We start from the raw sequence: 121,896 nt of genomic DNA, 5'->3' as shown, positions 1-121,896 counted from the left end.
CACAAGCCTAAAAAGAGCCATATTTGGCCCTCAATTGACAGATGACTGGGGGGGGGGGTAGTGAGGACTAAGCCTTGCAGAGACATAGCAGGGGGGAAGCTTGCAGGAAAATGAGGAAGGCACGTCTAAAGGCTATGGGGACCCTGAGAGGCAAGAAGCAGAGTAACAAGGTGTTGTTGCTGTATGGCACGGGTGTCAAACTTGCCACATCCCGCGGGCCGTCAGTTTGACACCCCTGCTGTATGGAGACCCAGGATAGGCAGGCCTGGGTCTGCTCTGGGCCTCCCAAAGCCTTCCCATCTGAAGCACCCCATGGTTTGTTTAATAACCCCCATTCATTTTACGTCCATATGGGGGAAAGCAGGGAATGGGGGTCATTAAGCAAGGCCATCTCACTTAACAGCCATCACTACTAGCAACCTTAATGGGCAAGCTCCATTATGACCGTAAGTTGTGGACTCCCTGTATATTTCTGGCCAAATAAAAAGTCCATCTTGTCTGGCAATCAATGTAGATTCCACAAGTATGAAAGTTATGGATTATGTCACCCTTTCTCCCGGTCGAGTTTGTATTTTTGCAAACCTACACAAGACTTCCTGAATAGAATATATTCCCCATTATTTAGTTGATGAATAGACTACTTCTACGTATAAAAAAAAGCTTTTTGTTAAAAAGAAAAAATGGTTTCCTAATCTTCCAAAGGAGATATGGAGCACTTTTATTAAAAGGCTAATAATTAAGCCTAAGATTAAAAACTAAGGAGGAGCGAAAAAGCCTCAGAGCGCTTTTCCGTCCCTCACAGAAATGACAGTTGAGCAACAGACGGAGAAGCCCCACCCCGTTTGACGCAGCTGTAAAATAACAGAGGGTGTGTGAATGGGGGGGGGAAATAAAGAGCAAATCTCATTGGCCAAAAACAGAGCTTGGCGTCACCGTCAACCAATAAGCATCAAGTGCTTTGAATGGCAAAACAACCGAGACCAGGGATATCTGGAAAGGCAAAGCCGCTTCTATCCAATCGGCGCTCATCCACCGCTGGCCAATCAGAGAGCAGACATTTGGGCGGACTTTTCAAACCGAGTAGTTTGGGTTAATCTTGTCCCTTTAAAGGAGTGATTCGACCAAGTTAGCGTCTCCTTCCGCTCCTCTTGCCCCAGGAGAAGGTCAAAGGAACTCCCTTGACATCCGCACAGCCTTCCTTAATATGGAGGAAAAATTGCTTAATAAATATCCCACTGCAGAAACTAAGGAGAAAAAAAAGACCCTTTCTTTTCCATTTTTGAAGCTTTTAATTCCCTCCCCTTTTTTTGAGCGGCGGGGGGGGGGAAAGGAGCGTCCCATCACTGGGATGTAGATCCCTACGCCTTAAAAAAAAAAAAGAGGAAGAAAGGAGAGCAAAACAAAAGCGGAGGGTCACGTGACGGAAAGGGGGCGGAGCCGCCGGACCTGGGAGGGCAGTCTCCATTTTGAAGCGGCGGCTCTGAGGCGCCTCTCCCAGTAGCGGCGTCGCGGGGCTGACGGAAGAGCCATGGTGCAGCTCGGACGCTGAAATCCCGGCGGGGAAGAGCTGGGACTGGAGGGCGGACCGGGCGGCGGGGCGGGGGCTGAATGCGGGGCGGCTGGGTCGGTAGCGACGAGGCGCTGCCGCTGCGGCTCTGGTGGTCGTTGCTGCGGCAGCGGCGGGGATCGGTCGCCTCCCTTCGCTTCAGCCCCCGATCTGCCTCCTCCGGCCGCTCCGACCTCGGAGAAGGGAGAGCCGCCGCCGCCGCGGAGAGGTAAGTCCGACCTAAGGCGGAGAAAAACCCACCCGGGGGCGGGATGAGATAGGCAAAGAGCCCTCTTGAGAGACACAAAATATTCTATTATTATTATTATTATTATTATTAGAAAAGTCGGTATTCTCGCTCGCAGTCGATAAAAAACGTCCCCTCTATTAAAAATAAACGCGGGAGGGGAGCTAGTCAAGACTGGGACGTCTCTCTGTGTCCTATATGTGTGTATGTGGGTATATGCATAATGGGTTTGTTTATTTTTTGGGGGGAGCTGAATGCAACAAAATTTGATTTTAATGCCTGCTGATGGGTGTGCATTTAAAGTGACGATAAAGTTTTTATTCCGTTCTGTCAATTGATGGTGGCGGGGGGGGAAGGAAAAATGAGAGGGTCTCTCTGCGCATGCGCGCGATTCTCTTTGTCGGGGGGGCCGGGGCTCCTCGAAGGGAGTGCTGGGGGGGAGGGGTATCTCCCTGCGGAGATTAGGAAGAATAGTATAATGTGGAATACTACTAATAATACTGAATAGTAATGTCGAATGCTAATATTCAAACACATTTCACAATAGGATAACTTTATTGTCACTTTAAATGCATACCAATCGGCATACATTAAAAGGAGATTGCATTGCATACAGCTCCCAAAGGGTAACTGCCTCCAACACACACTGCATAAACATGGCCCCCAAAAATAAAATAAATATGCATATATCCACATACGCCTACGTAAGTGGATCAGAGAAACAACCCAGTCTAGTTTGGATGTATGCAACCAATCTTTGTGAGTTTACCCCAGGGATGGTCTAGGAAACAAAGCTGGCAGTCCTGCTAGCAATATTTCAAAACCTCCTCCCAGAGCTTTGTTTAATGGCCGAAGGGGCATCTGTGGCTCCCTTTTCTTTTGACCATGGATCCTTTGAAAACAGTGGGGGGCTTCCCTCCCTCTTGTAAGGCAGGGAGTGTATTGAAAGATGGGGATGATCTGGATGTAAACAAAACACACACACACACACATACACACCCAACTACTCCAAAAAAGGGAAGAGGAAAAATCCCGGCCAGTTTGCATCGCAGGCAGTCCTCGACTTAACGACAGTGACTTGTTCGAAGCTACGATGGCACTGTCAAAAGTTTTTCACACTTAATGACCGCTGTCGGGTCCTCTTAGTCACAGGATCAAAAATTCAGACGCTGGGTAGCGGACTTCATATTTATGACAGTTGCGAGGTCTGAGATCATGTGATCAGATCCCCTTTTGCGGCCTTGGCCAGCTTGGCGAATGGTCGTGCCTGTTAGATAAGGTGGGGGGGGGGGGACATTGTCTGATGCCTGGAATGGGTGTGAGATTGGAGAAGGCTGGTCTAGGGAGACAGACTGTCCAGATGGCCTTTGAGGTATTGTTTAGCCTCAAGGGGGAGGGACTTCAGTCTGATGGACTGAGTTTTGCATTGATGGCAGGGAAAAGAGAAGCAATGAGACTGCCCTGGAGAGAATCCAAGGTAAGGAAGGGAGAGCAAAAAAAAAAAAAAAAGCTATGGTAGAGACTTTATTTATTTATGCAATTAGGAAGAGTTGAATCGGTGTGAACACAGTAACATGGGTAAATAAACAACATTTTGGGAGCTCTTTCCAGTTCTTGAGATGGAGAGGGGAGGTCTGGTTGGGGAGGATTTAGAGATCAGACCCCTGGAATGAGAAAAAGGAAAGGAAAATGTAAACGGGTTACGGTTGGTCAGTTGGGGTAACTGGAACTAAAGTTGAGGTATTTATTGAAAAGAGAGTATTAGATTATTCTGGCAGCCCTGATACAAAGGAGAAATATGTTTTGGGAGGTTGGGTATTTTGGGGGGGAGGGTAAGCAAAGTCAAAAAAAAGTATTTTATGTTCAGAAATTGTAAGGGTATTGGGTTAGGAATCCTTTGTGTTAACCTGGGTTGTTTATAATATGATCCATTGTGTCGTTAGCGTATATCGCCTCCCCTTTGTTTTTTGTCCTGTTCCCTGTGAGGAGAAAATAGAAATTGTAGGCCTTGCCTTTTGTTTACACAGTATCTGTGTTCAAGGTTGTTGGAAACAAACTGCATTTATAACTCCAACTGAAAATTGTGCTTATCTTTGTGTGTGAGAAAGAGACGGATATCGACAGGAAATGTTTTAGGCTATTCTAAGCTCTCTGGTATCTTAGTAAAAGTCAGGTGGGTAGACTCTGAAATACGTGAGCCTTTCAACCGGAGGAGAAGCTCTTAAAATGCTAACCAGAAACCGTGCCTGTCTGCTCAAAACTGAGCTTTCTTTATTTGGTGTATAATAAGTCTACAAGAACTGGGGAATCTCTGTATTCTTTTGTCGCCCTCTACAGTTACTCACGAGTTATTGTCATGGTGTGTACGTGACAAAGCTCTCCTGTGCTTCCCCCCTCCCTCCTCTCAACATCCTCTTTGTTAACTATGTGGTGAAAGGTGGGAAAATGGAAGCTTTTCCTAGTCCTTTAAGCGGGAGGGAACATTCGGTTTTGTGTTTTTCCCTTTGTCTCCTTTTCCCATTGGATGGTTTTAAAACTTGAAAAAAGCAGTTGGACAGAGGGGATGATTGGAGAAATGATTGATTCAGGACGTTAAAAGAATGCCCCTGCCTTTTACTGTCAAGCTCCCTTCGGGTAAAAATTCTAGTGACTTTGAAATCATACTAAGGAGAAACTTCCTGACAGTGAGAACAATTAACCAGTGGAACAACCTGCCTCCAGAAGCAGTAAATGCTCCCAACACTGGAAGTTTTTAAGAAGAGACTGGACAGCCATTTGTCCGAAATGGTGTAGGGTTTCCTGCCTGAGCAGGGGGTTGGACTAGATGACCTCCAAGGTCCCTTCCAACTTTACTACTATTGTTATTATATACCTACCATTGGGTCTTTAGCATTGCAGTTCCATGATCCTATGATCTCGCTGAAGCAAAAGCAGACGACTGCCAACCAACGTGGAGATTGGTTTGACTGATTTTTTTTTCGCATTTGTAACACCTCCTGATTCCACAGTGACTTTGGGAGGCACCGCAGATGGTGAATGAAAATAGACATTCCTTTAGTCTAACCCAGTGTTTCTCAACCTTGACAATTTTAAGGCATGTGGACTTCAACTCCCAGAATTCCACAGCCAGCAATGCTGGCTGTGGAATTCTGGGAGTTGAAATCCACATGCCTTAAAATTGTCAAGGTTGAGAAACACTGGTCTAACCCATCTCAGGAAAACCAGTAATGTCGTCTGTGTATTTAGTGCCCACCCCACCCCCCCTGAAAACTTTATTTTCTTTTTTCCTAGATGAAGAATATTGAAGCTGAAGAACAGATGAGCAGCTGGCTCTTCAAACAGCTTAAACTCCATTTGGATCAGGAATCGAAATACCAACCTAGAGAAAAAGGGCTGAGTCTGATTGAGTGCACTACTGAGGTGAGGAGATCTGAAGTCTGCCAGTTGGGTGTGATGAAAAACCTCCGCTGATAATGACCTGTTTCTGGAGGAAGTGGCCAGGAGCAGTGGGGGAGGGCCTTAATGCAGTCAGAGCAGGAAGCTGTGGGTGTTAATAATTGGTTTAGAGCAGTTTGCTTTGTATTGATAGATTGCTAGTCAGTAGCACCCAAATAAAATACGTTAAGAAATCGGAATTAGACAAAAAACCCTGAAACGGGGAGGACAATTTCCTTTTGAAAAGAAAACCTCACAATTAAAATAGTTTAAAAGGAAACGTCACCAAGGAAATCCAGACCCATAAACCAGCCATCCCATAAACCAGCCATCGCAGATGCAGATGAACCCAGGAAAGGTGGGGGGCACCTCAAGAAAAGACCACTCAAGGGATAAGCCGAACCAAATTTAAAAGACCAAAGAAAAGTTTTTCCCCCTCCCCCCCCTGAGCAATTCTAGGCAAGGCTTGTTTAGCTAAAAGAAATATTCTGAGGACAGGAAACTGCAGACACATGCCTTGGACAAACAATCAAACCCATGATCCCACTAGATAGGAGCAATATAACGCTAACGAAACAGACATTAACCACATATAGAAACCCATTTGCATAAACAAAGAAACATCTCCTAGGAACAATATTGAACGCTCCCGGTCTAAACAAACACAAACTAGGAGAGATCAGGGGATTACAAACTCTAAATCATAATCTCAATAACTCAAGGGGTATAAAAAAACAGGACCCTTCACCTTGGGAAGGCACTAGCTCAGTGGTTCTCCACCTGTGGGTCGGGACCCCATTTGGGGTCGAACGACCATTTCACGGGGGTCGCCAAACAACGCAGTCCACCATTTTTTTCCCCTTTTCCTTAGCTGTGCTACTCCCTTTTATTCTATTGGCTTTTGAAAGCCAATAGAATAGACTCTCTTGAATAGAGTCTAATTCTATTGGCTTTCAAAAGCCAATAGGAATTGTCCAGGCTGTCTCTGCCCTGCTGAGCCCGCCAAAAGTCCCATTCTGCAAACGGTACTGCACCAGTTGAGTAGTCCTTGACTTACGACCAGTTGGGGGTCGCGGTATTAAAAAGGTTGAGAACCACTGCACTAGCTAGTCCAGTCCATAAACCATCGCTGTGTCACTACTCCGTCCGGTTTCTGCAATAAACCTACTTTCTGGCAGCTTGCTTCATTTTGTGTCAATTGGGAAACACAAACCATGGGGAATTCTTCCTACAGTATAAAATAGATCTATTCAAATGTTCTCATTCAGCATAATAAACTAGGGCTTATTCTGCTAGTATAAGTGCTGGATCTTGGCTTCCCACCTTTTACAACAGATATTTAAGCAGATTGTCACCCTTGATTTTTTTAAAGCTATTGGAGCATTGCTTCCCAAGTGATTTTACTGAAAAACTGGCAGCGCTCAGACGGTACGTAGCTGAAATTGCATACTGGTCCAGAGATAGTTGCAGAGAATGATGCTTTCTCTGAGAGAATGGTGCCTGCCAAATTAAAAAATGGGCCTTGCTCTTCACGAGACTAGCTAAGTTATTGAGTGAAGCAACCCTTGTTTCTGAAAGAAGCAACGATAAGATTCTTCCCAGGAAATCTACTTTGAAAAGGCAATTTACACTTATAGGTGACTTATAACCATTTAGCAACCGTTCAAGAGTTACAACAACACTGGAAAAAAGTGACTTAGGACCATTTTTCGCACTTATAACCGTTGTGGCATCCCCATGGTCACCTGATCAGAGTTTGGGCACTTGGCAACTGGCATGTCTTTATGACGGTTGTACTGTCCCGGGGCCATGTGATCACCATTTGCAACCAGCTTCCAACAAGCAAAAGTCAATGAGAGAAGCCAGATTTGTTTAATGATCACAAATTGTTTAACAGTTGTTGTTAGAAAAGGTCATAAAGAGAGGTGCGGCTCACTTTAACGGCTGCCTTGCTTAGCCATGAAAATTTTGGGCTGAATTGTGGTCGTAAGTCGAGAACTACCTTTATGGAGATAGAATTGGTTCTGACCCCTTTGACTTATGTCTCTCTGATCCTGCTGTCAAGTAATTGGCCCTCGTTGGTTCATCAGAATATAGAGCTCATGCAATGTAAACCTTTGATGCAGCGTTCTGCAACTAGCATCAAGATGTTGCTTGGCTTGTTACAGAATGAAAACACCTTATGCCCAAGACTGAGGAACGCAAAAGTGGAAGATCTCTGGAGTTTGGTCAGCTTCTTTGGATTTGCCACGGAAACCTTTGTCCTGGCTGTCAACATTCTTGACAGGTTTTTGGCGCTCATGAAGGTATTTGGAGGAAAGGAATTGCTGTCTCAGTAGTTGCAGAGTTTTATGTTAAGCAGACAGATAAACAGCCTTTACTATTTGTTCTGGACGTAAAGTAATCTAGTTCCTCTCTAAGCAGTTAGAGCAGTGGTTCTCAACCTGTGGGTCGGGACCCCATTTGGGGTCGAACAACCATTTCACAGGGGTCGCCAAACAATGCAGTCCGCCATTTTTTCCCCCTTTTCCTTAGCTGTGCTACTCCCTTTTATTCTATTGGCTTTTGAAAGCCAATAGAATAGACTCTCTTGAATAGAGTCTAATTCTTTCAAAAACCAATAGGAATTGTCTAATTCTTTCAAAAACCAATAGGAATTGTCTAGGCTGTCTCTGCCCTGCTGAGCCCGCCAAAAGTCCCATTCTGCAAATGGTGCTGCACCAGTTGAGTAGTCCTCAACTTACGACCGGTTGAGTGGTCCTCGACTTACGACCGGTTGGGGGTCGCGGCATTAAAAAGATTGAGAACCATTGAGTTAGACTAATATGTAACTGTTCAGCATACGTCAGGGATGTCAAACTCAATTTCATTGAGGGCCACATCAATATTGCAGTTGCCCTGGAGGTGTGTGGCCAGGGGGTGTGCGGCCTACTGGGTGGGCGTGGATGGAGTGGGTGTGGCCTACTGGGTGGGCATGGCCAGTTCTACATCATTCGCGTCAAGGGTGCCTGTGGGGGCCTGGGCAGGAGTGGGACAGATCTGAGGGTCTCTGGCAGAAGGGGGTGAGACCAGGGCAAGTGCCAAGGCATGGTCCACTGGAGGAGCCTCACTATTCCTCTCAGACCATGGGGGGGGGCTGGATGGTGGTGCGGGCTGCCCGGAGCCCTGGGCAGCAGAGGTCAAACACCCAACCTGGCTCTCAAGCACCCATGGCACCAAGCCCAGCCCCACTTCCCCAAGGGGGCACCCAGCTGCACTTACCTCCTCCTCAAGGCTGCTGCTGCTGTGCTTGCTCTCATTAGCCAGGTTGCTCATGATGGGTACGAGGGCAAAGTCAAAGGGAGACTGAATGTGTTTCAGCATAGATGGCCACCACAAAATTGTACATTGGCTCCCGGCTGGCCGGCCTGGGCCAGGGCCAAGGCAGTGGGGGCCGTTCCCTCACTGTTTCCAGAATGGCTTCGTGGGCCACATGAAGGCCCCTGGGCCTTTTGTTTGACATGTCTGGCATATGTTATATATTAAAAGCGTGTCATATTTAAAATATACTTTCATATTTTCCTTTTCTCTCTCTCTCCCTTTGTTTTTCTTCAATCTGAGCCCCAGTTACGGGCCACTTTTTATGGCGGCAATTATATATGTGCTCCACTAAGGCCACGTGAACACGTGCTGAAATTCTAGGAAATATTTGTCATTGGTGGAATGTTGAGCGGATTTAAGATTATCGGAGGCTTTCTCGTTTAATACTTCCTATCACTGAGAACTGAAATTGAGACAGTTTGTTGACTGAAACAAGTAGACCTGCAATATTTTAAAAATTCAGTATTGTCGAGTAGCTGGTTATTCATAAGGTGGTTTTCCTTTGACCTATTAGGTGAAACCTAAGCATTTATCCTGCATCGGAGTCTGTTGTTTCCAGCTGGCTGCTCAACAGGTCGAGAAGGAAGGCAACATCCCGTCTCTCCATGATGTCATCCGAATTAGCCAATGCAAATGCACGGTTTCTGACCTAAAGCGGATGGAGAAAATAATATCAGAAAAACTGCACTTTGACTTCAAAGCAACTACTGCCTTAACTTTTTTGCACTTATACCATACTATTGTACTCTGCCATACCTCAGAAAGGTAATGTTGGCCCAGTTCAATGCTTTCATTTCCAGTAAAAAAAAAAAAAAAGATTGAAACATCCAATACAGAGAGTCCTTGACTTATGACTGAGATTCCGATGTGTAAGCCACGATGATCAGCACTTAGCATGTAAACTGCACACAGCTTTGAATCTGACTCAAGTCCCTTTTTCAGGGTCTGCTGTAACTTCAAACCGTCACTAAGTGACTGGTTGTGAGTTGAGGAGCACCTCTATCCCTGTTAACACTCTGATTTCTTTCTTTCCAATATTTGCTGTAGTTCAGATACTTTAATGGCTGACAAGTTTCTGTATGGTTCATATACAGTGAGATAAATCAATCTGGCTATATCTTAGACAGCTTGTTCTGTTTGATTTGGAAAGCAAATGGATTCACTGTGTATTTTCCGAGTTTAGATTTACACCCTGTACTAAGACATGATTTAGTAGGCTCTGATTTAATAATGTTGTGTAAGCTCAAGTCCCGATGTAACAGGTGCATCCGGCAGTAATATTTTATTGTGGCCCTTTGCAGGAAAGAGTTGTTGAATCTCGACAAACTGGAAGCACAACTTAAAGCTTGCAACTGCCGACTTGTTTTTTCAAAAGCAAAAGTAAGTTTGAAATAAACCGTTCGCAATGTGAAAGTTGAGGTCAGTGACTCAATTTCTGGGCTGAATGTGTATTTTTGTCTCCCGCAGCCATCCATTTTGGCCCTGTGCCTTCTCTCTCTCGAAGTGGAGACTCTGAAATCCATTGAGTTGTTTGAAATTCTCCTGTGTGTTCAGAAGCACTCCAAGGTAAGAAAGCAGCATTCGTTACTTGAGGTCCAGCTATCCCGTTACACCTTTTCGGGGGGGAGGGGGGGAATAATAGAGTTGATTCAAAAATGTGTGAGGTTTTTTGTTTTAAACTGTATAGAGCAGAGGCCCCCCAACCTTTTGGACACCCGGGTCCAGTTCCGTGGAGAGAGGTTTTTCCACGGACCGGAGAGTGCGTGGTTTTGTGTGTTGCCTGCATCCCAAGGATGGGGCTTTCCTTGTGTGTGCGGACTGGTTGCTGGCATGCCACGGCCCGGTACTGATCCACAGCCCAGGGTTTGGGGACCCCTGGTATAGAGGAAAACGCCCCTCCCTTTTTGAAGGTAGATAATTTGGGAAGGAAATGCATCTTCCTGGAATAGAGAATTCCTGGCCTCCTGTAAATGGAAGACAGGCCATGACTTTTTTCCCATTTACCTTGGAAAAGCGAATGTTCTGTTAAAAGTTGCATCATCTCACATATATGTTATCTCCTCAATGCGTCATTCAGACGGCATTTCTCCACAGTCTCGTACATATGTGGGTTCAGTTAAAACCCGTGGGACAAATGTGGTTTGAGTTCATAGAATCATATACTTGGGAGTCTTCTAGCTTAACTCCCGGCCCAAGACAGGAGGGTGGTCCAACCTTGAAAAACTGCAGCAATGAAGCCCACACGGTTACGTGTACCAGTTGATTTGCTTGAAGGCTGAGCTATATGAATCGATGTCGGATGTGCGGAGCCGGGATTATACGCCAGATAATGTGAATGCAATGGCAGCCGTGGTTGATTTGTGAAACTTTTTTTAAAAAATTCATACGTGATTTTTTTTTTTCAGATAAGTGACAGTGACTTACTGTATTGGAGAGAGCTGGTCTCAAAATGCTTAGCAGATTATGCTTCTCCCGCCTGCTGCAAGCCAGACCATAAAAAACTCGTCTGGATTGTTTCAAGACGCACTGCCCAGAATCTTCAAAACAGCTACTATAGTGTTCCTGAGTTGCCCACAATCCCAGAGGCTGGATGCTTTGATGAAAGCGAGAGGTAGGTAAAGTCTATCGGGCTTTCTCTCTCTTATTGGCTATCTGTAGGTGACTTAAGTAACTTAAGGGTAACTTAAGTTATAGGTAACTCAAGTAACTTAAGGGTAACTTATTTTTCAATGATGTAAAAGGCACGAAGGACAGATTGATGACCCCTCGACCAGCATTTCCTGCGCTGGCATTTAGAAAAATAAAATTATATGTATTTAGGAGTAAAGGCTACACTTGTCATCTCTCGGTTTCGATGGTCAAATTTTGTGTTTCCGTGGCATTGACACAACTACGTTTAGAAAGTCCTCATTTGGAAAAATAAGTAACGAGCATTTTTTGATAACTGCTGTGGGTCAGAATAAACGAACTTTCCCCCATTTGTCGCCTCTTAGAAGGATTGGATTACATCTACTGCAGGGGTCTTCAGACTTGGCCCTTTTGCCTGGCTGAGGAATTCTGGGAGCTGAAGTCCACAAGTCATAAAAGGGCCAAGTTTGAAGACCCCTATCATAGAGTCATAGAGCTGGAAGGGACCTTGGAGGTCTGCTAGTCCAGTCCCCAACCCAAGGCAGAAGAGTCCTCATACTATTTTCAGCAAATAGTTGTCCATCTTTTCTTGAAGACTTCCAGTGATGGAACACCCACAACTCTGGGAGGCAAACTATTGGTTTCCATTGGTTAATTGTTCTTATTGTCAGGAAATTCCTCCTTGATTCTAGGCTGGATCTCTCTTTAATGATCTTCCACCTACTACTTTTTGTCCTGCCCTCTGTGTGACAACTGTTCAAGTATTGAAAGATGCTATAAGGCAGGGGTCTTCAAACTTGGCCCTTTTATGACTTGTGGACTTCAACTCCCAGAATTCTTCAGCCAGCGTGCCTGGCTGAGGAATTCTGGGAGTTGAAGTCCACAAGTCATAAAAGGGCCAAGTTTTGTTTTTGTTTTTTATTGAAATTTTTATAAACATTTTACAATAAAATCCCTCCCCACCTCTCTCCCTCCCCCCTCCCATTGACCCTCCCCCCCCTTCCCAGAGCTGAATACAGAGCTAAAAACAAAAGAAAAACATAAAAAAATAAATAAACATCAAACAATTATACATAAATCCTAAAAAGTTTTTAAACCCCTTTAACTCCATTACAATAAAATCAACAAATCTAAACATAACAACTTTATACAATAAGTTATTCAAAAGCTAAATAATACTTTCTAATCCCATATTTGTTCTGAACAAAATTTACCCATCTTTTCCATACAGAGTTGTATCTCTCTTGTGAATGGTCTTTCAGATAAGCCGATATTTTTTGCCATTTCTGATAAATAAGAAACTTTAAAAAACCATTCCTCTAAGGTAGGCAAGGAGTCTTTTCTCCAATATTGCCCAATCAATAACCTTGCTGCCGTAATAAAATTCAACATTAAAATAATCTCTTTGCTGTCACAATCTTCAATAATACCTAACAAAAATAATTGTAAAAGAGCCAAGTTTGAAGACCCCCCCCCCCGATCTATGTATCTTGCTGGAGAAGATGGGGCGTATATTTAGAGAGGACCTAGTAGGGTAAACTAGAATAAGCTATTTTATTTTGGGAAGCTTTTTATTCCCATTGGAATAGAATGGCTTTTCCATTCTCCTATGTTTTCAGTAGACTTCTCAGATTATTTAAGGCTGGGTATGTACTTTGAATTAAATCCCATGTTTGCACTGAGATGTCGGTAATTGTGAGTTGGTTTTTCCAAGGCCATAGCAATTAGCTCTTCCACGATCATTGGTGAACGTGCTACCTTCCATTCCCCACCCCCACTCCCCTATGCTTTAAATTAAATACGATGGCATGCAGATTGGCAGAGGGAGGAGCTGATGTCTCTGGTTATCCAGTGAAGTCATCTCTCTTCAGATTCCTTTTTGTCAGTGGCAATGAGATGAGTAGTTAAGTACACAATTATGCTAATGAGACTGAGGATCACAGTGGGAAAAGATAATTACCAGCACTGCTGAATCCGCACATCTCTTTCTTAACAGCAGTAGAATTTTGTTTGCTGCTTGGAGTCTAATGGACAGCCATCATTTAAATTATATTACCTGGTATTTCAAAGCATCTTTATTTCAAATCGTACATTAAGTCTCCTTTGCATTGTGCTGATGATTACAACATGAAGATACCTGTGTTTTCTTGGAAAAGTATGGAAATCGTTTTGCAATCCTCTCCTTCCATGATCTGGCTCGGGCTTGTCTGCCTGTCTATCTACTTAATTTCAAAAGATGACTAGGGCTGGTACATTTTAAAGTGCACATAATTTTTGAAACAAGCTGTTGCCTGGATGCTTATCTCCTATACACAATGAACTCTTACAATTCCCTGTCAAACGGTGATTCACGACTTCTCCTACACTGGATTTTATCAAAGGCTTTTTCAGACAAAGCTAAATATTACCTCCTACTATGTCCTTTATCTGCTAAGATGCTATCTGGAGAGTTTCATTGTTTAGCAAAAACTAATTTGGTAGCTAGATGTAGAAAATTAGTAGGGTTTTTTTTTAATTTGCCATTTTAAATTTTGGCTCATCAAATACATGTAACAAATATAACTCAGGGAACTTGTATTATATTCCCATCAAAGGGGAAAGAATGTTCCTTGAGTTTACAGCCTTACCAGCATCTCACTAAATATCCGAGGGAGATGGGTGGTTAAAAAATATGAAAAACAAATAAAATGTTTTAGGAGACCTCCCTGAGATTCTTCTGGAAGGTTATTGATGCCATCAGTGGGCTCAATAACCTAAGTGGCTGATTATCAGAACTGTTTTGACCTTTGCACTTAAAATTCTGAAGCTTGCAAAGCCAGTGTCATGGTTCCGACAGATGAAACTCTTCAAAGAACTTCGAGGCATTGTTTACCTTAAAGAATCTTTATTGGAGTAGCATAGCTTCAGCACTAACATAGTTGAAGCCAAAATCTGAATTCCCCTCCCCTGGCACATAGTATCAAAGCACAATTCCCTCCTCTAATTTACAGTCATAAATCACATTCTCCAATTAGTTTGAAATGCAGGCTTTCCCTCCAGTTCTTCCACCCGGCCATTTCTTATCATCTCTTATTTCAAAAAACCTTGATTCTCACACTAGTTACAATATTGTTATGTCTAACTCCCATCACAGCTAGTTACTCACTGATTCAAATGTAATATATCTGGTTAGAGGCGGATATATTTGCTAGAAAATTGGGTATGTTTGATTAAAAAAAAATACTTTGATAAGGAAAAAGGTACAGTAACTTGGCTGACTCAGAAGAGAATAACATATGATGAATACAGGCAGTCCTCACCTTACAACCATAAGTGAGCCCAACATTTATGTCGCCAGGCAAGAAATTTGTTAAGTCAGCTTTGCCCCATTTTACAACTTTTCTTGCCGTCTTTGTCAAGTGAATCCCTGCAGCTGTTAAATTAGTAACAACGGTTGTTAAGTGAATCTGATTTCCCCAGAAGGGGATCACATGACCCCCCCGGGACAGTGCAACCCGTCATAAATGCGAGTCGGTTGCCAAGTATCTGAATGTGAATCGCCTGACCGTGGAAATGCTGCAACGGGTCATTAGTGTGAAAAAACGGTCCTAGGCCCCATTTTTTTTTCAGTCCCGTTGTAACTTTGAACGGACACTAAGCAAACTGGCTGCAAGTCGGTGGCTACTGTACCATATTTGGTTACTCTTTTTTTTTCCCCTTTTCTTTCTTCGTGATGGCTGATTAGTGTCATCGTTTTCTTTTTGCAGCGAGGACTCCTGTGAAGACATGAGCTGTGGAGAAGACAGCCTGAGCAGTTCCCCTTCGAGTGACGGAGAAGGCGCCTTCTTTTTTGACCTCAAACCAAAATCAAAGTGGCAAGCTCTCTCCTTCGATTCCATGTGCTAGTCTGAGCTGTTCGACGCATCATACTATTTTTAGGCAATAAGTCTCTTAAACCAGCCCTCTCTCCCGCTCGGGTGCCTTCCAAGTGCAGGCTTCCACTCCCAGAATCAGCAGCCCCACCCCTTAACTTGTCGATAAAAAAATTCTGGGGGTCGAAATCGACACGGCCGGAATGTGCTACGGTTGGGGGGGGAAAAAGCTGATCTTAGCATTCCTTGTCCTTTGGAACAAGATCTCATGGAGTACTCACAGTACGTATTGTGCTTTTTACCTTTGTACGATGGTAACGTCTGATGTGGCGCGAGGGATCAAGTGAACCATTTCAAACCTTGCTCAGCGAGAGACGATCCACAGGAGCACAAGATTTGCCACCACCGGAGCACAAGACAGCGTCAAAAACTTTGAGCTGGGCTGGAATTCTCTGCTGAACATAGGTTGAATCCTGGTGGTGACGTATTTGGTGGATAAATGAAATGGCAGTGATGTATATGAATTTCTTTTCTTTTTTTTAAAGATTTTAAATAATTTTTTTTGTGTTATTCTTTTAAAGAAAAAGTATTCCTGGGAGTTTCAGGAGACTTGTTTTAATCACCAATGCTGTTTTGGGGTCGAAATAAATAAGCTGCTTTTTTGTTTTTTTAAACGCAAAACCAATCCACATCGGTTCTGAAGCATATTTTAGTGCTAAAATTTCTAAAGGTGACCTTTCAAATCCTCAAATTAGGAAATGAAATGTTTTTAGAAAACCTTAGTGTTGCTGTTAAAACAAAAAACATACTATTAAAATTAGAAAGTACCGGATTTCAATGTAAAGTCCCCAGTCCCTCCCATAGCTTATTTCAGTATTTCTTTTACATCGTTATTAAGTAAATCTATATTCATTAACTTTTGCATGCTTAAGTCAAAATGGTTAGTGGAAAGGCAATTGATTATGGAGAAGTTTTGATAAATGTGAAGTTGATAAAATGGGTGTCATGACATTTAATTGCTTGCCTTCTCCCCCCCCCCTTTTTTTTTTAAAGCACAGACTTAATGGTTGCTTTACTTTAGTTCCTTCAAATATATGCAAAGTAAGCAAAAGAAGTCATTTAGTCTGTACTAATAATGTGAAAGCAAGGCTATGGTTGAAATGAAGCTGCAATAAAGTTATGATCCTTGCTTTGTGTGTTTTTCCTGTGTAGCAGAGGTGAATGTTTGATAACGTGCGGTGTGATCTGATTTTTATAAAGAAAAAAAAAGTTTACAAAAATGTGTAAAAATGTAAATTAAAACCTGTAAAAAAAAACTTAAAAAACAAAATAAGCTGAAAAATATTGTATTTTTTACAGTGTACGTTACTTTCTGTATGTTGCATGTAGATATTAATTTATTATACCTTGTATATGATATAAATAATGTATATGGAAGGTTGGGGGGGGGTTGGTACTACCAGACTGTCAGAATGTTTTTTGAAAGCTATTTTTGCTCAGAAATAACTCAAGATTCTCTCTCTCTGCTTCTAGTCAATAAAACCAAATGCTTTTTTTTTCTTTTCTTATCTGAGTCTCTGGTGATTTTTGGTATAACAGGGCAGCTGGGACAAAATCAGAAACCAGAACACATTTTTAAGGAAGTGGTCACAACTTCTGAGTAACTGGAAAGTTAATTGTAATGAGGATGTGAAGATAAAGTGAAAGTGAAGATAATATTACAAGAAAATGGTAATGAACTTATCCTAGGCTTCTGGAGAGATTTTCGACACCATCCTGCACAACATATAACCAGACTAGATGCGTTTAAAAAATAACCTGGTAGAAAACAAAGTGAAGGAGGGTGATTACAGGTAGAATTTCAGATCAGATAGCCTAGTGATGGCGAACCTTTTAGAGACCCGAGTGCCTAGACCACAACCCAAAGCCCACTTATTTAGCGCAAAGTGACAGGGCCGCTTCAGCATTGTGGTGCCCTGGGGGGGGGGTGGCCCACTGGGTGGGCATGGCTGCGGTTATAACAGCAGACTGGGTGGGCATGGCCACCTCGATGTTGCTCATGGGGGGGGATGCCTCTGGGGGCCGGGCAGGGTTGGGGGAGATCGAGGGGGTCTCTGGCAGGTGGGGCGGTAGGCAGGAGGCCCAGCATAGATGGGGAGGCACGCAATCCTAGCTGGGACTGGGGGGCCATGGTGCTGATGGGGATCTGGCTTTCCCTGCTCGGGGTGGCCTTTGGGCGTGGGCATGCTCTACCACCTCTACTCAAGTTTGCTAGCTGGCCGCTTCGCCTCTTTTGTGCTGGGTGGGGCTGCCGCTCCGGGCAGTGGTGACGACCTAATGGACCTGCGCAAGCTGCTGGCAGCGGCAGCGCACATGCCCACAGAGGGCTCTTGAGTGCCGCCTCTGGCACGCATGCCATAGGTTCGCCACCACTGAGATAGCCAATCAAATCCATATCCTAACCTGCTAACATACGTATACAAGTAGTCCTTACAACCACAACTGAGCCCAACGTTTCTGTTGCTGAGACAGTTGTTAAGTGAGTTTTGCCCCATTTTTCGATCTTTCTTGCCACCGTTGTTAAGTGAATCACTGCAGTTGTTAGGTTAGTAACACAGTTGTTGTGTGAATCTGACCTCCCCACTGACTGCTTGTCGGAAGGTCACATAAGGGGATCGCACATGACCCCCCCCCCCGGGACACGACAACCGACGCAAATATGAACCAGTTGCCAAGTGCTTGAATTTTGATCGCACGACTTTGGATGCTCCAACGGTTGTGAGTGTGAAAAAGTTGTAAATCGCTTTTCCAGTGTTGCAACTTTGAAAGGTCACTAAATGAACGGTTGTAAGTTGAGGACTATCTGTAGAGGAAGTCTGGAGCAGTTTAGGCTCTGTGGTCATGAAACTGCCTTAGTCTGTTGTGATGCTGGTATTTTGGCATACGTTGGGATGCTATCCTATATCACTAAGCCAAGGGTCTTCAAACTTGGCCCTTTTATGACTTGTGGACTTCAACTCCCAGAATTCCTCAGCCAGGCATGCTGAGTTGAAGTCCACAAGTCATAAAAGGGCCAAGTTTGAAGACCTCTGCACTAACAATTCATACACAAGTTTAAATAATTGCATGAAATAAGCTAGCTTGGCCATATTTACCCTCAATTATGTTACACCATATGGGTAGACTGGGTGACTGACGGCTGTGCAGAATAAATGAGTCCTCAACCTACAAGTCTAATTGACCGAATTACAGTTGTTAAGTCATGGCAGTCATTCAACAGATTACCACCTGACCCCACCCAAAATTATGACTTTTGGGGGTGGGTAAGTGAATTCCACAGTCATTAAGCAACCCCCAGTTTCCCCAATGGGCTTTGTTGGCTGGAAACCAAAAGTAAACACCAGAAGCTGGCAAAACCATGTTAAAAATTGGGATTGTAATCGCATTTTGGGTGTTTGGCAACTGGCTCCCATTTGCTGCGGGATTGGGTGAGCACAGGGGTAGGTGAGAAGAGTGCCTCCATCAGCCCTTCAAAAACAAGTTGTAAGTAACCGGAGATCTGTTATAACAACAGGTTATAAGTCAAGGACTATCTGTATAACAAACTAGTGAAATAGTCCATATGAAAAATATGAACTTTTGCCAGTAAACTCCGCTCTGCATATCCTAACCTACTGCTTGACAGATACATACAGCTAATTTCAATCTGTGGACTATGTTGGTCCAAACCCATTTTGAAGTACACCAGATGGAAAGGCTGGCTTAAACCTTAGCTGAGCACCAGTTGTACTGAAGACCCCTAGATGGCGCTGTCTTCTTAAGGCAAGACATGTACTGTAGCTAGGACCTAAATTATATCCCCTTTTAAACAAAATGTACAGTCTCAGTAGTTGTTGATTTTCCACTGGTGTGTTCAAACAATAGGCCTACTTCTATCAACTGCCTGGCAATTGGGGGTTTTGTTCAGTATTCACTGGCATTATTCTGAAGATGCCATCATTGTTCATTACTCTAGAAGAGAGTAAATGTATATCTTTTCAATGTAAGGCTTATTTCAGGGGTCTTCAAACTTGGCCCTTTTATGACTTATGGACTTCAACTCCCAGAATTCCTCAGCCAGCATGAATTCTGGGAGTTGAAGTCCACAAGTCATAAAAGGGCCAAGTTTGAAGACCCCTGGCTTATTTATTTGTATCCTGCCTTTATTACTTTGAAAAATAACTCAAGGGGCGAACAAATCCAACACACTTTCCTCCTTCTATATTCCCCACAACAACCACCCCCTGTGAGGGTGGGTTGAGCTGAGGGAGGATGACTGGCTCAAGGTCACCCAACTGGTTTTCATGTCTAAGGCGGGATTAAAACTCATAGTCTCCTGATAATTGGCCCAAAAGTCACCCAGCTAGCTTTCATGCCTGAGGCAGGACTAGAACTCACTAGAACTCCTGGTGATTGGCCCAAAAGTCACCCAGCCAGCTTTTATGACTAAGGCAGGACTAGAATTCACGGGTCTCCCACTTTCTAGTCTCATTCCTTAAGCCAGGGGTCTTCAAACCTGGCCCTTTTATGACTTGTGGACTTCAACTCCCAGAATTCCTCAGCCAGGTAGGCTGGCTGAGGAATTCTGGGAGTTGAAGTGCACAAGTCATAAAAGGGCCAGGTTTGAAGGCCCCTGCCGTAAAGCAATATTTCTCAATGCCAACCACTTTGTGGACTTCAACTTGATCTTGATCTTCCTTGTTTCTAAGTGATAACTTCTTTTTACGATTTACAAAGTTTTATTAGTTTATAATTTACAATACAATCAACATATAAAGTAAATAGCGGAAAAGATGGGGAAAGGGAGAGAGAGTAGAGAAATGAGGTGAGGGAGGAAAAAAAAGGCATTGACTTCTGACTTCCCTCAAACCCAAGGAGGAGGTAGAATCAGAAGGTCATGTCTGCCTTTGGTTTACTAAGATGGTCAAAGACCTGGAGACTAAAACATACGAAGAACAGTTATGGGACTTGGGTTTGGCCAGTCTAAAGAAAAGAAGAAATAGGGGAGACATGACAGCAGTGTTCCAGTATCTGAGGGGCTGCCACAAGGCAGAGGGGGTCAAATTATTCTCCAAAGCCCCAGAGGGAAGGATGAGAAACAAGGGGTGGAAACTGATCAAAGAGAGAAGCAACCTGGAATTAAGGAGAAACTTCCTGATAGTGAGGACAATCAACCAGTGGAACAGCTTGCCACCAGAAATTGTGGACACTCCATCACTGGAGATTTTTAAGAAAAAACTAGACAATCACCTGTATGAGATGTTATACCGTCTCCTATAAGACCTTCAAGGTCCCTTCCAGCTCTATTCTATTCTATTCTATTCTATTCTATTCTATTCTATTCTATTCTATTCTATTCTATTCTATTCTATTCTATTCTTGAATTTAAATCTGGAAAATGAACAAGTAAAACATTCTAGGTGATAACTTCTTGATCAGCTATTCTTTGCCCTTTTTGTTTTCCGATTTATTTTCTTTCATTTGTTGTGGCTTGCTTGTATCTGATCTTAGTATGCTGAATGTATTTTTTAGCCTGATCTTCCATTTTGGTGGTGCACTGTTTGTTTTTTTTTTCTTGTTTGTTGATTTTGCATCCAAGTTATTTAATAATTAGGTATTACTGCAGCCATGAGGTACATTAGTTGGCTTGTTCCTTGCAGTAAGCTGGTGCTGATATTTGATATTACAACATTAATCTCTTTTAATACTTGTGCTGTTTCTTTGGAACAAGCTTCAACCCAGGTGACCTTATTCTGATGTTTTTGTGATGTAGATGCTGAGTTATTCTTTGTTTCAGTTCCTCTTCTTTTCTAATTAGAGGGCTTTGTTGTTCCTCAGAAAAAGGCTGAGGACCAGGTGCCTGGTTTAAGAATTAAAACAATCCAGTAGCTATTCTGGCTTCTTCTACTGCCAATTCCCTGTGGATTGCCTCCACAGTCCCAGCTACTTTGGCTAAGGTTTCAATTTATTCTCCTTGAGTAAAACTTTGCAGCGCTTCCAATTCTCTTCTGTGGATATTTTATTTTGTATTATAACTCAGTGTGTTATTCTACTAGCTTCTGTTTTCTTATTTCTGATTCTGGGTGTTGTTCTTTCCAGAATTGGTGCAATCTTTTCAGATTATTAGTTGTTTGTTTTCAATTTTTGCATCCAGGTAATCCTTCACTTACAACCACAAGTGAGCCCAAAATTTCAATGGATAAGCAAAACAATATGCTTGCATATTATATATGTATGTATGTATGTATGTGTATATATATATATATATATATATATATATATATATATATATATATATAGGTCTTTATCCATCCATAAATATATATGTATATATTTGTTTTCTGAGGTTTTTGCGGGTATTTGTATGTAGGTCTTTGGTTGTTTGGGTTTTCTCCCGCGTAAAATTGGAAGTATCTTGGCGACGTTTCGACGAAGTCCCATTCGTCATCTTCAGGCTGGCGTTTTCAGCTTCGTGCTTTGAGCAGCAATGTGTGGTCCCAGCTGTTTCTTCCTTCAAGGGAAGGAACAGTTTCTTCCTTCAAGGAAGAAACAGCTGGGACCACACATTGCTGCTCAAAGCACGAAGCTGAAAACACCAGCCTGAAGATGACGAATGGGACTTCGTCGAAACGTCGCCAAGACACTTCCAATTTTCCGCGGGAGAAAACCCGAACAACCAAAGACCTACATATATATATGTAGGTCTTTGGTTATTCGGATTTTCTCCCGCATCAAATTGGAAGTGTCTTGGCAACGTTTCGACGAAGTCCCATTCGTCATCTTCAGGCTGGTATTTTCGGCTTCGTGCTTCTAGGAACAATTTCGTGCTTCTAGGAGCATTGCTCCTAGAAGCATGAAGCCGAAAACACCAGCCTGAAGATGACGAATGGGACTTCATCGAAACGTCGCCAAGACACTTCCAATTTTATGTGGGACAAAACCCGAATAACCAAAGACCTACATATATATATATATGTAGTGCAGAAATGAATATGCAAATAGCTTAGCACATGTTTAGAATAACTATATTAATCAGAGAAAAGAAATAATAGATTTTGAAGCTGAGTATACAAGTTGTCCTTCACTTACGTCCACAATTGAGCCCAACATTTCTGTTGCTAAGTGAGACAGTTGTTAAATGAATTTTGCCCCATTTTACCATCTTTCTTGCCACAGCTGTTAAGTGAATCACTGCAGTTGTTAAGTTAGTAACACGGTTGTGAAGTGAATCTGGCTTCCCCCATTGACTTTGCTTGTCAGAAGGTCACAAAATGGGATCACATAACCCCGGGACACTGCAGCCGTCATAAATGTGAGCCCCCAGTTGCCAAATATCTGAATTGGACCGTCATAACTAGAGATATTACAAAAGTCTGAATATTTATTCACTATTGAAATTTTCTTCATTGAATTAAGTGTAGACCTAATAAGTCAAACACTGTTTCGGGTCTTATTAACAACTTGACATTAATTCTGGGAGTTTGAAGTCCACATGCCTTTGTCACCGTTGAGAGACACTGATCAATAGTAATGAAAGCACTTAAATATTTTTAGAATAGAATAGAGCTAGAAGGGACCTTGGAGGTCTTCTAGTCCAGCCCCCTGCTCAAGCAGAAGGACCTATCCCTATGGCCTATACCAGGGGTAGGCAACCTTGGCTCTTTTATGACTTGTGGACTTCAACTCCCAGAATTCCTGAGCCAGCACGGCTCAGCTTGGAAACCTCTCCCTTTCCCCTCAGCATGGCTGGCTCAGGAATTCTGGGAGTTGAAGTCCACCAATCATAAAAGAGCCAAGGTTGCCTACCCCTGGCCTACACCATCTCAGACAGATGATTGTCCTGTCTCTTTTTAAAAACTTCCAGTGATGGAGCGCCCACGATTTCTGGGCGTAAGCTGTTCATTTACTTCTGACAAATTTTGGGTTAATAAACCGATCAAAACACAAAATTATCATATAATTAAGGATAGGAAGAGCATTGATGCTTTTGAATTTTGGTATTGGAGAAGATTCATAAGAAATCTGTGGAGAGTCAAGAAAACAAACAAATGGGTTGTCAAAGAAATCAGAATTACAGAGTAACAGAGTTGGAAGGAATCTTGGAGGTCTTCTAGTCCAACCCCCTGCTCAATCAGGAAACCCTATATCATTTCAGATAAATAGTTGTCCAATCTCTTCTTTAAAACCTCCAGTGTTGGAGCACCCACAACTTCTGGAGGCAGGCTGTTCCACTGATTAATTCTTCTCACTGTCAGGTTGCTTCTCTCCTTGATTCGTTTCCATCCGTTGCTTCTTGTCCTGCCTTCAGGTGCGTTGGAGAACAGCTTGACCCCCTCTTCTCTTTGGCAACCCCTGAGATATTGGAAGACTGCTATCATGTCCCCCTTCGTCCTTCTCTTCATTAAACTAAATTCCTGCAATGAAGAATTCTCACTTGAGTTACAAATATCCAATTATCCTGCTTTGGACACATTACTCAAAGACCCAGCTCTCTGGAGAAGGCTCTGATGCTAGGAAAGACGGAAGGAAAAAGAAGAAGAGGACGACAAGCAGCAAGATGGATGGCCTAGGCTACAGTGATGAGGGATGGACCATTGGAAGACTGGAAGGATCATGTTAGGAACTCACCATCAATGAGAAAATCTATCGATATGATCATTAAGAGTCAACAACAACCTGATGGCACAGGATCAATCAATCAGTCCACATTCTGGACAGATTGGACAGCTGGTTTGAAAGAGAATTCAAAGAGGTCGTGTACATTAAGACTGAGCAGCCCTTTCTCAAGAGAGGGGGAGGGATGTGACACCACTGAACTCCTGTTTGCAACACAGTCCTTTCAGCAGTTTCAAGAACAGTGCAGATGGGTGTGGAACCCTCCTGGAACTGCTGTGAAACTGAAAAGAAGGATGTGGAACCTTATTGGAACTGCTGTGTTTATTTGAGGGCAGAGATATAAACCTCCAAGTGGCCTCAATGATTCTCAGAAAGAATGCTAATGATCAAATGACTGCAAGGAATATAAATCCTTCCATTCTCCACCATTCATTCAGAACTGAGGAAGCTTCTTGGATGAGAAGCGAGATGTCTTCAAGAAAAAGAAAGTATAGCAGCCTTTTGAAAAGCACCTTTGGGATGATAAATCTATCACTTTGGTAGAAGATTCCACATTCTAATTCAATATCTCCGGCAAAATAATCTACATAAGACAAAAGGATGTTGAAAAACTGATAACTGGATGTCTTCCCTTGATTCAAACAATATGTGTGGGAATGAAGGGAGATACACTGGAGGATTTAATGGCATTGGTATGGAAGCCTGCTTGGCATAAAAAGAAAGCCAGAGTTAGATTTAAAAATGGGATTTAAAAATTCATTTGAGGGTTAAGCAGCTTTTCTTTTAGAGATTTTGACTGATCTTAGAGATATTGACTGATTTAATATTTAGGATTCAGATTTAAAATGGAAATTAAAATAATTTGTTAGATTATAGCCTTAATGATTATAGGGATGGATTTGTGATAATGAAAGATATGTTATTAGTATATGAGGAGTTATTAGGATGAGAAATAGAATATATTGGTGAATAAAGAAAGAATTTAAATTTTGGAATAATATTTGTATTTTAGTCACAAGAATTAGTTTATAATGAAACGAGGGAAACTAAACCTATCCAAATTATAAATAGTGGTTATAAAAGGCTAAATTGGAATATGATAACTGGAATTAAATAAAATCTAAAAACAGGACTTGGATATGTATAACTAAAATGTTATTGATAAATGTATAGATTGATTGAACTTTAGCTAGAAATGTACTAATATGAATGTGATATAATACCTAAGGGAAATAGAAAGGGAACCTTTATTGATGTAAACTGAGATATCTATGTATCACTCCGTTATTGGATTATTGATTACTCTATCACCACGCTGCTTCCCAATTACCTGGTTGTTAAAATTTGAAAAATTAATAAAAGTTGTTTTTTTAAAAAAACATGTTTTCAAGGTCTCATCTACGTCTTTAAATATTTAAAATACATACTGAATGTGTGATCACTTCTGATCACTTTCTCCCAGCAAGGTCTGCTTTCTCTTTTTTTTGCCAGTTTCCATTAAATTTTAAGGTCATGAACTTGTGATTCTTACATAAGAAAAGATAACCTGAAATGTATTCAGGCTTCAAGAATACGCATCTGTGTGAAGAGAATGTATGAGTCACAAATCTCACCAAGCAACTGTGCTTTAGTTTTTGTTTTCTGCAACAATCAAAAACAACAATATCAAAACCAGAAACATCTAAAACAAGCTTGTAATGGCTGGAAATTGTGGCGGTTGTGTCTTGTGAAATGTTTTATACTATTTTTTTTTAGCACTTTTTAGTTCTGGCAGCGTCCTTATAAATTATTAGCGCATTTCAAATACGGGCAGTCCTCGTCTTACAACAGTTGGTTTAGTGTCCATTCAAAGTTATAACAGCACTGAAAAAAGTGACACGATCATTGCAGCCTCCCCACGGTCACGGGATCAAAATGTGGGATGCTTGGCAACTGACTCACATTTATGACGGTTGCAATGTCCCGGGGTCATGTGATCCCCTTTTGTGACGTTCTGACAAGCAAAGTCAATGGGGTAGACAAATTCACTTAACAACCACTAATTTCACAACTGCAGTGACCTCCCCCTTAACAACTCTGGCAAGAAAAATTGTAAAATTGGATAAAGCTCACTTAACAAATGTCTCGCTTAGCAACAGAAACTTTGGGCTCAGTTGCGGTCGTAATTGAAGGACTACTTGTATCTTCGGCTTCAAAATCCATTATTTCTGTTTTCTGATTAATATAGTTATTCTAAATATGGGCTAAGCCATATATATATATATATATATATATATATATATATATATATATATATATATATATATATATATATATATGTAGGTCTTTGGTTGTTCGGGTTTTCTCCCGCGTAAAATTGGAAGTGTCTTGGCGACGTTTCGACGAAGTCCCATTCGTCATCTTCAGGCTGGTGTTTCAGCTTCGTGCTTTGAGCATGCTGCTCAAAGCACGAAGCTGAAAACACCAGCCTGAAGATGACGAATGGGACTTCGTCGAAACGTTGCCAAGACACTTCCAATTTTACGCGGGAGAAAACCGAACAAACAAAGACCTATATATATATATATATATATATATATATATATATATATATATTTAATTTGCAAGTATCTCCTTCCCACTGGAGTCTTCCAATCATTGCAGTAGAATTATCCATCCATAAAGTAACATACTTTTCAAGCAATTCTTTCTTTCCTAGAGATTCTGTAAATGTGTTGAAACTCAATAATCCCACTCTGGCTCTCCTGGTTTTTACAACTGAAATATTGAATTTTTCGGTAGCTAGAAGGAGCCTCACTCAATTTTCGGTGCACACATGGGTAGCAATTCTGTGGTAAGCAATATGAACTTTCCACCTTTTACAGCAATGTCAGCAGAAGGTAGTTGCAAATATAGAGTTAACAATACTTTCTGTCTTGGATAGAACGCCTGAAAATATTTGGACTAGCCTGCATCAAAAATTCTGGAATGATTAAGAACTGTGGATGCTTAATCTAGGCAATCCTCGATTCATTGAGTGCCTGGTCAAAGTTACAACGGCACTGAAAAAAGTGACATATGACCACAGTTTTCACACTTACGACCGTTGCAGCATCCCCATGGTCACGTGATCAAAATTTATATGCTTGACAACTGGCTCACGTTTATGAAGGTCACAGCGTGCCAGGGATCACGTGATCCCCTTTTGCGGCCTTCTGACAAGCAAAGCCAATAGGGAAACCAGATTCACTTAACAGCCGTGTTGCTAACTTAACAACTGCAGAGATTCATTTAATGACTGTGACAAGAAAGGTTGTAAAATGGGGCAAAATTCATTGAACAAATGTTTCACTTAGCAACGGAAATTTTGGGCTCAGTTGTGGTTGTAAGTTGAGGACTGCCTATAATACGATGTTATTCATTCAGGTGTGTCCGACTGTTGGCGATTCTGTGGGCCAGGCCTAACCGCATCTTCTGAACTTGCCCTGTTTCTTTGAGTTTTCGGCTTTGAGGTAGAGCTGGCTTAACAATCGTCTTGCTTAGCAGTGGAAATTTTGAGGTCAGTTGTGGTCATAAGTTGAGGACTGACTGCATTCTCAAAAGCACGCCCTTTTCTTGCCCAATTTTTGGACACCACAGATACTGTCCAAGAATGGGATGTGCTCTTACACGGCCTCTGAAAGTTCCTCCCAAAATGTATTTGTTTTACTCGTGTTTCATTTTTGTAATGATTTGACATTTCTTTATGTAACACATAGCACCACGGAGGGTTAGACTGTGAGTTTTTTTCTTTAAAAAAATAATAAAATGGGTAAAAGATTGTTTGTAAAGGGAGAGGTGGTAGGTCACACACCAGCAGGGCTAAGTCAGACATTTTCTGAATATTTGACACACTGAACCCAGAAGTTCACCGTCACTGTGCTAGAGCAACTCTTTGTGTTCCTAAGGGGAAGAAATGGAGGTAGTGACAAATTTTATCTTCCTGGGCTCCAAGATCACCACAGATGGGGACTGCAGCCAAGAAATTAAAAGACGCTTGCTCCTGGGGAGGAAAGCTATGGCAAATCTAGACAGCATACTAAAAAGCAGAGATATCACCCTATCAACAAAAGTACGTATAGTCAAGGCCATGGTTTTCCCAGTTGCAATGTATGGCTGTGAAAGATGGACCATAAGAAAGGCTGAGCGCAAAAGAATTGAGGCCTTTGAACTATGGTGCTGGAGAAGACTCCTGCGAGTCCCCTGAACTGCAAGGCAATCCAACCGGTCAGTCCTAGAGATCAACCCTGACTGCTCTTTAGAAGGCCAGATCCTGAAGTTGAAACTCAAGTCCTTTGTCCACCTAATGAGAAGGAAGGACTCCCTGGAGAAGAGCCTGATGCTGGGAAAGATGGAGGGCAATAGAAGAAGGCGACGACAGAGAATGAGGTGGCTGGATGGAGTCCCTGAAGCAGTAGGCGTGAGCTTAAATGGACTCCAGAAGATGGTAGAGGAAAGGAAGGCCTGGAGGAACATTGTCCATGGGGTCGCGATGGGTCGGACACGACTTTGCAACTAACAACAACAACAACAAGGGCTTTTCAGGATGGAGAAGCTTCTTGGATGAGAAGCGAAACATTTTCAAAGAAAAAAAAACAAGAAAGTCCAGTTGCTTTTTGGAAAAGCACTTTTGGGACCACCATGACCTGGATGATTGGGAATCTCCATAAACATCTACTCTTTTTAGCAACTAGGAGAAAGTCCAAGTCACTAGCAGCTTGGTGTCCTAGTGGACGCTCATTTAAACATGAGCCAGCAATGTGTGCCAGCAGCCAAAAAAGCTAATACAATCCCTGGTTGTATAAACAGAGGCACGGAATGAAAATCAGATAAATACTGCTTTATAAAATCTTAGTAAGACCACACCTGCAATACTGCATCCAGTTTTGGTCACATTACAAAAAAAGTGTTGAGACTTTGGGAAAAATACAAAGAAGAGCAACTAAGATGACTAAAGGCCTGGAGACTAAAACATATGAAGAACGGCTTCAGGATTTGGGTTGGGCTAGTCTAGAGAAAAGAAAGTCTGGGGTGGCATGATAGCAGTCTTCCACAACATGAGGGGGTCAACTTATCTACCAAAGCACCAGAAGGCAGGACAAGAAACAATGGATGGAAACTAATTAAGGAGAGAAGCAACCTGGAATTAAGGAGAAACTTCCTAACAGTGAGGACAATTAACCAGTGGAACAGCTTGCCACCAGATGTTGTGGGTGCTTCATCACTTGAGGTTTTTAGGAAGAGACTGGACAGCCACTTGTCTGAAGGTATAAGGTCTCCTGCCTGAACAGGAGGCTGGACTAGAAGACCTCCAAGCTCCCTTCCAGCTCTATTCTGATTCCTTCTCTCCAACAGATGCACCCTTGGATTTTACACCTTAGTATTCTGGGAGCCATTGCCAAAAGAATTTGAGCTGGAGGAACCGTGATAAAGTGGTCTTGATGTTGACATAAAGAGCTGGAAATCAGGTAATGGTTTTCTAAAAGTTAAAGCTGTGGGAATATTGACCCCCAACAATCTGGATCCTCATTTTACCAACCTCAGAAGGATGGAAGGCTATGTCAACCTTGAGCTGGTGAGAATCGAACTCCTGGCGGTTGGCAGAATTAGCCTGCAATACTGCATTCTAACCTTTGCGCCATTACGTCTCCTTTACGCCATTTTAGGGATAAGATGAGGGAAAACAACACTTTTACATCAGAACAGCTTTTGGGCTAGTCACGAGATGAAGGTAACACTGAGAGTACTCACCCACAACAATTAATGAGGCATTTCCCCCCCCCAGCAACCATGATATGAGGAAAGACTTCTCCTTTATTCTAAAATTTATTGCTATGAAAACTTCTTCCCCTTTTGATTTCTCATGAAATGTGCGGGAAACTTCCTCAGAACATACGATAGTATGTTACGGGTGGGGGGATTTTTTTGGTTGCAATAATTTATTCTCCTATTATCTTCTTAGAATGAAATGATCAGGCTTTCAGTACAGATCAAATAATAATAATAATAATAATAATAATAATAATAATAATAATAATAATAATAATAATAATAATAAACTTGGAAGGGACCTTGGAGGTCATCTAGTCCAACCCCCTGCTCAGTCAGGAAACCCTATACCAGAGGTTTGCCTACCCCTTCGGTCTTTTATGACTCGTGGACTTCAACTCCCAGAATTGCTGAGCCAGCCATGCTGAGGGGAAAGGGAGAGGTTTCCAAGCTGAGCCATGCTGGCTCAGGAATTCTGGGAGTTGAAGTCCACCAGTCATAAAGCGGCCTAGGCCTAGGCCAAAGATAGGCAACCTTGGCTCTTTTATGACTCATGGACTTCAACTCCCAGAATTCCTGAGCCAGCTATGCTGAGGGGAAAGAGAAGTTTCCAAGCTTAGCCATGCTGGCTCAGGAATTCTGGGAGTTGAAGTCCACGAGTCATAAAAGAGTCAAGGTTGCCTACCCCTGCCCTATACCATTTCAGACAAATGGCTGTCCAGTCTCTTCTTAAAAACCACCAGTGTTGAAGCACTCACAGCTTCTGGGCCCCAATGAGCCCCAAATTTATGTTGCTAAGGGAAATGTTAGATAAGGGAGTTTTGCCCCAATTTATCACCTTCCTTGCCATGTTAAGTGAATCATTGCACCTGTTAAGCGAGTAACATGATTGTTAAGTGAATCTGGCTTCCCCATTGACTTTGCGTGTCAGATCACCTTGCAAGAGGTGATCTCGTGACCCCGGGACGCTGCAGCCATCATGAGCCAGTTGCCCAGCATCTGAATTTTGATCACATGACCATGGGGATGCTGCAACGGTCGTTAAGTGTGAAAAACAATCATAAGTCACTTTTTCCAGTGCCGTTGTAACTTTGAACAGTCCATAAAGGAAGGACCACCTGTATTACTCACAGCATCCGTTTGTAGTTAATCCCCTCAAGCTGCTGTGTCCCCCACTTAACACTACATGTTGGAACTGACGATGGGGCCAGGCTCTCTCCTTGCCATCCTGAACCATTCAGCATCTCCATGAATGTTTCCCCAAGGACCAAGTAGTCCAGCTTTGTGAAAAGCAATAGTTTGTTATAATTCGATCAGGGCTCAGATTTTTGTTATACGGCTACTGAAAACCATGCACAGCCATCCATAGACACTGTATCTGTTACCCATTATCATAGCAGTGACATGTTAGCAGTGTTCCAATATTTGAGGGGCTGCCACAAAAAAGAGGGGGTCCACCTATTCTCCAAAGCACCTAAAGGTAGAATAAGAAGCAACGGATGGATACTGATCGAGGAGAGGAGCAACCTAGAACTAAGGAGAAATTTCCTGACAGTGAGAACAATTAATTAGTAGAACAACTTATTTATTTATTTATGAGACTTATATACCGCTTTATGCGCAAGCACTCTCTAAGCGGTGTACACCAGTAAGCAATGTATATATATATTTACATTGCCCCCAACAATCTGGGTCCTCATTTTACCTACCCCGGAAGGATGGAAGGCTGAGTCAACCTTGAGCCGGTGAGATTCGAACCGCTGACCTGCTGAACACAGTCAGCTAAAGTGGCCTGCAGTACTGCACCCTAACTGCTGCGCCACCTCGCCACCTTGCCTCCAGAAGTTGTGGGTGCTCCAATGCTGGAGTTTTAAAGAAGAGATTGGACAACTATTTGTGTGAAACAGTATAGGGTCTCCTGCTTGAGCAGGGGGCTGGACTAGATGACCTCCAAGGTCCCTTCCAACTCTGTTATTCTGTTAATTCTGATTTCTTTGACAACCCATTTGTTTGTTTTCTTGACTCTCCAGAGATTTCTTACAAGTCTTCTTCTACTCTGTTATTCTGTTATTCTGATATTTTATTTATTTGTATCCTGCTTTTATTATTTTTACAAATAAAGCAAGGTGTCAAACACACCTTCCTCCTCCTGTTTTACCTACAACAATAAACCTGTGAGGTGGGTTTGGCTGAGAGTGAGTGATTGGCACAAAGTCACCCAGCTGGCTTTCTTCCCTAAGGTGGGACTAGAACTCACAGGCTCCTGCTGATTGGTCTAAAGTCACCTAGCCAGCCTTAATGTTGAAAGTAGAATTATACCTCACAGGCTCCTCATGATTGCCACAAAGTCACCCAGTTGGCTTCCATAGCTAAGGCAGGACTAGAACTCCCAGTTTCTAGCCTGGTGCCTTAACCATTGAAGGCTAAAATATATGAACAATGGTTGCAGGAATTGTGCATGTTTAATTTAATGATAAGAAGGACTAGGGATGACATGACAGCAGCATTCCAGTATCTCAGGGGATGCCACAAAGAAGAGGGGGTCAAGCTATTCTCCAAAGCACCAGCAGGCAGGACAAGAAACAATGGATGGAAACAAATCAAGGAAAGAAGCAACCTAGAATTAAGGAGAAATTTCATAACCATGAAAACAATTAATCAGACTTCCCTCCAGATGTTGGTGGGTGCTCCAACACTGGAGGTTTTAAAGAAGAGATTGGACAACCATTTGCCTGAAATGGTATAGGACAGTGATTCTCAACCTTTCTAATGCCGTGACCCCATAATACAGTTCCCCATGTTGTGGTGACCCCCAAGTGTGGCCACCAATAAGAGGGAGTAGGACAGCTAGGGAAAAGGGAAAAAAATGGCGGACAGCATGGTTTGGTGACCCCCGTGAAATGGTCATTCGACCCCAAATGGGGTCCCGACCCACAGGTTGAGAACCACTGGTATAGGATTTCCTGCTTGAGCAGGGGGTTAGTCTAGATGGTCTCCAAGTATGTTATTTTGTCATATTGTTAAACTGGCTCTATCTGCTATTGGTTCCTAAAATGTTGGATAAGGAGCATCATTCTACAAGCCTTAATGCTACTAGATGAGAAAATACAGATCTTAAGGTATGTACAGAAGGAGTAGGGATGGTCAAAGGATTTGGCTCACAATTTGTGATGGTGGAAAGGAAAGACATCCAAGGGCTGAGAATCTGAAAAAGGATGAAAAAAATGAAGGGATAAATTCAGACAGAAAATTGTCCGAGAGGAACATTTTGAACATTTTCCCCTCTTCCCAAAGAATGCCACCACTACATTTAATTTCCCAACAGTGGGGGAGAAATAATCAAACCCGAGGCCCCTGCACCATTCACAGAAGTTAGTTTAGCAATGTTAGAGGAAAATTTGCAAGGGGAAACTCTTCTTCCATCTCATCGGAAACGTATACACTGTAAACCACAACTTTACCCAGTTCTAACATTTCTGGCCAACTTCCTCTTGAAGCCTAACCACAGTTGCCCTGTAGAATTTATTCATAGGTACCTACATGCTTCTAGAACTTGCTAAATATTTGCTGCTCGTTTATTAACTGTCAAATGGCTTAAATTCATCCCAGCAGGTGTACATTCTTAATTGATGGGACCTACAAAATACATTGACTTCCTGCTCTGGTGGGCTGGGTAGATGTAACTGGGGAGAGGTGGGTCTGTCAAATAGCCTGGCCCCATGATAGTTCAAAAGACAATGAGCATCTGAGAGCACCGAACCTTGTTTCCAGTTCGACTTAATATATGTAATAGGGCCTTCTCCAAAATGAATAGAGTAGAGTAGAGTAGAGTAGAGTAGAGTAGAGTAGAGTAGAGTAGAGTAGAGTAGAGTAGAGTAGAGTAGAGTAAACAGAGTTGGAAGGGACCTTGGAGGTCTTCTAGTCCAACCACCTGCTCAGGCAGGAAACCCAAATCATTTCATACAAATAGTTGTCCAATCTCTTCTTTAAAACTTCCAGTGTTGGCACATTCACAATTTCTGGAGGCAAGTTGCTGCACTGATTAATTGTTTTAACTGTCAGGAAATTTCTCCTTAGTTCTAGGTTGCTTCTCTCCTTTATTAGTTTCCATCCGTTGCTTCTTCTCCTGCCCTCAGGCGCTTTGGAGAATAGCTTGATTCCCTCTTCTATGTGGCAGCCCCTGAGATATTGGAAGACTGCTATCATGTCCCCCCTCATCCTTCTCTTTGTTAAACTAGACATACCCAATTCCAGCAGCTGTTCCTTATATGTTTTAGCCTCCAGTCTCCTGATCATCTTTGTTGCTCTTCTCTGCACTCTTTCCAGAGTCTCAACATCTTTTTTACATTGTATAGGAGTAAATGATGAAACAGAGCATTAATTACATTTGAATATCTTACCCAATTCAGTTGTCTCAGCTTAACATCTGTGGACCTCATCCCATATTTAAGAAGTTCCTAAGGGGTGTGTGCGTAAGTGCGCAAACATGCCTACCGACCCTGTCGCATTTTAGATTTTTTTTCATTTTGTTCATTCATTTTTGTAATTTTTTTTTGACAAATGAATCAATTTCATTGCATCTCCAACAGAATGAAGATTTACTTAAGCCTTTTCTATGTAGATGCAATCAAAGGCGTTAACCTTAACCCTAACCCTGTGCAAACCACTCAGTTCAATGCAATCTAATCAATACAAAATACGTGTAGTCCCCAACTTACGGCCACAACTGAGCCCACCTTTTATATTGTTAAGCTAGACCAGGGGTAGGCAACCTTGGTTCTTTTATGACTCGTGGACTTCAACTCCCAGAATTCCAGCATGGCTCAGCTTAGAAACCTCTCCCTTTCCCCTCAGCATGGCTGGCTCAGGAACTCTGGGAGTTGAAGTCCACGAGTCATAAAAGAGCCAAGGTTGCCTAACTCTGAGCTAGACATTTGTTATGTGAATTTTGACCCATTTTTATGACCTTTCTTGCCACATTTGTGAAATGAATCACTGCAGTTGTTAATTTAGTAACTCGGTTGTTACGGGAATCTGGCTTCCCCATTGACTTGGCTCATCGAAGGTCGCAAAAGGGGATCACATGATCCCAGGACCGTCATAAAAGTTGCCAAGCGTCTGAATTTTGATTACATGACCACGGGGACGCTGCCACAGTCATCAGTGTGAAAAATGTCACAAGTCACTTTTTTTCAGTGCTGTTGTAACGTCAAACAGTCACTAAATGAACTATTGTAAGTCAAGGACTACCCTTGTACAACACTTTGTTGAATAAGACATGATCTAAGATATATCGAAGTATTTGGTACGATGTTAACACATCTTCCCATTACACAGGCAAAATAGTATATTACACTCACACACATACACACATACACACAAACACACAAAAACGTAGTCCTCAACTTGCAACCACAATTTGGCCCAAAATTTCCATGGCTAAGCAAGGCAGTGGTTAAGTGAGTTGCATCTCATTTTATGTCCTTTTCAGCCACGGTTGTTAAGTGAACCACGTAGTCATTAAACAAATCGGGCTTCTCCCATTGACTGCTTGCTGGAAGCCAGTTGGGAAGCTTATAAATGGTGAACATGTGAGCCCGGGAGAGTTCCACCGCCATAAACAGGAGCCAGTTGCCAAGTGTCCAAATTTTGGTCACAGGACCACAAGAATGCTGCCACAGTCATAAGTGTGAAAACTGGTTATGTCGCTTTTTCCAGTGCTGTTGTAATTTCAAATAGTCACTAAGTGAATGCTTGTAAGTCAAGGACTACTTACAGTAGTGACCAAAATTGTGGAAACCTTTTGGGGAAAGTATATTTTTGAAGTTTGATGGCTAATAACACCATTTTTTGGGGAGTAGTACCATAAAATTATATATCAATGGAAAGATAATTTAATCAAGAATGTAATGCAACATAGTTTGTTCTATTATCTGTACTGTATTCTATGGAAAGTTATAGCCAAATAACCAGAAAAAGGAAGCACAATTTGCTTAGGTTGATATCAGGTAGCTTTCCTTCATCCAATTGTAGCCAATGAGCATGAGTCTTTAGAGAGCCAATCAGGTGTCATCTTGTTTTGGCAATGGGCCAATCAGATCACAGTAGGGTTCAGTTATTGATGTCATGTATTGAAGCTGAGAGGAGGACATTTGTCAGTGTGTTATGTGATCGCTATCCAGTTGGTTGGGTTGGGTTACGTGATCGCTATCCAGTTGGTTGGGGTTTTTTGTGTTCTTTCATTTAGTGAACTTGTAACACGTAATAAAATTAAAGTCATGGTGCAAAGAGTTGACTGGTTGCCCAGAAAGCGATGTAAAATAGTATTATTAAGTGAACAAGGCTACAGTTATAAAGGAATTAGAGGAAAAATTGGGTGGAAACTTAACCAAAGGTAGCATTTCTACTGTACACTTTTCCCAAAAGGCTTCCACAATTTTGGCCACGACTGTATATATATGCATACATGTGTATGTGTGTGTGTGTGTAGGTATTTATGTATATGTATATATGTGTGTATATGTGCATATTATATTGTATGTATGGTTTATTAAAGGAGCTATATCAGATTGCCCACAGCAGATGCACCACCATGAAAAATGATGTAGTTACTTTAATGAGTTGCTGGGCCTGCATTCCTGTTCTATTCACATTTCCATTTGGTCCTGAGGCACAATTCCTGAATCAAATCTGAAGCATTCCACCACCCCATCCTCTGAAAACACACACACACACACACACACACACAAAATTTGGAAAGAACTATTGAAGAAGTGGAGATGCAATTATAACAATTTTCCAGATGTGAACATGGAAGAAAGTGAAGACACACTAAAGGCAGTGTCACAGTGGGGGTCTTAGGAAGTGCTTTTTGGGAAATGCAGAAAGGAATGGTGATTAATTAGAGCCTCTGAACAAGGTTGTTGATTTAAGGACTTAGAAGTGACATATTCATACCCTGCAGGATATTGATAAATGTCTATTTCACTTAAACATAAACCAGCTCTGAAGATACTACGTAATTGTTTAAAAAAATCAATCTAGTTCAGAGAATAAACTGTATTTTCTCCAAATCTTGCTTGAATGTATAATTTTAAATGGAAAAAAAGGGGAGGGGGGAGCATTGACTTTCTATTCTTTTCAGCTCAGTAGAATAAAACTCCCTTTTTATGGCCCTGTAGTAATCCCTTAATTCAGGGTACAGTCCAGGCAAACTGCATGGAGCTGAACGTTTACTGGCTGGATGCCCTTCCTAACACCTATGCCGAGTTTGCAGCAGATGTTTTTTCTTTGCGCCCAGAGAGAGAAACATCTGTCACAGGATCAAACTTTCAAACTTCTGAGTGGGAGGCAAGCCCACTAGGCCACCACATCACTCTTTCAGAACAAAGCTAATAAAATTACAACCTCACTTTTTCACTTTTGCACATGTAGCAAATACGAGCCATTTCTACAGCAACAAACTTATCTAATCCGCAAATCCCAAAATCAGAATTTTTTTTTCCCCATCTGGAGTGCAAAAATCTAGAATCGATTTCCAAGTGGACACAAAATTGGATGCATTCTTTTCTTTGAGGAATGCAGGTAATCTGGCCATCTCTGCCAGCTCCATCCGTTTCTCCATCTGGTCTTCCATGGTAGGTTATATTTTCTCCAGATCTTGATGATCTGCCCCAGAGGACACTACATTTGCCTCACGACATTTTTACTATTAACGAATTTCTGCTGATCTTTTCCTCCTTCGGTGGTGGCTGTAAATCCCCTTTCAGAAAAGGAATCATGCTCTTCAGAGACAACATTTATGAAAAGAGGGACCTTCCTACACAAGCTTTTTATCCAAAGAGGAAGTCGGTGGCTGCCTCTCTTATTGAAGCCAAATAGATAACAATGGCTCCCCTATGCAAACAGAACAACAGAAGGGGAAACAGAGACAGAAATGCTTGCTCAGTAAATTGAGTTTACCGGTACAAGGGCCTTTCCATTTCATCTCAATTCAAATCAAACCAGTGGAGGTTTGTGAGGAGAATTTTCCTTCGTCTCGTTATTTCAAAGCTGAAGAAACTTCATAGAAGCGTAGAGCAGGAAGGGACTGTGGAGGTCTTCTAGTCCAAGGGTTCCCAACCCCCAGTCCGTGGACCAGTACTGGGCTGCGGCATGCCAGCAACCGGGCCGCACAAACAAGCAAAGCCCCATCTGCGGGATACAGGCAGCACATAAAAACATGCACTTTCCAGTCCGTGGAAAAACTTTTCTCCATGGAACTGGTCCCTGGTGCCCAAAAGGCTGGGGACCTCTGGAATAATTGTCCTCAAAGGCAGGAAATTTCTCCTCAGTTCTAGGCTTGGATCTCCTTCTGGTGGATTCCACCCATTGCTTCTAGTCCTGCCCTCAGATGGTTTGGACAATAAATTGACACCGTCTTCCCTGTGACAGTCCTTCAAGTTTGGAAGATGTTATCATATCACCCCTGAGCATTAAGTTAAAGATACCTACTTCCCTCAGCCGTGATTTAGCCTCCAGACCCTTGACCATCATTGATAATTGATCATGCTCTTACAGACAAGCTTCCTCGCTCCTGAGATTGGAAACTATTTGCATGGGCTGTTGGTTTGAACTCTGAGTTTGGAGATTTGTTTGCAAACATTTCGTCTCCGTTCGGGGAGGGGGGGGGAGATCTTCAGTGCACTTTGAATTGTGCTCGTCTGTCAGAGCACTGGCCTTTAAATACCTTTTTGTGTGATGCAAATTGGTGTGGATGTTGCGTATCTGGATGTTGCTGAGTCATGGTCTGGTTTCGAGCTGTTTGATTGGCCGGCTGTTGTTGCTGGGGGCCATAATCTTTGGTGTTAAGTATCGTCTGTGTGATGCAAATGGTGGTGTTCATTTGGTTGCACTAAAACATCCCCTTGGATGGAGACGAAACGTTTGCACCCAAATCGCCAAGCTTGGAGAACAAACCAGCAGCCCAACTACCATCCCGAGCTACTAATATTCAAACACGTTTCAACTACTTGCATTTTCAGCTGTCAGAGTACTGTAGTGTCCTTAGCGTGAACTATCAATTTCAGGATGAACTTGACCATTTGACTCGTCAAGCTCCTTCTTCTTCTGCCCCAGTGGTTGAAGCATAAACTCGGATAATCTTATTTAAATCACACACGAAAAGGAGGTCCTCAAAGTCACACACTGATTGCCGTGACCCAAACATAATCCTTACCTAATCCTCTTTGACTAGAGACCTTTATTTTCTGAGTAGTAATCAGTGTAATCTTCTGAGTAAAAGTCTCCTATGTCACTGATGTAACTGATTCATCTGATTGTTCACTACACTGAGCTCCTCACATCCATGCGCTTTTACGTTCCACATTCCCATTGTAATTCTGTTTTTGCCATTTTGTACAGCTAATCCCTGACTTACAGCAGTTGGTTTACTGACTGTTCGAAGTTACAACAGCAATGGAAAAAGTGACTTAGGACTGTTTTTCCACTTACGACTATCACAGCATCCCCGAAGTCACGTGATCAAAATTCCGATACCTGGCAATTGACTCGTATTTATGACGGTTGCAGTGTCCCGGGGTCATGTGATCTCCTTTTGCGACCTTCTGACAAACAAAGCCAATGGGGAAGCCAGATTCACTTAACAACCATGTCACTAATTTAACAACTGCACTGGCAAGAGAGGTCGTAAAATGGGGAAAAACCTGCTCAGCAACTGCCTCGCATGGCAACAGAAATGTTGGCTCAGTTGTGGTCATAAAACAAGGATTACCTGTATAACAGGCCCCCATGAGCAAAAGTTACCATGCTACATGTAGCGTTTTGAATTGTGCACTGAAGAAATTTGAGCAGGCAAGTACCTGGAAAATTGGCTGATTGTATGACACTCAACATCTGCTGTGAATTTTGCAGCACCTTGCAGTCATACAGAAAGTTGTTAAGACCGTTTTGCCCCATCTTTCTTGCCACAGTTCTTAAGTGAATCACAGCAGTTATTAAGTTAGCATCACGGTTGCTTAAGTGAATCCTGCTTTCCCATTGACTTTGCTTGTCAGAAGGTCACAAAAAAGGGATCACATGACCCCGGGACACTGCAACCATCATAAATATGAACCAGTTGCCAAGTGTCTGAGTTTTAATCACCTCACCCTGGAGGATGCCGCAACGGTCGTAAATGTGAAAAACAGTCCTAAGTCACGTTTTTCACTGCCGTTGTAACTTTGAATGGCCACTAAACAAATGGCTGTAAGTTGAGGACTACCTGCAGTAGTATAGGTCAGGGGTGGGCAACCTTGGCTCTTTTATGACTTGTGGACTTCAACTCCCAGAATTCCTGAGCCAGCCATGCTGAGGGGAAAGGGAGAGTTTCCAAGCTGAGCCATGCTGGCTCAGGAATTCTGGGAGTTGAAGTTCACAATGCGGCCTAGGCCTCGACCAGAGGTAGGCAACCTTGGCTCTTTTATGACTCGTGGACTTCAGCTCCCAGAATTCCTAAGCCAGCCATGCTGAGGGGAAAGGGAGAGGTTTCCAAGCTGAGCCATGCTGGCTCAGGAATTCTGGGAGTTGAAATCCACGTCATAAAGTGGCCTAGGCCTAGGCCAGAGGTAGGCAACCCTGGCTCTTTTATGACTCGTGGACTTAACTCCCAGAATTCCTGAGCCAGCCATGCTGAGGGGAAAGGGAGAGGTTTTCATGCTGAGCCATGCTGGCTCAGGAATTCTGGGAGTTGAAGTCCATGAGTCATAAAAGAGCAGAGGTTGCCTACCCCTGGTATAGGCAATATTTAATTTCAATTCCATATTTTTTAACAGTCGTTATTTACCCTTCTAATTGAAGAATAGTTCCTTTATTCTTTCAGAACCATTTCCCCAATTCCTAAATTAAGAATTGGTTTTGGTTATTAAATTGCATACCTCAGCTCTGCAAATTCTGAGGGAAATGTATGGGAAATTGTGTGTGATGCAACTTTGCATGTTACTCAAAATAGTTCTTTGCTAATGACGTGGAGTGAGGGATCTAGGAAATAAATTGAAGGTGGCCGGGCATCATAACTCCATCTGGCTGAGCTTTCAGACTGCAGCGAAAGTCTTCTTCCACAGCCAGAATGAGTAACCGTGTCTTCCTCATGCTTTCTGTTTTGCTGATTGCCTGCCACATCACTGGTGCAAGTAAGTAGTACCATCTTGAGTTTTTCTCTTCCTTTCCTTCTCTTTCACCCTCCATCATATATTGACTATGTAAATCATCTAGCTTTGAATTTGCAAATAGAGTTAGTTTCATTTTTGCTCATTGAGAATGTAATTGTGATGTGCTTTTTGTTTGAGCACATTTCTACCATGTGCTTAATAAAACAAATAAACCCTTCATCCTGATAATAGCATTGGTATGTAAGTGGTTTTAGAATTTTAAACAGGTTGGGAATTTTATATATTGTATATGCATCTTGGTAAATCTACGTGGAATGCTTGGAATGAGTCACATCTAAACTGATTTGTAAATGAAAGAAACTTTCTTACTGACCCTATTCCATCTTTCTTTGGAAGCTCAGAGCAGCCTCTTAGCCTGACAATCTCTCTGCAGTAATGTGGAATAATGAACAATCACTAGAATAATGATGTGTCTGCATAATTACTGGAATATAGCAAATTCTCCATTGTATACCTGTGAGAAACAAACCTATTGTATTACAATGTGTATTTCAATGTGTATTCCTAGGTCCCTGAGAAAAGGAAAGTATAAAACTGAAGTCTGAACCCACCCTTGGGGTTCAGAATTGCTTTTTGCTATTGCTTCTGAACCTGCGCAATAAATCTCTCTGCTAAAACCCTCTGGAATTCATAAGAGTCCTTTCATTTTCCACAAGAGCAGGATACGCTTGAGAAGTTAAAATGTGCCTGAGAGATCTGAGTTAGGTTTCTTGCTGGCAAAACCTGGGAAATGGATGAGTTTCCCATTCCCTCCTCTAGCCATTGCTTTCTGGAGGCCCAGTGACACCTCCAATGAGATCTGATTTAAATCTTCTTCCTTTTGTACAAGAAGGATATGCAGGTGAAGTGGGCACTAGACAGCAAGCTTCCTCTACGTGATTACTAAAACTAACTTCTACCCAATTTCCTTTTAAGATTCTCTAAAGCAGGGGTCTTCAAACCTGGCCCTTTTATGACTTGTGGACGTCAACTCCCAGAATTCCTCAGCCAGGCATGCTAGCTGAGAAATTCTGGGAGTTGAAGTCCACAAGTCATAAAAGGGCCAGGTTTGAAGACCCCTGCTCTAAAAGAAGGCAAATGACCAGCTGTCTGCAAGGGATATAAATCCTTCCACTCCCCACCATCCAGTAAGAGCTGAAGAAGCTTCTTGGATGAGAAGCGAAATGTCTTCAAAAAAAAAACAAAACCAAGAAGTTCACAAGTTGCCTCGTGAAAAAACACCTTTGGGACATTGAGGAAAGTGGTTTGAAAGCAGTAACAAAATTCAGTACCTCTCTGCTAGTCCTCTCTGTCCCATGCCATGAAACATTTGAATAGCATTTTGAATACTCAATTGGGCATCTAAATTGAATAACTACAATCTTTTCTGGAATTACACAGCTATCTTCGACCCGCTGAATTTAAGCTGCAAGTGTGCCAGAGTAACGAGCAACTTCATTCGCCCCGCCAAATATGCAAGAGTCGAGATCATTCCAGCTGGGATTGCCTGCAAAAAAATGGAAATCATGTAAGTTTACTGAGTATGCAAAACTTAAGATTTTGAAGTTTATCCTGGGCCTTTTTTCTCTTGTCTTCTAGCATACAGCTAGTCCTTTTTCTATCTTCTATGTAAATCAGGGTTTCTCAGCCTTGGCAACTTGAAGATATGGAGATCAACTCCCAGAAATTCCCAGGCAATGTTGTTTTAAGGTGGAATAATGAAAAATCACTAGAATAATGATGTGGCTGCATAATTACTGGAATAGTGCTGTGTTAGTAGTATGTGACTAACCTAATGCGCATTGCACTTGGATACAATGTATGTAGCAAATTCTCCATTGTATGCCCCTGAACCTAATGTAATACAATGTGTATTTCTATGTGTATTCCTTTGTTCCTGAGAAAGGGAAAGTACAAAACTGAAGTCTGAACCCATCCTCGGGATTCAGAATTGCTGGTTGCTATTTGCTTCTGAACCTGCGCAATAAACCTCTCTGCTAAACCCTCTGGAATTCGTAAGAGTCTTTGTGTTTTTCCACAAGAATACTGGCTCTTTCCAAGTAAAATGAGTGACAACTAAGCTCAGTTGAACCAGACGAAATTTTACCACCAGGAGGAGCTAATTTTGCAAGCTTTATTTGAAAATAAGCTTGATGCGGTCCATGAGCAGATATAGCTTAGGTTGGCTGATCTTATAAAGGCTAACCTGGGTCAGATCTGAATAGTACTTAGTAAGGAGCCCAAAAAAAAGTCCCAGGCAGTAGAACAGACTGAGAAGTAAGAAGACAATATCCTCAAAGAAGGAACAAGTAAACAATTGTTCCACCAGAAGCTGAGCTCAACTCAAAGGAGATTTTTAAAGTAAAATCTCTCATGAAACAAATTTGATTGATGTCATTGATACAGGTAATCCTCAGTTGACAACAGTTCATTTAATGACTGAATCCAGATTGGTTCTTGCAACATAGGGATAGAATCAAGATCACGTGAAGTGTTAATTACCACTTTACAAGGCCTTGGCAAGGCCACACTTGAAATCCTGCATCCAGTTTTGGTCACCGCGATGTAAAAAAGATGTTGAGACTCTAGAAAGAGTGCAGAGAAGAGCAACAAAGATGATCAGGGGACTGGAGGTTAAAACATATAAGGAACGGTTGCTGGATTTGGGTATGTCTAGTTTAATGATGAGAAGGACAAGGGGGGACGTGATAGCAGTGATCCAATATCTCAGGGGCTGCCCCAAAGAAGAGGGAGTCAAGCTATTCTCCAAAGTACCTGACGGTGGGACAAGAAGCAACGCATGGAAACTAATCAAGGAGAGAAGCAACCTAGAGAACTTTCCTGACTGTGAGAACAATTAATCAGTGGAACAACCTGCCTCCAGAAGCTGTGAATGCTCCAACACTGGAAGTTTTTAAGAAGAGACTGGACAATCATTTGTCTGAAATGGTATAGGGTTTCCTACCTGAGCAGGGAGTTGGACTAGATGACCTCCAAGGTCCGGTACAACTCTATTGTTATTGTTATTGTTAAATTATCTTGGGACACATATATTTGCCTTCATTTGTTTAGTGACTGTTTGAAGTTACAATGGCACCTCATCCAAATTTGCTTGCTTTACAGAATCACACTAAAGAACAAGCACAAAGTCTGCCTTGATCCCAAAGCCAGATGGGTGAACAATTTATTGAAGATGATGGAAAATGCGTAAGTAAAATCAAAATAGTTTTAAAGTTATCCTTGACTTCTGGGGCTTGAGGCATCCAAGCAGTATTTTTTATTTTTCTGGAAAAGATGGATGTTGGAAATCTATTCAGCTTCTCCATTTAGTTAATAGCCCTGGAATTCCCAGGGACAAACAATCCTCAACTTACAACAGTTCATTTAGTGACTTAGGACCCTTTTTCGCATGACCGTCGCAGCATCCCCCTGCGATGTGATCAAAATTCAGACACTTGGCAAGTGACTCATACTTATGACGGTTACAGTGTCCCAGGATCATGTGGTCACATTTTGCGACCTTCTCACAAGCAAAGTCAAGGGAGAAGCCAGATTCACTTAACAACCCTGTTAACTGACTGGACAACTGCAGTGATTCACTTGGCAAAAAAGGGTCATAAAATGGAGCAAAATCCACTTAACAACCGTCTTACTTAGCCACAGAAATTTTGGCCTCAACTGTGATCATAAGTCAAGGACTGCTTGAATTGCCAACGCAGTTTGTTGATGCCCAGTTTTTAGGTCAAACAACTATACCAGACATGTCAAACACAAGGCCCGGGGGCCAGATGCGGCCCGCAACGTGATTTCATGTGGTCCACAAAGCCATCCTGGAAAGAGTGAGGGAACGGCCCCTGCTGCCTTGGCCCTGGCCAGGCCGGCCAGGAGCCAATGTACAATTTTGTGGTGGCCATCTGTGCTGAAACGTATTCAGTCTTAGCTCCACAAGGCCATCTGGAAACAGCGAGGAACCAGCCCCTGCCATGTCGGCCCCACCCCCTGGGTGCATGCTGGGGAGGTGTCACCCTTTGTGGGGAATCAAGAAATGCACCATCACCTGGAAGTGGCCAGCAAATGGCCCTCGCCTACTTCACATATCCGGCTTGATGGGCTCTTCCCTGGTCCCACCCCTTTCTGCCAGAGACCCTCAGATCTGTCCTACTCCTGCCCAGGCCCCCACAGGCACCCTTGACGCGAATGATGTAGAGCTGGCCACGCCCACCCTGTAGGCCACACCCACTCCATCCATGCCCACCCAGTAGGCCGCCCCCCGCCCCCCCAGGGCAACCGCAATGCTGATGCAGCCCTCAATGAACTATACTCTTCTATCTCTTCCCTACAGGAATGGAGTACAACTTTCCCCTTGAAATGAAGTTGGAAGGGTCCTGGAAGAGGCGAGGCCGGCGTGCCCCGTAGATCCCCAAATGTGAAGCTTCTTGCTTTCTGCTTTGTGATGGCAATTGTGTTTAATTCTTCCTGAAATGATTGTTTAAGAGTGTTTGGACTTTTTGGAAATCCAGAACCAATGTGAAGATGGAAGCTGAATCCTGGACAGGAGTGATGTATGAGAATTACGAAGTTTGTATTTCTGTGCGAGTAGATAAATAATAATAAAAAAGACAAGCTAAATCTGTGGCATAGATCTATTTTGTTTTTTGTTTTTGTTTTAAATAATAACTAGCCTTCGACTTACCATCATAACTGAGTACCCAATTTCTGTTACTAAGCGAGACAGTCATTAAGTGAGTTTTGCCCCCACTTTGCGACTTTAATTGTCACACATGTTAAGTGAATTGATGCAATTGCTGATAACACGGTTGTTCCGGCTTCCTCATTGACTTTGCTTGCCAAACGGTCATAAGAAAGGTCGTAAAAATGGGGCAAAATTCACTCAACAAATGTGCCCCCTTAACAACAGAAATTTTGGGCTCAGTTGTGGTCGTAAACCAAGGAGTACCTGTATTTCCCTCCAGCTGGCCTTACATTTAAAACAGAGATCACATTCAAAACTTGTTATCCAGTTTGTAGGAGTAATTTAGTTAACAAAGACAGTTGTGGTTCATTTAGTTACAATTAACAGTTGTTGCCTTTGAGAGCCAAACTCATTTTATTTATTTATTTATTTATTTATTTATTTATTTATGAGACTTATATACCGCTTTAAGTGCAAGCACTCTCTAAGCGGTGTACACCAGTAAGCAATGTATATATATATATATTTACATTGCCCCCAACAATCTGGGTCCTCATTTTACCTACCCCGGAAAGAGGGAAGGCGGAGTCAACCTTGAGCCGGTGAGATTTGAACCGCTGACCTGCTGAACACAAGTCAGCTAAAGTGGCCTGCAATACTGCACTCTAACTGCTGCGATCCTGTCCCCAGTTTGTTTAGTGACCCTTCAAAGTTACAACGGCACTTTAAAAAATGACCTATGACTGTTTTTCACACAATTGTTGCAGCATCCCCATGGTCACGTGATCAAAATTTGTATGCTTGGCAACTGACTCATATTTATGACGGTTGCAGAGTCCCGTGGCCATGTCTTCTCCTTTTGCAAACTTCTGACAGGAAAAGTCCATGGGGAAGCCAGACTCACTTAACAACTGCGTTACTAGGTTAACAACGGCAGTGATTTATTTAATAACTGTAGCAAGAAAAGTCGTAAAAAGGGGCAAAACTCACTTAACAAATGTCTCACTTAGCAACGTAAATTTTGGGCTCAATTGTGGTCGTAAGTCGAGGACTGCCTGTATTTGCTCACTCACATCGGCCCACCTTAGTTAAGAGAGTTACAAAATGAAGAGGCGACCTCCTGATGATCAAACCACATTGAGGGCTGGGATTTTCTATCCTTGCTACACGCACACACCTGCACACACGTGCAACAGACAGCTAATCTACAGTACGGGTAGTCCTCAATTCACAATTGTGTCCCAAATTTCTGTTGCTAAGGGAAACTTTAAATCAAGGACTACCTGTATAGGACTAATTTTCCCCCTACTCACTTTCTTTCAAGACAAAAAAAAAAAAAAAATAGGATCCATGAGGAATGAAAATAGCATGAAAAACCGAAACTATCTGTAGTGCATTTTCTACTGAAATCTGAAGGGTTAGTGCAGGGGTAGGCAACCTTGGCTCTTTTATGACTCGTGGACTTCAACTCCTAGAATTCCTGAGCCAGCATGGCTCAGCTTGGAAACTCTCCCTTTCCCCTCAGCATGGCTGGCTCAGGAATTCTGGGAGTTGAAGTCCACGAGTCATAAAAGAGCCAAGGTTGCGGACCCATAGGTTAGGGAAATAAAAATGATCTGGAAATCTCCACCAAATACAGCTGAGGTCTTCTATGGTGGCCTCAAAATATTTAGAAGCAAGGAAGGCTTTTTTTTTCTCCCAGACCATTCTAAAGTTGTAACATTTTCTTCAATCCTAATTTTGTGTCCCAAGTTAGAGTGTCTTCAAACTTGGCTACTTCATGACTTATGGACTTCAACTCTCAGAAAACTTCAGTGAACAAGGCTGGTAGGGGAATTCTGGGAGTTGAAGTCCACAAGTCTTATAGTGGCCAGGTTTGAAGACCCCCTGCCCCAAGTTAAGGGTAGATAGACATTTATCTGGAATGGAAGGAGTTCCAGAAGACTGCTTCTCCTTGGTTGTGTGAAACTGGCTGAGCAGAGGGAAACTGGACAGAAGAACACTATAGTTTCCTTTTCGGTTCTCATATAACTGAAAACAAGGAAGAAATTGCTCTGCTGTCAAATACAGATCCAAAACTTTCTTTTCAAATTCTGTGGAAACAATATTGAGATTAAAATATCAGATTTCCTGCTAAGAACTAAATATAAACACTTAGCCAACATAAACTTACTTATCTGCTCTCTATCTTTGTCTAAAGTCTTTAAAAGATAAATACAGGTAGTCCTCAATGTACAACCATTCATTTAGTGACCTTTTGAAGTTACAATAGCACTGAAAAAAGCAAATTACGACTGGTCCTCATACTTACCTCCATCACAACATCCCCACGATCATGCGGTCAAAATTGCTTGGCAACTGGCAAGTACTTATGACAGTTGCGCTGTCCTGGGTCATGTGATCACCATTTGCAACCTTCCCAGCTGGCTTCTGACCAGCAAAGTCAATGTGGGAAGCTAGATTCACTTAACGGCAGTATGATTCACTTAACAACTTTAGCGATTGCTTAGCAACCATAGCAAAGAGGTCATAAAATCAGGCTCAGCTGACTTAACGACCACCTTGCTTAGCAACTAAGGTTCTGGCCACAGTTGTGTTTGTAAGCCAAGGGTCTTCAAACTTGGCCCTTTTATGACTTGTGGACTTCAACTCCCAGAATTCCTCAGCCAGCGTGCCTGGCTGAGGAATTCTGGGGGTTGAAGTCCACAAGTCATAAAAGGGCCAAGGTTGAAGACCCCTGTTGTAAGCCAAGGAGTCCCACATTAGTGTGTGATCATTTTTGTCACTCAGCAGCTCCTGATCTAGTGAGAATTGTGTGAGTAGTTTGAGAAAACAAATTTATCCACTGATTACTTTTTAAAAATGAACAAAGAATATCACCTTATTTACGGTTTTCTATATCTCATATAATAACAACAATAATAACAATAGCAATAATAATAATACAGTTGGAAGGGACCTTAGAGGTCATCTAGTCCAACCCCCTGCTCAGGCAGGTAACCCTATACCACTTCAGATAAATGGCTGTCTAGTCTCTTCTTAAAAACGTCCAGTGTTGGAGCATTAACAGCTTCTGGAGGCAGGTTGTTCCACTGATCAATTGTTCTCATTGTCAGAAAATTTCTCCTTAGTTCTAGGTTGCTTCTGTCTTTGGTTAGTTTCCATCCTTTGCTTCCTGTCCTGCCTTCAGGTGCTTTGGAGAATAGCTTGACTCCCTCTTCTTTGTGGCCACCCCTGAGATATTGGAACACTGCTATCATGTCCCCCCTCATCCTTCTCTTCATTAAACTAGACATACCCAATTCCAGCAGCTGTTCTTTATATGTTTTAGCCTCCAGTCCCCTCATTATCTTTGTTGTTCTTCTCTGTACTCTTTCTATAGTCTCAGAATCTTTTTTACATCGTGGTGACCAAAACTGGATGCAGTATTCGAAGTGTGGCCTTACCAAGGCATTGTAAAGTGGTATTAACACTTCATGTGATCTTGATTCTATTCCTCTATTAATGCAGACTAGCACTGTGTTGGCTTTTTTGGCAGCTGCAGCACACGGCTGGCTCATATTTAAGTGATTGTCCACCAGGACTCCAAAATCCTGAGACAAGCCTTTGGAAAAAAATGCCAACAGCTTATTTCGATGGAAGATATAAAGATATAAATTTTTAGTGGTACCCAGATTTTTGCAGTCCAGGTATCAGATGTTTAATTTTACTATCATAGTCACCTGCGCAGAGACTTGGAAACGCACTACTAAAAGAAAGAGCCATGTTTTTACACAATGTTTCCCAAAACAAAGTACCATGCATGTGGGCAGGGGAACACAATTTGAATGTCATTCAGAAAGAGGGAAGGAAGGAAATAGCTGTACTATTGATGCTCCTCCTTTATATCGCTTCCAGCCAGACTCTGAAACTAAAAAAAACCCGCAATGTTTGTGTCACGAGTCACACTTTTCAAAAAGAGCACTTTAGTGCAGAAGAAGCCCTCGATGGTCAACGGGCCAATCTTATTTTTTAATAAATTCATTTGCAAAGGCCACAAAGGGTTGTGCCTGTGTGAATGTGGCGGAGGTTACCACAGCTGTCCAAAAAGATTGTGTGGGCTGAAATGCTTGTACAGGCAGTCCTCAACTTACAACATTTTGTTTAGTGACCGTTCAAAGTGACAGCAGCACTGAAGTGACTGTTTTTCACACTTAGCGACTGTTGCAGCATCCCCAGGGTCACATGATCAAAATTATGATCAAAAAGTAGGTTACAAGTAGTCCTTGACTTACAATAGTTCATTTAGTGACTGTTTGAACTTACAACGGCACTGAAAAAAAGGGACTTCTGGCCATTTTTCACACTTAAGACCGCTGCATCCATGTTGTTGTGTGATCAAAATTCACACAAAAACTGGCTCATATTTATGATTGGCTGCAAGCAACTGGCTCATATTTATGATGGCTGCAGGGTCATAAGTGATTTTGTGGCCTAACAACTGTGACAAGAAAGGTCATAAAATGGGGCAAAACTCACTTAACAACTGTCTTGCTTAGCAACAGAAGCTTTGGGCTCAAGTGTGGTCATAAGTGGAGAACAACCTGTACCTCTTTCCGATGGATAAAATTAATTGGAGCATTCCACCATAAACAAGGGTATCCTGACCTCTAGTGGTGAGTACAATCTTAGCAGGCCAGCTTCCCAGTCCTTGTAAAACAATCTCAATATACTGTTTCCCCAAAAGTAAGGCCTACTATACCATTTTAGACAAATGGCTGTCCAATCTCTTCTTAAAAACTTCCAGTGTTGGAGCACTCACAGCTTCTGTAGGGAGGTTGTTCCACTAGTTAATTGTCAGGAAGTTTCTCCTTAGTTCTAGGTTGCTTCTCTCCTTGATTAGTTTCCACCCGTTGCTTCTTGTCCTGCCTTCAGGCGCTTTGGAAAATAGCTTGACTCCCTCTTCTTTGTGGCAGCCTGAGATATTGGAACATGGCTATTATGTCCCCCCTCATCCTTCTCTTAATTAAACTAGACATACCCAAATCCAGCAACTGTTCCTCATATGTTTTAGCCTCAAATCCTCTAATCATCTTTGCTGCTCTTCTCTGTATTCTTTCTAGAGTCAAACATCTTTTTTACATTGTGGTAACCAAAACTGGATGCAGTATTCCAAGTGTGGCCTTACCAAGGCCTTGTAAAGTGGTATTAATAACACTTCACGTGATCTTGATTCTCTCCCTCTGTTAATGCAGCCTAGCACTGTGTTGGCTTTTTTTGCAGCTGCAGAACACGGCTGGCTCATATTTAAGTGATTGTCCACTAGGACTTCAAGATCCCTCTCACAGTTACTACTATTGAGCAAGGTACCCCCTATACCAGGGATAGGCAACCTTGGCTCTTTCATGACTCGTGGACTTCAACTCCCAGAATTCCTGAGCCAGCATGGCTCAGCTTGGAAACCTCTCCTTTTCCCCTCAGCATGGCTGGCTCAGGAATTCTGGGAGTTGAAGTCCACAAGTCATAAAAGAGCCGAGGTTGCCTACCCCGGGCCTATACTATACCTGTACATTTGGTTTTTCTTGCCTAAATGTAGAACCTTGCTTTTTTCACCATTGAATTTCATTTTGTTAGATAGCACCCAGTGTTCAAGTCTGTCCAGATCCTTCTGTATCCTAAGCCTGTCTTCTGGAGTGTTGGCTATTCCTGCCAGCTTGGTGTCGTCTGCAAATTTGAGGAGTTCCCCATCTATCCCCTCGTCCAAATCATTGATGATGTTGAAGAGCACTGGGCCCAGAACAGAGCCCTGGGGCACCCCAAGATCTCCAAGGTCTCTTTCAACTCTGTTATTCTGCTCAAGATATGTTGGCACTGATGCGCTCAACACCGTCTCCCATAATCCCCATATGGCACGGCTTTAAGAAATCTTTAGGAGGCAAAGTTTTGACTCTTGAGGAGGGTCCAGACTGAGGAAGGCTGCAACAGACCTTGATGGATTCTGTTGGGTTCTGAAGCCAAGGATATGCAGATAGACCTTGACTTAGAACAATTCGTTTAGCGACCGTTCAAAGTTATAATGGCACTGGAAAAAAAAGTGAGTTAAAAAAACATTTTTCACACCTACGTCCGGTACAGTATCATGGTCACATGATCGAAATGCAGATGTTCTGCCGCTGGCTCATCGTTATGACAGTTGCAGTGTTGTAAGTCAAGGATGAACGATGGGTAGGAATTCCGAGACTGAAACTATAAATTACATATTGGGTGATGTGGCTTGTTCTGTCCAGTGGACCTGCTGACTTGTTAGGGGTTTTCTTTAAGGGTCTGTGTGTGGTGTTATTTTGTGTCTTGCTTGTTCGTTGCTACTTCTGCTCTGCTGCTGCAAGGAAAAAGAAACTTAAGGAGGATGCAAATAGCATCCTGGTAGACGGACACCTGAAGGGATTTTCCTTCAGCTACTGCTAGATTCTTGTGGATATTCCAAGCTGCTAAAAAAGTATTTTATAACAACCCGAAAGGAACCATTTTTGAAGACAATGGCAAAGAGGAAGTTTTCCAGCTTACTGCCAAAAAGAGAAGAGCTTTATTTGTTTGGGGGCATTTCTGTAGTTGTGGAAATGGTAATGCCCAGAAGCAGCCAAGCCCCTCCTTGCTATATGCATGTAAATAATAATGCATGGGATGAAATATGCGCTGTTACTGAATATACATTGGAGGTAGTCCTCGGCTTATGACCACAATTGTTCTGCCCGTTCCATTGCTAAGCGAGGTGGCCGTTAAATGAGTCACGCCCAATTTCACAGACTGGAATATTGTCCTGGAATGGAAACTTGGGGGAAATGGTCTTTAGCCATGGCCTGACACAACCTGATCCCCAGGACTGGAGCATGCAATTTTTAACACTGCTTTGTCTAATGGAGGGCAACTTTATGCGAGGGGAGACAGAAAAAAAAAAGTTCTATGCTCAGTTCTCCAATCCCACAGAGGAACAATACTGGAGATCAGAGAACTGGCACCAATGCTATCATTTTAACCCAGGCCAGTTTGGTCTAGTGGTCAAGGCACCATGCTAGAAACGAGGAGACAATGAGTTCTAGTCCCACCTTAGGCATGAAAGCCAGCTGGGTGACTTTGCGCCAATCACCAGGAGACAGTGAGTTCTAGTTCCATCTTAGGCATGAAAAACAGCTGGATTAGTTTGGTTCAATCACCAGGCAACTGTGAGTTCTAGTCCCACCTTAGGCATGAAAGCCAGGTGGGTGACTTTGCACTAGTCACCAGGAGACTGTGAGTTCTAGTTCTGCCTTAGGCATGAAAGCCAGCTGGGTGACTTTGGGTCAATCACCAGGAGACAGTGAGTTCTAGTCCCATCTTAGGCATGAAAAACTGCTGGGTGAATTTGGATCAATGACCAGGAGACTGTGAGTTCTAATCCCACCTTAGGTGTGAAAACTAGCTGGGTGACTTTGTGCCAATCACCAGGAGACTGTGAGTTCTAGTCCTGCCTGAGTCATGAAAGTTAGCTGGCTGACTGGACCAGTCACTCACTTTCAGCCTACCTCACCTCACAGGGTTGTTTGTTGTTGTGGAGAAAATAGGAGTAGGAAGGAATATTAGGTATGTTCATTGTCTTCAGTTATAATAAATATATATTTATTATTCTCCTCAGCTTCTCCTTTCCAATGGGAGAAAATCCCAATTCCCAACATTATTTTTCCCTTCTCCGTGTAATTTTTTTTAAAAAATATTTTATTGATTTTCTATTATTACATTTCATTGGTGCTTAATGAACGTGTTGTCTTGATTGATTTGTTTTGCTTGGTGACACAAGTTTAAGTTCTTACTCACTATCCTGTTTTTCCAGCCATTGATAAAGTTAAGTTTCATGTTTGAAAATATTCTGTATCTTCTTTTTCTTTGATCCTCAATGTAAGTCTGCCCATTTCAGCACAATCCAGTATTTTCTTGATTATGTCTTCACCCACTGGTGTTTCTTCGTTTTTCCAGTGCCTTTTCCATATAATTTTATGGAAGTGATGGCCAAAATTCTATTTCTCCCTGCTTCCCTCTTTGCAGGAGTGAGGTAAAATTGATGTTCCTGGTAACTTCACACCTTTCTCCACTGACCAGGCATTGTAATGCCTGCTCTGCCTTTGTCACATTTTTCCAAATTATTGCACGAGACACGAGAATTGCTACAGACTAAGATGGGAAGTATAATCATTTGAAGTTCCTCTTGGCTTTCTCCTGTCTCGGAATAGAAAATCAGAACAGTTTTGCTTTGTTTCTCTTGCCCCAGACTTCATCCAGTTTTAATTCTGGGAAGCAGAAAAATGCAAAGATGGGGGGGAGGGGATTAAAGGGAAACCACACAGGATGGTGATATTGGTTTATATTCTAGTAGGAAAATCACACTTCCCCAAATGCAGTCTTGAAAGACTTGACAGACAAAAAAAGCTTTATTACATTTCACCTTGTAAAGTTTTTTGGTGACATTGTATACACAACTCCAGTCTGTTTGATTAGTTTATGACTCCAGGTGAATGCAGAAAGTAGGTGAATTTGATGATGATGCTCATAACCTGCTGTATTTTTGCAACTCCCAAGAGGACTAGAATTCACGATCTTCTACTTTCTAATCCAGAACTTTAACCGCTGAGTTGTGTGAATATAGAGAGTTCAGGCTTCTTGTGTTTGTTTGCACCTGCATGATTGTAACTGTTCTCGTAGAGCAGGGGCCTTCAAACTTGGCCCTTTTATGACTTGTGGACTTCAACTCCCAGAATTCCTCAGCCAGCGTGCCTGGCTGAGGAATTCTGGGAGTTGAAGTCCACAAGTCATAAAAGGGCCAAGTTTGAAAACCGCTATCACAGAGTCATAGATCTGGAAGGGACCTTGAAGGTCTTCTAGTCCAGTCCCTAACCCAAGGCAGAAGAGTCCTCATACTATTTTCAACAAATAGTTGTCCATCTTTTCTTGAAGACTTCCAATGATGGAGCACCCACAACTCTGGGAGGCAAACTATTGGTTTCCATTGGTTAATTGTTCTTCTTGTCAGGAAATTCCTCCTTGATTCTAGGCTGGATCTCTCTTTAATGATCCTCCACCTACTACTTTTTGTCCTGCCTCTCTGTGACAGCCGTTCAAGTATTGAAAGATGCTGTAAGGCAGAAGTCTTCAAACTTTGCCCTTTTATGACTTGTGGACTTCAACTCCCAGAATTCCTCAGCCAGCATGCCTGACTAAGGAATTCTGGGAGTTGAAGTCCACAAGTCATAAAAGGGCCAAGTTTGAAGACCCCTCCATATAAGGTCTCCCCTTGGCCTTCTTTTTGTTAAGCTAGAACTTGAATTGTCTCAAATTTCAGATTACATCTGTGAGCCCAACCATTATGAGTTACTTTTGAAGATAAATATATTCAACTGTACGACAGAGAATGAGGTGACTGGATGGAGTCACTGAAGCAGTAGGCGTGAGCTTAAATGGACTCCAGAAGATGGTAGAGGACAGGAAATGGACTCTAAAAGATGGTAGAGGCCTGGAGGAACGTTGTCCATGGGGTCGCCATGGGTCGGACACGGCTTCGCAACTACCGTATATTCTGGCGTATAATGCGACCCGGCGTATAAGACGACCCATCTTCGGCACCGAGTCGCATGCCTAGAAAGTCATATTATACGCCGGAAACTACCATTATTTCCGGCGTATAAGACGACCCCCGACTTCGGCGCCAATTTTAAAGCTTGCGAAAGTCGTCTTATACGCCAGAAAGTACGGTAACAACAACAACATATTCAACTGTAGCTCTTCTTTTGTTTCAGATATTTTTAATTGAGAACTGCATTGCTAAGGCCAAAATGTGTGTAGTCCAGAAACGTAAATTGGTAGCTTAAAAATTCAAGCCAAATACAATTGTACCCAACATTACTCAAAAGAGACATTTGCTGTCTCCTCTAATCCTGTGGTCAGAGCCAAACACCAAGACCACAGAAGGTCCCGATACAATGAAGGAAAGTTTCTGGGCCTTTACAGAAAGCTTCCTCCTTTAAAATTTCCCTCCCCTAGTCAATAGGTAAACTGGTATAATTACTTCTCCTTCAGAGAACACCAGGAAAAATAAATGCATACAGAAGTTTATACAACTAGATAAAGACACATATATTTGCAAGGGGATTTTTGTTTTTTTCAACCACTTACAGTATCTGCTAGTTCCCTTTAGGAAGGAAAGGTTTATAAGGCGAAAACACTTCTTTAAACCGTCCTTACTGGGAATCCTATGATCCAGCAGTGATGAAGGGCCTGGTTTTGATACTAATGCTTGCCTTAATAGCCAGCCACATCAATCAGATCGATGGTAAGTCTCTTTTATTTCAGCTTGGACTCCCATTGGGCTTAACTGCAGAACCCATTTTCTGATACAGAATAGCAGAGTTGGAAGGGACCTTGGAGGTCATCTAGTCCAAACCCCTGCTCAAGCAGGAGACCCTATAATCATTTTAGACAAATGGTTGTCCAATCTCTTCTTGAAAACTTCCAATGTTAGAGCATTCACAACTTCTGGAGGCAGGTTGTTCCACTGGTTAATTGTTCTCACAGTGAGGAAATCTCTCCTTAATTCTAGATCGCTCCTCTCCTTGATTAGTTTCCATCCATTGCTTCTTGAAATCAAGATCATAGAGCACCAAGGACCCCATACTTCAATCCTCAGCTACAAATATTCACTTCTATTCATATTTGGTAATGTGTGCTGCAGAATTAACTTTTTAAAAAAAAACATGGAATCCCTAAAGATATGCTTATTACTTAAGAACTGGGATGAATTCCTTCCTTGCATTTAAGGGAGTCTAAGCACTGTCTACAATTCTAAAAAAAAAAAAAAAGTATATAATTGGGCAGAGATTGGATCAGCCTCTGCTGTGTGTCATTCAATTCATTGGCTGCATTCATACAATTACTTTCTGCATTTGTACACTGCCCAGAGTGACTGTGTGTGAGCTGGATGTTATATAAATTGTTTAGTAAATAAAAATAACAATTATACTTGTTTTTTTGGATGTATGCAATTCAAGGTCCCAAAAGTTCCCAACTTGATAAGCCGGCGGAAAACCTAGGCTCACACTAAACTTTGTTCTGTTGTGCAAATACAACAGTTGGGCCCTCATCTGGAGAGATGTGTTAACACAGATCTGGGGTTTATGCAGTCACAACAGCTAAGATCATATATCATGCTAACCCATTGTTTGTTTCATCACTGGCTTGTAATGAATCCTTAGTGGCTTGTTACATACTTCAGTCATAAATCATGGGTTCCAAAACCCATGCTTGGAGCTCATCCATGATGCTAAGCAACGAAACAAAACAAACACTCCCTGACATTGTCTATTCTGTGAGCCCAACTAATTGTGGTTTACCCATTAAATTGTAATTAAAACAATAACTTACAGCTATTCTTTCAGCCTGCAGTGCTTATAGCTTGATGCGATTACCCAGAGAGGCAAAATAGTTATATTGTGTGTTGCTGAAAGCACTTCGGAGGAAAATCTAAGATCAAGATGTCAAGAATAAACTAAGAATAATTGCAGTATTATAAAATGTGTGCATCTGTTTGCAAACAGGTCTGGCAATGGAAGGGCATGTTGCCCACTTGGGAAGATGCAAATGCTTAAGGCAGGATTTGTTTTTTTTGGGTCCCAAAAAAGTGAAATACATCCAAGTCATCCCTCGAGGAATACACTGCCGAAGGACTGAGATTATGTAAGTGGGACTAAATCAGTTTCAATCTGATTAGAACAGCCTTAGAAGAAGCTTGTCATCTGGAAGACTAACAGCCTCATTTTTCTTTCAGATTAACTCTGAAAAACAACTGGAAATATTGTGTTCAACCTGACACTCCTTGGGTGATTTCATTGATTAAGAAGTTGACCAAGAGGTACAGTCTTGCGTATTTTTATTTATTTGTATTCTGCCTTTGTTTTTCTACAAATAAATCAAAGCGGCAAACATATGCGACACACCTTCCTTCTCCTATTTTTCCCACAATAACCCTGTGAGGTGGGTTAGGCTGAGAGTGAGTGACTGGCTGGCTTTCATGGCTAAGGCGGGATGAGAACTCTCAGCCTCCTGGTGATTGGTCCAAAGTCACCCAACTGGCTTTTATGCCTAAGGCGGGACCAAAACTCAGAACCTCTGGTGATTGGACCAAGGTCACCCAGCTGGATTTCATGCCTAAGGCGGGACCAAAACTCAGAACCTCTGGTGATTGGCCCAGGTTCATCCAATTGGCTTTCATGCCAAGGCAAGACTAGAACTCACTGTCACCTGGTTTCTAGTCTGGTCTCTTAATCACTAGGCTGGGGGTAGGCAATCTTGGCTCTTTTATGACTCGTGGACTTCAACTCCCAGAATTCCTGAGCCAGCCATGCTGAGGGGAAAGAGAGGTTTCCAAGCTGAGCCATGCTGGCTCAGGATTTCTGGGAGTTGAAGTCCACGAGTCATAACCACGAGTCATAAAAGAGCCAAGGTTGCCTAACCCTGCACTAGACCAAGGTTTCCAAAAGCCAGCCTCGTGAAGTGATGAAGGAGCTGGCCTAGGAGCAGAGACCCATGTGCCAATCCTCCCTTAGGTATGGAGTCATCTGGGGGAACATGGGCCAGTCATTCCCTCTCAACCTTGATCAGGTTCATTGCATGTGAGAAGTGCACCGTATAGTCCAAAACTCTTTTTTTGCATCATGTATATTGGTGGCTTCATGGTGGGAACTAGGCAGGTACGGTACAAGACAAGGGGATTCTGAGACAGACACTAAGAAAGGAAACAAATCAGAGAGTTTCACGTAATCTTCAAGTGCTGTAAGGTAGTCCTTGACTTATAACCAGTCTCTTAATTTTTAGGAACTCCCTAGGGATAACTTATGACCCTGGTTCGAAGTTCTGACAGCCAGCCCCCCTCCTCCATGTAATCACCTGATTGCAACTGGCCCACATTTATACCCTTTAGAAGGAAGTAAACAGAATCTGGCAAAATACTTGAAAATAGCCGTAAACGCTGGCTGATTGCCAAGCACCCAAAATGGGATCATGTGATTACAGAGGTGTGTGTGGCCATCATTAACTAGGTTGTTGGTCTCTCTGGGGAAGTCTGTTTTAACTTCAGCTGGTCACAGAGCTACCAGTCACTAAGTCAAGAGTAACTGTACATCAGGGGTCCCCAACTCCTGGGCCGTGGCCCATTCAGAACTGGGCCGCAGAAGTGGGAAGCATACACACAGCCCCACTTGCCTGAGCAGGCGGCAAACACGTGTGCAAAGTTCCATTGTGTACCCGCCGCTTGCGCAAATGGAGGTGTGCACATGTGCTCACCTGCTATTTGAGCAGACCCATCCCCTCTTCCCCTCCCGTTAGTGCCCAAAGCCGGAAAGATTGGGGGCCGCTGCTGTACATTATCCTGTACAAATTTATGTCTTATTTTGTGAAATTGCTTAATCCACAGAAGAGTGTTCTGGGTCCAAAAATTCTTTTATCATCTTTATCCTCTTGGCTAGCCCTATACAAAATAGGAGAATCACAATATTGGCCTACATCCTGTTGGTTGCTGTAAAGATTAGCAATATAAAATCTCTGAAGTAGTTTGAACATTTTCAACAATATTGAATATTTTCAACAATAAACAGTTATTATTTCTTGGCATCTGGGCAACCATACCAAAATAACATAGGCTTCAACTCATATAAGGAGCAAGGTATGGATTCTAAGATTTCCAAGTTTTGTAATCCTTTCATTTAAAAGACACTTATGACCATTTTTAACATTTAAAATCATCAGGAATTGTACGTTATATAATAACAACAAATTTGCTTTGATTTCAGATAATTGCAAATGGATTTTCCGGGGGTGAACACATCATTAAAATATCTTGACAAAGCAGCCCGTCCTGCAAGCTTCAGGTTTATCTTTCCATATGTATAAATTTAATTGCATCCATTCAAGTAGTAATTTCTGCATTCCTTGGAAAAAGCTGGTGGCAGAAGGCAGACACAAGAAAGGGAATAAAATGCAAGATATTGTGTATTTGCTTAAAGGAAACTTAACAATTCTAGCAAAGCTACTATAGTACTATAGTATATTATTATACTATACAGCTACTCCGCAGTTACCACCCAGAGCTACAATTTCAGAGTTTTGCTTCTAGTTAGTTTCTAATAATTATGACGTACTTATCGTGATATTTCCCCCCAGGACTTCACATAATCATAATCCTGTTCTTATCCTAGATTCCCTCAACTGCTTTTTCTGTCTTGTACTTTGCAAGAATATCTGAGCAGTTTTGCTGGAAAAAAAAAAGGGGGAACTTTATAAGCCATTCAGAAGCGTGGCAGTTGATAAAGGTTATTTTTATATGAAAGGCAATATTGTGGCTGATGGGTAGCCAAGCCAGGCCTCCTCTTTATGACTTAACATTTAACCACTATGCGTTGCTATATCTGCGGCACGCATCCACAACGTATACGTTTTGCACATTTGCCACGAACTATAACAATGCCTAATGTTGTGTTGGCTATGTGATAAAAAAATGTATTCCTTTTGTAAAAAGTGCCACTAACCTTTTTTGACATGTGGATAAATGTGGAGTTTCAAAACAAGTCTCAGGATTTGTTGCAAAACAGATCTCTATAATGGAGCCTGGTGAGAGGATTGCTTAATTTACAAAGCAGGAGTCTGTGTCTATTAAAAAATAATAATAAAAAAAATTAGGCGCCTAGTGGCACCTTTTCCAACTAACAAATTTTATGAAAAGGCATAAACTATGCAGCCACAAGCATTTGGAGATTATACAGTTCTTTTTTTTCTTCTTCTAGCACTGCCCGAAAACCTCATTTTTGAGCAAATGGGGACTAAGCATTTGTTCATGCAGCTCAGAATTCCATTGGTAGCCTTGAGGCTTCCACCCACTTGCATTTCTAAACCATATTTTGCCCTTTTGGACGGTTTAAAGGGATTAAAATGAGTTTTGCAGTTAAAAACCCATTTCTGCCCTTAAGCTCCTCTCTCCCGAATCCTTGTGTTGGAAAACTTTCCACCCACATGCTATCATAACAACTTCGTTGGCAGTGTTGTCTCTGACTCACAGGTGGGGACAATGTAGCTACAGGACACTGCCACAAAATGCCGGATTACAACCACCTACAATTTCTTGTATTACAGACAGACGTGGAGTCTAGAGGCAAGCAGAGTAGCATGTGGATCAACCAGAAATGGATCTGGAATCCATCTGCAATTGTATTTGGACAGGAGGCCACAAGGCATTTCCACTCAAGCTAGCTGAGAACTCAGGGAACTTCTCTCTACTGGAATATGTGCTTTGGGCTATTTTGTGAGCGTTATCTATGTGGTGCCTTCCTATTGGTTGATTGGTATGTTGATGGCTGGCGATTGGCTATTGTTTCCTTGTGCTGCCAAGCTCTCAGCTCCTAATTATCCAATAAATCAGCACTGCTCTTGACTGACAAGGGGGGGGGGCATTTCTCAGGCTTCAATCATTTCCCTGGCTATTTTTGTACCTGCTCGGCCAACAATCTTAGTACTTGCAAAACTGAATGTAAGTCCTTATTTATTGCAAAGTGAGGCTACCAATGAGTTCGGGTCTTTTCATCTGACCACTCACTTGTGTTCTTGGAATCTGGTGATTAGCTTCTTCCCCGTCTGTCCTATATAGTCACGGGGCAATCAGGGCAGGTGATCCAGTAGATTATTTTAGAAGTTTCCCAGGCTCCAATCACTTCCCTGGCTATAATCGCCAGAAAATCAACACAGCAATCAACCAGTAGGAAGGCACCACATAAATACAATTCACAGAATAGTCCAAAGCACATATTCCAGTAGAATTTCCCTGATGGACTCCAGAACAAGTCTGAAAGCTCAAAGGAGTAAACCTCTAGTCCCAGATTCAATCTTGCGACATTATTCTGGGACACTCATATTTGCCTTTATGTAGCAGTGTTTTTGGAAATAAAGATGTTATATAAGAGACTCATTGATTTTCAACATGCCAAGTCACTGCTTTGCTTCGTCTTCCATTATTGTATTATTACTACAGGTAGTCCTTGACTTACAACAGTTTGTTTAGTGACCATTCAAAGTTACAACAGCACTGAAAAAAGTGACTTATGACCATTTTTCACACTTATGACCGTTGCAGCATCCCCATGGTCATGTGATCAAAATCTGGATGCTTGGCAATTGACTATTTATGACGGTTGCCGTGTCCCAGAATCATGTGATTATCTTTTGCCACCTTCTGACAAGCAAAGTCAATGCGAGAAGCCAGATTCATTTAACAATCGTGTTACTATGTTAACAACTGCAATGATTCACTTAGCAACAGTGAGGTCGTAAAATGGGCCGAAACGCACAAATGTCTTAGCAACAGAAATTTGGGGCTCAATTGTGGTCGTAAGTCAAGGACTATGTGTATGTATTATTCTGCTAATCTTGTATCATGATCAGTGCTAGCAGGCTTCGTCCTTTAAGATTCAAACCCTATCCCCAACATCAGGGGTAGGCAACCTTGGCTCTTTTATGACTCGTGGACTTCAACTCCCAGAATTCCTGAGCCAGCATGGCTCAGCTTGGAAACCTCTCCCTTTCCCCTCAGCATGGCTGGCTCAGGAATTCTGGGAGTTGAAGTCCACGAGTCATAGAAGAGCCAAGGTTGCCTACCTCCGCCCAAGATTAAGATTGGAAACCTTAAAGGTAATGTTTAACTATTCATGAATTGCCCAATAATGCTGTTGTGTGTAGTTGGGCTGTCATAAGTTGTTTCAAATTTAGGAAATATAAATTCTTTCTTAGTCCTCAGGATGTTGCATTTAATGCCCCAGTAAAAAGTATTCCATTGTAGACGTCTACATTTCTGCCATTTTGGGGGGGGGGGGATACAAATCTCAAGATTTTGTAATCTCTTCCAATTCTTTGTCTTCAACATTAACAGAATTACTGTAAATTATTTTTACGTCGATATAATTATTATTTTATTAGAACAGAATGATAAAATGTCCTCAGGATGTTGCATTTAATGCCCCAGTAAAAATTATTCCACTGTAGATGTCTACATTTCTGCCATTTTTTTGGGGGGGGGGTACAAATCTCAAGATTTTGTAATCTCTTCCATTTCTTTGTCTTCAACATTAACAGAATTACTGTAAATTATTTTTACGTCGATATAATTACTATTTTATTAGAACAGAATGATAAAATGTTTGCATTAATAAAATTAATATATATATATTCATCATCGTGTTAATAAAGATTGTACCTAGCGACTGAATCTTTTTTTTTAACCAACACAGGAATAGTAGGAATGCGGCAGTGTGCGATGCCCTCAGATTTAAAACTACATTAAACTGACTTCTCAAAGAGGATTTTGTTTTTGACGTTGTAAGGAAAATGGCAGTAAAATGCTTCTGTTAAGCACCTCAATTTCCTGGCCCTTGTAGCTTGTAGATGGAAATAATAATGAGAGAGTATATTAAAAATAGATCTGAACATTTGTCCACACAAAAAGAGACCAAGGGTGGGCTGAATTTAGTCCACAGGGACCTAGCACTATAATGGACTGGAGGACGTTTTCTTGTTTCTTGTTCAGCAAAGGACAAAAAAATGCCAAGTAAAAAGCTGAAATTACCTATTTTTCTCAGGAAAAAACCTGATCTTGGAGGAGCAATTAAGACAATGCCTCCTTTTTTTTTTTTTTAACTAACTAGCTTTTTCTATAGATGACAATTTTCAATATATTTGGGAGGAAAAAAACTGAATAGGCACAGTAGTCCTCCAGGTTTTTGTTTTTGTACTTTTGAACTGGGCAGGAGTTTAAACTAGCCATTTGATTAATACAAATATTCTCTTTCCGATTAACTATAATGAAAGGGTAGTTAAAAAAAAAAGATGGGGATGTATAAAGTTTGCCAACTTTCCAAGAGCTTCCATTCTCCAACACAAAGTACTCAAAATGGAAAGTAAAGTGACTTTTTCCCCTAATAATGGCAACTATCCTGCCATTGGAGTAATGGTTTGCATCCAGATTTGGTCATCCTTAAGAGCACATCCAATGAAACCAATGGGACTCTCAAGATGCATAGATTTTAATGGGTCCATTCTAATTTAAATTTGGATCCAATCCATTAAGTCGCTTTCTGAAAGCTTAAGAGGTGGCATGATGGCTTGGGGTAACAATGAGCCGCAAAGAATTTATTCTAGTAAACATAGGGGAGAGAATAAATGGCTTATTTCCAGACAATATGTCTATTACTGAGATGAATCCTGTTCTGTATTAAGAACAAAGAGCAAAGACAGGGGGGGGGGGAAAAAGAGAACAGGCTTTCAGACTAGAAATGCTCCATTATTACAAATGGCGAAGTTTTCATTGATTCTTTTTTGTTGCAAATGCCCAGGTGCCCGTTTTGAGTAGCCCTTCAAAACCCATAATCCTCACCTAGTACCTCCAATACCTCTGAAGGAAATGATGCAAAGGAGGGCATCAGAAACTGCCCTGTGATGCTATAAATCCCACTTGTGTTGGAGGTGACTTTTCCCCATATTAACTTTGACCAATCTAGTTTTCTACTAAAGATATATTATGTCAACACTTAGCAGATATGGATTTTGTTTGCTTGCAAAAGATCTTAGGTCAAGGGTGGCTTGATGTTCATGAAAGGAATGTCTAGTGGTGCAACATCTGGGCACAACTAGGGAGCCTCAGTGTGAGAAGTGTACATCAGCTATAATCTGTCATTTCCGTAAGTATTCCAAATGTTCACATACAGAACCATTCTTTGATCCGACTGTGCTAAACCAGAACTTCTCAATGAACTGAGGGTTACAAATAAGTAAAAGTCAGTAATACTCTACGCTTAAATTAGCTTATATACAATCATCCTAGCAACTGAGGCTCTAGAAGCGTTGTATTGTAAATCCAACAATACATTTCAACATCCAGACAGCACCATTTATGGTTGCCTCACAGTCATAAATGTAATCCAATACTTTTGCGATCCTTATTTTAGAAAAAAAAGTATGGGCTCAGATACAATATCAGCAGCCTCAATTTGATGATCCTTTTTATTCGCATGCAACAAAGACTGTTTTGTATGTGTTAAATAGCAATTCCTTGGCACCCCGTCTTATGATGCACTTCCCATCAGTTGTCTCCAAAGCTGCATTTGGTTCTGCTTGGGAAAGAGACTATCCTCCTTGTGTTTTCCTGGACTGAGACTAACGCAACAATTGCTTTTAAAAATGCATAAATCAAAGCCTTGTGCACTTTCTAAAAAGGCACAGAGAAAACTGCAGGGCTCTTCCAGACCACACTGATTACCTAAACTAAAAGCAACCAGGAAAAGGAATTTAAGAGGTATACAAATGTTCCCAGGTTTTGTTTTGTTTTCTTGTCCCCTGCTTTCTACCCTCCCAACAACATTACAAAACATGGCATGTTTTTGTATTATTTAATAAACCGGCTCCTTTGCAATTCATATACAATCACAGGTGATTTTTTTTTTTTAAACTCCATTTTATACAAACATCTCCAAAAATAGTTGGGAGTGAAGTATGGTGGGAACTATTGCTCACTCTGCTAGTTAACATACACGTATGAGAAGGAGGAAAATGGTTAGTGCATACCTCCAGAGCACGAAAGTTAAAAAAAAAAAAAAAAACCTCCAAAATGATACAGCAGACGACTCAGGAGCACAATCCGACTGGGAATTCTCTCGTTCCAGCCCTAGGGAAGCAGACAGGAGTTGGGACTCTTGTATTCATTGCATCCAGGGCTAGAGCAAAGACCAATTTTCAAAAGGTTGTGCCTTTACAAAACCAAAACCAAAAGGGTTAATGCCCACAAAATTTAAGTTTTGTCATGCTAGCTGACTTCCCAGTACTGTATCGTAATTGGCTTGTCCATTTATATATATGTGTGTGTGTGTGTATCTATATATACATGTCCATTTATAGAACCCCCCCCTTTTTTTTGAGGTATGTAAGAGAAAATACCTGCACCAATGTTGAGGGTGGGGAATATGATCTTTAAAAGGAGAGAAAAACCTTCTCGTGCTTCGTAATTCAATTTTAGCCTTTGGGTGGGAAATGAAGTTAAAACAGAGCTGCAGATGTCAGCTCGTGTATGCAGTGTGTGTGATGCCTTACCCACCACCAAAGGGAGCCAACTCGGGTGGGGGGGGAGAGGAGACAGTGATCTGTTAAAAAAAAAAAAAGCACATTGAAAGGCCAGATGGATCTATCAAAGTCCTGCTCCAGTTTGCAGGAAGAGATCTGAAGTGGAGCTGTCATTCTGAGTTTCCTTACATGAATGTTGCTTAGCTTCAACAAGGCTGAACTAACTGCAAATGAACTGGCCTGCACCGCTGGGGATTTGTTTAACACACTGTGTGAATGTGCTGGGGATTTGTTTAACGCACTGTGTGAATCTGAAATTCTACCTTGTTTCTCTTGGAACCAGCCACAAAAAGAAACGCAAAAAAACAGCAGGATTTCTGGTTCACATACCGTGTTAAACAAACCACAGAGGAAGCAGCCTGAAGGTGTATTAGCTGCACCGACGGCCACCGAGCAAGCCACAGGATAATTGGGCCTATATAAAGGAATATTGCTCTGCTTAATATTTCTTTTCTTCTACGTAATGCAGCGAGTTCCAATTGATGAAGACAAATTCCTTTGGAAAGTGGATTGCATTCTTCAGTAATTCATTCCACTCCACCTCCAAATTCGGAGCCCAATTCAATTTTCCCTTTGTTATTTCAGAAACAATTAGCCAAACAGAAAGGAAGGGGGGGAAGGCTACCGTCTGCAGAACCTTCCTTAGGGTTTAAAATTAACTACTTGACTCTTTTTTATTTTCCTTTTTTTTTAAAGCGTATTCATGAGACAAATATAGTAGCTCCTTTAAAAATTTTCATTCACATAATGGAAACCTCATTTATTAAAAATATCACATTTTTTTTTCAGATTAGAAATAGTAAAGTGCATGAAAAGTTTAAAATATAAGCTCGAGGAATCTCGTATAGCAGCAAGCAGAAATACCCAAACCATAAAAAAGAAATTTGCCTTTGTTGCTGCTGTTGAAAAGTTAAGTGTGACTCTATCCACTAAGGGCTTATTGCTGAGTGCTTTTCTTTCGCTGATTTTGGCTGGGCAGCAGCGACAGGTGCAAGGGATCAAAATAGGCCAGATGAAAAGACATAGTATCTTCTAAGTGCATGCAGCCACCATCTTGCTTGCTCGGGACCCCCTTTTCTGTACTGGAACAGCCACGGCCTAATATTCTGCTCAAGCCCATCACAATAGCAGTTGCCCTGAGTGGATAACAGCCTCATCTCTTCTCCTAAAGAGATGACATTAAAAGAATATTTTTCCACCCTCCAGAAGAAAGAAAGGTTTTAAAATGGCCACCAGAAGCACATGTGCACGCGAGGATGCTTAAGATTTTATAAAGAAAGAAAATGAACAGCTGGGAACAAACAAGCAGGTTCCCTTTTTTAAAAAAACAAAAACAAAAACAAATCCAACTTGACAGGAAAAAAAAAAAGGAAACAACAACAACAACAAAAAGAATTAAAAGCATGACATGGTTATTTGCCAACTAGGGTTCGGGGGAAAATGCTGAGGGAATGGTTAGGTTAATATTCTTCTCACTTTTGTGTTGAAATAAAAAATTGCACCGAGAAAAAAATTGTTTATTTTGCCTGAAGGAGCCTGAAACTAAACATCTACCTCCCACTTTAGTTCTATTAACTTTTCTGAACCAAATACTTTAAAACAGACACGGAAGGCATTTATAATTTACAAAAGATAAAAACGAAGGTTGTGTTTTGGTTGGAATCTCTTTGTATACGGTAGAGATCTAGCTGGAGAATTCTCGTGGCTGATTTTAAATATAGCGGTCAGCATTTCATTGGATGCCCTCAGTTATTGTTTTTCCCTCTCGGTCATCTGTCCCGCTACCTGTGTTTCTCTGAAGGGATCCAATTTGTAATTTGGGGTTTCCTTCAAGTAAAAGACAGGTGCTACCTTACTCTTCTGGTAGACAACACGGCTTCAAGCCAGAAGTTCAGACTCATCCCTGCTTCTTAGTGCAATGGAGGTGACTCAGTGAATTTCAGACCAGAGCAAGCAACCTTTTATAGTTCGGACGTGGAGGTGGTGCACCTGGGGACTTAGTGCCAGATGCAACCAGATATTTATGGAAGAGCTCTCTCCTGCACAGAGCAACTTTTTTTTTTAATGGCAAGAAGACTAACATCTCACAACTTGGTTAGTTCAAATGAAAAGTGAACAAATTTGTACTCAGAATCAGCACTGAAAACAGTAAGTGCTATTTCCAATGATACACAATTCTCTATAGCAGGGATAGGCAACCTTGGCTCTTTTATGACTCGTGGACTTCAACTCCCAGAATTCCTGAGCCAGCCAAGCTGGCTCAGGAATTCTGGGAGTTGAAGTCCACGAGTCATAAAAGAGCCAAGGTTGCCTAGCCCTGGCCTACAGCAATTCTCAACCTTGGGAATTTTAAGATGTGTGGACTTCAACTCCTAGAATCGAAAGCTAGCTGGAGAATTCTGGGAGTTGACGTCCACATACCTTAAAAATCTCGGAGGTTGAGAAACACTGAGCTAAGGGGCCATGCATGTTGTCTAATCTAGTGCAGAGGAATTAAAAAAAAACAAGTGATTTAGGAGCAGGGGGAAGGACTCATCTGGCTGTGACTGAAAAAAAAATTGGGGAAAAAATACAAAACCTTTAGCTGTGGATGTATACATGTAAGCAAATCCCTCCTTTCTGATTTGACTGTTGATTAAGGCAGCTTTCCGTTAAAACATGTAAAGCCTGCCGCCTTTTCTCTGTATGTACTTTGTGTCTGTACCTTCAAAACAACCCCCCCTCAAAAAAAAAAAAACCTGAAAAAGGGGAACAAACAACAACTTTGGTTCCAGCCCTAGTGCCAAGTGGTAACAATATGCACCGAAAATTGTGCAAAATTGTACTGTCAACGCAGGAAACGGGAAAGGAGCATGAAGCAGCAGCTATTAAAAGCTTGGCCATACTTCACTCCTACAGACTTTGATTTACAACTGTACAAGTCCATAAACAAACGAACAGGTCCCTGCCCTCGAAAAAGAGCAGCACTACCTCCTGCTTGGCAAATGGATGCCGTTGATCGGAGGCAGGAATGGAGGGTGGAGCTCAAGCTGAGTCAACAGTGAGAAGTGGTCGGAAGGGATGTGAGGGTGGGGGCACCCCGTGATGTTGTTCTCAACCAGCCAGTGAGGATCCAAAGGCCCCAGGACACCAAGCACATTCATGTGAGGGTTGGAATAAAAAATATAGTCAATTACACCCTAGAGGAGGAGAGAGAGAAGGGGGGGGGAGGGAAAGTATAAATACAGACAGAAAACACAAAGCTGTTAATAGATTAGGTCAGTGATGGCGAACCTTTTAGAGACGGAGTGCCCAAACTGCAACCCAAAACCCACTTATTTATTGTCGGGTGCCGGGTGGGCGTGGCTGCAGTGATAACGGCAGACTGGGTGGGACTAAAAAGTTCAATCGAACAATTCCAACTTCGTGAGATCTTTTTTTTCATGAGAAGTTGAAATTGATTGATTGATTGATTGATTGAACTTTTTTTTTTTTTTGCACAAGGCGGCAGAGGCCTAAAGCAAAAGGATTTTATAAAACTCAGCTGAAGGCCTAGGACTGGGGCAGCGGCGCACGTGCCCACAGAGAGGGCTCTGCGTGCCACCTGTGGCACGTGTGCCATAGGTTCGCCACCATGGGATTAGGTTATGTTCCCCTTTAAAAAAAAGAAGAAATGTTCTTTTCAGTCCTTAAATATTAAGGCATGTAAAATGGGTGTTTTCAAATTGAAAATCTGCTTTTACTTTAATTAACTTATCAGGGAGGGATATAAAGCCTCCTCTGGCTTGATTTCATATCCAGGGGCAAAAGAAGGATGGTTTGTGGCTACAGACAGCAAAACTGACAACTGCATGAAACACAAAGGTCACATTGACATCTGCACAGTTAGTCCTCAATTATAACTGAGCTCGGAATTACAGTTATAAGTGGGTCACCATGTGAATGTACCCAATTTTATGACTTTTTTTTGCAACAGTTGTTAAGTGAACCTGTTCTCTTCAATGGGCATTTTTGTTAGAAACTGGAAGTAAATACTGGAAACTGGCAGAAAACACCCAAAAAAAAATCAGCCGTGTGATTTCGAGGTGCTGCAAATGGTTGTAAATGCAAGCCGGTTGCCAAGCACCCAAAACGTGATCACATGACCATGGTGCATTTGTGTGGCCACCTGGAACCTGGTTTTAAGTAGCTCTGGGGAGATCTGTCGTATCGTTGAATGGTTGTTAAGCAACTGTTCATTAAGCAAGGAAACATGTGGAGGTCTCCTCCAGTTAAATTAGACCAGGGGTCTTCAAACTTGGCAATTTTAAGACTTGTGGACTTCAAATCCCAGAATTCCTCAGCCAATCATGCTGGTGGAGATTTTGGGAGTTGAAGTACACAAGTCTTAAAGTTGCCAAGTTTGGAGATCCCTCAGACTGTAAGCTAATCAGAATCCTCTCTGTGACAGCCGTTCAAGTATTGAAAGATGCTATAAGGCTGGCTGAGGAATTCTGGGAGTTGAAGTCCACAAGTCTTAAAGTTGCCAAGTTTGAAGACCTCTGCTGTAAGCTAATCAGCATTTGGGCACTAGAGATTTAGGAGCCCAGCTCTACTCATTATAAGCTTAACATGAAAAGAGAACTTGCAATAATGAACTGTTAAAATGGGTGAATTCTGGTATATAGCACTAACCTACAAAACATCAGACTAAAGGTTCTAATCCAGAATTTACATCTCCTTTTAATATCATGGCAAAAGTGGACTATCTGTACAGATTTATGGATAGTTATCCTTTTTCCACATGGGAGTTCACAAACCATCATGGATGGTGCAGTTTTTACAGTTCTTCAGGGACTATTTTTATCAAACTGTACTTACCTTGAAATCAAAAGTGTAATTAGTATAAGGCATCAAGTTGTTTTCATAGGCGCTCTTGAGTTGGAAACCATGGGTGATTCTTCCTTCGGAAGCCCCAGTCTTTCCACTGCCAGTGAAGTTCATGAGACACTCATTATAACGCAGCTCCTTGAAGTCTTTGTGGTTGTCAGCCACTATTCCATTGCTTAAGTATTCCACAACACCTGGTTTGAATAAACAATAGTTGAAAGACTGAATTCACCATAACTCAATGCTTCAACATTTATTGCGCAACAGCAATAGACAGTTATGAACATTTACAAAAAACAAAGAAAATCTATACAAAATGTTTTACAGATGGCACCTAACACTGGTGAGGTTAGTAAAAATGTTTAAAAACATATCTAACAACTATTGGAAATGGAGACAAAAACCAGGCATTTATTACCATCTTTGGTGGATTGCCCCAAAGCCAAAAGATTTTGGTCAAGAATACACCTATGGTTAGAGAAAAATTACTAAAAAACATATAGATTTTAAGCCAGAATTATTTTTGTTAGGCATAATTGTAGGAAACTATTTTAGATTGTGCAGAAATGGATAGACTGACATTGAAAATGAAAGAGAAAGAAGATTCAATATACTTTAGAACATGGGATACCTTTTATCAATGGCTAGATTTACAGTGTTTCTCAACCTTGACAATTTTAAGGCATGTGGACTTCAACTCCCAGAATTCCACAGCCAGCAGTGCTGGCTGTGGAATTCTGGGAGTTGAAGTCCACATGCCTTAAAATTGTCAAGGTTGAGAAACACTGGGCTAGAAAAAACGAGGCAGAGAGAAAGGAATTTAACATATATTAGTAAGTTAAATGTTGGAACCCAGACACTACATTGCTGATAAAATACTAACCATTTGTGACTATAAAAAATTAATAAAAATATATATGAAAAATATATATATATGAAAAAATGTATTCAATAGTTACAGCCACAATTGTTATTGAAGAACCACTAACTGAATTTACTGCACTGGAATTAAAAAAGTTGCTTAATGTCCTAACGGATTCTTGTTTATGGCTAAAAACAACTTTGTACCAAAGGAAAAATTACTAGTTCAACCAAGGACTTGTGCATATTCACTCAAGTCAGCCTAATCCAACCGAACAAAAATCTCTGCCAATATTAAAATACTAATCTATAATCTGAGAAATACGTCAGACAAAGCTTAACGTGGAGAAGTGAAGCCATGCTGTTTCAAGAACACAGATCAGAATTTAATTGTGAAGCTGTAAATCTGTGTTCATTGCATAGGAGAGAATAAATTCCCAAAAAAATAAACACAAAATTTGGGTGTGCGTCTCAATACTCAGCACATTTCAACATTTTCTCCACAGCTGACCTGGTTCAATTATAGACTGCTTTTTTCTAATTACTTTTTTTTTATTTATTCAATTTAAACCTCATTTTTCTACTTTGGCAAAAGCCAGAGTGGCTAATAATCATGCAATCATTCTACAATTATTTTGGCAGAAATGCATTTTCTAGCATGCTCATCTCTCCAAGAAAATTCGGACAGTCCTCTCTCAGTGTCTGTGTCTGTGTGTCTGTCTGTCTCTCTGTGTGTGTGTCTCTCTCTCTGTCTCTCTCTCTGCCTTTCCCTATTCTAAGCATTTTCTTAATAAAAATATCATAACAACCTTAATAATTTGTTATCAGATATTCTCTAGATATTAATTTTAATCTCAAAACCAATGCTTAAATCCATTTCTTCTATTCAAAATAACTGCATTCACTATTAAAACCCCTTTTTTCAAATTTAATCAACTTTAATCATGTACAGACACCTTTGTAAAAACTCTTGAGATAAGTAAAGGAAAGTAGATGCCATTATTGATCTGTTTTGTTCTTTATTACCTAAAGAACAGCTTCTGGAAAAAAAACAGAGTAGACATATAATATATCTGATCTTCTAATTCCCTCTCACTCAAGTAATTAAAAAACGATCGTAATTAACCGTACTGTCTTAAACACTGAAAGCAGTTCTTCTAACAATATTTTAAGTTTTGCACAAAGATTAAAATTATTCTTAAAAAATAAAGGCACGGGTCAACTCCAAAGTCAAAATCAGCTGAATACCTGAATCAGGCAGTGAATTGAGATCCGCACACAGCACCAGAGGAATGGAAGTTGTGTCTACTGTTGGGCTTCCAGGCCGATCAGAGGCTTTCTCAAGAATATTTTTAAGTTCGGAGATAAACATCATCGTCTGGACAAGCTTTACATCCGAATATTCAGGGTCCCAATGCATATGGGCATTTGCTATTATAAGCAGCTGGCTGTCCACTGTATGAAGTGGTTTCATACCTAAGATCAAGGCATCGTTGACAAAATTAAACCAATTCATCCCGAGATACGGAATTGCATTTGTGCGCCTTTTGTTGTGCATCGTTAACTGCCAACGCTGGCTGCTAACATCAGATGTTTTTGCTTTGACAAGAGTTAGAAATGCAACCATTTTCTTCTTATGTTTTTTACTTTTAGAGTTAGAAGATGCTGGGGGGGGGGGGGAGGAATGTGCATGAGAGTTTAGACAAACATAATACTGGGCCTAGTGTGTGAACCAAGATTAATGAAATAAGAGATGATAAGAATTGACGGGCTGGAGAACTGGAGGGAGAGCCTGCATTTCAAACTAATTGGGGAATGTGATTTATGACTGTTAACTGGAAGAGAGAACTGTGCTTTGATACTATGTGCTCAGGGGAGGGGAATCCAGTTTTTGGCTTGGATTGTGTTTAGTGCCGATGCCATGCTTCTCAAATAAAGATTCTTTAAGCAGGGGTTCTCAACCTTGGCAACTTTTAAGACTTGTGGACTTCAACTCCTAGAATTCGCTGGCTGAGGAATTCTGGGAGTTGAAGTCCACAAGTCTTGAAGTTGCCAAGGTTGAGAACCCCTGCTTTAAGGTAAACAATGCCTCGAAGTTCTTTTGAGAGTTTCATCTGTCGGAACCATGACAGTAACCTTTATGGATTCCAGATTTGCAGTGAGTGTTGCCTTCACAGCCAGTGAAGGGATGGGATGAGACGCTTACAACTGGGGAGGAGTTTGTAACATAACATATTTCTTCCCTACTGCCTATTTTGACACAACACACGCAGCTCCATGAACACAACCTGGTTACAGGGACGATGCAATGCACAGAGGCGTGAACTGGACCTGCTTTCCCCACTTGCTCTGCAGATATTTGGATATAACCTGCCCCTCAACATCAGGTCCCCAAAAGAAATATATCCGCCTAGCCTGAAGCAGAGAGGGGCCATCCATTGGGCCTGTTTTGTGAGTTCATGGGCCTCTCAGTGGCCATTTGAGCAATGGATTCAACAGGTGTCTTGGCATGAGCAGAGCAACTTAGCTGCTTAGTGCTGGTGAGAATGAGACCAAGCTAGTAGGAGGAGGAGGAGGAGGAGGAGGAGGAGGAGGAGGAAACTGTGACTGTGGGATAGCCTTTGAGCAGTGTTTCTCAACCTTGGCAACTTTACGACGTGTGGACTTCAACTCCCAGAATTCTCCAGCTAGCATTGCTAGCTGGAGAATTTTGGGAGTTGAAGTCCACACGTCGTAAAGTTGCCAAGGTTGAGAAACACTGCCTTTAAGCCCAGTGCAGAAGGTTGCCAACTCCTCCTCTAATTCTCCCTTGCAGTGCCTGCCCTATGACTCCAATTAACAATAATCATGAGCCCACCCTAGATCAGGGCTTTTCAACCAGTGGTATGGGTACCACCTGTGGTACATTGGCACCTGGCAGGTGGTACGCGAGCATCCTAGAAAAGTAGCAGGGGAGGGGAATGAGCTGAACCGGTGTCAGCAACGCACAAGCTTGAGTGAGAGACGGCTGGAGCTGTAGGGCTGTCAGGGCTCAGTGGAAGCGCCAGGATCAGCGCTTCTTCCGGGCTGTCAGAGCTCAGCGGAAACGCCAGGATCAGCTCCAGGCTCCAGCTGGAGCTCGGCGCTGATCCTGGCGCTTCTACTGAGCCCTTAAGCACCGATCAGCTGGAATGTTGCAACCTCTCCAGGGTCTTGTGATTTACATTCAGATGCTTGGCAACTGATTCATATTTATGACGGTCACAGGGTCCCAGGGTCATGTGAAATGACCAAAACCTGCTTCAACCACCCAGCAGATGGGGGGAAATAAAAACCAAACACCCCCTCACCCCACCTCTACTGCCAATCCTCAACAGAAATCCTCACAACAATGAAAACCTCGGACAGGAGGAAGAGTGCCGCTGGGCAGGCAGGTGTCTTGCTCGGCTGTGGCTTGGGGGGCACTTTTTTCAGTGACATTGTAACTTCAAAGAGTCACTAAGCGAACTGTTGTAAGTCGAGGACTACCTGTACTTTATCACTTTTTTCTTTTTTGGGGTCATCATGTTTTTGACACCTTGCTAGGCGACTGATGGTACTCGGATATTGCCATATTCTAAAAGTGGTGCAATGGATGAAAAGGTTGAAAAGCCCTGCCCTAGATTATCGGGAAGGTAAATACCAAACTGATTTCCCCATCTGAATTCTCCTGTCATTCCACATTAATGTTACAGGACATACCACCCCTCTTCTTCCAGGCCTACTTTAACCCACTCAAAGTTCTGAAAAGATGCAGATGATGATTTTTTTTCCTTCCTGGTTGTGATGAGCAGATCTTCTCCCCCAAAAGCTGCCTTGGCAAATCTCATGCTTTGTCAGCTTCATTTAAGCCAGTGGTTCTCAACCTGTGGGTCGGGACCCCATTTGGGGTCGAATGACCATTTCACGGGGGTCACCAAACCATGCTGTCTGCCATTTTTTTCCCTTTTCCCTAGATGTCCTACTCCCTCTTATTGGTGGCCACACCCACTTGGGGGTCACCACAACATGGGGAACTGTATTATGGGGTCACGGCATTAGAAAGGTTGAGAATCACTGATTTAAGCGAAATAGTGCTGTTGCTACAAAAAGCCAGCCAGTTTGGTGTAGCACTTAAAGCACCAGGTTAGAAACCAAGAGATCAGGATGTCCAGTCCCTGCCTTAGATGTGAAGCTATCAGTCCCTCTCTCTCAGCCCTAGAAGAAGGAGGCAATCGCGAAACACTTCTAAAATATTGCAAATGCAAACTGCAGGAACTTGTCCAGGCAGGCACCATGAATCAAGACTGACTCACAGGTTCCCCGTCTCCAACTTACAAAGCTGGTCGTGTAAATTCCAGATTCTGGATTAGCCTCAAGACATAGAAGCCTAGAACAGCGGTTCTCAAACTATGGGTCGCGACCCCATTTGGGGTCGATCGACCATTTCACGGGGGTCACCAAGCAAGGCTGTCCGCCATTTTTTTTCCCCTTTTCTGGTGGGTGCCTTACCTCCCTTGGGCTGGGCCAGCTGGTGGCCCAGCCGGTGGTCGGCCTGCTCTGTCTCTGCCACTTGCCAGCTATGCCTCAGCCGGCGCAGGGGGCGGCACCACGCATGCTCGGCACTCCCAGGCAGAGAAAGTCCTTGACTTACAACTAGTTTAGTCCTCAACGTACGACCGGTTTAGTCCTCGACTTACGACCGGTTGGGGGGTCGCGGCATTAAAAAGGTTGAGAACCACTGGCCTAGAAGGACTTTAGACCAGAAGTCCCCAACCTTTTGGGCACCAGGGACCGGTTCCATGGAGAGAGGATTTTTCACGGACTGGAGGGTGCGTGGTTTCGTATGCTGCCTGCCTCCCGCGAATGGGGCTTTGCTTGTTTGTGCGGCCCGGTTGCTGGCATGCTGCAGCCCAGTACTGGTCCATGGACCGGGGGTTGGGGACCCCTGATTTAGGCCAGTCACTCTCAGGGTTGCTGTTATAGTGATGTCAGGAATGGTGGGGGAGGAGGGGGAGGAATGGAGACCCACAGGAAGCCAACTCAAACTCTTGGAGAAAAGCCAAGCTATAAATAAAACAAATAAAACCCAGCCCGCAGCCATCCTCATTTGGGGGATGAAAACTCAAAACACCCACCTGCCCCAAACAGTTCCTTGTGCACTTCTAACACAACTGCAACTCCGATGTTGTCCTTTGTCATAACTCGATTCAGCATCGCTTCAGACCCTTCTGAGTTGGCCATCGCCACTTGATTGAACTCGACTGTGTGCTTCTGCACCAGTGTGAACCTGGAACCAAAACCGACATCCATACATAAATCACCAATTAAAAAGAGAAAGAAAACTCTATGAAGGACTGTTATTTGTAGGGAAAAGAAAAGCACTGACTTCTGACTCTTTTTGGTGCAGGTAATAATATACAACCTCAACTTTTGGCTTTTATATAATAATATATACTAGCCATTTCTGCAACAGCAACCAAATCCTCTTCTATTTGCCCACTGTTTTCATTTTTTTCTTTGTATTTCTGTTTTATATTTGGATAAACATCTGGGAAAAAAGGACAGCTATTTGTAAGAAATGAAAAAAATAAAAGCCACTACGAAGAATTCTAAGCATCCCTTCTGCGTTGTTTTTTTTTTTACACGCATATGGCGATTTCAGAACTGCTGCCATGTCTGGCTAGAACAGATGCTGATTTGGGAATAAACAGGGCCATTTGCCCACTTGAGCCACAATACGGAGGGGATCGCTTACTTTTCCGTTTTGAAGAATATTGCACAACCGTCCACATGTTTTCGCTCCTGCTCAGACATGATTTTGGCACGTGACTTTGGAGAAAAAAATCCGTCATATCCACGCTCTTTTAATGCTGGTAGAAAGAGGGTGAAGTATTGCTCGGTTTCCACTTCCTGGAAGCGAATGCGACACGGTTACTGGTGCACAAGAGAAAGGTGTGCAAAAAAGCAGGGACGCTGGCTTCTCTCTATTTCCCAAAGCCCTATGTTGGGAGTGCAGAGGATCCTCAGAAGGACTCCTCATGTTACTCCCAGCAACAAAGCAAAGAATCTTTGAAGGCGGATTCGCTTAATGCAGTGATGGCGAACCTTTTAGAGACCGAGTGCCCAAAAACTGGCCCCGCCCCTGCCCCGCCCACCCCACCTGCCTGCAGGGCCACTCACTGCCTCCAGGGCCCGCCGCAGATCGCCCAGGCAGCCCAGCAGCGCCATGGCAGCCACGCCCTCTGCCCACACCCCATAGCATCAACTGTGCGCGATGGGACGTGAGGGCAAACTCTTGTCTATACTACCTGGCTGCCATGTTCTTGGCTGCGCTGCTGTACATGGGCCATGCTCAGGGGCGACTCCTCCAGGGGGGCTGCTGGTGAGGAGGGGGTCGCAGGGGGAGACAAGGCTGGGGCAATGGCACTTGTGCCCACAGAGAGGGCTCCGAGTGCCACCTCTGGCACTTGTGCCATAAGTTCGCCACTACTGGCTTAATGAATGCATGATTCTGTTAACAACCATGGTAAAAACGGTCATAAAATCAAGTCTGGTCACGGGCGTGACTCAGTTTAGTCCTGCTTCCCTCTGTAGTCGAGCATTACCTATAACACAGGGGTCTTCAAACTTGTCCCCCTTGGGTCTTCAAACGTGTGCCTGGCTGAGGAATTCTGGGAGTTGAAGTCCACAAATCATCAAAGGGCCAAGTTTGAAAACCCCTGCCGTAACAGAATCTTACAAAGGTGAATGTGCCTCCCTCACTTCCTGTACGTTAGAGAGGGCTTGTCTGAGATATTTACTGAAACTTATCTGATTGATGCCTAGGTAGCTGTTCTTCCTGTCCTTCAAGACTATTTCCCAAACCCTCTGTTCATGGAGGAAGCCAACCAAGGGCCAGCATGATACTCCAAAGATGCTTACAATGCTGGCTGTGAAATTCTGGGAGTTGAAGTCCACATGCCTTAAAATTGTCAAGGTTGAGAAACACTGCTATATCATTTCAGACAAATGGCTGAGGAAACCCAGGTTCAAATTCACCTTTAATCACAGCAGTCCACTGGGTGAAGATGCTCTCCTCCTCTCTCAGTCCAACCTAACCTCATGAGAGTATTGTAGAGAACAGGCTGAAGGAGTGTTATGTACAGTGCATAACCTTTTCACCCATTGTACCACTTTTAGGATATGGCAATATCCGAGTACCACCAGTCTCCTAGCAAGGTGTCAAAAACTTGATGACCCCGCCCCAAAAAGGAAAAAAGTGATGAAGTACAGGTAGTCCTCGACTTACAACAGTTCACTTAGTGAGTGTTCAAAGTTACAATGGCACTGAAAAAAGTGCCCCCCAAGCCACAGCCGAGCAAGACACCTGCCTGCCCACCTGGCGGTGCTCTTCCTTCCTGTCCGAGGTTTCCATTGTTGTGAGCATTTCTGTTGAGGATTGGCAGCGGGGGTGGGGTAGGGGTGTTTGGTTTTTATTCCCCCCATCTGCTGGGTGGTTGCAGCAGGTTTTGGTCACTTCACATGACCCTGGGACACTGTGACCGTCATAAATATGAATCAGTTGCCAAGCACCTGAATGTAAATCACAAGACCGTGAAGATGCTGCAACGTTCCAGTTGATCGGTGCTTCTTCTGGGCTCAGCAGAAGCACCAGGATCAGTGCCAAGCTCCAGCTGGAGCCTGGTGCTGATCCTGGCGCTTCCACTGAGCTCTGACAGCCCGGAAGAAGCGCTGATCCTGGCGCTTCCACTGAGCCCTGACAGCCCTGCAGCTCCAGCCGTCTCTCACTCAAGCTTGTGCGGTGCTGACACTGGTTCAGCTCATTCCCCTCCCCCACTACCACTTTTCTAAGATGGCCGCGTACCACCTGCCAGGTGCCAATGTACCACAGGTGGTACCTGTACCACTGGTTGAAAAGCCTTGATGTACACTATCTTAACTCCTGGAGGAAAGACATGAAGTAATTCTGCCAAACAGGAAGACTGTCCCTTTCCTCCAAGAAATAATTTTTAAAACAATTTTATATTTGTAAACAGTTCTTAAGTTGTTCCTGAGTCAGACACCATTATTAAAATAGACCTAATTTAATTATAATTACCTGAAGACTAATGATATCTGCATCCCAGTTCACAATTTCTTCCATGATTCCTTTTTTTCTATATTCCCAGTTTAGAGCCCAGGAAGGACAGTAGCCATAGAGCTGTCGGGTAGCGTATTTATCACACAATACATTGTAGCACATGACAGTAAACGAAGCTGGAGAAAAGAAAGCCAATGATGAGAACAAGGATGAACAATGACGTGTGTCAAGGATTTTTTTGACAGAAGGACCACCTTATTCAGCACTACGGATATCAGCACAGTGGCCGAGAGCTGCCAATTTTCAAAGAAAGCAAGAGTAAAAAAATTCTTTAAAACAAAAACACATTTTATAGGTTAGTTTGGAGTGGTGGTTAAGGCGCCAGGCTAGAAACCAGGATATGGTGAGTTCCAGTCTCGCCTTAGGCATGAAAGCCGGCTGAGTGACTTTTAGCCAGTCATACTCTCTGTCAGCTCAACTCACCACACAGAGTGATGGTTGTGAGGAAAGTAAAAGGAGACAGGAGCAATAGGTATGTTAGCCTCCCGGACTTATTTATAAAAATAATAAAGGGGAAATAAACAATAAAATGCAAATATATTTAAGCATGGCGAATCCTCTTTTGTTTTTGTATTGCAGGGCTTTCTTGAGAATTTATTAAATGCTGTGCTAGGATCCAAAGGTTGATTGCTAAATGCATTATAGTCTGGGGCCAGCAGATAATCTCTTAATTTCTTAATCCACAACAATTATGCACACTTCAGCAGCCTCACCACACATCTTGTCACCTTTGGTTTCTTAAATAAGCCATAATTGTCTAGATTGCCCAAGATAAAATCTAAAATCAAGCAGATCATATTATGGCTTAGTGCAGGGGTAGGCAACCTTGGCTCTTTTATGACTGGTGGACTTCAACTCCCAGAATTCCTGAGCCAGCCATGCTGAGAGGAAAGGGAGAGCTTTCCAAGCTGAGCCATGTTGGCTCAGGAACTCTGGGAGTTGAAGTCCACGAGTCATAAAAGAGCCAAGGTTACCTATCTCTGGCCTAGGCCTAGGCTACTTTATGACTCGTGGACTTCAACTCCCAGAATTCCTGAGCCAGCATGACTCAGCTTGGAAACCTCTCCCTTTCCCCTCAGCGTGGCTGGCTCAGGAATTCTGGGAGTTGAAGTCTACGAGTCATAAAAGAGCCAAGGTTGCCTACCCTTGGCTTAGTGTAATGCACAAAACCAACCAGAGAAATTAAACCTGATGCATAGAACCTTCCCCAAGTTACAACAGGCAGGAGTCATTGTTTAACGACTCTAATTGGGGATGGAACTTCCATTGCTAAGGAATGTCGGGGGAAACATCACGCGACACCACTTATTGACAACAGTTTAGGTAGTCCTGGCTGCGGTCGTTAGGCAAGGACCTCATGCTTTTCCTGCCCTGCTGTGTTTGCATCTGCTTCAAACCTCCCCCCCCCCCGCCGCCTATCTGACCCTCATCTCTGCTCTTTGGCCATCCTGTGCTCAGCCGCCCTTGCTGTCCTGCATTGAGGTCCACAGCCATGGTGGGCGCACCTGGTCAGCAGTGGGAGGAAGAAGATGGCAATGATCAGCTGGGGACAGCAAGGGTGACAGAGCACCAGGCAGCAGATGTCTGATGTCTGAAATGGTATAGGGTTTCCTGCCTGAGCAGGGGGTTAGACTATATGACCTCCAAGGTCCCTTCCAACTTAATAATAATAATTATTATTATATTATATTATTATTATTATTATTCATTAGACTTGAACCACAGTCAACTGAACATTCATATTGGCTGGCGCTGATGGTTGACACGGGTTGCTACCAGCATCCTAGGTGTCAACCAGGTACCTCCTTAAAATGTAAGATGTTCTGAGTAGCACAGGTTTTTGTAACATTGCTGGAGTTATTGCAGTTGTTGTTGTTATTGTTGTTGTTATTATAGATTACCATCAAAAGGGCAGAGATGGGGGAGAAAAGGCAGGTGGAGAGAACTGAAGTACACACTGCAATCATAAATGTGGGCAGGCTTATAAGCATCCGAACTTTTGACAGCAGAGATGCTGCAACAGCCGTAACTTTGAGGCACAAGTACCCATTGTTCAGCACCTTTACAACTTCAAGCGGTTGCTGAATGGATGGATATTCACTGAGGACTACCTTAGCTTGCTATGGGTGAAGTTTCTCTCCTTCCCCTTTAGCTTCTTGTGCTGCTGCAGCATAAACTCAAGATGCATCATTTGGGTTTCCTGGAGTCCCATTAAGCTTAAGCTCTCCCTGACTGGTGCTATCGTCGTTTAAATACTATTCCTCTATTTAGCTTTTAACACAAAGCTTAAATGGAGTGTGGTCTGAGAATGTTCTCATTTTCACGCCTTGATTCTTATTTCAGACGTTCAGTGACTTTCTGCAACCTAAGATACTTAAAAAAAAAAAGTATAAGAGCCCTCCTATAAGCACAACAATGCCTTCAGTTAGTTGGGTCAGAGAGAATACACCTTACCAATCAAAGTAATACCTGAGGGCAGAATTTGGTCTCGCTCTTTTAATGTAATCCATGGCCTTGGAGGCAGCTGCTCTGGATGAACTGAAATAACAAAGAGACTGAATGTTAGTGAGGGTTACAATCTAATTCAGGGGTGTCAAACTGCCGGCCCGTGGGCCAGATGCGTCATGCCAAAACCACGCCCACCCCAGCTGCAGCAACGGGAAAAAAGTCACGTCACGTCGCGACACATCACGTGACGCGGAGAGTTTGACACCCCTGGTCTAAGTCCTTGAAGTCCTGGAATTTAATGTCATAATCATGCATGATATAAACATGGTACCCACATGGCACCAAGCAGCCAGTTCTTCTTGGCAAGAGCATTCAGCAGGGGGTTGGACTAGATGACTTCCAAGGTCCCTTCCAACATCATCATCATCATCATTATTATTATATTATTATTATTAATAGTGTGTTCAGAGAGCGCACGCATCCTTTTAGGAGGAATCTGAATGTAAAATTCTTCCTCTAACAAAGCTTACATTTCGTAAGTAGGACAGATGGCTAGGATCATCATTTTTTAAAAAAAATTCTTACCTGCTAGATTGTCAAGCATGTAGTTCAACAATTTACGTGTCCCATCTGGGTCCTGGTACAGGCTGAGAATATCTTGTGATAAAGGATTGCCTGGAACCCAAGCAAGATTTTTTAAAAGAAATTGCTTCCACAGTAGTCTCAAATTGAATGAATTAATATTTACTGTAACAATCCTTAATTATCCTTAATCCTTTATTTATCTTGGAAGGCAGGTTAACTTAGTAACCTATCTTTCAGTTCTAGAATAAACCAGAAGACCTGATAACATTTTCATCCCTAGAGAAAATACTTCATAAAGACATCAGTGAACCAATAGAGTAACAGATTTGGAAGGGACCTTAGAGGTCTTATAGTCCAGCCACCTGCTCAGGCAGGAAACCCTATACCATTTCAGACAAGTGGTCATCCAATCTCTTCCCCTGCAGTGTTGGAGCACCCACAAGTCTAGAGGCAGGTTATTCCACTACTTAATTGTTCTCACTGTCAGGAAGTTTCTCCTTAGTTCTAGGTTGCTTCTCTCCTTGATTAGTTTCCATCTGTTGCTTTTTGTCCTGCCTTCAGATGCTTTGGAGAATAGCTTGACTCCCTCTTCTTTGAGATATTGGAACACTGCTATCATGTCCCCCCTCGTCCTTCTCTTCACTAAACTAGACATACCCAATTCCTGCAACTGTTCATTATATGTTTTAGCCTCCAGTTCCCTGATCATCTTTGTTGTTCTTCTCTGCACTCTTTCTGGAGTCTCAACATCTTTTTAATATCGTTGTTCTTCTCTGCACTCTTTCTGGAGTCTCAACATCTTTTTAATATTGGATGCAATATTCCAAGTGTGGTCTTAGCAAGGCATTGTAAAGTGATACTAACAGGAAAGTGGGAATTATTGTGAAATCCATTTTGGTACACAATCAGAAGGACAGTAGGAAGTGATTTCACCATCACCCCATCAAACGAAGAGGTTTATCTCAAACTCTATTTATCTGGTTCTGCCTTCCAAAACAGAGCCTTTCTGCTTTATTTTCTTAATGTTTAGCTGAAGTATTTGGAACTTCTTTTTTTTTAATTCATGGGGCTGGAACTAAAACAATTTGGGCAGAAGTCATCTTTACTAGATAAACGGAAAAACACAGATTTCAATGTTCTCCTATCTTTATCTGCAACTGGAGTTTTCAAAGTATTATTCAAAGGCAACTGTGTCCTTGAAGACATTCCTTTTGGCTTGGATTCTTTTTAGGGCTGATAACAGGTCAAAAACTTTATTAGTACAATAAAATATGTTAACTAGGAAACAAAAGCAAATTGTGTTTGTGGGCTTCAAAGAGGCATTCCATTTGCCAAATTAGAACTTGCTCTTTTAAGGAAAATCTACCTGGCTGATCTTGCTTGTAACAGGAGAACAAATTTAACCTTCCCTGCCTGCTGTGCTACTCTATAACTGAGACTTAACTAAGTGTTTCTCGAGTTACACTTGATTCCTGGAAACTATAGGGACACATGTTGGAGTTTTGCCAACCATATAGATTTGTAGTGCTTAGTGCTACTCTATAGACAGAGTAGCAAAAGTAAATCATATCAAAATAAAAGGCTAACCAAAAAAACACCTCAAGACTGATAGAAAGTTTATTGATTTATTGCTTAAGAAGCCCTTCTAAGTTGATTTCAACTGGCATCGTTCCCCAGGAAGGGAGATGATGTTAGAAATACAGAAAAGTTAGAAATAAAAGAATCAGGCTAAGAATATACACTATATATTATATTATATTCCTCCCCCCCCAAAACTTGTCCCCTCCCCTTTTGTGGCATAAATTTGGTTTGTTGGTAGCACCAAGTTAACTTTTTTTCCCCTTGGGCAGAAACAAAAGTGTATATTTAGGGAAGAGTGTGGAACATGGGTGCTATTTTCTGTTTCCTTCTCCTGCACCAGATTATGACTGATTGGTGGGATTCTTATATATGGATTTTTTTAAAAAAAGAAATCAATTGCTGAAATTGTTTTGTACAAGAGGCGAAATAAACCACATATAATATATAAGTATATATTACAGGTAGTCCTCGACTTACAACATATACAGACATTTGTCTGAAATGGTATAGGGTTTCCTGCCTGAACAGGGGGTTGGACTAGATGCCTACAAGGCCCCTCCCAACTTTATTATTATTATTATTATTATTATTATTATTATAGATCAGTGGTTCTCAACCTTTTTAATGCCGCGACCCCCAAACGGTCGTAAGTCGAGGACTACTCAACCGGTCGTAAATTGACTGGTGCAGCACCGTTTGCAGAATGGGACTTTTGGTGGGCTCAGCAGGGCAGAGACAGCCTGGACAATTCCTATTGGCTTTTGAAAGCCAATAGAATTAGACTCTATTCAAGAGAGTCTGTTCTATTGGCTTTCAAAAGCCAATAGAATAAAAGGGAGTAGCACAGCTAAGGAAAAGGGAAAAAAAATGGCGGACTGCGTTGTTTGGCGACCCCCGTGAAATGGTCGTTCGACCCCAAATGGGGTCCCGACCCACAGGTTGAGAACCACTGTTATAGATAGTCCCAAACAACCATTTGTTTAGCAACCATTCAAAGTTAGAAGAGCACTGGTATGTATCTATGACGATCGCCTTTTGCGACCTTCTGTCGAGCAAAGCCAGATTCGTTTCAAAACTCTGTTGCTAATTTAACAACTGCGGTGATTCCCTTAACAACTGTGAGAAGAAAGGTTGTAAAAGGGGACAAAACTCATTTAACAACTCTCTTGCTTAGCAATAGAAATTTTGGACTCAATTGTGGCTGTAAGTCGAGGACAACATGTACTGCCTCCAAGAGGTTAATAGAGGACGGGAAAAAGTCAGACCAAGGGGGAATCGGAGTGACTTAAGCCCCCCAAAATATATTTCTTACTACTGTTTACCTTTCAGTCCTAAGGTTTGTAGCTGGAAGAGCCGTCCAAGTTCATAAGGCAAAACTCGTAGCAAATTGTTGTTTAAAAGCAATTCCCTAAAACCAGAATAAATCTATATAAATAAAAATGTAAATGTTCGTTTGTTCAAAATCTTAAATCTCCGAAAGTTCTTCACTGATTGCTTTGAAATTTTGACACAATGTTGCATTCGAATACGCACATGTTTTTATATACCTACGGTTATATAGATGTCACACCTGTGACAGGTAACAGATATGCCATTTCAATTTAAGAGATTGCAATTCCCAATTCGATTGGCGTTTGCAATCACCATCAACAAAGCTCAGGGCCAATCTTTAGAATTGTGCGGTTTAGATCTAGACACGGATTGCTTCTCACATGGACAATGATATGTTGCGTGTTCTAGAGTCGGCAAACCAGACAATCTCTGTATCTGAACATACAATGGAACAACAAAATATATTGTATATCCACAAGCATTGTGAAATTAAACATCTTACAAGCGTGCGCTTTCTCTTTTCTTTCTTTTCCATTTAACCAGACTGAGTCACAGCAACGCGTGGCCGGCTATAGCTAGTTATTTAATAAAGGCAGTTTAAAAGAGGTTCACACATCTGCACTCATTGTGATACTTTTCTAAGTGGTGAAATGGAAAACACGAAGAAAGCATCAGAGCGTCTTGTGTTAGTATAATCAGCCCACTTCCAGATCAATCATTTCTGAGGATAAAGGTATATAGTTGGGTGCCGGATCATAATGTGTACAAACAAAATAACAATTTCTGTTTACAATTTGTCAACCAAAAACTGAAGGAAGTCCACAAGGGTGGCCAAGGCTGTGGGCTTCAGACTAAGCTTTATTTCAGATTGAAATAAAGGATCAGATAAAGAAGGACAAAATATTAGAAGAATTCTTGTCCAGTTTTTAGAAGATTTTTTTTTTAAAAAAAAACACCTTTGGCTCTAGAACAGTAGCAGAGCTTGTTTTTCAAGATCGTAAACATCCTGACTTGGATGTTCAGAAATTATTTAAAGTTTTTGAACAAGTATTTTTGCAGATATTAGGCTCATTCCAAAGTCCATAAAAATGCCAGAAGGGCAGAGCAAAAACTATTATCCAAAATAAGAGTCCCAAGTTGAGTTTTCTACCATATGTGGCAACATTTATCCATAGCTTGAATCAGTTTATTTCCTCTGGTTTCCTCCTTCCCCAATGCTCTTGATCACATTATGCCAAGGAGCATACATTTCAAAATATTACTACTCTACCCACAAATTACGTAAAAAGAAAAGTACAAAAATTCTTGCATCCATACAGCAGCCAAGACAACAGCAGCAAAAACTCTTTTAGATTTGAGATTATTGCTGAAGAGAATTCAATTCTCACCTGAGAGAAACCATGTTTCCTAGTTCTGCTGGTAAACTTCGGAGTTTGTTGGATGAGAGATCCAGGTAAACCAGATTATGAAGCTTGGCAATATCAGGTGGAATGCGAGTCAAATAGTTGTCATTGAGGTGGAGAGCAGTCAAGTGGGTTAATGACCAAAGTGATGTACTTAAATTGCGCACTCTACCTAAAATCAGAAACAGGTTGTCGGGCAGGTAGAGAGAGATAAGAGGTTTTTTTCTACACACTCAACAAATATATTTACCGTATATGCCGGCGTATAAGGCGACTTCCGTAAGCGCTAAAATCAGCGCCAAAGACGGGGGTCGTCTTATATACCGAGTCGTCTTATACGCCGGAAATACTGGTAGTTTCCGGCGTATAAGACGACTTTCTAGGAATGCGGCTCGGCGACAAAGACGGGGGTCGTCTTATATACCGGGTCGCCTTGTACGCCGGCATATACGGTAATTTTGCAATTGCAACAAAATATACCAATCATGTACCAAATAATGATTTCAAGCTCCTATTCAGTGTGAAAATAGTATTTTATACATACATATATACACACACACATACACACACACATACACATACATACATACATTCATTATAGACAGACTATAACTTCTATATATTTGCCTTTGTGAAAGAGTGTCAAACCAGCTAAACAAACAACTAAGAATTATCTTGAATCAAAAAACTTTACTGGCTAGCTGAAGAGGCAAAATTTGTATTTCTTCCAGGTAAAGAGAGATGTCAAGACCAAAGAATTAAATATTAACAATTGCCTCTTCTACAAAAACACATTATTTTTTTAAAATTCTTCTCTGCGCATTTGGATTAAAATAAGTATTTAAGAAGGATGCATTTAAAGTTATGCATCTGAGTAGGAAAAATGAAAGTTACAAACCCAGCTTGGCAATACAGGAAGTCTTTGACTTACAACTAACTAGGTTGCTTTGAAATTGAGATGGACCAAAGAAAAGGTACTTAGGACCTGGATTCGAAGTTCTGGTGGCCACCATCACCACCCCAGTCACATGATTGCATTTTGGGTGCTTGGCTACCATCCCACATTTACGGCCATCTGCAGTATCCCATAGTCACATGACTGTGTTTACTTCGCTTCAAACAGAAAATGTCCATTGTGGACAATGGGTTCGCTTAACAACCGCAGGACTTGCTTAATGATTGCAGATTTGCTTATCGACCATGGCAAATCACTTTAAAAAAAAATCCGGTTGATCACAAGACGACCTGCATGCCTTTTGACGTAACTCCCAATTCAGTTATGGTTGTAAGTTGAAGACTACCTGTATAAAAGCTTTAATAGGAGCATAGAGTCCAGATCACAGGGAGTTAATTGTTCTACTTTCCTTTGATCTGGTCGTTTATCGGATTCCTTACCCGAGATTTCCAACTCTGCCCAGTGGGACTTCTTCCCATTGGCTACCTCTTCTGCTGACATGATGGTATATATTCTGCGAGGATCTGGAGGATCATATTTTTCCTTTGGCATCCCTGTTAGTCTGAAAGAGGCGGCAAGGTCATTATTACAGCATGCAAGTAATAACAAACAGTTTTCTCATCATTAAATGACTCATAAGCGTGACAGATAACTGGTGTACAATATGGAACAAAAAGTTTGTTTGCTACAAAATGCTGCCCTGAAAATGAAGCTAGACATAATGGGAGCCACCCCCCCGTCTTAAAAAGTTGTATTTATTACTACAGGTAGTCCTCGACTTACAACCGTTCATTTAGTGACCATTCAAAGTTGCAGCGGCACTGAAAAAAGTGACTTATGACCTTTTTAAACATTTATGACCGTTACAGCAACAGATCACGTGATCAAAATTCAGACGCTTGGCAACCGACTCATATTTATCACAGTTGCGGTGTTATGAAGTCACCTTTTGCCACCTTCAAATAGGGAAGCCAGATTCACTTAACTGTGTTACTAACTTAACAGCTGCCGTGATTCACTTAACCATGGGGCAAGAAATGCCCCACATAGTAAAATGTGGCAAAACTCACTTAACATCTGTCTCACTTAGCAACAGAAATTTTGGGCTCAGTTGTGGTCGTACGCTATCCATTCTGGACTGGCTTTGAAAAGCTTACAAAAAAAGAGACTGCATGAAAAACAAAAGTAAAAGCTGAAGTCCAAAATTATGCTGTAATCAAAAGAATCGGTCCAGCTCAACCTAACAAACCCTTGAAGGTCTTATCCATTAGCCAGGTTTTTAATGGCTCTTTTGAAACCCAGCAGGGATGAATAAATCTTTATGTAAAAGCAAACCGTTTCACCCTGGTCCGTGGACCGGTACCGGGCTGTGGCATGCCAGCAACCGGGCCGCACAAACAAGCAAAGCCCCATCCGCGGGATGCAGGCAGCACACAAAACCACGCCCCCTCCGGTCCGTGGAAAAGCCTCTCTCCACGGAACCGGACCCTGGTGCCCAAACGGTTGGCGACCTCTGCATTAAACAGGGCCGCCACTGAGAAAGTCCGATTCTGGGTACCAGCAGATGAAACTCCTTTGGTGGCAAGACCTTCAACAAGCTGCAATCTCGATGTTTCGTTGTCAGACAGATTTTATTTATTTACCAAATTCATTTGCCGCCCATCTTGCAGTTCAAGGCAAGATTCATTTTGGAGCAGGTCTGAAGATATCTAGAAATACCCCAATGGCAAAGAATATACTTAGGGTGATGGTGGGCTTATCAACAAAAAGGGGACATTTGATGACCAGTTCAAAACAATATGTTGGAAAAGAGACCATTGCAATCGAATTCTCAACAGAGGGCCTTATTTGGTAGCTTCTGCTGGATTGTTTTGTTTAAAATAGTTTCCCTTAATTTCTATGATATCACCGTGTGCGATCTTCTATGGGATATTACTGTTATTGCATTTTAAGAACACTGTTCTTAAAGTGCACAGAAAAATGATACAGAAACAATTTTAATAAATAATGCATGGGTATAATTTTATACTCTTTAGCGATCCAATGGATTTGATTTTTAAGACCATCTTCACATGGAAATACTACTATCATATTTAACTAAGTAAATACTTCTGAAGTAAAAATAGAACAAGCAAAAGTTTGTTCTATATTTTTGTACTGTATATCTAACTATCTACCTACAAACAAATTAAAAAGCTTGATAGTGTTATCTCATGCCTAAAAGATGAGTAACATGAACCCAAAATGAGAAATCTATTACAAGTAATTTTTATGGGTAATTTACTTTTTCAAAAATCTGCTATCTCTATAGAAATGCTATTCTGTGGCAATTTAATTAGAGTCATTAAGGTTTTTTTTTCTCAAAATAGAAGCATTAATTTCCTAGAAATATTAACTACTTTTTCCCTAAGAGATTTTTATTTTCATTTTTGCCACCCAGAAGTGGTCTAAATTAATACTTAGAGTAAATTAAGGTTTTCAACTATGAAATATAGCACATAATTAATTACACTGTTCCTTAGCATAACAATGCCAAAAGCTGGTATGAAGTATTTTTGTTTAGAACAGTGATGTGGACTTTTAGAAGAGGAAGCTTCTATTTTTTCTGCATTTAAGTTGGAAAAGAAATAAACTAGGAACATGAAATAAACTTGAAATGAGGAATTTCAAAAACAGGAATCATTTCTGAAGCACCTGAAAGCAGGACAAGAAGCAACAGATGGAAACTAATCAAGGAGAGAAGCAACCTAGAACTAAGGAGAAACTTCCTGACAGTGAGAACAATTAACCAGTGGAACAACCTGCCTCCTGAAGTGGTGAATGCTCCAACACTGGAAGTTTTTAAAAAGAGACTGGACAGCCATTTGTCCGAAATGGTATAGGGTTACCTGCCTGAGCAGGGGGGTGGACTTGATGATCTCCAAGGTCCCTCCCAACTTTATTATTGTTGTTGTTGTTGTTGTTTGATTGATTTTACACTTGTCTATGGCAAGGAAATGCAACCACAGCTGTCTAGATATTGTCAGCTCCTAGAAATCTCAGGCAGCAAACATGTAGCCAACATTCTTAACAATCAGCCCTAATTTATTGTCTGGATCCAGATTCAGATAATCCTCAACTTACGACCACAACTGAGCCCAAAATTTCTGTTGCTAAGTGAGACATATGTTAAGTGAATGTTACCTCATTCTACGACCTTTTTTGCCACAGCTGTTAAGTGAATCACTGTAACTGTTAAGATAGTAACACAGTTGTTAAGTGAATCTGGTTTCCCCATTGACTTTGCTTGTCAGAAGGTTGTAAAAGGTAACTGCATGTTCCTGGGATGTCTGACAAGCAACCGTCATAAGTATGAATCAGTTGCCAAGCATCTGAATTTTGATCATGTGACTATGGGGATGCTGTAATGGTCCTAAGTGTGAAAAAATAGTCATAAGTCACTTTTTTCAATGACACTGTAACTTCCAATGGTCACTAAATGAACTGTTGTAAATCGAGGACTGCCTTTATAGTCATGTGAGACCAGACTGTGGACATAGATTCCCTTAAGCAAATTAAATAGGAGAAATTAAATATAATTTCTATAACTGAATAGCTGGGTTAAGTTGATGTAAATTCTTCTATTCCAAACAGCTGTACATCGTGAGGCTGGATGCAGAATTAGGATATGCTGCTATGTTTGGTTGTTGTTGTTTTTTTAAAAAAATATTTCTAAGGGTTAATGCTCTTTGCCTTAGTCAACAATACATGCTTACTATATTCCAACGCAAACTTTTCAAAGAATTTTATGCCCAGTGGTCCTATTTGGCTGACACACAAAACTACATGACCACAAAATATATACCTTAGCAACTGGCATTTGTACACAGTGAAGACAAAGCTACACTCTAGGCTATAGATTTACAAGGGCATCCTTGAAAACACAAGCTGCCAAAAGAGTTGCATTTCAGTAGGAAGCAAATTGTATCAAGGACAAAAGGAGTGGGTGGATTGTTTTCTTAAAATAGCCACCCTTCTGGATCTAATCATAACGGTTACAGTCAAATCCTCTTTTCCATACCACTTCAGAGGAACAACACCTCCACGCAAATGCGAACTTTACAAAAAGTTTAAAAAATGAACACAAAAAAATCCAGTCCTGCAACCAAACTTAGCATAATTACCTTATGCCAGTGATGGCGAACCTTTTAGAGACCGAGTGCCCAAACTGCAACCCCAAACCCACTTATGCATCGTCGGGTGCCGGGTGGGTGTGGCCCATTGGCTGGGTGTGGCCTATTGGGTGGGCATGGCTGCAGTGGTAACGGCAGACTGGTAGGACTAAAAAGTTCAATCAATCAATTCCAACTTTGCAAGACCTTTTTTTTCCTGCGAGTAGTTGAAATTGACTGATTGAACCTTTTTTTTTTTTTTTTTTTGCACACGGCAGCGGAGGCCTAAAGCGAAAAGGTTTTATAAAACCAAGCTGAAGGCCTAGGACTGGGGCAACGGCGCGTGTGCCCACAGAGAGGGCTCTGAGTGCCGCCTCTGGCACCCGTGCCATAGGTTTGCCACCACTGCCTTATGCGATCCACCTTTAACGCTTGGCATAAGTAACACTGTGTGCTTTAATCCATGAGCTGGTAACATTTTACAGGTAGTCCTTGACTTACGACTACAATTGAGCCTACAATTGTATGACCCTGATTGCATGACCCTGGGACACTGCAACTGTCACCAATATGAGCCAGTTGCCAAGCATCCAAATTTTGATCACCTGAACATGGAGGTCATACATGTGAAAAATGGTCATAAGTCACTTTTTTCAGTGCTGTTGTCATTTCGGTCACTAAATGAACTGTTGTTAAGTAGAGGACTACCTGTACTACTTATTATATCATATACAAATAATCCTCAATTTACAATCAGTTGCTTACCACCCATATGACAGAGCTCCAAAAAGGTGGTCACAGCCCGGATTTGAAGTTCCAATGGCCACACCCCCTCCATGGTCATGTGACCACATTTTGGGCACTTGGCAACCAATCTGCATTTATGACCATTTGTAGCAGTCACATGACCATGATTTGCAACTTTTTTGGGGGGGGGGAGGAAACCAGCATTTACCCATTGTGGACAATAGTTACGCTTAATGATTATGGCACTTAACAACTGCCACAAAAAAAGATGTACAATTGAATGTGGTCATGTCTGAACTGCTTAATGACTAGCACAACTTACATAATTGAACTCTGAATTAAGGTCATAAATCGAGGACTACCTATATCATTCTGATTTGATTTTTGATTGCTTAGAGCAGAGGTCCCCAACCTTTTGGGCACCAGGGACCGGTTCCGTGGAGAGAGGTTTTTCCGCAGACTGGAGAATGCGTGGTTTTGTGTACTGCCTGTATCCCGCGGATGGGGCTTTGCTTGTTTGTGTGGATCGGACCAGTACTGGTCCACGGCATGGGGGTTGGGGACCTCTGGCTTACAGAAAACAGACACCATCTTAATCTGAAATGCATCTACTCTGCATGAAAAAATTTTTTAGAGTCAACCCAAATCTTTCAAATTCAATGACCTTAGGTCAGGGGTAGGCAACCTTGGCTCTTTTATGACTCGTGGACTTCAACTCCCAGAATTCCTGAGCCAGCATGGCTGGCCTCAGGAATTCTGGGATTTGAAGTCCACGAGTCATAAAAGAGCCAAGGTTGCCTACCCCTGCCTTAGATAGAAAGTCAAAGAAAGTTTTCCACCTCACACAGCCTGGAGAATTGTCATCTCTGAAACTATATTTCTATTAAATTCAGATGCACAAGGATTTGGATCTCAAGTTTTATCATCGTAAGAGCTCCACCTGGTAATTCAATCTATTTTTTCATCTTGCTCTCAACCAATTATTACAATGCACAAAGACATCTTGCCTTTAAAGACAGCTTGGGAATTTCCAACTACTCTAGCACTCAACCATTGGAACTATTGCAGCATTAGATCCCCAGTTGTTATTAGACAACTTTCCTCACCCTAACAACTGGGGTAAAGGGGGTTGATGTCTAAAGTGACATGGAGACCTGACGCTACAAAGATTTAAGCCGGACAGTAAATACATATTTCAATAGCTTTATATAGGCCAAGTTCAAAATTGAATATTTCCAGGGACATAATCTTTTAAAGATTAGCTCCAATGCTTGCTTATTAGAAATCTGGATCCTCTGGGAAGAAGCTTTTCCACAAGGTAGGGGGCAGCTATGGAAAAAGCTGCCAAAAATAATTATTGAATTATTTTCTTAAAGGCTTTAAAGAATTTCTTCCTAAGGTTTCCCTCTTGTAATTTTATGCTAGGCCAAGTATTAATTTTTATTTTCTACTCTTGATGTACACTTTTAAAATCGTTATGGCACAGTGGTATCTCTTCCAAATAAAACTGTGGTGCAGTAGCTTCTATTTGTAGATTTCAAATTGAATGTATAAATGGAGATGTCCTAGGGGCTGTGCTCAGCAGCCATACATTTGATATTCACCTAAAGGATTGAATTTGTAATGTAAGTAGGCTTTGCCACTTCATTTTACATTAGAAAATTAAAGTGGTGCAAAACCTTGTCATTGAAACATTAATAAAATATGTGGGAAACAGGCTGGGTAGCCAGTTTGTCCTACATCATACATAGCTATAAATATATTGCAGTGACTAAAAACTTTCTCCCTCCTTCTTTGATACTGTTCCCATGGATGTTTGTGAAAAGCCCACCTTGAACAATTTAGAGCAGACATGTCAAACACAAGGCCTGGGGGCCGGATGCAGCCCACGAAGTGGTTTCATGTGGCCCGCAAAGCCATCCTGGAAACAGTGAGGGAACGGCCCCCACTGCCTTGGCCCTGGCCCAGGCCGGCCAGGAACCAATGTACAATTTTGTGGTGGCCATCTTGGCACTCGCCCCGGTGGACCATGCCTTGGCACTTGCCCCAGTCCCACCTCCTTCTGCCAGAGACCCTCAGATTTGTCCCACTCCTGCCCAGGCCCCCACAGGCACCCTTGTCGCGAATGATGTAGAACTGGCCACGCCCACCCAGTAGGTCACACCCACTCCATCCACACCCACCAATAGGCTGCACCCACTCTGGCCACAACCACCCAGCCCCCCAAGGGCAACCTCAATACTGATGCGGCCCTCAGTGAAATTGAGTTTGACACCCCTGATTTAGAGCAAATATAATAAACAATATAGAAATAGTTCCTTGGGAGGGGGGGGGGAATCCTTGTAGCCTGTTGGATCAGAGTTATGTTATCTTCCAGTAAATAGGCAGAAGTGGATATGAGCTATTCTGGTACCTAACTTAACAGACAGGACTCAATGGAAGAGAGGAAATATACTGTAATTACTTCTCAGTGAAGAATAAATTTCATCAAAAAGCAACTTGAAAACTGTGAGATCAAATGTATTAGAAGCTAATCTTAGTTTTGCCGGTTTGGAGACCAACCTGAGTTTTAGAGCTAGCTTTAATTATTTATCTTAAAGAAATATGCTGTGTATTGTACTGGCCTTGAGATGCCTCAAGCACGACTCTTAGGTCAGTAAGATAGAGATAATATGAACTTCAGCCCACAATCCTGTTTATGTTTTATGCAATCTTCAGCCAACGGTATTATCAGCATGTGTGGGGTCCTTGATGCTCTCAGCTTGGTTATCTTGCAGATGTTCTGCTGAGAGCACCAAGGATCCCACAATTCAACCCTGAACTGCAAATATTCTCTTTTATCGGTACAATATCAGCATGTGTTTGCATTCACTGGAAAAGGCCAGCTTCAAACTTCTGGAGATCACTGTTTTAAATCTATGGCACAAACTGTAATTATTCATGCTTATATTCATGCTATAATGTACATCAGTGTGACAGAATATGAAAAAAAAATCTCAATAATGATGCATAAAAGTTTAGGACTAGTCAACTTGTAGCATTTTTATATCAGTTGGTATTTTCCTTACAGTTTTTGGTACTTCCTTGGAGAAAACAATGTACCTAGAAGCTTGATTATGATAGAATCAGGCTTATTCTCCATTTATTCTTTATTATCTATATGGGATTGCCCTTGAAGGCCACACAGAAGCTTCAACTGATCCAGAATGAAGCAGTGCATGCATGCAGTGATGGACGTAACATCTCTGCTTCGCAAGCTGCATTGGTTGCCAGATAGAATCAAGATGCTGGTTGTTACCCATAAAATTCTACGTGGCATAGTCGCCCATTTCCCTTAGCATCTGCCTGGCCAATTTGATCAAACATCAAACCTATAATGAATGCAGTGTAGTAACTACATAGTTACATATATATTTTTGCAGGAAATAGAATTTGTGACTATCTACTTGCTCTGGAGTTAGAACCCCAAGCAATCCTAAACAGCATAGCACGTGATAAAGACTAGCAGAAAATACAGTTCAACAACATCCCAAAAAGCCAGAGTGAACTTAACTAATCTAAGTAAACAGACTACTGAAAAGATTTTCCTTGTCATGTACTTCTATACTGAGCTATTCCAATTAATAATCTGGTATGCATTAATTCTACGTTGTGGCCATTTAGTTCTATCCTGTTTATTTTGGTTTGTGAGAGGAAAAGGCATTCATAAACCCCTGGGACTTTTCCCAGACATCAAATTTCCCCATGCTTTTTACTCTCAAGTACTTTGAAAGGACTGCTGCAACTTTAAGTGAGAGCTTCAACGAGCTGATTTTTATAACATAAAACCTGGACGGGATTACAAAAAAGTGATTTGTATATCCGCATACCAGACCGAGAGGAGCAAAGCAATAGGGGCGATTAGCTGGCAGTTGGCTGGTCTACAAGTCAAGGTTTTGTGCCCATAAAAGCTTGCATGTAAAATGACTTCTGTTCCAAAGACATTAAATATTTCGATAAATTCAGTGTCAGGTCACCAAGTTATGCAAGGCTTTTCCTGGGTCAAAATAAGCTTCTCAGCTGCAAACTGTTCTTTAAAAGCCCAGATTAGATAACTATTTCAGTATATTATAGAATAGACTGTTTCTATATATATGTCATGTTGACTTTATTAATTATAGGTTTAGCTTGCTACATGAATTGATTGCCTATAATACAGTCTTATGTACAATTGCTCAACAACCTATTCATCGGATACCTTCAATTTATGGTTTTATAACCTCTTTTTACTTAACCCAAGTATAAGCTACTGAATCTACATATCAACAAGTCTCTTTCATTTGTTTTTCATTCGCTCAGATTTCTTGGAACAAACAGGGCTTTGAAACCCGAGCAGTTTATTCCAAGAAACAAAATGATGTGCACACAAACAAGTCTTCATTCAGTTATTTGCCGTAGTGAAAATCTGTAAAATACACCATTTCAATTTTCCTTCCTCTTTAAAAAAAAAACGATAGGACAAAGAAAATATCAAGAAATGTTAAGTTTACTACACTCTAAAGCCGATGGCAAAGGAACTTATTTATGTGGTAGGATCATATGATACTTTCACACAAGTGTGTAATAATAATTCATTCTACACTGTCATGGATCCACATAGAATTTGGATCAGATCCAAGTAGCCTTCATATAAACAGGTTTTGACTTGCCTTGCAAACTCTTTCTCTAACATCCCAAAATCTCACATTGCCAAACATTTCAGCTATGTTGAGAAAAGCAATGCGTAAGTACATTCAAGCAAGCTTTTAAAGCTATTTCTGAACAAGGAAAGAGCCCTCTATTTTATACCTGCAGTCACAAGACAGAAAGCTCTCATCGTAACAAACTCTTAATACATTTCTTTAATCAAAATTTCTTAAAATATTGCCATTGCTAATCAGGCTACTGGAAGGTATTCTGTCACCTGTGAATAATGCTACCTCTGAGAAAATGTTTTCCATTCCAAGTTCTACCATGCCTCAGAAATTCAGTTTTAGAATTAAGCATAACAGCAATGATTAGACACAAATTTATAATTCAAAACTCCTTTTGACATCCAATCTTAGTCAGAATAAATTTCTATTGCATTATAGAATAAATAATCTCTAAAAACAACAGATACTAAGAAATTCATCTGATGAGCTGAAAACTTAAAAAGTGTACATGACAAAGAAAAATGCTTCAAAGTAAGATGGCCAGCAAACAAATTTAATACACAAAGGATCTTTTTAAAGGATTCTGAAATGGGTGTCTAAATTAAAAAACTTCATACCAATGGCATAATCCATTCTGGCTCCTAAAATTAATCTAGTTTTCCTTTATAAAACTATAAGTATTTTATAAAGATGAGGGAATAGAATACAAAAACCACAAAAGGATTTCAAATATCCATATTATATTGCCTATAATTTTCACTATCTTGAAGCTCCTACACAGCAAAGGATAATTGTCCAAACTAACCTCTGTGCCATACCAACCCAGTTGAAAAGTACCGGTTACTTGAAGATGAAGCTAACAGGAAAGGGTTGCTTCTACTAGAAAAAAGTGGAATCAGAAGTAGAAAAGGCAGGATTTAAAAGCTGCTTCTTGTCCTATCAAACAAAACTCCTCCCTTTAGCCCAATGCACTTTAATTCCTATTAATCTGCATTGAAATAGACCTATCAAAACTTGCAACTTATAGAACTGATGGGAGGAGCGAGCATGCGTCTATGAAATTGTCTCCATCTCAAATTTTGGGCATCTTGGATGTTCTCTTTAGTCTAAATAAGGTGGAGTTGTTGGATCCATCTTCTAGTGATACTTCATAATAAATCCAACCATCTTTTTCAGTCATGGTAGAGGAAATCAAGAAGAAAGGGATATAACTAACGTGTTATTGCCATGGTAGGTCAACATAACAGTTTATAGCACCCAATATAATTTTCTACAGCTCTACTCTTGAAGATCCCCCGATGCTGCAAATGGCTATAAATGCAGGATGGTTGCAAAGCACCCAAAATGCAGTCATGTGTGTGACAGTCAGAACTGGGTCGTAAGTACCTTTTGGAGAGTCCATTATAAATTCAAACGGTAGCTAAGTGACCAGTCATAAGTTAAGGACTATCTGTATTACAGAAAAAATAGTTTGTGAAAAATTTGTTTGATTGTCTATAGGGATTCTTAATCATCCAGTTCATGGTTGTCCCAAAGGTGCTTTTTCAAAAGTCAACTGGACTTTGTTTTTCCTTGAAGACGATTCGCTTCTCATCCAAGAAATTTCAGAACGGAGAAGCTTCTTGGATGTGAAGTGAGACATCTTCAAGGAAAAACAAAGACCAGTTGCCTTTTGAAAAAGTATCTTTGGACTTTTTATTGATTCTTCTATTGCATATTAGATCTAGCTTAAAGCAATTATCTCAAAACAATCTAACTCACATGAGCTCAAAATGAAATGTGCTTCAATAAAACACAAATACTGATCTAAAATCAATGAGGAATGACAGGGACTATAAAAACCCAGATTTCAAACATTGTACAACAGAATACATTTATTCTGCCCATCAGAAATACAATTTTAAGTAAGATTTTAATGTTTTTCCGGATAAAGTTTTTATTTTACAAAATTGCACATTTCTGTCCTTGTGTTCTTTGCTATATAGATTAAAATAAAATCACTTTTACCTAACTTTAAATAAATTATTAATTTTATTCAGGGGGTTTGAGAATTACATAAATTCATTATCACAAAATTGGCTTTTGTTAACTCCAAATAGCAAAAAGTCATGCAACTGATTACAGTATACAGAAATAAAAACGGTATGCATTTAAAGTTTCTTATATCTTATAAGAAGCATTTATAATTAGCTCCCACTCTTACACTTTTAGTATTGTAGTAGAAGCAGGTGCTTCCTTTGTAATAATCCTGAAGTTGTAATGCAACTATGCTATATCTGAAGTGGGAAGTGATGTGATATCTTTATTTAAAGTAAGACTATTCCATTAAAGATATTTCCTGCTAAGAATATAAGAATAACTCTTCTAGATCTGGCAAAGACCCACCCTAGTGTAGGATTTGTGTCTTATGGTGGAAAATCAGATACAGGTAGTCCTCAATGTACAACAGTGACTGTTAGAAGTTATAATGGCACTGAAAAAAAGTGATTTATGACCATTTTTCTGTTATGTCCATTGCAGCATCCCCATGGTCATGTGATTTACATCTGGATGCTTGACAACTGACTCACATTTATGACAGTTGCAGTGTCCAGGGATCATGTGATCACCTTTTGAGATCTTCTGACAAGCAAAGTCAATGGGGAAAACCAGATTCACTTAACTGTGTTACTAATTTAACAACTGCAGTGATTCCTTAACAAATGTGGCCAGAAGTCGTAAAGTGGGACAACACTCACTCAACAAATTTCTCAATTAGCAACATAAATTTTGGGCTCAACTGTGGTCCTAAGCTGAGGACTACTTGCAGTTATGGTGTATACACAATCACTAAAAGGATGCACATTTTTCTCTGCTAACTAGTTTCCTGCATGGGATATTTGGTAGCTGTCTGCACAACCCAGTGAAAACACTGAATTTTGAAGGCCAATATTCCTTGATGGACATCTTCTCCATAGCAGTTGCCATTACCATGTCCGGGGATAACAAATTCCATATCTCTGAACTTCAATTCTCAGAATATCCCAGCCAACCACGTTGTTGGTTTTTAAAACTTCTTCCAATCAGTTTCATTGTATTATTTCTGATCCTAGTGTTTTCACAATAAGAAAAACTGCTGTCTGACCATTTTCTGTATACCAGTGATGGCGAACCTTTTAGAGACCGAGTGCCCAAAAACTGGCCCCGCCCCCACTCAACCCCCCTGCCCCGCCCCGCTCTGCCCAGAGGACCACTCACCACCTCCAGGGCCCGCTGCAGATCGCCCAGGCAGCCCAGCAGCACTATAGCGGCCACACCCTCTGCCCGCGCCCTGCTGCATCAACTGCATGATGGGGTGTGAGGGCAGAGTCTTGCCTACGCTGCCTGGCTGCCATGTCCTTGGCTGCACTGCTCCGTGTGGGCCACCCTCGAGGGCTACTCTCCTTCAGGAGGGCTGCTGGACAGGAGGGGGTCGTGGGAGGAGGCAAGGCTGGGGCAACGGCACGTGTGCCCACGGAGAGGGCTCCGAGTGCCGCCTCTGGCACCTGTGCCATAGGTTCGCCACACTGCTCTATACCATACATGTTTTTATACACTGATCATTTTTTCCCCATTTTTTCAACCTAGATACTCTTAAATATTCTAACCTTTTCTCATATGGAAAGTGTTTGAGCCCCATGATTACTTAAGTTGAACTTTTTGGTACTTTTCCAGCACAAATGTTTTTCAAATGTTGCTACCACAACTAGATAAACAATATTCCAGATGAAGACCTGGCAATTAATTGGTACAAAGGGATATCTGTTGGTAGTTTTCAGTCCTTTTCCTAGTGATTAAATCAAATCATTTTTACATTAAATCTACACTATTGCCTTTGACCAGCCTTTGCAGTAAAAAAGAAAAATAGTTTGACACAATAATTTGTTATTAGGAAAGAAAAAAATAGGACAATAACAATTGAAGTTTGTGCAACTATATGACTTGGTGAAGAAGGCACAGATGATATTTTGACAAGCAATGTCCCAGATTCTCTTTTTACTATTGATTTGGCATTCTCCAGGATAAACTAGTCTAAATATCCAAGACTGCAAAGTTATATAGATGATTATATGTTAAAGTTTTATATATATAAAGTTATATGATGCCAGTGGTTAAAGGCATCTCGGACACCAATCAGCATATATCTTCTTATTGATTATCTTTTGTTCAGAAGCTCAGGGTAGAACACACAGCATCCTTCTTCCTACTTTTCCTCACAATAGCAATCCTGTGAGATACAGTACATTGAACTGATAAAGAACAATTGGCCCAAAGCCACCTAATGATTTTTCGTGGCTAAAAATAGATTGAACCTGAATTTCTTCAATGCCGGTGCAATGTTTTAACTGTTATGTGTAAAGTTAATGGGTTTTCTCCCTTAAAAGTGCATGATGTTATATTTAAACTGAATTGCATTTACTATTTGGCTAATATTCATCCAATTGCAAGAAACTTTTCTAGAGTTTTTTAACATCATTTCTGGTTTTCATCCCAAACTCACTGCTTATTCCAAATCAAGATAGTTTATGAACAAGTTGAAAGTCCCTGGTTTCAATATTGAAACTTGAGAGATTCCAGTTCTTTCTTCCCAATTTGGGGAAACTACCAACATATTCCTTTCTAGTTATTAAACAGTTAGCAATCCATATAATTCTGTATAAGGTATTTGTGCCCTTTTGGAATTTCTATTTTTTTAAATCTTTGCCACTGAATGTTATCAATGTTACTGATAGGCCCCACTAAATGCATAAAGGAAGTCTGAGGAAATAAAAGTTCCAGGTTGCATATTTTACAGTGACACTAACGAAGTGGACTGGGTTCAAAGGAAAACAATCAAGATAATAAGAGGTCAAAAGAAAAAAAAATATGAATGCTAATGGATGGGTTAGGTATATTTAACCTGTAGGAAGACATGATAGTTGTCTGAAAAGCTAGATGTGGAAGGTGGGACAAAACACCTCAGGATTGTTCCAGAAGACAGGATAAGAAATCCAGATTTCAAATTTATCTTGGATGAAGATAAAGGAGGATTTCCTAACAATAAAAGCTATTTTTTAAAAATGAAAGAGTTTGCCTCAGGAGGTAGTGTTTCCATCAATGGAGTGTTTCCATCAATTCAACACAGGCTAAATCTGTTGACAATGCTGGAGTGTGATCTCTTGAGTTGATCAGAGGATTGAGCTAGATAATCTATGCACTTGGTACTTGTTGCATACATTATATAAACATAAATAAAAACACACTGTGAGATATGCCAATGTGAAAAATTTACCGTCCCCCTAGTTCAATCAATTTTATTAAACAAAAAACTTATTTTAATGTATTCATACATCTAGCCCAGGGGTAGGCAACCTTGGCTTTTATGACTCATGGACTTCAACTCCCAGAATTCCTGAGCCAGCTGGCCTACCCCTGATCCATCGATTTGACAAAATTTTACTCTCCTCTTGTAAATCTCTTAAGATTGTAAAGCACTGTTTCCCCAAACCATCTAAAGGTACTGTTTTGAAGCCTCTGTTGGAAAGTAATTCATGCTTTTGACCATGAAATATAAGATCATTTGTGAAGCTCTGAGTCTTCACTGATTTACATTTAGAGACACAGCCTTGAAATGGAGAAGATTTGGGACAACACTGAAACATGAGTGCTACCCTGTCAAAACCACTTAAGAGTGCAAGCATGAAATTATTCAGTAAGGCACAAAGAATCCCAGAACAGCAGCGAGAGCTCTGCGGGGCTCTTTTACCTCAAGCAAAGTCAAGATTCGTGGCCCCATCATCGGAAAAACACTGGGTAAAAATGGTATTCACAAGAGAATAGCAAGAGGGAACCACGTTCACCTAGAAGAGTGATTAGTGTCTCATGTTCACCAAAAAGCCCCTGAATGAACTTTCCAGACTTCTGGCAAAAAGAACGGAGAATCAAGCAATTGAATTTTCCAGATCAAAGTGACCAAAAGTCGAACACTGCATATTTCACAGTAATGACCTCAGATATGAAGAATGGAGGTGATTTACTCAAAAGTCTTCGATGAGAAATTTTGTCAAAGGCTTTTTTGAAAACCCATACATCTGATAATCAACTTCATCCCTCTACCTGCTAGCACCCTTTAAAAAGTATAGAAGATTGGTGAAGCAAGATTGCAGAATCCATGCTGTCCTTCATCCAGGCTAACTAGCAACTCTATGTGCTTATGCCCTAAACAAACGTTAAGCAAACTAACCCTAACTTCTTGGATCTCTTTTAAAATAATTTAGAGAAGCATTTTAAGGGAGGCAAACATGACAAAGTCAATTAGTTTAAACCAGGTTATCTAAGGAACCTATGCAAGATCAGGCTTCTTTTCATCAAGTTGGGGAATATTCACCACCCGAATGCTTCAAATAATTTATTGGCTGCTATTGGGAATTTATAGTGTCATCTATAGATTGAATGAAGCGGTTAAAGAAACAAAAAAAGAATTGCTCTAAACATTATATAGTCCTCAACTTACGACCACAATTGAGCCCAAAATTTCTGTTGCTAAACAAGACAGTTAAGTGAATTTTGGCTCATTTTACAACCTTTCTTGTCACAGTTGCTAAGTGAATCACTGCAGTTGTTAAATTAGTAACATGATTACTAATTGAATCTGGCTTCCCCGTTGACTTTGTTTGTCAGAATGTCGCAAAAGGTGTGATCGTGACCTCAGGACACGGTAACCATCATAAATATGAATCAATTGCCAAGCGTCCAAATTTGATCATGTGATCATGGGGATGCTGCAACAGTCATAAACGTGAAAAATGGTCATAAATCCTTTTTTTCAGTGCCATTGTAACTTCAAACGGTCACTAAACAAACTGCTGTAATTTGAGGACTACTTGTAATGAATATTGCAGGATTGCTTTAAAATACTAATACATAATTTTAACAAAGAAGTCTTTAGGTTGCACTTAAAAACTGAGTATTATGCAATACTGATGCAACAAACTAGTGACTCAGAAGCGTACTTTTTATAACAGATTTACTTTGGAAGGATGTGTTAGAAAATGAATCAAGTAATAATAGACTAAATAATTTCATAGATTTTACGTCACCCTCTATTCCGTGCCATTTTGGTTGAGGAGCTGACTAGTGTCCACTTTTCTTGCTCCAGTAACCAAGGATACCATTCAGTCATTGTTTAATTTTTAGAGAGAGATAATAATGTACTAATGCTACAAGGTTAAGCACAGCAAGTCAGCTAGGCAGTCACATCAAATATAAAAGATCAGGTTTGTAAATTTAGATTAGGGGGTCTTCAAACCTGACCCTTTTATGACTTGTGGATGGACAATTCATCTTCAAAAGCCATTAAAAATTATAAATAAGATGCTAATTCAGACCTAAAATGGAGTATGGGCCAATGAAGCTTTTCTTGTTATGGAAATGTATGTATAAACAAGCTCTAGTTTTCACCTAAATAGGTTTATCATATACATTGCAAGGACACAAGACTTCCTATCTCTGACTTCTCCCTCAGTTGAAGAATACAAAATAGATTATCTACACCACAGGATTAGTTATGACGTACTGTGAGACACCAGACCATTATCTTTAAAACATAAAGTTAAACTCATTTTCCCTAAGAGAAGAAAAACTCACAAAGAGTACAAAACAAATGAGGTGAAATCTAGGATTACTCTTTTGATGCATGTACTATAGTGATTGGAGCAACCTTGAATGATCATGCTAAAAAGGAGAACGGAGTAAACTGAATATTAGACGTACTTTTGAAACTTAACTTGCGCAAATAAGCTGTGGTTATTTAGTAAATATTTATTTCCAAATCAAATAAAAGAATTGAGAAAAAATTAAATTAACGTAAGAAATGCAGTTAATGTGCAGCTTGAATGTCTGTAACCCTTGTTCTATGAAAAACACCAATGGCTCAAAAACATCTGTTGTATATGAATATTCTTAGTATGTCAAAGGATTCAACTGAGAGCAGAAAATCTTGTATAGTGTATACCAAGATCCCATCATCATTATCAGTGATTATTTTAGTGTTTTGCAGTTACTGTAATAAAACTAATCAACCAAAAGTCTCTCACAATTAAACCTATATAGAAATATTAAAGTGAATTGTTATGTATAGGTACTCCTCGACTTACAATCACCACTGAGCCCAAAATTTCTGTTGCTAAGTGAGAATTTGCCCCATTTTATGACCTTTCTTGCCACAGTTGTTAAGAGAATCACTGCAGTTTTTATGTTGGCAACACGGTTGTTAAGTGAATCTGGCTTCCCCGTTGACTTTGCTTGTCAGAAAGTGGCAGAAGGGGATCAGCTGACCTGGGACATTGCAACTGTCAAAAATATGAGTCAGTTGCCAAGAGTCTGAATTTTGATCACATGACCGATCACAGGGGTGCTGCAGTGGTCGCTAAGTGTAAAAAACAGTCATAAGTCACTTTTTTCACTGCCTCTGTAACTTCAAACGATCACCAAACAGTTGTGTCAAGGACTACCTGTATTTTGGACATATAGTTAAAAGTCAGCCATTATTATTCTACTTTAAAAAAAAAACAAGATCAGATTAACACTTTGTTAATTTTACAGAAGATTCCCCCCAAAAAGGCTTTTACAAATCAGTAACTAATGACTTCAGAAAAACAAATTGCCCTTCATTTATTTGACAGTTAGATTCCTATTGGAGGACCAGTTGCTTTTCTTGAATATTGTTTTTAATAAAACCTTTCCTAAATCCACTCCAAATAGCAATCTTTTACAAAGTAAATATGATTGACACAAGCTCATTACGTAAGGCTCATATTATTTGTTTGGCTGAGTAAATGGAGGCAAACTGGAACAAGTGTTGAAATCAAATCAGTTTCACTTGAATTTGTCAAGATCTAGACCAGGGGTCTTCAAACTTGGCCCTTTTATGACTTGTGGACTTCAACTCCCAGAATTCTTCAGCCAGGCATTCTGGGAGCCAGGCAATTGTAGGAGCTGAAGTCCACAAGTCATAAAAGGGCCAGGTTTGAAGACCCCTGGTCTAGACATAATGCTGACAAAAATGATTAGTCCTTAAAAACTATTTAAGGAAAACCTGGCTACTTTTTATGAGCCACATGTGCATTTAGTTGTTTCTGCTATATTATTAGTTCTTATTTACACAAGAAATTTCACTGGGGTTATGGAAAATTTAAAAACAAAACTGAAGTTGAGTAACAGTCAAGACTAATAAGTCAAAACCAACTTAGAGTTCAGAATGTATACTGATTTTTTCTCTCTTGAAAGATCAAGTAACTCAGTGCTATTTTAAATAATTAACTCTATGGAAAAATCAGATAAAAGGGGGAATTCAGGGTATTTACACAAACAACATCTCAAGTCAGTTATAGATACAACAGTCCCTTTTAGACAATATGTTTGACTTACCACCATTTGTTTATTGACCGTTCAAAGTTACAACAGCACTGGAAAAAGTGATTTATGATAGCTTTTCACAATTATGACCGGTCACGTGATCAAAATTGGCCGCTTGGCAACTGGTTCATATTTACAATGGCTACAGTGTCCCAGGGTCATGTGATCACCTTTTGCAACCTTCTGACAAACAAAGTCAATGGGAAAGCCAGATTGACTTAACAACAGTGTTACTAATTTAACAACTGCAGTGATTCACTTAATGACTGTGGCAAGGTCATAAAATGGGGCAAAATTCACTTAACTGTCTCACTTAACAATATAAATGTTGGACTCAATTGTCGTAAGTTGAGGACTACCTGTATGTAAAAATAGATTAGGCAAACAGAATGCTTAGTAAAGTTAAAGCATTTCAAAAGAACTCTTTTTGAAAAATGTGTCATATGTATCTTATTATTAGATAATTTTGCAATTATTAATGCAGAATAATGAAAGATATGAAGTTTATGTATTTCCTTGTTTAAAAATAGGAATAAATTGATTTCCCTCTAAGAATTTAAAACAATATTTAACAAGAACAAACATGTTGCTTCCATGACTCCTAAGTCTGCTGTGCAATTTTTATCTGAAACAAACATAAATGAAATGTGGAATGTCCTTTTCATTTAAAGGACACTAAAAACAGGACACAGATACCTGAAAAATAATACAGCAGCATGGAATATGCTTGATCATTTTAGCTAATTTGGACATTTTAACTACAAAATCCTCTGCTGAGTATGATTGTTCTGGAATCTGGATCATAGCCTGAGAAAAAGCAGGATCAATGTAGGTTTTCATGTTATTTTCCACCTCATTTCTAACTTAGGGCTACAGAAAGCCAGTCTGGTCTAGTGATTAAGACATCAGGTAGAAAGCGGGAAACCACGAGTTCTAAGCCTGCCTTAGGCATGAAAGCCAGCTGGATCACTCTCTCTCAGCCATCTCAGTTCATAGGCTTGTTGTGGAGAAAATAGAAGGAGAAAGAAGTATTATATATGTTCTTTGCCTTGAATTGTTATTAAGTAAAAGATATTGTGTTAAACTTGAAATGTAAGCAGTTGAACTGCCATTCATCAACAAAGCCTAAAGAACACTATTGTAATTTCCCACTAGGATGATTCTGAAAATATTACAGAACATACCTTAGATTGTTTTTGAAATTCTAATTGGACAGTTGACAATACAATAATGAACAATTGAAAGAAAACCATTTAGTGCAAGCAAATGCAAAAGGTTACAATTCATTTTACTTGCTGCTATTAAAAAGAGGTAACAGTAGACATTTAAAAAGGCAAAAGACCAGGGTTTTGGCAAACCCATCAAAAAAACCCCACATTTTTGTTCAATAGTCTATCCTCCATCTGCTTAAATACAGGTAGTCCCTGACTTACAACAGGTTGAGCCCAAAATTTTTATTGCTAAGCAAGACAGTTGTTAAGTGGATATTGCCCCATTTTATGATCTTTCTTACCACAGTTGTTAAGTGAATCACTGCAGTTATTAACATGCTTGTTAAATGTCAGAAGGTTGCAAAAGGTGATAATGTAACCTGGGACTCTGCAACCATCATAAATACTTCTCAGTTGTCAAGTGTCTGAATTTTAAATACTTCTCAGTTGTCAAGTGTCTGAATTTTGTTCACATGACCATGGGGATTCTGCAGTGGTCATTAAGTGTGGGAAATGGTCATAAGTCACTTTTTTCAGTGCCACTGTAACTCTGAATAGCTCCTAAATCAGGGGTAGGCAACCTTGGCTCTTTTATGACTTGTGAACTTCAACTCCCAGAATTCCTGAGCCAGCCATCTGGGAGTTGAAGTCCAGGAGTCATAGAGCCAAGGTTGCCTACCCCTGTGCTAAATGAATGGTTGTAAGTCAAAGACCTGTATTTGCATGCAAGCTTATTCAAATTATTTATTATTTATAAATTTATTATTAAATTTGCCACCATCTCACCACTGGAATGCAACTGTACACAAAATTTAAAAACAACTGGTTGAAATGCTGGTCTTATAAAGGCAAGAAAATAACACATACACACATTATGTACACTTCGTCAAAGAGAAGGGCAGCCAAAATTGACTCTGAACATGTAGAACTGGTTTACCCTGGACAGGTAAGCAATGGTTTGCATATATACACAAAGCAGCTGTCCCATCACCCAGGATTTGTACATCTGGATTAACATTTTAAGATAAATGTTTGCAGTTACCCTTTACACAACTTGCTACAGTTCAGAGGCATTTTGAAGAAAATAAAGGCACCCAAACAGAATTCTTCCTGTGGAATTAACAGGATATTATTCCACACTATTCACAGTTGCATTTTTCCATTGAACACAAACACTCTCAATATTAACTATTAATCTTTAAAGAAGCTTTTTGCAAGGGCCAAAAGGCAGGCTATAAAGTGTATATAAATAAATACCTGGCACACCACATTGTAATGGCTATATTACATGTTGCTCATAACCAAGTCTCAAAAGAGGTGGGCATTGTTTCCTTCTACAGCTTTGGTTGAAAACATGTCACGTGTGACGAATGTCATGCAATGTGAAGCAACCGTCCAGACCTGGATCCCTTGTAAGGAAACATCCTTTAACAACATCCTTGCAACACAACCCCAAGAGCTGTATTCTAAAGTTTCCCCCAGGCATCTATTTGAAATAAGTTAGGTCCTGTTTTTCCATCCAGTTATGCTGGAGGCTCGCAAGTGGCAACTGAAAAAAACAAAAAAAACCCACATTGTAGAACAAAAGTGAGATTTAGTGAGACTGGGAGCTAGCTTTCCAAGCAACTTCTGGGGCGCATGTGCACTGCGAGTTAACTTTTACGGGTGAGTAATACGTAGTAAAGCAAAAAAAACAAAAAAACACCCAACCCAAAAGCGTCTCGTCTTCTCTCCCGAACGAAACGCGCCTCTTCCAGACGTCCACCCGAAGTACCGAAAAAGGGGAGAGTGACGGAACAAAACCACAAACGCAACCACGAAAAGGCACGACGCAGGAAGTTCTAAAGAGGATACACGCCAACACACACACAGAGAGACAGACACGTGCGCGCGGGCGTACACATAAACGCCTGCGTAAGACCTCCGCTGACACGCAAGCTCCCCGCGTGTTCAGCCCGCGTATTCCCACGCCCGCGTGCAAAACACGCGCCAGCTCCCCGCCGCTGCCCTCCCGGGTTCCCCTCCAGCAGGCGCCGCCGACGAGGTCGGAGACGCGCCGACCTCGACTAAGCAAGGCCGCCCGGGTGGCCGACCAGCACGCCCTCACCCGGCCTCGTCGCCCAGCAGGCCCGGCGCCCGCCTGGCGCTCACCTGCATCCAGCCCGCGGGGCGTCTGTCGACGGGGCTGAGGCGACTGCTCAGGCGGCGGCGGGGCTGAAGGCGAGCAAGACATGCAGGAGGCAGCGGCCGGGCCGGGGCGAGCGCAGGGCGGGCTCGAGGAAGCCACGGGCCTGACGCGGCGGGGGCCAAGCGGGCAGGCGGACACCCTCCCGGGCCGTCTTTCCCTCCTCTTCCTCCTCAGGCCTCGCCAGCGGCGGCAGCGGCGGCGGCAGCGCGGGGATTACTGCCGGAGGAGGGGCCTGACCTGCCGCGGCGTGAAAAAGAAGGAGGAGGTCTCCAGCCGCCGCCGTCTCCTCCTCCTCCTCGCCCTCCTCCTGCGGCGGCGCCTCGCCTTCCCGCCTCGCGCGCGCGGGCCCGCGCATTCCCCCCACCCATCCCGCGCCTCGCCTCGCGCAGCCGCCCCCACCCCCGGAAGCCTTTCTTTCTCCCCCCACCTCCACGCGGGAGGGGGAAAGGGAGGGTCCTACCCAGAGGGGAGGCGAGGACGCGCGGGTAATAGGAGGGGAGGGTGCGCACGCGCGCGCGTCCCTCTTGGAACAGTCTCGCGCGGGGGGCGCGCGCGGGGGGGGTGGACGGGTTCGCGCGCGCGGGCACTTGTCCGGCCCGTTCTACGGGGCGGGGGTGTCTGACAATTCGACATGGCCAACTCACTATGGCCAACTCACCATGGCCCACTGGCCGCGCCAACTCACTATGGCCAACTTGCCATGGCCCACTGGCCGCGGCCAACTCACTATGGCCAACTTGCCACGGCCCACTGGCTACAGCCAACTCACTATGGCCAACTCTCTATGGCCCACTGGCCACAGCCAACTCACTATGGCCAACTCACTATGGCCAATTCACCATGGCCCACTGGCCACGGCAAACTCACTATGGCCAACTTACCATGGCCCACTGGCCGCGGCCAACTCACCATGGCCAACTCACTATGGCCAATTCACCATGGCCCACTGGCCACGGCCAACTCACTATGGCCAACTCGCCATAGTCAACTTGCCATGGCCAACTCGCCACAGCCAACTTGCCATGGCTCACTGGCCACGGCCAACTCACTATGGCCATCTCGCCTCCAAGGTCCCTTCCAACTTTATTATTATTATTATAAGGCTGATGTGGAAGCATTTTTATGCATATCTGGCTTGAAGGCTGGAATATCCCCTTCCAAACTTCGTTCACCCATGCTTTTTCCCTTGCGCCTTATTACAATTTCCCAACTCTGGGAATTTCCAAAAGTGTAGACCTCACCTCCCAGAATTCCACAACGTGCATGACCATTGATGAGAATTCTGGGAGTTGAAATCCAGACTCTGGAAATTCCCAAGGTTGGGAACCATTGCCTTATTAGGTGTTTCCTTACTCTTCCTTCATCCACAAGCATTTTATTTAAGGCCTTGACTTTTACATGGCTTTTCACATTACCTATCGAATTGTTCCTCCTCTCCATGAGATCAGAACTGGAGAATCTTTGTTGATGTTGAGAAACAGAGATAAGCTTTGAGTGTGACCTGGAAGGTATGCAAGAGCCAAAACTAATTGGGGGAGGCTGTTTTTGATACTCCCTTTTCTCTGCCTAAGTAGTGCAATGCAGGAAAGAGGCAGACAGACGGCTCTTAACAGAGAATTTACTTGTCACACTGGGGTTTTGAAGGAATTTGAGCAGATAGCCAATTTTTATTTTAGAAGCCCCCCCCCCCCAAACTTACAGAAACAGAAAACTGATAGCAGAAAAGGAACAAGTGGTCCATCAAGCCTGCGCTTTTGAAGGTTTTTTTTCTTCTCTTTTTAATTATTTTAAATTATTTTAATTATTATTTTACCATTATTTCTCATTTTTTATTTATTTATTTTTGTCGGGTGACAGACGTGTTTATCCCAAGCACGTATAAATTATTTCAGTAAATATCCTATACAGGTATAGGATGAGCTTACACCAGTGGTGACGAACCCATGGCATGCATGACAGAGGCGGCACTCACAGCACTCTCTGTGGGCATGCGCCATGCCCCGAAGATGGCAACCATCCCTCTTCAACCAGCCACCCGCTAACTCGCCAAGGTCCCATGTGGCCGGATGCATCCCAGCACGGCTGGTTTCCCTCCCCCCCCGCCCCTCCTGGCCTCACATGCTTTCCTTTTCCCAGGCACAACCCACTGCATCGCTTTCTCAGCTGTCGGCCAGCCCTCCAGCTCAGAGGCGGCTTCTCTGAACTGCTGGTGGCGGGCTGCAGAGCCCCACAGTGCGCTAGTCGAGGGGCCAGCAGTCTGTGGCTGCTGACGGACACTGTCAGCCCCCATGCGCTTGCTGGCCTCTGTGTGTGGGGAGGGGCGATGGTGTCAGGCAGCAGCCGCCTCGGCCCCTGCCTCGCCTTGCCCTGCGACAATGGCACCCCTGCCCTGCCTCGCCTTACCCCGCAGGATGAGCCTCCTGCCCACTGTCCCACCTGCCAGAGACCCCCTGGATCTTCCCCAACCCTGCCTGGCCCCCACAGGCGTCCCTCCCGAACAACATCGAGGTGACCATGCCCACCTTGGCCGCACCCACCCAGTTTGCCATGACTACAACCACGCCCACTCAGTGGGCCACATCCACCTGGCACCCGGCGATAAATAAGTGGGTTTGGGTTGCAGTTTGGGCACGCGTTCTCTAAAAGCACTGAAAAAAGTGACTTATGACCATTTTTCACACTTTCGGCCCTTGGGGCATCCCCAGGGTCACATGATCAAAATTCAGACGCTTGGCAAGTGACTCATATTTATGATGTTTGCAGTATCCTGGGGTCAAGGGATCCCCTTTTGTGGACCTTCTGACAGCAAAATCAGTGGGGAAGCCAGATTCATTTAACAACAGTGTCAATAACTACGGCAGCAATTCACATTTATGTCATGAAAAGCTGTAAAATGGAGCAAAGTTCACTTAACAAATGTCTTAACAACCAAACCCAATTGGACTCAGTTGTGATCATAAATCAAGGGCTACCTGTGGTCTCTTTATTTCCACTCATATTTCTCTAATGGCTTCTTCTATCTGGAATCTAACGATTGTCAAAGCACTGGTGATTCCCCATTTCCCTTTTATGCCCATAATCGTAACCTTGTTGGCTTTGTTTCTTGGTCTTCATCCCTCATAGAAAGGAAGCAGAGTAATTTTAACTACATCTGTGCGAATTAAATGCCCTTTTTTACTCCTACTGTTGAAATATAAATGGTCAGCTCTTTAAGACATGTCCTTTTTTTAATTGGCTGAATAAAATGTAATTAGAACAATTAACCAGTGAAACAGCTTGTCTTAAGAAGTTGTGGATGCTCCGACACAAGAAGTTTTAGAAGAGATTGGGCAGTCACTTGTCTGAAATGGGGTAGGGTCTCCTGTTTGTGTAAGGGGTTGGACTAAGGGATCTCCAAGGTCCCTTCCAACTGTGTTCTGTTATAGTTCATGTTATATGGACAGCCTTCTATGAATAATATTCATAGATTGTAACAAATGGTAATAAAGTGCTCTCAAAATATACCTGAAAACTGGAAAAACCCATTCCAAAATCATCTTGAACCCAATTTGGAACAGTGTCAGATAATTTTTTTCAAAACCAAGTATAGTTTGACAATTGCATTTTGATATCACTGCAACTGTCCTAAATAATTGTAACTTTTTTTTTAAATTGAAAAGTTTTACAAAAATTACAAAATATACCCCAAACCCAACCCCCCTGCCCCCCCCTCACTCCCCTACCCCACTTCCCAGAGCTGAATACAGGGTAACAGATATAATAATCATAATCTAACTAACATTAACCAACTATGTAAATAAACAAATATAATGCACTTTAACTCTCTTTTAACACAGAATAAAAAATTTGCAAATAAACTTTATCATATAATCAAATTAAAATCCCAATTTATAAACAATACAATATAATAAAAATTCCACTATACTAAACTATTATTAATAATAATAACAATAATAATATTCAATAATTTATTCATAAAATAAATGGAACTTTTTAGTCCCATATTTATTCTGAATATAATCTATCCATCTTCTCCAAACCGAAATATATCTTTCTTGTGAATAATCCTTCAAATAAGCAGAAACTTAGCCATTTCTGCTAAATTTAACACTTTAAGCGTCCATTCTTCTATAGTAGGCAAACAATCCTTCTTCCAATATTGCCCTACCAACAGCCTTGCTGGAGTTATTAAATTCAACATCAAATTAATTTCCTTAACATCAAAATCTACAATAATACCCAACAAAAATAGTTGAGGTGTAAACTTTATCTTTTTTTAAAAAATATTCTGAATGATCCACCAAATTTTAATCCAAAAAGCTTTTACATTTCTACAAGTCCACCAAATAATTGTAACCTGTGATATCTGAACGGTTATTAAAAGAATTATTAAAGCAGAAAATGACTCACACTAAGCTGGGGTGTTGGGGTTTTTTTGACCTTTCAAGGTTCTGCAGGCATATTTTGAAGGAATCTTGGCTTACATGAAACCTGATTAAATCCACACTGTAATTTGTTCCTTCCAAGTAATATATTGCTTAGATCATCCTTCTCCTCCAAAATGAGTTTAAACCTTTTCTTGCATTATTTTTTCAACCTTGGCTCATATTTATAGTCTGACTATTTTTGTACACAACTTCTGCAGCCCACAGTGATACTGTAGGTGACAAATGAAGGCAATAAGTTGCATCAGATCTGAAATCTCCTGCAAGATTATATGTCAAAGAAAGGAAGTAAGTGTGCTAATGAATTGAAAAACTGTTGGATCACCAAGTTCTTCTATCCAGACCAGAAAAAAACATGTTTTGTCCCATACACAGAAATGGCGTAGTAATAATTGTAAACAATAATTTAAAAATCCTAACATTGCGGTTATTGTAATACTTGTCAAACAATTGTCATGAATTCTAATTGTGAATTTTTTTTTCCGTCCTAGGGTTCCATGTTTTGCATTACACAGAGTCCTCACTTAACAGCAGTAATTGGAATCAGTGGAGCAGTTGTAAAGCGCAGAATCACATGGCTGCACTGCTTAGCAAAGGAAATTCTAGCACTTCCAGAAGCTGTTAAGAAAATCCATGCCAAAATTGTTGAGTGCAACATCATGTGGTTGTTGTCGAGCACCAAGGAAGTCATCTGAACTGCCTGGATCTCCTGACTTTCTGACTAGGAACAAACTAGTGGTCCAAATATTTCACAAAATCAGGAGCTTGATGATTTATTTCTTCATCTCTGGATACTTGACACGGCTGCTTTCAGACAGGATGACTCCTAACTCTTAATAAATCACGGATTTTCTACTACAAGCTACAACAGAATCATAATCAACTGTCTGCTTCCTCAAGGACATGGGGCTCATCTGCTAAATTTCAGTCTATTAGGTTGCATCTGATAACATAATATCCTATTCTGTTAAACCTTTTCCAGTCCATCTGAGGAAAAGAGCAAATACATGATGCTTAATGGAGAAAAAAGATAAAGATTTCTGCAATGACTGCTTTAAGGTTGTCTTTTATTACCTGAGCAATGTGATCCTTTTTGACAAAGGATAGATTGAAAGAATCCCATTAAGCCACTCCAGTAAAATGATAGTCTGCTATCATTTTCTACTTAGTCTGCTTCTGCAATTCTCAGATTGGTGACCTTTCCATCCAACCCAACATTCTAGTATTAAGGGGCCTGGGAACTGAACCGGTTAATGATCTGTAGTGGAAACAATGCAGTAGTAGTTTTGTAGCTTCCTGTGGTTTATCACACCTCAAGCAATTTTCCCTTCTAGTAGTTCAAGTGTTCTCACCTCCTTAATCCTCCACAAAGTAATTAATGAGAAAGAAAAAACCCTTTGTATAATGCACAGTCAGGAGAGTGATAACATTTAATCCAGGCATAAAGATCTGGTTCAGTAAATAATATTTATAGCTCTGGGTTGAATTGTGGTGTACTTGGTACTCTCTGAGCTTGATTGTTTGCTTGCAGATATCTCATTACCCAACTAGGTAATAACATCAGTGTGAGTCTGGGATTTGCTTCCTGTTTTTATACACACAAAGTCCTTGAGTTACAGCCATTCGTTTAGTGATGATGCAAAGTTATAACGACATTGAAAAAAGTGACTTATGACCGTTTTTCTCACTTAGGACTGTTGCGGCATCTTTATCCAAATTCGGACGCTTGACAACTGGTTCCTATTTATGACGGTTGCAGTGTCCAGGACTCGTGATCACCTGTTGTGACCTTCTGACAAGCAAAGTCATTGAGGAAGCCAGATTCACTTTACAAACATATTACTAACTTAACCACTGCAGTAATTAACTTAATAACTGTGGCAAGAAAGGTCATAAAATGGGGCAAAACCCAGTTAACAACTGTCTTGCTTAGCAACAGAAATTTTGGACTCAGTTGTGGTTGTAAGTCGATGATTACCTGTATGGTAGTTTGCCTGCTATATTGGTTGAAGTGTGGATGTGGTTTCTTGGTATTTCACAAAAAGACTTGAAGTCATCCCCTCTGGCAGCCAACGCTCAAATAAGCAAGGATCAATGCCAGACAAACAATCAGGCAGAAAAGTATCATCAATGAGCTACCAGAGAGGAAGCCACAAATTGCAAACCCCACATTCGCTTGGACTTACAGTGTTACTGTAAGGACCCACCTCATCTAACCACCCAAGAAAGCAGAACTCTTGAAACAGGCGTTATCTCAAAAGGAACTTTTATTAGGGGTTAGTGATAGCAGGGAAATCAAGGCAAGATCTGGGGAAAATCCTGCTTAAACAGTATAGTTAAATCAGCAATATTCTTCTTCCCACCAAAGTCATAATGTCCATCTGAAATCAGCCAATCCACAGGTGGCACGATGTCTGAGTAACTGGCACAAGTTGGAACCGCATCTAAAAGCCTTCTCCAGTTTCGTTTCTCTGTAACCGTCTCCCTGGTAAGGGAGACACATTCCTTTCTCAAGTGGATAGAGGTGAGAGAGAAAAAGTAGAAAGCGAAAGGTATCCCAAGCTAAAGCAATTATTCCCCCTCCCCCCAGTAGGCAACCTTGGCTCTTTTATGATTGTGGACTTCAACTCCCAGAATTCCTGAGCCAGCCATGCTGAGGGGAAAGGGAGAGGTTTCCAAGCTGAGCCATGCTGGTTCAGGAATTCTGGGAGTTGAAGTCCACAAGCCATAAAAAGCCAAGGTTGCCTACCTCTGGCCTAAGCCTAGGCCGCTTTATGACTCGTGGACTTCAACTCCCAGAATTCCTGAGCCAGCCATGCTGAGGGGAAAGGGAGAGGTTTCCAAGCTGAGCCATGCTGGCTCAGGAATTCTGGGAGTTGAAGTCCACAAGCCATAAAAGAGCCAAGGTTGCCTACCTCTGGCCTATGCCTAGGCCGCTTTATGGCTCGTGGACTTCAACTCCCAGAATTCCTGAGCCAGCCATGTCGAGGGGAAAGGGAGAGGTTTCCAAGCTGAGCCATGCTGGCTCAGGGATTCTGGGAGTTGAAGTCCACGAGTCATAAAAGAGTTCAAGGTTGCCTACCCTTGCCTCAGTAGAATGGCAGGCCCCAAAACAAGAGCACAAGAGTATATATTCAAGGAAGACAATAAGGATTTGGGGACCTGACAGTTACCTAGTTGGGCAATGAAATATCTATAAACAAACAACCAAGCTCAGAGAACCCTATAAAGACCTGTTACTGTACCAAGAGAGACAGGGAGGACTGGCTTGGTGCCCCAAATGGTCAATTATATATTACATTTATAAAACTGAGACTCCCTTATTCTAGATTGAAAGATGTTTTTTAAAGTATGCTCCAAGGATTCCTGGAAGTCCCTGCAAAGCGTCTCGGGGGTCCCCGAAATCAAAATTCTGACAAGCAGAATCAATGGGGAAACCAGCAGAAAAATGCAAGTGGCAGGATTCAGTTTAGTCTAGTGATTAAGTAAGTAAGTAAGACCACACCTAAAATACCGCAACCAGTTTTGGTCACTACACTACAAAAAAGATGTTGAGAGTGCAGAAAAGAGCAGCAAAGATGATGAGGGGACTGGAGGCTAAAACACGTGAAGAACGCTTACAGGAACTGGGCATGGCTAGTCTAGTGAAGAGAAGGATCAGGGGAGACATAATAGCAGCGTTCCAATATTTGAGGGGCTGTCACAGAGAGGAGGGGGTCCACCTATTTTCCAAAGCACCTGAAGGCCAGACAAGGAATGTTAAGCACCTTCCATCCAGACAAACAGATGGAAACTGATCAAGAAGAGGTTCAACCTAAGCTCCCATAACTTCTGAAGGAAATCTATGCCATTAGTTGATGGTTCTCACTGTCAGAAAATTTCTCAAATGAGAAATTTCCTGACAGTGAGAACCATCAACCAATGGAACAGATTGCCTTCAGAAGTTGTGGGAGCTTCATCACTGGAAACTTTCAAGAAGAGACTGGACTGCCATCTGTTAGAAATGGTGTAGGGCAGGGATAGGCAACCTTGGCTCTTTTATGACTCGTGGACTTCAACTCCCAGAATTCCTGAGCCAGCCATGCTGAGGGGACAGGGAGAAGTTTCCAAACTGAGCCATGCTGGCTCAGAAATTCTGGGAGTTGGTCCACGAGTCATAAAAGAGCCAAGGTTGCCTATCCCTGGTGTAGAGTCTCCTGCTTGGGCGTGGGGGCTGGACTAGATGACCCACAAGGTTCCTTCCAACTCTGTTATTCTATTCTCTTAAGCACCAGGCTAAAAATCAAAAGACTTTGAATTCTTAGCCATGAAAGCTGGCTGGGTGAGCTTGGACCAGTTACTCTGTCTCACCCAACTCACCCCACAGGGTTGTTGTAGTATGAAAAATAGGAGAAGGAAGGTGCATTGGATATGTCTGCCACCTTGAATTATTTGTAAAAGTGACAAAGGCAAGATTTAAAAAAAAATCTTTCAAAGAATGGCAGGATTTGCCTAACGACGGCAACTAGAACTGTCAGAACTGCTGTCGTCCATCAGCCCGTTTTCCAGTACCAATTACCACTGGTAAGCAAGGACTACTGTAATAGTTGAATAGTTGTAATAATGTTGAAAACAATGTGAAATGTAATTTCTGGAAAATAACTAATATTTTCAAATTGCAATGTTCTTTACAGTAATTTATGGATGGAAAAGCATATTAGCATGGATTATAAAACAATACCCACTGCAAACCCTGGTGGGTTTACACATCAGGTGAAACCACGATTTAACTAACCATAGTTTATTAAATAAACTGCTGTTGGTTCATAAATCATGGTTTATAAACCACAGGGAGTAGAAACTGGCAGGACTGCAAGGTGTGTTCCTAATAAGCCATGCTTCAAATAAGCCTTTAGTCTCAAGCAAACAAGCACCAGAGCACCCTTTGCTTGCGCAACCCTGTTAATGCAACAATTCGCTGTCCATCTCGCTGTTCCACTTTTTCTTTCCCCTGAAGCGGAACCTTTCTTTCCGACTCCCCGTGGCCGGCCGGACCGCTTTGGCAACGCACCTCTGTGCTTCCCCCCCCCCCCCGCGAAGATGGCGCTGCCCGTAGTACGATGCTGCTTCCAGAGAGGTGAGAGTCTCGATCCGGCCTGGAAAACTGGGTGACCACATCTGTAGAAGCCCCCTTTCCCCCCTCCCTTCCCAGCTTAATTTCTCTCCAAAATGGAGACTTTGGGCTTTTGCATTAATGATAATAATGTATTATATAGATAATAGATAACCTTTGTTGTCATTTTTTTTTTTACTGTGGGCGCACATATATGGCTATGCTCCCCCCGACTCCCAGCCGGACGGTGAGTTTAGAATGCGGCTATTGCTGCAGAGTAGCCCTAAAGGTGCTTTTTCACGAGGCAACTGGACTTTCTTGTTTTTCTTTGAAGAAAATCCAGTTGCCTCGTTGAAAAAGCACCTTTGGGATAACTATGACCTGGGTGACTGAGAATCTCCATAGACATTTGGATGTAGAGTAGCGTTTCTTAAAAACTTGCCAAATATTAAAAGATATTTGCAAAAATCATATTCTTTTCATTGTTTAAATTTGCTGAAAATAGGATTTTTCATGAAAAATATGTTAATATCTAATAGGGTTAATAGGGTTAGGTTTACATGATAAATAAATATTCCACGAACATGTCATCTCCCTGGAACCTTTCACTAGCCAGCAAAACCATGGATCTAATTAACAGCTGGTTGAACTCACCATCATAATTTATATGATTATAGGTTATATATTGTGATATAACAATATATAGTTTTATGTATTTATTATTTTTTTTATTTCCCTATAAGGTGACTTTGGGCAGCTTACAAGTAATTATTAACTATTCTAATATAATAATTATCAAATATGCAGTTTAAATAATTTATATTTGCCAGACAAGATTTTTCTTCCACTGAATGAGAAGCTACTTTATTGTTTTACAATTAATTGTTAATTGTAAATCAGGCATGTAAGCTGTTCATAGAATCTCTTTTTAGGGGTATTGGCTGGTATTGCTAAAAAAGCAGTGCAAGATTTAGATAATAATGGCCCAAAGCAAGAAACCAGATGAAACTCTTTTAAAGTAAGGAAGTAGGTGCAAAATCTAAAAATAAAGCAAATTTCCCCAAATCCAGGTTTTTCAAAAAAGAATTCCAGCTATACCTTCAGCTGACTGACTTTCGCTCTCCCTTCACCCCCCCCCCCCCCAGCCATCAAAAGTTATACACTCTGGCTATGAGTGAATGATTCTAAAGAAAACATCTACGAGTACCTCTGAAGAAATAGACATTTTAGATTCTGCTGTTATATAAAATACAGCCAGTTCTGAGAGCAATTCTAAACTGAAAACTGATTTCTCCAGTGCCCCATTTGGCTGCAGATGAAATGAAGGTAAACAGTTGTAATTTTACTTTTTTTAAAAAAAAAAAAAATCCCATAGTTATCCAAAATATATTTTTAAATTTGAGAATGGGAAAGTCTAGTTAGTTCTGCCAAACCATGTTGCAGTGCTTGCAAACATCAGAACTGTGTTGTGTAGAGATCTTTTTCTGTTACAAAGGTCTAGAAAAGTCATACCAACTTATGCAGTTAAAGTTACATGACTAGCAATGTATAACAATTTTGGATTGTTATTGCAAGAATGCACTCTCTGTTTTTGTCTTTCTACAGTTTTTGCTCAGAATCCTAGCCATATTCTCTCTAGAATTGTTCGGGATCCTGCAGTGGTTCCTTGTTATACCAATTTACTAGTTCCCAGTAGAAAGTATGCTGCAAAGTAAGTAAATAAGTGAGATTAATTTTGAATAGTTAAGAGAAACATTTTCACCGACACACAGACACACAGACACACACACAAACACAGATGGGCATGCATAACCATAGATACATACAGGTAATCCTTGATTTATGACCATTTGTTTAGTGATTGAAGTCCTAATGACACTGAAAACAGTGACTTACGACTGATCCTCACACCTACAACTATTGCAGCATACCAACAATCGTATGATCAAAATTCAGGCACTTGGCAACTGGCATGTAATTATGACAGTCACAGTGTCCTGGGGTTGTAGGATCGCCATTTGTGACTTTCCCATTGACAAGCAAAGTCATTGGGAGAAATCAGATTCATTTAACATGGTTTGCTTAATGATCGCAGCTAAAAGATCATAAAATTGGGTGCAACTCATTTAATTGCCTTGCTTACCAACAGATGTTCCAATTCCAATTGTGGTTGTTAAGTTGAGGACTACCTGTACATAATAGCATAAATATAAATATTCAGTGGGGCCA

General features: G+C 41.6%; 5 protein-coding genes across 10 annotated transcripts in view; 4 read left to right on the top strand and 1 right to left on the bottom strand.

Annotated features, from left to right (window-relative positions):
• Positions 1 to 1,475: 1,475 nt before the first annotated feature.
• Positions 1,476 to 16,635, top strand: CCNG2 (cyclin G2). Of its 2 annotated transcripts, XM_039318706.1 has the most exons (8): positions 1,483 to 1,775; positions 5,085 to 5,213; positions 7,397 to 7,534; positions 9,103 to 9,353; positions 9,890 to 9,968; positions 10,056 to 10,154; positions 10,994 to 11,199; positions 14,963 to 16,635. In XM_039318706.1, exons 2-8 carry the CDS (start codon positions 5,085 to 5,087, stop codon positions 15,099 to 15,101), a joined length of 1,041 nt encoding a protein of 346 aa, XP_039174640.1. In that variant the 5' UTR covers positions 1,483 to 1,775; the 3' UTR covers positions 15,102 to 16,635. The 2 variants fall into 2 exon arrangements, with proteins under 2 accessions (XP_039174641.1, XP_039174640.1); XM_039318707.1 differs by lacking the exon at positions 7,397 to 7,534 and having other exon boundaries at positions 1,476 to 1,775.
• A 23,887-nt stretch (positions 16,636 to 40,522) lies between these two features.
• LOC120296751 (alveolar macrophage chemotactic factor-like) lies at positions 40,523 to 45,324 on the top strand. The gene is made up of 4 exons (XM_039318711.1): positions 40,523 to 40,677; positions 42,097 to 42,223; positions 43,819 to 43,902; positions 45,038 to 45,324. The coding sequence occupies exons 1-4, from the start codon at positions 40,614 to 40,616 to the stop codon at positions 45,060 to 45,062; spliced, it is 300 nt and encodes a 99-aa protein (XP_039174645.1). The 5' UTR covers positions 40,523 to 40,613; the 3' UTR covers positions 45,063 to 45,324.
• A 9,908-nt stretch (positions 45,325 to 55,232) lies between these two features.
• CXCL13 (C-X-C motif chemokine ligand 13) lies at positions 55,233 to 59,366 on the top strand. The gene is made up of 4 exons (XM_039318703.1): positions 55,233 to 55,721; positions 56,983 to 57,121; positions 57,213 to 57,296; positions 59,233 to 59,366. The coding sequence occupies exons 1-4, from the start codon at positions 55,658 to 55,660 to the stop codon at positions 59,234 to 59,236; spliced, it is 291 nt and encodes a 96-aa protein (XP_039174637.1). The 5' UTR covers positions 55,233 to 55,657; the 3' UTR covers positions 59,237 to 59,366.
• On the bottom strand, positions 57,800 to 110,435 carry CNOT6L (CCR4-NOT transcription complex subunit 6 like). 4 transcript variants are annotated; one of them, XM_039318698.1, is made up of 14 exons: positions 109,200 to 109,921; positions 88,187 to 88,308; positions 86,777 to 86,963; positions 85,379 to 85,464; positions 82,476 to 82,565; positions 81,912 to 81,980; positions 79,401 to 79,558; positions 77,058 to 77,212; positions 76,438 to 76,589; positions 72,551 to 72,778; positions 70,433 to 70,635; positions 68,564 to 68,772; positions 59,968 to 60,088; positions 57,801 to 59,381 (listed from the first exon to the last, which is right to left on the bottom strand). In XM_039318698.1, exons 1-13 carry the CDS (start codon positions 109,211 to 109,213, stop codon positions 60,010 to 60,012), a joined length of 1,752 nt encoding a protein of 583 aa, XP_039174632.1. In that variant the 5' UTR covers positions 109,214 to 109,921; the 3' UTR covers positions 57,801 to 59,381; positions 59,968 to 60,009. The 4 variants fall into 4 exon arrangements, with proteins under 4 accessions (XP_039174635.1, XP_039174632.1, XP_039174633.1 ...); XM_039318699.1 differs by lacking the exon at positions 109,200 to 109,921 and adding an exon at positions 98,123 to 98,291; XM_039318700.1 differs by lacking the exon at positions 109,200 to 109,921 and adding an exon at positions 110,094 to 110,435 and having other exon boundaries at positions 57,802 to 59,381.
• Positions 110,436 to 119,634: 9,199 nt separating this feature from the next.
• MRPL1 (mitochondrial ribosomal protein L1) overlaps positions 119,635 to 121,896 on the top strand; it is an 18,509-nt gene continuing 16,247 nt past the window's right edge. For both annotated transcript variants that reach the window (XM_039318713.1, XM_039318712.1), the window contains exons 1-2: positions 119,635 to 119,691; positions 121,273 to 121,378. In XM_039318713.1, the coding sequence (XP_039174647.1) occupies positions 119,655 to 119,691; positions 121,273 to 121,378 (143 nt within the window). In that variant the 5' untranslated portion in view covers positions 119,635 to 119,654. The remainder of the gene's footprint in view (positions 119,692 to 121,272; positions 121,379 to 121,896) is intronic.

The sequence above is a fragment of the Crotalus tigris genome, unplaced genomic scaffold (genome assembly GCF_016545835.1).
Source record: "Crotalus tigris isolate CLP2741 ecotype Arizona unplaced genomic scaffold, ASM1654583v1 scf7180000021465.51407817327:1047546, whole genome shotgun sequence".
NCBI lineage: Eukaryota > Metazoa > Chordata > Lepidosauria > Squamata > Viperidae > Crotalus > Crotalus tigris.
The sequence above is the reverse complement of the archived record's forward strand: the minus strand, read 5'-3'. Positions and strand labels throughout refer to the sequence as shown.

Bases quoted from the DNA above. Each gene is read 5' to 3' on its own strand.
- CCNG2 (XM_039318706.1), top strand. From the start codon at position 5,085: ATGAAGAATATTGAAGCTGAAGAACAGATGAGCAGCTGGCTCTTCAAA. The intron at 7,535-9,102 runs GTATTTGGAGGA...TTGACCTATTAG, and splicing joins GGTTTTTGGCGCTCATGAAG to GTGAAACCTAAGCATTTATC. The intron at 10,155-10,993 runs GTAAGAAAGCAG...TTTTTTTTTCAG, and splicing joins GTGTTCAGAAGCACTCCAAG to ATAAGTGACAGTGACTTACT.
- LOC120296751 (XM_039318711.1), top strand. From the start codon at position 40,614: ATGAGTAACCGTGTCTTCCTCATGCTTTCTGTTTTGCTGATTGCCTGC. The intron at 42,224-43,818 runs GTAAGTTTACTG...CTTGCTTTACAG, and splicing joins TGCAAAAAAATGGAAATCAT to AATCACACTAAAGAACAAGC. The intron at 43,903-45,037 runs GTAAGTAAAATC...TCTTCCCTACAG, and splicing joins TTGAAGATGATGGAAAATGC to GAATGGAGTACAACTTTCCC.
- CXCL13 (XM_039318703.1), top strand. From the start codon at position 55,658: ATGAAGGGCCTGGTTTTGATACTAATGCTTGCCTTAATAGCCAGCCAC. The intron at 55,722-56,982 runs GTAAGTCTCTTT...GTTTGCAAACAG, and splicing joins CCACATCAATCAGATCGATG to GTCTGGCAATGGAAGGGCAT. The intron at 57,122-57,212 runs GTAAGTGGGACT...TTTTTCTTTCAG, and splicing joins TGCCGAAGGACTGAGATTAT to ATTAACTCTGAAAAACAACT.
- CNOT6L (XM_039318698.1), bottom strand. The intron at 86,964-88,186 runs GTAAGGAATCCG...TTCTGATTTTAG, and splicing joins GGCAGAGTTGGAAATCTCGG to GTAGAGTGCGCAATTTAAGT. The intron at 76,590-77,057 runs GTAAGCGATCCC...TTTTGGTTCCAG, and splicing joins ATATTCTTCAAAACGGAAAA to GTTCACACTGGTGCAGAAGC.